Source organism: Salmo salar, chromosome ssa28, assembly GCF_905237065.1.
Source record: "Salmo salar chromosome ssa28, Ssal_v3.1, whole genome shotgun sequence".
NCBI lineage: Eukaryota > Metazoa > Chordata > Actinopteri > Salmoniformes > Salmonidae > Salmo > Salmo salar.
Genome location: NC_059469.1, coordinates 15,251,014 through 15,394,886, shown reverse-complemented (window position 1 = coordinate 15,394,886; position 143,873 = coordinate 15,251,014). Strand labels below are relative to the sequence as shown.

General features: G+C 43.1%; 10 protein-coding genes, 1 long non-coding RNA gene, 1 other non-coding gene and 1 pseudogene across 17 annotated transcripts in view; 8 read left to right on the top strand and 5 right to left on the bottom strand.

Moving 5' to 3' along the window:
• tex2l (testis expressed 2, like) overlaps nt 1–343 on the bottom strand; it is a 34,934-nt gene extending 34,591 nt beyond the window's left edge. The window contains exon 1 of the mRNA XM_045709982.1: nt 1–343. This exon is cut by the window's left edge and continues 83 nt beyond it. The gene's annotated coding sequence lies outside the window, so the exon portion shown is untranslated.
• A 1,607-nt stretch (nt 344–1,950) lies between these two features.
• On the top strand, nt 1,951–3,558 carry neurl2 (neuralized E3 ubiquitin protein ligase 2). Its single transcript, XM_014178966.2, has 2 exons — nt 1,951–3,062; nt 3,197–3,558. The coding sequence occupies exons 1-2, from the start codon at nt 2,252–2,254 to the stop codon at nt 3,310–3,312; spliced, it is 927 nt and encodes a 308-aa protein (XP_014034441.1). The 5' UTR covers nt 1,951–2,251; the 3' UTR covers nt 3,313–3,558.
• A 206-nt stretch (nt 3,559–3,764) lies between these two features.
• msrb1b (methionine sulfoxide reductase B1b) lies at nt 3,765–6,060 on the top strand. The gene is made up of 4 exons (XM_045710302.1): nt 3,765–3,951; nt 4,232–4,374; nt 4,543–4,660; nt 5,105–6,060. Exons 1-4 carry the CDS (start codon nt 3,897–3,899, stop codon nt 5,113–5,115), a joined length of 327 nt encoding a protein of 108 aa, XP_045566258.1. The 5' UTR covers nt 3,765–3,896; the 3' UTR covers nt 5,116–6,060.
• An 8,653-nt stretch (nt 6,061–14,713) lies between these two features.
• Nucleotides 14,714–14,789, bottom strand: trnaa-ugc (transfer RNA alanine (anticodon UGC)). The gene has a single exon. It is a non-coding gene; the product is annotated as a tRNA-Ala (tRNA).
• Nucleotides 14,790–26,359: 11,570 nt separating this feature from the next.
• On the top strand, nt 26,360–49,755 carry LOC106589565 (heparan sulfate glucosamine 3-O-sulfotransferase 6). Its single transcript, XM_014179696.2, has 2 exons — nt 26,360–27,198; nt 48,441–49,755. The coding sequence occupies exons 1-2, from the start codon at nt 26,693–26,695 to the stop codon at nt 49,057–49,059; spliced, it is 1,125 nt and encodes a 374-aa protein (XP_014035171.1). The 5' UTR covers nt 26,360–26,692; the 3' UTR covers nt 49,060–49,755.
• A 12,845-nt stretch (nt 49,756–62,600) lies between these two features.
• On the top strand, nt 62,601–76,926 carry LOC106589206 (meiosis-specific with OB domain-containing protein-like; annotated as a pseudogene).
• A 6,816-nt stretch (nt 76,927–83,742) lies between these two features.
• mlst8 (MTOR associated protein, LST8 homolog (S. cerevisiae)) lies at nt 83,743–91,606 on the top strand. The gene is made up of 9 exons (XM_014179695.2): nt 83,743–83,889; nt 84,398–84,554; nt 84,842–84,893; nt 84,982–85,144; nt 85,235–85,310; nt 87,846–87,998; nt 90,195–90,319; nt 90,442–90,605; nt 90,979–91,606. The coding sequence occupies exons 2-9, from the start codon at nt 84,420–84,422 to the stop codon at nt 91,095–91,097; spliced, it is 987 nt and encodes a 328-aa protein (XP_014035170.1). The 5' UTR covers nt 83,743–83,889; nt 84,398–84,419; the 3' UTR covers nt 91,098–91,606.
• Nucleotides 91,607–91,770: 164 nt separating this feature from the next.
• Nucleotides 91,771–96,618, bottom strand: bricd5 (BRICHOS domain containing 5). Of its 2 annotated transcripts, XM_014179693.2 has the most exons (6): nt 96,261–96,513; nt 95,516–95,647; nt 95,165–95,305; nt 94,868–94,975; nt 93,056–93,200; nt 91,771–92,267 (listed from the first exon to the last, which is right to left on the bottom strand). In XM_014179693.2, the coding sequence occupies exons 1-6, from the start codon at nt 96,315–96,317 to the stop codon at nt 92,173–92,175; spliced, it is 678 nt and encodes a 225-aa protein (XP_014035168.1). In that variant the 5' UTR covers nt 96,318–96,513; the 3' UTR covers nt 91,771–92,172. The 2 variants fall into 2 exon arrangements, with proteins under 2 accessions (XP_014035168.1, XP_014035169.1); XM_014179694.2 differs by lacking the exon at nt 95,516–95,647 and having other exon boundaries at nt 96,261–96,618.
• A 135-nt stretch (nt 96,619–96,753) lies between these two features.
• pgp (phosphoglycolate phosphatase) lies at nt 96,754–99,373 on the bottom strand. The gene is given in 2 exon segments (NM_001141174.1): nt 96,754–97,469; nt 98,909–99,373. Coding segments are annotated over 2 exon segments (264 nt in total). The 5' UTR covers nt 99,151–99,373; the 3' UTR covers nt 96,754–97,447.
• A 127-nt stretch (nt 99,374–99,500) lies between these two features.
• LOC106589561 (uncharacterized) lies at nt 99,501–102,786 on the top strand. Of its 2 annotated transcripts, XM_014179691.2 has the most exons (3): nt 99,501–99,790; nt 100,043–100,306; nt 100,564–102,786. In XM_014179691.2, exon 3 carries the CDS (start codon nt 101,459–101,461, stop codon nt 102,464–102,466), a length of 1,008 nt encoding a protein of 335 aa, XP_014035166.1. In that variant the 5' UTR covers nt 99,501–99,790; nt 100,043–100,306; nt 100,564–101,458; the 3' UTR covers nt 102,467–102,786. The 2 variants fall into 2 exon arrangements, with proteins under 2 accessions (XP_014035166.1, XP_014035167.1); XM_014179692.2 differs by lacking the exon at nt 100,043–100,306 and having other exon boundaries at nt 99,503–99,790.
• A 538-nt stretch (nt 102,787–103,324) lies between these two features.
• LOC106589246 (uncharacterized) lies at nt 103,325–104,634 on the top strand. Of its 2 annotated transcripts, none has more exons than XR_001324813.2 (5): nt 103,325–103,601; nt 103,795–103,959; nt 104,176–104,216; nt 104,334–104,412; nt 104,512–104,634. It is a non-coding gene; the product is annotated as an uncharacterized lncRNA (long non-coding RNA). The 2 variants fall into 2 exon arrangements; XR_001324812.2 differs by having other exon boundaries at nt 103,326–103,601; nt 104,515–104,634.
• Nucleotides 104,635–104,976: 342 nt separating this feature from the next.
• On the bottom strand, nt 104,977–109,365 carry zdhhc4 (zDHHC palmitoyltransferase 4). 3 transcript variants are annotated; one of them, XM_014178879.2, is made up of 7 exons: nt 109,089–109,365; nt 108,644–108,774; nt 108,441–108,514; nt 106,881–107,059; nt 106,527–106,652; nt 106,087–106,331; nt 104,977–105,409 (listed from the first exon to the last, which is right to left on the bottom strand). In XM_014178879.2, exons 2-7 carry the CDS (start codon nt 108,764–108,766, stop codon nt 105,113–105,115), a joined length of 1,044 nt encoding a protein of 347 aa, XP_014034354.1. In that variant the 5' UTR covers nt 108,767–108,774; nt 109,089–109,365; the 3' UTR covers nt 104,977–105,112.
• A 4,539-nt stretch (nt 109,366–113,904) lies between these two features.
• Nucleotides 113,905–141,478, top strand: LOC106589205 (delphilin). The gene is made up of 25 exons (XM_045709981.1): nt 113,905–114,133; nt 114,365–114,481; nt 115,230–115,565; nt 115,769–115,923; nt 126,059–126,340; nt 127,825–127,928; nt 128,190–128,288; nt 130,004–130,073; nt 130,584–130,901; nt 131,683–131,834; nt 132,334–132,477; nt 132,942–133,033; nt 133,401–133,758; nt 133,917–134,236; nt 135,372–136,193; nt 136,241–136,438; nt 136,539–136,626; nt 137,152–137,229; nt 137,521–137,717; nt 138,016–138,171; nt 138,474–138,560; nt 138,865–138,994; nt 139,336–139,454; nt 139,711–139,875; nt 139,987–141,478. The coding sequence occupies exons 1-25, from the start codon at nt 114,005–114,007 to the stop codon at nt 140,056–140,058; spliced, it is 4,788 nt and encodes a 1,595-aa protein (XP_045565937.1). The 5' UTR covers nt 113,905–114,004; the 3' UTR covers nt 140,059–141,478.
• The last annotated feature ends 2,395 nt before the right edge of the window (nt 141,479–143,873 follow it).

Sequence of the window (143,873 nt, the reverse complement as noted above, 5' to 3'; positions counted from 1 at the left end):
CCAGTCTCCACGATTAACTTCACAATAGGATTTAAAATTCGATAGTTTTTATTCTCCAAAATAACGGTTTGTCAAGGTTGTCAGATGCGACCTAGAGAGATGTCCTGCGAAATGCTCACAGTGCGCGCTTGTCACATCACAAGCCTGGTTTGCTGCGCCCACTTGTATCAACAATGTTAATTCTTCACGACGGATCACAGTAAGAATAATTGTCGGTTGTTCGTGTTCAGTGATGTGTAGTGACTGTCTATTAAAAAGAGAAAGGTGCGCTGCCCACTGATCTTTTAATAGAAAAGATAGTGACTCCAGTTCCACCACGCGCTGCGCTCGTGCACACCTCCCACTTGCGGACTCTGTTCTAGATATGACACGCGCTCCCAGCATCATCAGCAGAAGCTCTAGAGCTCCTCTCACCAATCTGATTATAAAAACCATGGCCGCAGTGGACTTTAATCCAGATTAAATACTCCAGCCTCAACACACTCTCACACACACACGCGCACACACACCTAGAGTGAAACAGAGATGCTCAGTCGGTGTTGCTTCTATAGCCTACCTCTCTTTTTTATAGAAGATTTAGCTTTATTCTGAAGTCATTATATGAATTCAAACAATTGTGAAACCACATATGAAATGGCCAATATATTATTTCACACAAGCAAGCCAATAAAAAAATATACAATCACATTTTGAGTCAGTCTATTTTTTCACAGGCCATGGATGCTATGACAATGCACTCAACCCCATTCTATAGAAACCTTTATTAACTTGTCCTATAGATAAAACGAGGAGGAGTCAGCTCTCTGGCCTGGAGCAGGAGAACACTTAAGAAAGCAGGGGAAAGGGAGAAAATAATGAATAGGGCACTCGTCTATCTTGGCCTAGATACAGAAAGCTCTGGAAATGACAAGGAACAGGGCATACATAGTGTTCAGACTCACTGCTGCAGCTGGGGAATACCCCCCCCCCATCTCTTTCTACCATCTCTCTCTACCATCTCTCTCTACCATCTCTCTCTCCCTCTCTCCCTCTCGCTCTTTCTCTCCTGCTTTCTCTCTTCTTCTCTTCCGCTCTCTCTCTCTTCTCTCTCAATCCCCTCTCTCGCTCTAGGATAACCCCCTATTAGAGGATACCTTTCTCTGCCCAAAGGAACAGTTGTTGTTGTAGCTATTCTCAAGGATACTGTGACATCATACCGTTCATCCCTCTCCTCTAACACAACACTGATGTTTTTTTCTTACAATGGGAGCAGAGCCAACATACTGAATACATCATCTACATCAAGCAGAGTCATCTCTTTCAAGTCCTATATAGACATGGTCTGCATCTTAAATGGCAGCCTTCTCCCTATATAGTGCATTACCTTCAGCCAGGGCTCAAAAGCAGTGCACTGTGTAGGGAATAGGGTGCCTTTTGGGACGCAGACATGGTCCGATGGCTTCCTCAGAGGTCCCTGATATAAATGAATAAAGACACATTGATTCTGTGGGGTACATTAATATATCATTATAATGACTGATTTACATAAGAATACATTTGCACTGACTATATTTAGAAACCTGATATCAGATAGTACATCTAGCAACATATGAATTTATTAACATATGATACTATGATAATTAGGTATTATCACACAGCAATTAGACAACTCTATATTGCAGTATATTGGCCTAATGACTGATTTACCTACAAATTGTATTCAGACAATGTTGTTCAGACTTTGTTTAGACTTAATAATATAATACTGTAGATCCATGGTCTTATCTGGCTTAAAGGCGTTATGATAATTACACTACTGTATAATATTACATTCTGAAATTAAATGAGCACTTGGGCCCAGGGGGTTCTCTAACTAACCACTCCCCATCCGTCCATGTGTGTGTTTATGGGTCTCCCCTTGCATACCTTGCCATCTGTTGACATATGCAGCTGTTCAAAAATAGCCCTCTCCATGGCACCAGAAATTTCTCTAGGTAGCCAACAGATAGGCACTAGGCTAAGGGCTAGTTGTGTGTATGCGAGTGTGTGTCTGCACAATGACCATGCGTTTACTACCGACTCTATTCAAAATAAGGAAGACACCGTAAGAGCTTTGGATAGAGGGCCACTGTTCACCTTTTGTATGGCTTTGGTTGGGAGTGTATTTGTTTATTTTATTATTTTATTCAGATCCACAGGCAACAGGCCTACTCTTTAGGCATATCATTTCCACTGAAGTGACTGTATCCAGTCCACCAAGTCACTTTGTGACATGGAACCTTTACCTTTTCTTGACCAGTTTCAGGAATTCCACCATATCCATGGAACCAACGTGCGGCTAGACCCTACGGGGACCCAGGCTACCCGAGTGGAAAGCTTTGCCAACGGGGTGTGCTTCAGCAGAGAGCCCCTGAGTCCTGGGGAGATCTTCCTGGTGGAGATCGAGGAGAAGGAGCTGGGCTGGTGTGGCCACCTGCGGATCGGGCTGACCGCCAGAGACCCTCTGACCTTCGAAATGGTGCCTGAGTACTCCCTGCCTGACCTCATGGACCTGGGGGACAGCTGGGTGTTTGCTATCACACGCAACCACAACCGGGTGGTGGAGGAGGAGGCTGTGGCACCTCAGGGAGAGGGGGCAGGAGATGGAGGGTTGGCCGGGGGTCATAGGTTAGGGGACGGTAGGGAAGAGGGAGGTAGGAGGCTACCTAGGCTGGGGGGTGGTGATGTGGAAGAAGAAGCGATTAATCCCAAACCCAAGACGTTCTTCACTGACTCCCACCTGCACATTGAGAAAGTTAAAATCCCCATGGACAAGCTGGTTGGTCGGAGTCGACCCGGACGCTTCAGCCACATCTTGGATGACCTGTACAAGACCAATGCCCTCCCCCCCACTGCCAGACGTAGTCGGATAGGGGTGCTGTATGTGCCCAAAGGACAGGGCCTGGCTGACATGCATGTTGTCATTAACGGAGAGGATATGGGTGCATCAGCTAAGGGCATCCCAATGCTGCAGCCTTTGTATGCTGTGGTTGATGTGTACTCTGCTACAAAGCAAGTTCGCATTGTCCAGGTGGAATATGGATGTAAGTGTCAAGTGAATGAAACCAAAACATATACAATATACATATCCAAATATTTCAGATTGAGGTCGTTGTAGTTTCTATTAATTCGTTTTAACAAGGCTTTTCTTTCTCTCTTTTCTCATACCTTGCTTCAGTTTCCTCCCTGCAGACTCTGTGTAGAAAGTGCATCCAGAAAAACATAGTCCACAGGATGGCTCTGGACTGGCTGGAACTGCCTGAGAGACTCAAACACTACTGCAAGTATGAATGACAGACAGAGCACTTTGGACTGAGCACCTCCTGAAGAAACTTCTCACGAGAGCCGAACTTAAGATCCAAGTGGTTTATGCATTTCAGAAAAGATAAATGTACTTCATGTGTTTATATATTTGAGATCTTCTTTACAATGAATCCCTGGTCTCTTACCAGTTATGTTTTTAATTAATGATTGACATATTATTTTTGGTATGTCAGAGATGCTTTTATGGAAAACTGGTAAATAAATGGATGACATCAACTTCTTATGATCTATTTTCCTCCTATATCTACCATACAGTTATTTGTGTCCGCTGTTCGTGTGTCCTGAAAAGTATTCTAGATGTATCACTTACTTAGGCTACTTGTAACTCACTTGCTTCGCCAGGACTTTCTCCAAGATTCACTTGTTGTCTCACTGTTTGTCCAACACTGACATCTAGTGGTCAAGATTTGAACCGAGGGCAGGCTTGCGTAATACAACTTGGTCACATGTGCGGAAGCTTATCTTGTAGCCCGATCCATTCTGTGCTGGCAGTTTATTTAAGTGTCGCTGTCAAAGCTCATCTCCACAAATAGTGTTCTCTCTTTACATTCAGAATGTCTTTTTGCTCATTTTTTGATGGCGAGGTCTATAAAGACCATTTCAAACCAGGTGAGTATTTCTGTGATTTCTGTGATGCTTTGATTGGTGTTGTAACTTGCTTTTGTTTCAGGATTAAATACTACTGAACTGTTACTACAGGCTAATTAATCAGTTATCTAAGCTGCAGGTTAGGCTACTATTCTTATGTGTTATACAAGGTTTGTATAAAAACCTCACTACATCTAAAATAGCCATTACATGTCTTATAATGCAATATAAATATCTTGTTACATACATAATGTGTATCTTTCCTTAATCATGACTTAACCCCCTAACTGGTTCTTTCTAGGTATGTATGTGTGTTCTCAGTGCAACAACCCGCTGTTCTCCAGCAGGTCTAAGTTCCCCCACTCCTCCCCATGGCCTGCCTTCACTGAGACCATCAAAGAGGACAGTGTCACCAAGATGATGGAGTCACTCACAGCCTTCAAGGTAGGCTGACTCTCCTAGAGATTTACATGAATATCCCAGATTGTGCCTCTAAACCCAATCTTAAATAGCTGTAAATATCAGAGTTGACCTTTAATGGGATTGTTTACCCCAAAATCAGTGTCTCTTCTTACCTCAATAGTGGTGTAATGTTGTGGTAATGGTGTCCAGGTGCTTTGTGGGAAGTGTGGTAACGGACTGGGCCATGAGTTTGTCAACGACGGTCCGGAGGAAGGCATCTCACGATTCTGAATATTCAGCAACTCGCTCAAGTTTGTCCCAAATAAAGGTAACGTGCCAAAAGATTAATCGGAAAAAATAACTGTTTGGTTTATGTATATGTAACAGTGTAGGTTCCGTCCCTCTCTTCGCCCCAACCTGGGCTCGAACCAGGGACCCTTGCACACATCAACAACTGACGCCCACGAAGCATCGTTACCCATCGCGCCACAAAAGCCGCGGCCCTTGCAACGCAAGGGGAACAACCACTTCAGGTCTCAGAGCGAGTGACGTCACTGATTGAAACGCTATTAGCGCGCACCACCGCTAACTAACTAGCCATTTCACATCGGTTACATATAGTTGTGTTAATATTAACCTCGTTGAATGAGGATTTGCCTTTGTCAAAATAAAAATGTCAAAATTTGGACTCACATTTGCTTTTCTATTTGAGTGTGTACTAAAATGCACTCTCCTCTCTCTCTTTCTCTTCGCTCTCCTCACCTTGCTCCAGACAAACAGTAAGTCGAGTTGAGGAGCCCAAGCAGGTAGCTGTAGCCTCACATCACAGCCCTGTGTAAGGGACTGGTCAGTATGTGACGTGGACAGGAACAAGGCCCAGGAGGGACACCCTGTACACTGATGACTCTATGACCAGCCTGGAATACAGGGACATTCTAGAGAAACATTATTTTTCCCCAAGATAGTTGTTCTATAGATGTGGTAGTTTTTTCAGTGCATTACAGATATAAAAGCATTCCTTGAAAACCTCTTATAATAAGCATGCAGATTTGGTTCATCTTTAAGATATAGGTTACGTTAAGATATAGGCCTATGGTGGATTATATGCTTTTTATGCTAATCTGCACTCCATTGCTTTGTAGCAGCTCAAGCATGTGAAGCAATTGTAGTTTTTTTTGTATTTAATTATTTGATGACTTGTTTGAATATACTTACCATATATTCCGTAAAAAGGTGACACAGTTGGTGCAAGGTGTCATGTTCTTGAAAAAAAACTCTCTGCAACTTAGCCAAAGACATACGCAGGCTTGCTATCACATCTATGCATTTGATGTACATGTATAATTCTCATTGAAATATCACTTCCTTATATTATTTACATAAATATTGAACAATTAGCTGAATTTTGGTTGAATGGACCATTTGTGATTTAACATTGCTACAGTATATTTGCACATTGAGCCATGTAAAATGGCATACTTGAATTGACTAGCATGATTGCTTATTATTTATATGATCTCGTATGTCATTTATGACTATGAGTCTTCGGTTGTGTGATTCCTATGACATTATTTTAATTAATACATGTTCTAACTGGCAATGCAAATGGAATAAACAATGATTTTTCCGGTATGAATACAATTGCACTGATGAAATGCAGATGCTCATGATTCTATTATATTGATAACAATAAATGACTATAGTTTATTAAAACCATTGCCTCTGTTACATTGTCTCTCATTATTTACTCAGAAATTGAGAAATCCGTTCGAATTGAGGTTATAGACATTTGCAATTCATGTCCAGCTGGTGGGGCCATCTCTCTGTAAATGAGCCACTGAAAGCACCCCCAGCTTGGCGCATTGGATTTTGTATGCCTGGTCGTGGGAAAGGAGTATTTTAAAGTAAGGAAAACACTCACCTGAATTGGCCAGATTTAGGTTGGTGGAACTTGAAGTGTAGATCGTTTTAACAAAAAATGTAGCTGAACATTGCACACCGTACTGTGTTTAACGTCTTCGTGATGCAGTGTATAGTGTGTCACCAACATTTTGGCAGCAAGCTGTCTTTTAGTTATTTGATTATGTACCAAGGGGCCAGGGTTGGTCTCTTTCTCTGTGCCCCAGCTGGAAGTCATTCTGTGGGCCTTGGCAGTGGCACGGACAGACCCTGTGGGGGAAGGAGTGGCCCTGCAGACCAGCTAGACTCAGAGGGGTATCATTTACTGTACCAGCACTACCGACAGACACACTGCCCTCTTACGCATCACATACTCGCTCTTGACATCATGTATCTGAAGCAGTTCCTACTCTGCTGTATGTGTCTTGTGGGAGCTGCTGTGTGTTTTTGTGGATTTCACCACAAGTGTTATGCTTATTTTCTTTAAAAAGATTGATCCTTGTAGTGAACATTTACTGTATGACTCAATGTTTAAGAGCGTGTACTAGAGCCCATTAAAACAAAGCAGAGTTCAGACATTTTTAAACCTATATAATCAACACACTGAAGACCTAAACATGAGTATAAATGCATACATTTTGACCTACGTATCCCTCAGTTACGCCCTTTGAAAACCAACATATGATCTCAACTCCATTAGGGTTAAACTGTCTGACCTGGCTGTTGTCATTGTAGTCAGAAAAGAAGAGGAAGACAATCTGTTTCCCTCCAGCAGGTGACGTCTTTTCGTTGTTTCGCCCACCAAGCAAGGAGTGTTTGCATGGAGGTCAATGAATGTTGAATTTGGCTAATACTTGAGGTTTATTTGATCTAATAGAAGTTTAGTAATGTTTAAGTTGTTATGAGTGTACTAATATAAGTAGGACACAAGACATCCCAGCAACTTTGAGAAAAACACTTTATATCAGACTTGTCTCGAGGTAGCTATGCATATTCATAAAATGAGGCTAGTAGCATCTCTCTCCATTGCATACAGGCAGGTGACGTCAAAAACCCTCATTGAATATTCAAAAAAGGATGACAATAATTAGAAGAAAGAATAGGCGGGAGCTAGACTGCCCGCCGGGCCGCTTTATGGACAACAACTACCATTGTTAAGGCGGAGAGACATGTATCTTGTCAGATATAAATCATCTTTGTTATATTGTTTCTAGTGTCCATTTGCCATACCTCCAAAATCATGTTGCCATACCTCCAAAATGTTGTATTGCAAAAACTGGTTGAATGGTCCGCTGACACCCAGCGGAAAGATTTATTACAGTTCAAGAACCTTAGAACGGGTGCTGTGTGTGTGCGTCACTGTTTTCCGTCCAGGTAGTTATTGCCTATGCTAGTTTTCAAGTTATTTTTTTATTTCACCTTTATTTAACCAGGTAGGCCAGTTGAGAACAAGTTCTCATTTACAACTGCGACCTGGCCAAGATAAAGCAAAGCAGTGCGACAAAAAACAACAACACAGAGTTACACATGGGATAAACAAACGCACAGTCAATAACACAATAGAAAAATAGAAAATTCGATATACAGTGTGTGCAAATGGAGTAAGGAGGTAAGGCAATAAATAGGACAAAGTAGCAAAGTAATTACAATTTAGCAAATGAACACTGGAGTGATAGATGTGCAGATGATGATGTGCAAGTAGAAATACTTGTGTGCAAAAGGGCAAAAAAAATTTCAAATAACAATATGGGGATGAGGTAGGTAGTTGGATGGGCTATTTACAGATGGGCTGTGTATAGCTGCAGCGATCGGTAAGCTGCTCAGATAGCTGATGCTTAAAGTTAGTGAGGGAGATATAAGTCTCCAACTTCAGCGATTTTTGCAATTCGTTCCAGTCATTGGCAGCAGAGAACTGGAAGGAAAGGCTGCCAAAGTAGGTATTGGCTTTGGGGATGACCAGTGAGATACCTGCTGGAGCGCGTGCTACGGGTGGGTGTTGCTATGGTGACCAGTGAGCTGAGATAAGGTGAAGCTTTACCTAGCAAATACTTATAGATGACCTGGAGCCAGTGGGTTTGGTGACGAATACGTAGCGAGGGCCAGCCGACGAGAGCATACAGGTCGCAGTGGTGGGTTCCTTGTCTCCATTCGTCCACATGGCTGTGCTTTGCTACCAAATCTAATGAGTTGATAATCAAGTGTATTATTGCTGGGCTGGAATAGAAGTCTGCTCACCCAGTAGATCAGGGAGTGGAGCAAGGTTGGCTAGGGCTCGTATGGAGTTTTGTTTGTTCACTAGAAATCATGCTTTAGTAATAATATCCTACTTGTTACTACTCAATTATCTATTGTTATTTAGACTAGGATATCTAATCTTTACATACCAGTTAGCTTATTTGTACATTTTGATTCTTTCAAGTGAAGTGTTTAAAGTTGTTTTAATTGTTAAACTATTTTTCAAAATGAACTTCTGTCAATGTTGATTAATCACTATATAGACAAAAGTATGTGGGCACCCCATTAAATGAGTGGATATGGCTATTTCAGCCACACCCGTTGCAGACATGTGTATAAAATCGAGCACACACTCCATAGAGAAACATTGGCAGTAGAATGGCCTTACTGAAGGATAAGCTAGTGACTGGGCTAACACAGCCAACCTTTTAGGTCAATAATATGCTGTTTTTATTAACATTTTGTTGGCTTTATAATCATGAAAGAAATATAACTAGCTAGTAGCTAGCTAGTTAAACCTAGGTAGCTTTATACCTAGGTAGCTTACAAGGTTAGCTGACTGTTCTCAAAACAAACCTCATTGTTGCCATCTACTTCCTGTCCCTCATGCTAGTCTTTACAGCCAAATATCACTTCAGAAACGTCAAAATGTAAAATATTTATATGGCCAGCATTGTAGATCATTTCTCCCCTCTTGCTGCAGCTATAGCTCATCTCGTAATAACAGAAATTCTGTGAAAACCAGTGTGCTGCAAACATTGTAAAATGCAAGCCATTTGATTTGTTACGAGGTGTCACTGATTTACACAGGGTTCCGACCCCTCTTCAGCTTATTTCTGCCATGGAAATTCCCCAGGCTTTGCGACGAGGCTAGTGTTCCTAGCAGTGATGACAGATCCAACACATGACTCTGCACTTTCACTCTAATTACATGTTGAAGGAAGGCTTTAACACCTTCGCCACGCTGATCTTCAAAACGGGGAACCCACAGGGGTACATGCTCAACCCCCTCATGTATTCCCTGTTCACCCATGACTGCGTGGACACGCACGTCTCCAACTCAATCATCAAGTTTGCTGATGACACAACAGTGGTAGGCCTGATTATCAACAATGATGAGACAGCCTCCAGGGAAGAGGTGAGAGCCCTGGTGGAGTGGTGCCAGCAAAATAAACTCTTCCTCAACATCAACAAAATGAAGAAGCTGATTGTGGACTTCAGGAGACAGCAGAGAGAGCACGACGTGGCCACAGCGGAGAGGGTCTAAAGCGTCAAGTTTCTCGGCTTGTACATCACTGACAACCAGTGATGTAGTGCTAAAAAAAGGTGGGTAAACTATAAACTCCAGTGGGCGATCGAGATAAGACGAACAACCACTGATATAAACCAAAATATATTACATTTTCAGAACTCTATTGTTTGATTGCATTTTCATGCAGGTCTTTAGGCAAGAAGGCCTAATGTAATTTCCTGTAGTTAACAATGACACAAAATGCACATCCCTCCCAAAATAGTTAATTTGGCCTGGACACCAAAAAAGTCCAGAAAAATAGGATGTGCAGATGTTTATATTCAACTTTGTTATCTTTTTAATTACGTTCATGCTCTTAGTATCTTAAGTGAGCTGCACTGCAATTCAGTGTTCTATATTGTAAACTGATAAAGTGCACGAGTGTAAAATGCCCTTAGTGGACTATAAAATGTTGTATTCTATACCCATTTGAAGAGAAACAAGTTATAAATGTCACATCCTGACGAGTATAGAGGATATTTTGTTATTGTAGTTTGGTCAGGACGTGGCAGAGGGTAGTGTATTTATGTATTACGTTTTTTTGTTTGGTCACTGGTTTATGTGTGTTTTCTATGGGTATGTTCTAGGTTAGTTTTTCTATGTGTAGGTTGGGTGTTGGACTCTCAATTGGAGGCAGGTGTTTCTAGTTGCCTCTGATTGGGAGTCCTATAAGTAGGTGTGTGTTTTGTTTGTTCACTTGTGGGTAGTTGTTTGAGAGCACTGCTTCTGTTGAGCCTGCGTCTCTGGTCCTGTCTGTAATTTGTTTATTGTTTTTCCGTGGTGTTTGCATTTTGATGAATAAATATGTTGAGCACGCAACCCGCTGCGCTTTGGTCCCATTCTCTCTTCATTGACAGTTGTGACAATAAATGTGTTTGATGAGAATAAAGATTGTCTTATGGGACCCCATTTAAATTTCTATGTACATAGTCATTGAACACTGGCACATTAAAACCTCTGTGGGATCGGTGTCCCTAAACCGGGACAGTTGTTTCTCAATATGCGATAATGTGACTAGAATGACGTTGTAAACACAGCCAATTCCGGAACATAGACATGTCTTATATGGGCAGAAGGCTTAAATTCTTGTTAATCTAACTGCATTGTCCAATTTACAGTAGCTATTAGAGCAAACAATATCATGCTATTGTTTGAGGATAGTGCACAACAACAAAACACTTTTATCATGGCAACTGGTTTGATACATTCACCTCTGAAGGTAAATAATATCTGAATGTATGGCCTTTCTCTTGCACGTCAAAGATGATAAAAAAATAAGAAAAAAAGATAACATGTTTATTTCTTTGTATTATCTTTTCCCAGATCTAATGTGTTATATTCTTCTACACAAATTTCCCATTTCCGCAAACTTCAAAGTGTTTCCTTACAAATGGTATCAAGAATATGCATGTCCTTGCTTCAGGTACTGAGCTACAGGCAGTTAGATTAAGGTTCCGATCCTTAAAAGGTTTTAATAATGTTTACATACTGTTTTACCCACTTTATATGTATATAATGTATTCTAGTCATGGCTCGTCCTATAAGAGACTGAACATCACTTCACAATCCTGGGTAGTGCAGGCCAGCCAAACACAAAGCAATGTTTTGACTGCCTCTCGAACACAAAACTGTTAGGTAAGACACAAACGGGATTGAACAGTGTATTCTGTTGTGGCATACATACATAAACAACCAGTTGTGCCATGCTGTACTCTGACATTGATCTCGGTGTGAAGAGCTACGTGACATTTTTCCACCAGAGGGATTGACCCTCATATTAACTGAAACTGTGTAAGACATTACGTAAATAAATGTTTACTCAGCAGTCAAATGCACCAAATACTGTGTGCACATGAGTCAAGTTCAATGGTTTACGCAGTACTGTCTGGCCCAGTCATTACAATGCAACTCTCTCAGTCTTCTTAAAGCAGAGTCATCTACAGGACTTGAGTTGAAGGTGATTTGAGGACACTGCTGAACCTGAGTTAATGAGCTTGATCAAAGCAGAGACTTGTCATGCATTCATCTGAAACCACAGTCGCTGAAAATCGAACACTTCAAATAGATTATGTATCTAAAAGTATTTTAAACTAACATGTCCGGTAAAGTGGGGGGATGAGGTTAATGTTTGATACAGAGGTAACATTCAGAAAAGTGTGAAAGTCTTAGCTACACACCAGAAAAACAGGAATATGCACTTGATGCGCTTATACTGTACTTAGTACAGTACACACTGCAGCTGCTTTTACCCAATAGGTATCACTGAGGACAGGGACACAAATAAAGTCACCAACCCTAGCAGTGAGACAGCAGGTGTGTCTTGGTTATTAGTGTACATGGGACCTACAGACCCGCATACTCCATCCTTCACACACACGCACACACACACACACGTGCACGCACACGCAGACACACATGCACACGCACACACACACACACACACACACACACACACACACACACACACACACACACACACACACACACACACACACACACAGGATGATCTGAACGTTAGATAACTGGGCAGCAGAAATGTGTAATCAGGGTACAGCTGAAGAAAATAGACATCACTTCACAATTCTGGGTAGTGCAGGCCAGCCCGACACAAAGCAATGTTTTGGCTGCCTCAGAGAAGTATGCGTCTCGACCACAAAGCTGTTAGGTAAGCCACAAACTGGTTTGAACAGTGTATTCTGTTGAGGCAGACGTAGACGACCAGTTGTGCTCTGACATGTAGCTCTTCACACCGAGATCAGTGACATTTTAGCCACAGGGATTTACCCTCATATTAACTGTAACAGTTATGTGTAAGATATTATGCAAATCTACATTTGCTTAGCAGTAAAATCCACGAATACTGTATGCATGTGAGTCAAGTTCAATTGTTTACGTAGTACTTTCTGGCCTAGTCATTACAATGCAACTCTCTCAGTCTTCTTAACCTCTCTGGGGTATGTGGGACGCTAGCGTCCCACCCGCGGGACACACTATTCAACAGCCAGTGAAATAGCAGGGCGGCAAAAACCAGAAATACAGCTCAAATGAATCACTAACCTTTGATGATCTTCATCAGATGGCACTCATAGGACTTCATGTTACACAATACAAGATAAAGTTCATGTTTGATGTATAGCATTAATCTTTAGGATGTTTTTATCATAAATCTTCAGTAATATTCCAACCGGACAATTCCAATGTCTTCAAAAAAGAAAAGGAACACAGCTAACTCTCACGTGATCGCGCGCCACTGAACTCATGTCATTCTCTCAGTCATCATCCAGGACCTCTTATTCTCTCCCCAGTCACAGTAGAAGCATGAAACAATGTTCTAAAGACTGTTGGCATCTAGTGGAAGCCTTAGGAAGTGCAAAATTAACCCTAAGTCACTGTATACTGTATAGGCAATCACTTGAACAACTACAAACCTCAGATTTCCACACTTCCTGGTTGGATTTTTCTCAGGTTTTTGCCTGCCATATGAGTTCTGTTATACTCACAGACATCATTCAAACAGTTTTAGAAACGTCAGAGTGTTTTCTATCCAAATCTACTAGTGATATGCATATCCTACCTTCTGAGCCTGAGTAGCAGGCAGTTTACTACGGGCACGCCTTTCATCCGGACGTCAAAATACTGCCCCCTACCCTAGAGAAGTTAAAGCAGAGTCATCTACAGGACTTGAGTTGAAGGTGATTTGAGGACACTGCTGAACCTGAGTTAATGAGCTTGATCAGAGCAGAGACTTGTCATGCATTCATCTGAAACCACAGTCGCTGAAAATCTAACACTCCAAATACACGGCAGGTAAAGTGGGGGTGATGAGGTTAATGTTTGATACAGAGGTAACATTCAGAGAAGTGTGAAAGTCTTAGCTACACACCAGAAAAACAGGAATATGCACTTGATTACATTTACGTGAGTCATTTAGCAGACACTTTTATCCAGAGCGACTTACAGTAGTGAATGCATACATTTCATACATTTTTTCTCCGTACTGGTCCCCGGTGGGAATCAAACCCACAACCCTGGCGTTGCAAACACCATGCTCTACCAACTGAGCCACACGGGACCTTAATGCGCTTATACTGTACTTATTACAGTACACACTGCAGCTGCTTTTGTCCAATCGGTATCACTGAGGACAGGGACACAAATAAAGTCACCAACCCTAGCAGTGAGACAGCAGGTGTGTCTTGGTTATTAGTGTACATGGGACCTACGGACCCGCATACTCCATCATTCACACACACACGCACAGACGCACACTTACATCACAATGCCGTCGTCATGGGAGAGTTCAAGCACTGTGTTGTCTGATTACTGCCGTTAAAAACACCTGTAAAGGTTCAAACGGAAATGCCTTGTCCCATAGGGGTTCTACACTAAGGGTATTTACACACCTGCGTGTACAGACAGATGTAGGATCTTCATTTGAGCCAGTTTGTTACAGCAGGAAAATAATCTGGCAGCAACAGAAAATGTGAATTATTATGTGGATTATAATTAATGGATATTTTGTTAGGGGTTGATACATTTTTGTAAGGGAAAATCAAGCCTGAAATTTCAAAGTGGAAATTACTACTTCAGATGCCTTTTTAAACCTTAAATACACTACATGTTTTACATTTTCTGCTTTGAAGGAAAGTTCTCCAGCAACAGAGTGATCAAATTAAGATCCTACATCTGTATATCCACACCACCCATCCAGGACATGTTTATATTTGTATTTATTATGGATCCCCATTAGCTGCTGCAGACAGTTTGTTGGTGATGTGAATGTATTCAACCCTACATTCCTGTAGTCCACAATCATTTCCTTTGAGCTGCATGCCAGTAGTTCAAACAGACAGCTTGGTGCATTTAACATTTACATTTTAGTCATTTAGCAGACACTCTTATCCAGAGCGACTTGCAGTAGTGAATGCATACATTTCATACATTTTCTTTCCATACTGGCCCCCCGTGGGAATCGAACCCACAACCCTGGCGTTGCAAACACCATGCTCTACCAACTGAGCCACACGGGGCCGGTTAACATGTCAATACCTCTCACAAATACAAGTAGTGATGAAGTCAATCTCTCCTCCACTTTGAGCCAGGAGAGATTGACATGAATATCATTAATGTTAGCTCTCTGTGTACATCTAAGGGCCAGCCCTGTTCTGAGCCAATTGACATGTTCCTAAGTGGCACCTGACCACACGACTTAACAGTAGTCCAGGTGCGACAAAACTAGGGCCTGTAGGACCTGCCTTGTTGATAGTGCTGTTAAGAAGGCAGAATAACGCTTTATTATGGACAGACTTCTCCCCATCTTACAGTAGCTACTGTTGTATCAATATGTTTTGACCATAACAGTTTACAATCCAGGGTTACTCCAAGCAGTTTAGTCACCCCAACTTTTTCAATTTCCCCAACTTTCTCAATTTCCACATTATTCATTACAAGATTTAGTTGAGGTTTAGTTGCTTTTAGTTTTTGAAATGTTTAGGACTAACTTATTCCTTGCCACCCATTCTGAAACTAACTGCAGCTCTTTTTAAGTGTTGCAGCCATTTCAGTCGCTGTAGTAGCTGACGTGTATAGTGTTGAGTCATCAGCTTACATAGACACACTGGCTTTAATGAAAGCCAGTGGCATGTTGTTAGTAAAGATTGAAAAAAGTAAGGGGCCTAGACAGCTGCCCTGGGGAATTCCTGATTCTACCTGGATTATGTTGGAGAGGCTTCCATTAAAGAACACCCTGTGTGTTCTGTTACAGGTAACTCTTTATCCACAATATAGTAGGGGGTGTAAAGCCATAACACATACATTTTTCCAGCATCAGACTATAATCGATAATGTTAAATGCCGCACTAAATTCTAACAAAACAGCCCCCACAATATTTTTATCATGAATTTCTCTCAGCCAATCATCAGTCATTTGTGTAAGTGCTGTGCTTGTTGAACGTCCTTCCCTATAAACATGCTGAATGTCTGTTGTCAATTTGTTTACTGTAAAATAGCATTGTATCTGGTCAAACACAATTTTTTCAAAAAGTTTACTAAGGGTTGGTAACAGGCTGATTGGTCAGCTATTTGAGCCAGTAAAGGGGGCTTAACTCTTCTTAGGTAGGGGAATGATTTTTGCTTCCCTCCAGGCCTGAGGGCACACACTTTCTAGTAGCCTTAAATTGAAGATATGGCAAATAGGAGTGGCAGTATAGTCCACTATTATCCTCAGTAATTTTCCATCCAAGTTGTCAGACCCAAGTGGCTTGTAATTGTTGATAGACAACAATAATTTTTTCACCTCTTCCACACTCTTCCATGCTTGTCTTTCATAATTAGGGGAGATATACTTGGATGTGTTGTGTCAGTGTTTGTTGCTGGCATGTCTTGTCTAAATTTGCTAATCTTGCCAATGAAAAAATTATTCAAGTAGTTGGCAATATCAGTTGGTTTTGTGATGAATGAGTCATCTGATTCAATGAATGATGGAGTGGAGTTTGCCTTTCTGCCCAAAATTTCATTTAAGGTGATCCAAAGCATTTTAATAGTTTTAAAGCATTTATCTTTGTTTCATAGTGTTGTTTCTTCTTCTTTTCTTCAGTTTAGTCACATGATTTCTCAATTTGCAGTTGGTGGCTTTCAGCCTGAGTAGAGAAATCCTAACTGCCATTTTCGTAATTCCTACAGTCATTTTTAATCCCACTAACATGCTAAAATATTCTAGAACATTTTAGAAAATGTTTACTCCGCCAACATTTGAATTAGCAAGACAGTGGATAGAGGGGTATTTATTGGATTAAATAAATACATCTCTATCCACATCATTCTAAGCCTGCAGGGGCCCTCACCTGTCAAATGGGACAGGATCACACCACATCTGGGCTGCGTTAGCCTCCATTTCCCCCAATGGGTGGCTGGCATATAGCCACATCCATCTTCATCCTCTGACATGCTGTATGCTGCCCCAGACCGCACCACATAGTCCCATGTAACCCGCATAGTCCCTCAAGACCACACACACTCAGCAATGCATCAAATACCATGATACAGGGGACAGGCTGTGCCTGATTAATGGTCAATTTACAGTCAAAGAAAATAGTATTGACATATTTCAAATCCATATAGGATTTGATATGAAGTTAGAAATCGACAACGGAACAAGATGACTTATCGCCTTTGTGTCCTTGAGGTGGATTTAATCATAGTTTTATTACAAGAAGGCTAAGTTGGACCTTACACTGCACTCTACTACTGTGTGTGCATATAAAGACTCACACATTCAAATGAACTTATAATTGACAATATGCTTGTCATACTACAGTGTAAAGGCACCCAATGTGTTTTCACACAGAATGCATCATGCTTAGATGTGTGTAACTAAACATCTGCAGAGTACATGTAGGCCACAGTAAATATGGAGTCACTTGGCCACTTACACAGATTTGCAGGTGTTATAGCAGGTTCAGTGAAATGCTTCTCTTACTAGCTCCAACAGTGCAGTAAATGTCACGCAAATACAATACAAATAATCAAAAAACCTAAACAAGATACTGTATAAAGAAATGACAAATGGGACCAATTAACTATCCAGAGTAGACATAGAGTGAGCATTTGTCAGAATCGAGAATATAAATACGTGGTGTGTATAGACCAGAATATGAATACATCCAGAATATAAATACGTGGTGTGTATAGACCAGTATATAAATACACCCAGAATATAAATGCATGGTGTGTATAGACCAGAATATAAATACACCCAGAATATAAATACGTGGTGTGTATAGAAGGTATATAATTTGGAAAAGAGAATGGTATGTACAGTAGTACATTATGTATATTAGGATGAGCTATGTCGAGAATACAGTATATACATACACCGTGTGTAAACAACAGTATATAAACAGAATATGAGTTGACCTGAATGAAATGGTTCTGTACAGTACATGGGGCATTAGTCTCAAGGCACAGGACAGTGTACCGGGCAGGTAGCCAGCTAGTGATGGCTGTTCAACAGTCTGATGGACTGGAGATAGAAGCTGTTTTTTAGTCTCTCGGCCCCAGCTTTGATGCATCTGTGCCGTCTCTGTCTGCTAAGAAGGTAGCAGAGTGAACAGACCGTGGCTCGGGTGGCTGATGTCCTTGATGATCTTCTTGGCCATTCTTTCACACCAAGTGGGGTACATTTCCTGGAGGGCAGGCAGCGTGCCCCAAGTGACGCACAGTGCAGATGTCGTACCAGACGGTGATGCAGCCTGATGGAATGCTCTCGATGGTGCATCTCTAGAGGTTTGTGAGGGTCTAATGGGCCATGCCGAATTTCTTCAGCCGCCTGAGGTTGTAGAGGCACTGTTGCGCCTTCTTCACCACGGTGTCGGTGTGGTGGGACCATTTCAGGTCTTCAGTGATGTGCAAGTCAAGGAACTTGAAGTTGGAGGAAGGATCAAAATAGTTCTGTTATCTCTGGCAGAGATTGGTTGTGGTTGTGGTTGATCCTTCATATTAGTGACAGTCTATTTGTCTAAGGATGTTTCGTCTCTATAGGATGTGAGTTAGGGACACAGTTCACAGATCAGTTGGAGGTAATATATAACATGCACAGTAGATGCTGTTGGTAATATAGTATCACAATTTTTATTATATATAGAGTATACTGTATCTATCCACATTCTATTCTTTATTTGCTTGGTGAACTATGCACATCCTTAGACCTGCTTGGAGAAATCCTGAACTGTAAACTGTCATGGTCAAAACATGTTGATACAACAGTAGGTAAGATGGGGAGAAGTCTGTCCATAATAAAGCGCTGCTCTGCCTTCTTAACAACACTATCAAAAAGGCAGGTCCTACAGGCCCTAGTTTTGTCGCACCGTGACTACTGTTCAGTCATGCGGTCAGGTGCCACAAAAAAGGAATTAGGGAAATTGCATTTTGGCTCAGAACAGGGCAGCAAGGCTGGCCCTGGGATGTACACAGAGAGCTAATATTAATAATATGCATGCCAATCTCTCCTGGCTCAAAGTGGAGGAGAGATTGACTTCATCACTACCTGTATTTATGAGAGGTATTGACATGTTGAATGCACCGAGTGGTCTGTTTGAACTACTGGCACACAGCTCGGACACCCATGCATACCCCACAAGACATGCCACAAGAGGTCTCTTCACAGTCCCCAAGTCCAGAACAGACTATGGGAGGTGCACAGTACTACAAAGAGCCATGACTACATGGAATTCTATTCCACATCAAGTAAATGATGCAAGCAGTAGAATCAGATTTAAAAAAACAGATAAAAAAACCCTTATGGAATAGCGGGGACTGGGAAGCAACACAAATATAGGCACAGACACATGCATACACACACACGCAATAACATACGCACTATACACACACATAAACATGGATTAGTACTGTAGATATGTGGTAGTGGTGGAGTAGGGGCCTGAGGGCACCCAGTGTGTCGTGAAATCTGTGTATGTATTGTAAAACATTTTTTTTATTGTTTAACTGCCTTAATATTGCTGGACCCCAGGAAGAGTAGCTGCTGCCTTGGATCCATAATAAATACAAATACAAATAGTATTCAATGCATTCAAGACTAAATAGGTTGGGTTTCCAGAGTTGCTTCTGCTAGACATGTATCTCTGCCTCATCCTGTCACTACTTAGAGGAAGGCTGTGGTAGTGAATGTTAGTAAACATCACCTCTGATTCCTGTCCTGTAGTGTTATCTTTCCTATGAGAGAGATAACCTTGAAACACATCAACCGAACCAGGGGAAGACTTCAAAAGAAACAATGTCCCAGACCATGGCGATGCGGGCCCTGAAACTATTTAATCAGGTTATCTCCTCCTTCCCTCTGCAGGAACCTGGAACTATGTCTGCATCCCATATGGCACCCTATTCCCTATATAGTGTCCATAGGGCTCTGGTCCAAAGTAGTGCACTATGTAGAGAATAGGGTGCCGTTTGTGGGAGTTTAACTGAGGAGAAATACATTATGTAGCTCCTTTTCTGAGTCAAGCTGTTGAACAGGCTCACAATAGTTTGGTTGATGATTAAAAAAAAAAAAAAATTATCATACAACTCATAGACCCAAGGTCCTGCAGAATCAGGATCACGTAATCACATTTGAATATCAAACATAGAGATACATTTACTCTTTTCCAAAGAAAAACATACTGACATAAATCTCAGTCTCGTTACTCATTTTTATTTGCATTTTGGTTTCTAGAAGTTTCTCTGAAATGGTTAGCCACCATGGACACTTTTGTTTATTTATGGATAAGCTGGTTTGTGATACATTCTCTTTCTCTGTGGAAGCCATCACAGACGAAGAAGAGACCAGCATGATTACAGGCCTCTCCTTATTCCATAGATGACATCATAGATCATATCATCGAGTGGTTTGGGATTCTCTCTGTATGTGTCCCACTATGCAGTAATGTACATGAAATGCATACTGTATTGTTGAGCTTAGGCTAAGTGGTCAGATTTGTTGCTGGAGGGAAACATCAGGTCAAGAACGACCCCATGTGTACATACATGCATGTACACATACCGCACACATACACAGGCATGCAGGCAGGCAGGTACACAAACAGCCACACACACACAGTATATGTGGTACACTACACACACACACTTCATGTGGGTCCATATGCTGTCCACTGCAGGTTGTTACGGGTGGTCTTATCACGGTGAATTACACCTTTCAGATAACAACCTATCAAAGCTGGGCTAATTGCTTACTCCTGTAGACTAAAGGCCAGATGCTCTGTTACCTCTGCGGTTGTTTTTCTATTTGACTTGTCGTCATGATTTCATCGTTCCTGGGAGTGCGTATTGTCCAAATTTAGTTGTCCAAGTTCCCAAGATATGTAACTTTCAAAATACACAAATCATCCCCATATGATGCAAAACTCAGCATCATATGATGCAAAACACAGCATCATATGATGCAAAATGCATCATACTGGGATGATTTCTGTATTTCGAAAGTTACATACCTTGAAAACTTGCGTGCTGACAAGCAAAACATGTTGGGACTATGTCAACAATGGACTAATGATAGAAGTACCAACATAGTCTTCCTGTAACTGCTGTAAATCTGCCACTCAGTCACATTCATCTGCTTTTTCCATCTAGCAGTAGTAGCAGCAGTAGAGATGTACTTCAGGCCTCTAGATTTCCAGTGGTTCTCTCCCAATGTTGTGTCTGGCTCTCCAAACTGTATCACACCTGAGGGGATATCTTATCCCAATCAAAGGAATGAGGTTAGATTTCAGATTCTAGTTGTGACAAGCTGCTGACAGCACGGTATGGTGCTGGTACAGAAAAACTCAACTTTGAATTTAAGACCACTGTGCATTCACCCCCAGTCCCTACATAGAATGTCAGTTTTATAAGGACTTAACCCAGTAATCATGGTCAAAGTATTTGTTTTAACGTGAGGCCCTGACTGTTTTCACTCAGCATAACCCAGCTGATGGCCTCAGCTATTTCTCTTTCCAAACCTAAAGGCTGATCTCAAACAATTTACATAAAGTTATACATATTAGTTTACATTAAGTAATGAGTACGGCGAAACAATCAGACCAGAAGTGAACGGGAACATCTCAGGGGTCAACTTCACCCCTTCTCCTTTTACTAGAGACAATGAGGGTACATAACCACAATGCAGTGCAGTAAAGCAGTTAATGGTGGTTGGTCAGGCATCAGCTTGGCTCTCCCAGCAGCAGCTGCCTCCACGCCCTCTTTGTCATCTTTAATCATTTCACAGGCTGATAAATATTTGTTATTATTCCCAAAATTCTCACATCTTACAGGAATATGTTCCTGCATGGGCATGCCTGGCACTTACTTGTACCCTGAAAACTGCTCCCGTTTGAAAGCATTTTTGCGCTGCTTGCCTGCTAGCCCTGCGATAACTATACTTAGCCAGCTAACCGCAGTACTTTGCCCTGCAGTTAGGGCTGAGAGAGTGTGAGAGAGCGAGAGAGAGAGAGAGAGGATGCTGGGATCTTCAGTCCCTCCCCTCCATAATTAGAAGAGACTCGTTAGTTTAGAGGCAGTTTGCTCGTTTGCTATTCAGCTGTTTTGAGCAAACATGGTTGGCAAGACTGCCCTACATAACATTATAGATAAAATCTACATAGGCCTACTGTTAAAGCTGAATGGAAACAACATCTTGCAGAGATTGGAAAGACACTAAAGTTTATGGAGACACACTAAAGTTCACTCAGGTGTTACCACAAGGATATTTCCCTCTGGTTTCACTGTGTTCAGTGCAGCCCTTGCCATCGGCACCTCAGGGGGGTGATGATATTGACTTGATGTTTTCTAAAGAGGACTGTGAGAACAGGGGAAGCTGATAGGACATGGCTGCACCTTTCAACAACTGTCTTTTCTCTGCTGGATAAACAGCCAGGGAGCAGCCAGATCGCTTCCTTCATTACAGCAGGCTCCAGTTCTTTGAAAGGGATGAGCTGTCGGGTTCAGCATGATGTGTCATGGCCCCTTTTGTCCTGTGGTGCCTGTATATGATCCCTTATGACAGAAGGGCTCACTAGGTGTGTGTGTGTGTGTGTGTGTGCGCGCGCGTGTGATTACTGTCCCTCAGAGTGATGCCAGAGCAGACATTCCATCCAGGTGACTCAATAGGCCAGTTTCAAGAGCACCTCTTCAGCAGATAGCCCCATGCATTGTATCTCTTGTAGACCTGTATCATATTGACACAATACTGTCTTTCTCCTACGGGACAACTGTACCAGCTCCCTATCTGTCATCCTCTTCAAAACGTTAAACTTGAGAAGTGTTGCTCATACAGTTTCACCAGAGACAGTGAAGTTCTAAACCATTGTGTAAAGCTTTAAAGCATTGAACAAAGCTATTATGCTGAAACAGAGAAGTATTTTTCTATCACAAAACGGAACTGTTTGGTAGTCTGCCACCTCCTTCCCAAACCCTGATCCATACATTCCAACTCAATGTCACTTTCAGCTTCGATGAAAGAGGATTTTGGCTCCTCATGACACGACAAGCGATAACGTTTATATTTCTGTAAACAATAACACGTCAGTATGATCATAAAACAAGTCTGTAGTTGTGTCTATCCTCCTTAAGCCTGAGGGGATCTGAGTCGAGGAGACGTTTGAAATGGATCCTCTCTTTGAAGAGCCAGGGCAGATCGTCATAGGTACTTACCCAGGACGACAGACCATAATAATCTGCTGCCAAGCTTTATACAGCCGCTTTCTTTCCCACACCTAGCACCTTACACAGGCTGGTAGGAATTCAACACGGGAGGTGTGTGCGTGTGTGCGTGCGTGCAATACAACTGACCATAAAACATATTTTAATTTGAGTATTATTTATCTATTTATCAGTTTGACCAAAGTAGCAGAGAGGCAAAGAACAGAGAAGCAAATCCTGCTGTTTTTCAACATTCAAAACAGATCAATATGGAAGAGTACTCAAAGAGTCAGTGAGCTAAATCATTTATTTTAGCTTTAACGACTGGATCACATTGACAGGCTGCCAGGTAAGAGTAACAGGTCAATCAGGGGAGAATGACTGCCCCCTCGCATTGAGGATTTCCAGTTAAAGGCCGACCGCGGTACTGCAGACATTGTTTCCAGAAAAACAGGATCCCCCATTATAGTGAATGGGGAAATGTCGATCTTCGTAGTCAATATTCGTGGATATAAAAATAAAAAAAACACAATCATGGCACCAATAATTGCTTCTATTTCACCAGATGTATGTCCTTGAACCGATTACTTTCACACACAGACAAAGTTATAAGGATAATTTGTGGCTAATGGCAGTCTGCAGTACCTCAGTCAGCCTTACATTTCAGCTACTCCATGAGAGGGGGCAGCACTGAGCTAGCCTGCAACGTCGCTTCCTAGAGTAGCTCAAACTGCGCATGCAATGCTTCCTTTTGCCCTCAGAACAGCCTCAATTAGTCCGGGCATGGACTCTACAAGTTGTCGAAAGCGTTACACAGGGATGCTGGACCATGTTGACTCCAAAGCTTCCTATAGTTGTACCAAGTTGGCTGGATGTCCTCTGGGTGTGGTAGACCATTCTTGATACACACAGGTGTATGTGTGTAGCTTTACACAATGTCCGGGTTTGGCCCAGGGTAGGCCGTCATTGTAAATAAGAATTTGTTCCTGACTTTCCTAGTTAAATAAAGCATCAATGAAAATTGTCTCAAGACTTAAAAATCCTTCTTTAACCTGTCTTCCCCCCCCCTTCATCTACACTGACTGAAGTGGATTTAACAAGTGACATTAATAAGGGATCATAGCTTTCACCTGGATTCACCTGGTCAGTCTATTTAATGTAAAGAGCAGGTGTTCCTAATGTTTTGTCCATTCAGTGTAGATGGGCTGTCATGTAGAGACTCATTTGTCTTCCAACCAACAGGTCAAAGTCTTCCCCACCTGACATCAGTGAATCCCCGACCCTATCTCCTCTTTTTGAAATCCCAAAAGGATGTTGCTGAACTTTAACATTCTATAACAACACAACTTTTGCATTGCAGTTAATCCAATTATTCATTTTGTCATGTCAGACTGTGTCACCAGAGGCTTGTTTTCCACTCTGCTCACATGGTAGACCCAACAACACCACAGTCTGCTGCAGATAACAGATGTGCTGATGATTAGTTCTCACACATTATGTTAACAGTAAGTGTTTTCGGTGGGCAAAATCATAAGCAAAATGTTTCATACAGCTTACTATCGGTCTCCTCTCTGAGGTCTCTGCTCGCTCTTTTTACATCAATGAGTTATAGAATACGCTAAACATCCCTGTCTCATCTTCTATCTGAACTGGATGTATGACATTGGTAGCTGATGAAGAGAGAACTGAGTCTGAAAGGAAGCATTGAAATTAAATGGGCTGTCCAGATCCGTCTGAAATGGGTTTCCACAAGTCTGATTATATGAACTGCAGCCATGTTATCACTACAGCATGTCTCCAATATAACACAGTAGAGTTGACTATGGACTGATGGGCTCCAGTCAGACACAAGGAGCACAGATTGAACAAGGACAGAATGTGAATATGAATGTTCAAGCATTACTTCTGCCCTTAAATAAATGTGTCATTAATTGCTGTTCCTTTCTTAAACATGTATTAGAGTGCAGCTTCCTTTTTTTCCCCCTTCTAAGTTCACTAACTATCAAGTCTGCATCTTATTAACTGTGTGCGTGTGTACGTGTGTGTTCAGTTTCAACCATTCTGATTGGTAATGTCTGTGGTAATATCAACTTTACTGGCCCATCCTCCAGCCTTTCTCAGTTAACAGAGGAAACCCTAGCCCTTTGACAAAACATCTATATTGTAGTAGAGATCCAGTTTCAGGAGTCCTTTACTCCACTTTGTTATGGCCGTCGTTGAAGAGACTAGACCAAGGCGCAGCGTGGTTAGTGCTCATCATGAATTTATTAAAGATAGAACACTCTAAACAAAAAAAAAACCCGACAGCCAATCAGTTCTGTCAGGTGCAAAACACTAAACAGAAATGAACTACCCACAAACACCAAAGGAAAACAGGCTGCCTAAGTATGACTCCCAATCAGCGACAACGATGTACAGCTGTCCCTGATTGAGAGCCATACCAGGCCAAAAACAAAGAAATACAAAGCATAGAAAAAAGGACATAGAATGCCCACCCAAATCACACCCTGACCAAACCTAAATAGAGACATAAAAAAGGCTCTCTCAGGTCAGGGCGTGACACACTTGTTGTTTTCTTTACTCATTTACTTCCTTGTCGCTTTTATCAGCAGCAGCTGGGCTGGGTTTCTAGTACTTTGATTTCCTCCAATACTTACTGCATTCTACCTGATGAAAGAATATGTAATACCACAGATGAAATTACTGCAGACTACGATCATCTTGTAGTCTAGCTACACTGCTCTGACTGTAGGCTGCTGACTTGAGAAAGTTGACCTGAGAGAAACTGATGGTTGTCTGTCTGCATTTTCACCATTGTCTCTTGAAGAGGGAGAAGGTTTGTTTATACAGCATGCTGGTCACACACACAGACCTTCAGCTGACCACTGACTGCACCTGTCTGGCCCTGTTATAGCAGGAAGAGGTTCATTTGTGTGTCATGGCTGGCTCCATAGGGTGTGTGGCCAAGGAGGGCTAGCAGACAGACAGGTGGCTCCATAGGGTGTAGCCCCTTTTACAGCCCTGGGTGGGGACAGGGGTAACCCCTACCCCACAGCCCACACAGACACACTGACCACAGTAAGCCCCAAACAGAGGGTTTTAAACAGCACTTCACATAGACAAATCTAGAGATTTTTTTATTATCCTTTTTACATTTAAATGGAAAAACACCATATTTCTAAACAAACTGTTATTTCTTGGAAGATAACTATATATTCTTGAATTAGCCTACATAGTAATTTAAAAAGCTATTCAATCACATTATTATTTGTGATTTATCTCAGTGTGCCAGTTATTCGTGTTATTTTCAGAATCATGCCTGAAAATGTAAGGGGAGGGAATTTGACCAATAGGGCGTGGATTCACACCCAGAAGGAAAGGGGTGTGTCTGTAGTCTGGGGATGGGGGCCAGAGGGCTGCGCGCGAGCCAAGGGAGAGGAGCAGGGAGCAAGATGGGACAAACTCCGTTTCTCTGAGCACTGTGCACTTTGGACAAGTTGACATTGACCCAGTTAGGCCTACAAATATTTATTTCAACAAGAGTTATGTGTTATTAAGTGGATGATTAAACATATTCATGGATTTTTTTTAAGTGCGTAATGGCACGACTTCATAATGAACGATGTTTTTATGGGTAACTTTATAAAGAAAGACCAGGCCTAATCTTTATTTTAAAACGCATTGAATTTATCTAATTTAAAAAGGCATGTTTTCTGCGTGTTACCCTCCAGCTCAGTATAGCGACTCATGGGATGTAGCAAATGGAGAGCTGTGTTCAACTTTGGACACCTGAAGGCGCAGTCCAAACTTTCCGTCTTCCTTACCATGATCATCATTTTCACTTACTTATTTTACTGTCTCTCTGGGTACTGCGAATCCTTACCTAGACCTGTATACGACCAACAGACAACTTTTATCAACAAAATCTTAGGCCTAAATGATGGACTGAAGCAGCAAAAGCTCGACCCGCACAAGAACAGTTCTCCCGGCTCGGTTGTTCGCGAACTCCCCGGGTTTGACAGTGTTGACTCACTCTTGCAGGGCAATGATAACGAACTGCGACCGGATAACAACATCTCTATAGCCAATAACTTCGGTAGTAAAACTTTTCCTCAGGCAATCATCATCGGAGTAAAGAAAGGAGGCACGCGCGCGCTTCTGGAGTTTCTGCGCATTCACCCGGATGTCAGAGCTGTGGGCGCCGAACCCCACTTCTTCGACAGGTTCTATGATAACGGACTGGAATGGTACAGGTGAGTAAGGGCTGTTTTGAATTTTAATTAAATCTGTTTCTTCTTGTATGCTTTAATTTACAGTAGCAGTGAAAACATATTGAACATGGCCAAAAAATGGAAAGATATATGATTTTCTATAATAAATAGCCTAATGTTTCACTTGAATCAGTCAATGCAGATTACCTGATACCCAGGTAAAATCATGTTATTGCACTGTGACATAGGTGCTTGGTAAATCACAAGTCATAATTTAGTCATAATTCATCCCAAAATATTGTGTGAAACTGCCTGTCATCACAGCCACCAAAAGAGAAGAATGTCTGTGGATTTACTGTATATCAGGTGTATATTTTGGTGCCTTATTTTTGCCATTGATCAACTCTCCTGAACAGGTTCCTATCTTCCCCTGCTTACTTCAGTGTCACTTCATTAATATCCCCTAACGCCAATAAGGACCCTCTCTCAGAGCCCCTCGGTTCGACGGGGTATTCAGTCCCCTGCCAATAAAATGCTGTTTGTTGACGTGATGTGCTGCATTTCTAAGTGTCTGTCTCTGTGTGTGTCCCTGGGGAGTCCTCACTGTCACCCATATCAGCTGGTTAGGCAGAAGGCAGGAGAGCACATAAGGATGTGACACAGAGCCAAGAAGAGGGAGAAATCAATACAGTCTGTTCATGAATATTGCAGACGTTGGGTACAAATGTAAACAGCATCAATGGAGGGATGAAAGTCTCCAAGCATACACCTATTATTTTTTACTAAAGAAATCAGGATTACACAGAAAAATGCCTATAATGATGTACAGTACTCTTTCTAAGCATTGACAGTGTAACCTAGGTCTTCTGCAAGTTACCTGACTGTACTGCCTTTCACTATAATTACTATATAATGAACAAAAATATAAAACGCAACATATAAAATGCTGGTCCCATGTTTCATGAGCTGAAATAAAAGATCGCAGAAATGTTCCATACGCACAAAAAGCTTATTTCTCTCAAATTTTGTGAACAACTTTGTTTACATCCCTGTTAGTGAGCATTTCTCCTTTGCCAAGATAATCAGGTGTGGCATATCAAGATGCTGATTAAATAGCATAATCATTACATAGGTGCACCTTGTGCTGGGGACAATAAAAGGACACTATAAAATGTGCAGTTTTGTCACACAACACAATACCATAAATATCTCAAGTTTTGAGAGAGTATGCAATTGTGATGTCCACCAGAGCTGTTGCCAGAGAATTTAATGTTAATTTCTCTGCCATAAGCCGCCTCCAATGTTGTTTTAGAGAATTTGGCAGTACCTCACAACCGCAGACCAAGTGCAATCACGCCAGACCAGGACGTCCACATCCGACTTCTTCACCTGCGGGATCGTTTGAGACCAGCCACCCAGATAGTTGATTGAACTGTAGGTTTGCACAACCAAAGAGTTTCTGCACAAACTATCAGAAACCGTCTCAGGGAAGCTCATCTGCGTGCTCGTCGTCCTCACCAGGGTCTTGACCTGGTGAGAAGAAGCCGGAGAAGCAGGCAGATGTTTTACGTTCCCCCAACCGATTGTGTTTTTTTTGTTTATTTGCGTTGTTTGTAACAATTTTTTGTACTTATTTTGTACATAATGTTGCCACTACCATCTCTTATGACTAAAAATAACTTCTGGACATCAGGACTGCGATTACTCACCACGGATTGGCAGAATCCTTTTTTTCCTTTAATGAGTCTGATGAGCCTGACGCGATTGATATACTGCTTTCTCGGGAACAGGCCCAGATCCCCAGGATTTGTGTGAAGAGGAGGCAGAGAAAAATGGGTCGGCGGGCGGGATGCCTTCTGAGAATTCGTAGGCGATCGAATAAACCCCCACTTCCTTCCATTCTGCTAGCAAACGCGTAATCTTTGGACAATAAAATAGATGACCTACGTGGAAGATTAAACTACAGTACCAACGGGACATTCAAAACTGTAATATCTAATGCTTGACACTATCAACATACAGCTGGCTGGTTATTCACTGCACCGGCAGGATAGAACAGTGGCGTCTGGTAAGACAAGGGGCTGCAGAATATGCATTTTTGTAAATAACAGCTGGTGGACGATATCTAAGGAAGTCTCGAGCTATTGCTTGACTGAGGTAGAGTATCTCATGACAAGCTGTTGACTACACTATCTACCTAGAGAGTTTTCATCTGTATTTTTCGTAGCTGTTTACATACAACCACAGTCAGAGGCTGGCACTAAGACAACATTGAATGAGCTGTATCCGCCATAAGCAAACAAGAAAACGTTCACCCAGAGGCGGCACTCCTAGTAGCCGGGGTCTTTAATGCAGGGAAACTTAAATCCATTGTACCATATTTCTATCAGCATGTTAAATGTGCAACCAGAGGAAAAAAAACTCTGGACCACCTTTACTCCACACACAGAGACACATACAAAGCTCTCCCTCGCCCTCCATTTGGCAAATCTGACCATAATTATATCCTCCTGATTCCAAAATTTGAAGCAGGAAGCACCAGTGACTAGACCAATAAAAAAGTGGTTAGATGAAGCAGATGCTAAGCTACAGGACTGTTTTGCTAGCACAGACAACAATATGTTTCGGGATTCCTCCGATGGCATTGAGGAGTACACCACATCAGTCACTGGCTTCATCAATAAGTGCATTGAGGATGTCGTCCCCACAGTGACTGTACGTACATACCCCAACCAGAAGCCATGGATTACAGGCAACATCTGCACTGAGCTAAAGGCTAGAGCTGCTGCTTTCAAGGAGCGGGACTCTTACCCGGAAGCTTATAAGAAATCCCGCTATGCCCGCCGACGAACCATCAAACAGGCAAAGCGTCAATACAGTACTAAGATGGAATCGTACTACACCGGCTCTGACGCTTATTGGATGTGGCAGGGCTTGCAAACCATTACAGACTACAAAGGGAAGCACAGCCGAGAGCTGCCCAGTACACGAGCCTACCAGACGAGCTAAATAACTTCTATGCTCGCTTTGAGGCAAATAACACTAAAACATGCATGAGAGCACCAGCTGTTCCGGAAGACTGTGTGATCACGCTCTCCGCAGCCGATGTCAGTAAGACCTTTAAACAGGTCAACATTCCCAAGGCCGCAGGGCCAGACGGATTACCAGGACGTGTACTGCGAGCATGCGCTGACCAACTGGCATGTGTCTTCACTGACATTTTGAACCTCTCCCTGTCCGAGTCTGTAATAACATGTTTTAAGCAGACCACCATAGTGCCAGTGCCTAAGAACACTAAGGTAACTTGCCGAAATGACTACCGACCCATAGCACTCACGTCGTAGCCATGAAGTGCTTTGAAAGGATGGTCATGGCTCACATCAACACCATTATCCCAGAAACCCTAGACCCACTCAAATTTGCATACTGCCCCAACAGATCCACAGATGATGCAATCTCTATTGCACTCCATACTGCCCTTTCCCACCTGGACAAAAGGAACACCTATATGAGAATGCTATTCATTGACTACAGCTCAGCGTTCAACACCATAGTGCCCTCAAAGCTTATCATTAATAAGCTAAGGACCCTGGGACTAAACACCCCCCTCTGCAACAGGTGGTAAGGGTAGGTAACAACACATCCGCCACGCTGATCCTCAACACAGGGGCCCCTCAGGGGTGCGTGCTCAGTCCCCTCCTGTACTCCCTGTTCATTCATGACTGCATGGCCAGGCACGACTCCAACACCATCATTAAGTTTGCTGATGACACAACAGTGGAAGGCTTGATCAACGACGAGACAGCCTATAGGGAGGAGGTCAGAGGCCAGGCCGTGTGGTGCCAGGACAACAACCTCTCCCTCAACGTGATCAAGACAAAGGAGATGATTGTGGACTATGGGAAAAAGAGGACTGAGCACACCCCCATTCTCATCGACAGGGCTGCAGTGGAGCAGGTTGAGAGCTTGAAGTTCCTTGGTGTCCACATCACCAACAAACTAACATGGTCCAAGCACACCAAGACAGTCATGAAGAGGGCACAACGAAACCAATTCCCCCTCAGGAGACTGAAAAGATTTGGCATGGGTCCTCAGATCCTCAAAAGGTTCTACAGCTGCACCATCGAGAGCATACCACTTCCTGGTATGTTAACTGCTCGGCCTCTGACCGCAAGGCACTACAGAGGGTAGTGCGAACGGCCTAGTACAGCACTGGGGCCAAGCTTCCTGCCATCCAGGACCTCTATACCAGGCTGTGTCAGAGGAAGGCCATAAAAATTGTCAAAGACTCCAGCCACCCTAGTCATAGACTGTTCTCTCTGCTACCGCATGGCAAGCAGTACCGGAATGCCAAGTCTAGGTCCAAAAGGCTTCTAAACAGCTTCTACCCCCAAGCCATAAGACTCCTGAACAGCTAATCAAATGGCTACCCAGACTATTTGCATTGCCCCCCCCCCTTTACACCACTGCTACTCTCTGTTGTTATCATCTATGCATAGTCACTTTAATAACTCTACCTACATGTCCATATTACCTCAACTAACCGGTGCCCACGCACATTGACTCTGTACCAGTACCCCCCTGTATATAGTCTCACTATTGTTACTTTACTACTGCTCTTTAATTACTTGTTACTTTTATTTCTTATTCTTGTCCATATTTTTTTTAACTGCATTGTTAGTTAGGGGCTTGTAAGTAAGCATTTCACTGTAAGGTCTACCTGCTTATGCCTACCTGTTGTATTTGGCGCATGTGACTAATACAATTTGATTTGATTTAACCTGACTGCAGTTCAGCATCTTAACCGACTTCAGTGGGCAAATGCTCCCCTTCAATGGCCACTGGCACACTCTTCACAGATGAATCCCAGTTTCAGCTGTACTGGGGAGATGGCCTCGTGTGGGCGAGCGGTTTGCTGATGTCAACATTGTGAACAGAGTGCCCCATGTTAGCATTGGGGTTATAGTATGGGCAGGCATAAGCTCTGGACAAATAGTAATTTGAATGCACAGAGATACTGTGATGAGATCCTGAGGCTCATTGTAGTGCCACTCTTCCGCCGCCATTACCTCATGTTTCAGCACGATAATACATGGCCCCATGTCGCAAGGATCTGTACACAATTCTTGGAAGCTGAAAATGACACAGTTCTTCCATGGCCTGCATACTCACCAGACATATCACCCATTGAGCATGTTTGGAATGCTCTAGATCAGGTATTCCCAAACTGGGGTACGCACAATGCCGTCGTGGGTACGCCAAATATATATATTTTTTCTTCACAGCCCAAAATAAAATTAAACCATCTAGGGTTCAGCGAAATAACAACACAATATCAAATACAGGTAGCCTCGTCAAGTTATTAACATCCAATCACATTGACCGTTACTCTCTCGCAGGAAACCTTCACTCTTGTGCAAACATTTAGAAACGAAACATGACAATTTGAAAAATGAGCCAAAGGAGTTTTTTGAGCGAGAATAAAGACGACTTTCGAGTAGTAAGACATGTATAAAAGCAACAGATACCATTAATAAGAAGGGGCTAGAAGCGTTTCATATCGTGAGCTACTGAGTGGCTAGGACAGGCAAGCCCCATACTATTGTAGAGGACTTAATTTTTCCTGCTGCCGCGGATATGCCTTGGACAATCCTGGGGGACAAGGCCCAAAAAACAATACAGACAATGCCTTCATCAAACATCACTGTTTCATGATGCATCAGTGACATGTCAGGAGATGTTTTGAAAGTGAATTATAGCCAGTGAATTATATGCATTACAGCTGGATGAGTCAACAGATGTGGCTGGCCTGGCCCAGCTCATGGTATATATCCGTTACGTTTATGGGGGGTCAATTAAGGAAGACATCCTCTTCTGCAAACCTCTGGAAACCAGGACAACATGAAAGGATATTTTTTAATTACTGGACAGCTTTGTGACATCAAATGGACTTTGGTGGTCAAGATGTGTTGGTATCTGTACTGATGGCGCAAAATCCATGACAGGGAGACATAGTGGAGTGGTAACACGCTTGCAAGCAGTTGCTCCCGACGCCACTTGGGTACACTGCAGCATCCACCGAGAGGCTCTTGCTGCCAAAGGAATGCCTGACAGCTTGAAAGAAGTTTTGGACAGTACAGTGAAAATGGTTAACTTTGTTAAAGCAAGGCCCCTGAACTCTTGTGTATTTTCTGCACTATGCAATGACATGGGCAGCAACAATGTAATGCTTTTACAACATACAGAAGTGAGCTGGTTATCAAGTGGCAAAGTATTGACACGTTTTTTTTTTAACTGAGAGACAAGATTAAAGTTTTCTTAACTGACCATAATTTTCACTTGTCTGACCGCTTGCATGATGACGAGTTTCTCACATGACTGGCCTGTCTGGGTGATGTTTTTTCTCGCCTGAATGATCTGAATCTAGGATTACAGGGACTCTCAGTAACTAAGAGGTTGGAGCTCTATTCTGTCTGCATTAACAAGGACAACACACATGTCTTTCCATCATTGTATGATTTTTTTTGTGTGCAAATGAACTCAAGCTTTACAGACATGGTCAAATGTGATATAGCGAAGCACCTGAGTGAGCTGGGTACGCAATTACGCAGGTATTTTCCTGAAACGGGCGACACAAACAACTGGATTCGTTATCCCTTTCATGCCCTGCCTCCTATCCACTTACCGATATCTGAACAAGAGAGCCTCATCGAAATCGCTAGAGGGGGTACACACCTGGAGGTTGAATGTTTGACGAGGTACGGAACTATAGAAAGTTTGGGAACCACTGCTCTAGATCGACGCGTACGACAGCGTGTTCTAGTTCCCGCCAATATCCAGAAACTTCTCACAGCCATTGAAGAGGAGCGGGACAACATTCCAGAGGCCACAGTCAACAGCCTGATTAACTCTACGCGAAGGAGATGTGTTGTGATGCATTGTTTTTGGATCCACACCCCAACATTTCTTTTAAGGTGTCTGTGACCAACAGATGCATATCTGTATTCCCAGTCATGTGAAGTCCATAGATTAGGGTTTAATGAATTTATTTCAATTGACTGATTTCCTTATATGAACTGTAACTCAGTAAAATCTTGGAAATTGTTGCATGTTGTGTTTATATTTTTATTCAGTGTAGTTTGTGAGTCCAGGCAGATGATTGGGTAGTAGCCTACATTGTGGCACTACAAGAGTTACTGGCTACAGCCTTTGATGGTGTTGGGAGACCAGTGACCTTCTAACACATCTTTTAACACTGTCACAGTCCATGTAGTGCTTTGTTGCAGCTGCACAGCAGCTCTCTAGTCTCTCTTCTATCTCATAAGTGTGGTTTTAGTCTTTCCTAATCTGACGACAGGCATTGTCAACACTGTGTGGATTGGCCTGCTGTAATGACAGGTCAGGCATTAGCTCAGACAGCTCAGGGAAGCAGGGATGACATAACGTTGTGGAGTACCAGCTTGTCAGTGTAGGGGGAAGTTGCCCCAAGCCAAGGCTCTGATCTAAAGTCAGTATTGGGTATTTTCCACTAACGGTAAAGGTTAGGATTTGGGGAGGGAAAGCTGATCCTAGATCTGTGACTAAGGATGTGATGGTTTATTGGTTCTTATCTAAGACGTAGTATGTAGTACTGTGTTGGAGTAATGAGAATAGTGTCAAAGCACCCAAATCAGTCAGTCTAATCCCTTATCATTACCAGCTCCATCCTCTCTCCTCCCTCCGCTCTTCTCTCCTTTGTGTGAAAGGCCTTGTATCCTAATTGATGGGGTCTTTGGTATACCAAGGTATTACACAAGGGATTATGATGTCTTGTATAGTAACTTGTGTAACTACACAGTAACTGATATGAAACAGAATCTGACCTTTCAAGGCAATTCAATCACTGTTTTATGTGTGCGGCAGAGCAATAACATTCTTGTTACCAAATCGGTTATAGAGTAACTCTGTGGCATAAGGGCAAAGTGTTGCTATTCACATGGACATAGAATTAAGTAAAAACCCATTGGATATACATTCGTATCTGGACTGGAATCACTCCAGGCACCATTTAAGACGGCAGCATAAAGCATTTAGACTGGACTGGAAAATATCACTTAAGCATTATGTAATTTGACAGAGCTCTTAATTTCAAAGTGTATTATTACACTGCATTGAGTTTGAAAATGAACACTGTCCTCTGTCTTCAGTTAGTAACCAAATAAAACACATGGACATGTTAAAGAAGCATTTGGCAAATTGTTTTAGAAGAAATGCTTATATGTGGAAAAAACTTGGCCTCTCGATGCATTTGGAAATGGTTATGTGGTTTTGTGGGAGAGAACATGTTTAAAGGGTTTAGCTCTTTCTACTCTTTCTGTGTGTGAGTGTGTGTGTGTGTTTCCATTGCATGTGTGCAAGTAGCATAAGCGTTTCAGATCAAAGCCAGTCAGGTGTCACATCTCCCTCTCCCCATTCTACTCTGCGATCCACCATTAAACCACACCTTTTCATGACACCATGAATATCCATTGGATATACTGTAGATGTCATTTCCAATATTGATCTGTTAAACTAGGGTTTCCTATTGATTCAGCTGTTGGTACCTTTACCAGGGCACTGCAGGGGAGGGTCCTTAACGGCTGAATATTCAATCTTGTTGACAAGGTGTCGTTGATCCTTCAACCAACGACATTTATACCCTACACACACTGTGAAGACTTTGAAACGTGTGGGGATTGGGGGGACAGGATTCTTCAGAAGTATATTTTCTTGCATAATTCAGTGTAGCATTGGTCACAGTATGCAGACAGGAATGTCCAGCTCTTATTTCTTGACTGCCTTTTTTAAAATCAATCACAAGGGATTCTTCCACTGCTGAATTCCCAGGCACATTTTTAAGGTTTTGAAATAGTGTTAGAGACAGAGAGAGAGAGAGTTCTTTGGCCCAACAAAAAGGTTTTGGGAGGGCCTTTCATGGTCAAAGTGTCTCTGAAATAAATCAAATATATAGAATTGGACTGAACAAAGGAGACTTTGTTTCCCTGACAAGGTCCACTGGTCGGCTAGTCTGTGTCATTATTTCAGGCTATGGCGGTGTACGGTCAAAGAGAGATCTACAATACATGCATGGCATGCATTCAAGAAACCAAAGGAATGTCTTCAAGACTGATGTCAATATGCAAAATGAAATGGGGCAAATATAACTGAATAATCAAACGTGATTTGATAAATTTTGTTGGGATGGGTATGGATTTTCAATCTGGAGAAAAACCTAATCGCCCAACTCAATATTTTGACAGCTCGTCATTGGACGACCTTTCACCTTCCGCATGTTATGCCCTATCCAATCAGATGATAGTTAATGAAATAAAGGGACATGTATAGGAGATGTGAAAATGATAACAATATGAGTATTTAGTATTGGACAAATGGAAAAGTCCATTGGACTTCCTTTCCAACCCTCTTAGTGTGATAGAACAAGGGACTGACTATTCCAAATCAATGTCCTCAATAGCCAGATGCCTAACCTAATTAGGTCTATATACATGATTAGCTAACTGATCATTTGCTCAGTGAATAGAACCACATGGCAATGGATTAGTTAAAACGGTGTTCCCTATACAGTTTACCAATTACTGCTGCATTCGCACATACGGTATATTAATATTGTTGTGGACTTTCAAAAAGGTATGATGTTTATTTTTTAACTAGCAAATGTAGGCTACTTGGATGCTCATTTACTATAATAATGTAAGACTAACCCAGAGATGTTTTCACTGCCACATTACCAAGCCTTTTCTACCTTCTTTCCCCTCATTATAAACGAATCCATTTTAAACAGATAGAGCAACAGAGCTATGACAGTATTGATCCAGTGGCCTGGATTCCTGTCAGCCTGCAGGTCTCTAACATGACTCCCAGGTTACAGTGACTGATTAGGGTTCATGTTTGGTGGAGTGTAAAAAATGATCCCCCACTCCTTCCCTCCCGACCTCATCCTCCCATGTCCCTGTCACAGCAAGATGGATGTCACAGCTATAACAACCTCACATAGCACTACACCTCTCTGGAATCATAATACACACCCAGTCAACGCTGAAGACCAGAGGGAAATGTCTTCTGTTTTCTGTAAAGCTGTGATTATACATTTGTGGACGAATGAAATTCTAGTTATCAGAGACTGTAGTAGGCCTAGTCGTTGTAGCGACTGTAGGATAGTGATACAAGTGTGACAGTCGAAAAGGGCAGCTTTGTTTTTGCAACAACACCAGAGTTGCTCTGTTTAGTTACACATGAATCCCTACACTTCAAACTGTCTAAACTTATTTTAACCGGGGTCCAGTCCCAATCAGAGTCTGCTTATTTGCCCTAGTCTATCAACAAGGGCAGTTATTGGATTATAATTCATCCAGGAGCTGTCTGGCGCATAATTTTACCCAGGACCCTTTAGGTTGACCCTCTACCCACATCACCCAGCATACCATCCTCTGTCTGGAGAGGCTGGTGAATCATTGACAGCACAGTGTGTATTGTTGTCTCAGCTGTGGCCTCTGCCTTCTGCCCTGCCTGACCATCTCTGTTTAATGTCTGACTGACTGACCGACTGACCGACTGACCGTCTGGGTGAGTGGGTGAGAGGGTAAGGAGGGCAGAAGGGTGAGGGTGAAGTGGAGAGAGCGTGAGAACGTAGACTCGCTATAGGAATCATAGGAACACACCTTTCTTTGTTATGAAAAGCAGTTAAGGAAACATTTTATGGGTTGTCTTTAATAATGTAAGACAAATTGGTTTCTTGGACAATAGTTATGTTTAATTGTGAGGAAATGTGACTGATTAAAATGAGAACTCTGTCTGAAGGAGAACTCTGTCCTTTTCTGTTCGGAATGTGAACATTATCTAGGAAGTTCAAAAAAATAAATCTGAAAACCAAATAAATGCTTTCTCATATGCCGACATCGCTCTCTCTCTCTCTCTCTGTTGTGCTGTGTGTTTTAGAGACTCTCTCTCTCTCTGTTGTGCTGTGTATTTTAGAGACTCTCTCTCTCTCTCTGTTGTGCTGTGTATTTTAGAGACTCTCTCTCTCTCTCTCTGTTGTGCTGTGTATTTTAGAGACTCTCTCTCTCTCTCTGTTGTGCTGTGTATTTTAGAGACTCTCTCTCTCTCTCTCTGTTGTGCTGTGTATTTTAGAGACTCTCTCTCTCTCTCTCTCTGTTGTGCTGTGTATTTTAGAGACTCTCTCTCTCTCTGTTGTGCTGTGTATTTTAGAGACTCTCTCTCTCTCTCTCTGTTGTGCTGTGTATTTTAGAGACTCTCTCTCTCTGTTGTGCTGTGTATTTTAGAGACTCTCTCTCTCTCTCTGTTGTGCTGTGTATTTTAGACTCTCTCTCTCTCTCTGTTGTGCTGTGTATTTTAGAGACTCTCTCTCTCTCTCTCTGTTGTGCTGTGTATTTTAGAGACTCTCTCTCTCTCTCTGTTGTGCTGTGTATTTTAGACTCTCTCTCTCTCTCTGTTGTGCTGTGTATTTTAGAGACTCTCTCTCTCTCTCTGTTGTGCTGTGTATTTTAGAGACTCTCTCTCTCTCTCTCTCTCTCTCTGTTGTGCTGTGTATTTTAGAGACTCTCTTTCTCTTACACACAAAAACACACACACAATTTACTGGGTCAGGATTGGCCCCTTAATGACAAACACTATCTTTCCCAGCAGCTGCAGTCCCGGTTTTCTGCCAACTGTAATCCCATTCCTCAGTTAAAACAATTCAAGGATGGGCAACAACCACAAGGAGTGGGACATTTAACAATTTAGGAAGTGGCATTCACTGCAGTCCAGTATTGAGTCTTCTCATAGAGTTGGGTAGACACCAGATGGCCAATGGTTGGAGTCCATTAGAGAGTTCTGAGGTGTACTTGTAATTTCAATTAATTTGGAAAAGGTAGGTAATTCATGGGAAAATGAAGGGGGGGGGTATTTTTCCCTCACCAACAGTGTTAACGGTAGCAGATGCTGGGGAAAGAGTAATGCAGCATGATGTATAGCAGTGGAGGCTGCTGAGGGGAGGACGGCTCATTATAATGGCTGGAACGGATAAAATGGAATGGCATCAAACACATGGAAACCATGTGTTTGATGTATTTGATACCATTCCACCTATTCCGCTCCAGCCATTACCATGAGCCCGTCCTCCCCAATTAAGGTGCCACCAACCTCCTGCTATCTACATCCGGCACCGACAGAGATGGCCGCCTCGCTTCGCGTTCTTCGGAAACTATGCAGTATTTCGTATTTTTTTATGTATTATTTCTGACACTGTTACCCCAGGAAATCTTAAGTGTTATTACATACAGCCGGGAGGAACTATTGGATATAAGAGCAACGTCAACTTACCAACATTACGACCAGGAATACGACTTTCCCGAAGCGGATCCTCTGTTTGGTCCACCACCCAGGACAATGGATTGGATCCCAGCAGGCGACCCAAAACAGCGGCGCCGCAGAAGGGGCAGACGGAGTGGTCTTCTGGTCAGGCTCCGTAGACAGGCACATCGCCCACCGCTCCGAGTATACTCCAATGCTTGCCAATGTCCAGTCTCTTGACAACAAGGTAGACGAAATCCGAGCAAGGGTTGCCTTCCAGAGAGACATCAGAGATTGTAACGTTCTCTGCTTCACGGAAACATGGCTCACTCGGGATACGTTATCAGAGTCGGTACAGCCACCTGGTTTCTTCACACATCACGCTGACAGAAACAAACATCTCTCTGGTAAGAAGAAGAGCGGGGGTGTATGCCTAATGATTAACGAGTCGTGGTGTAATCACAACAACATACAGGAACTCAAGTCCTTTTGTTCACCTGACCTAGAATTCCTTACAATCAAATTCCGACCGCATTATCTACCAAGAGAATTCTCTTCGATCATAATCACAGTCGTGTATATCCCCCCCAAACAGACACCTCGACGGCCATGAAAAAAACTTCATTGGACTCTATGTAAACTGGAAACCACATATCCCGAGGCTGCATTTATTGTAGCTGGGGATTTTAACAAGGCTAATCTGAAAACAAGGCTCCCTAAATGTTATCAGCATATCGAATGCGCGACCCGGGCTGGCAAAATCCTGGATCATTGTTACTCTAACGTCATCGACGCATACAAAGCCCTCTCTCGCCCTCCTTTCGGCAAATCTGACCACGACTCCATTTTGTTGCTCCCAGCCTATAGACAGAAACTAAAACAGGAAGCGCTTGTGCTCAAGTCTGTTCAATGCTGGTCTGACCAATCTGATTCCACGCTTCAAGATTGCTTCGATCACGTGGACTGGGATATGTTGCGGATAGCGTCAAACAACAACATTAATGTATACGCTGATTCGGTGAGCGAATTTATTAGCAAGTGCATTGGTGATGTTGTATCCACGGCGACTATTAAAACCTTCCCCAACCAGAAACCGTGGATTGATGGCAGCATTCGCGCAAAACTGAAAGCGCGAACCACTGCTTTTAATCAGGGCAAGGCGACCGGAAACATGACCGAATACAAACAGTGTAGCTATTCCCTCCACAAGGCAATCAAACAAGCTAAGCGTCAGTATAGAGACAAAGTAGAGTCGCAATTCAACGGCTCAGACACGAGAGGTATGTGGCAGGGTCTACAGTCACTCACGGACTACAAAAAGAAAACCAGCCCCGTCGCGGACCCCGATGTCTTGCTGCTGCCAACATACTGACTCAACTCCACCCACTTTAATAATGGAAAAATTGATGTAATCAATTTATCACTAGCCACTTTATATTATATAATGTTTACTTACCCTACATTACTCATCTCTTATGTATATACTGTACGCTATACCATCTACTGCATCTTGCCATCTGATGTAATTAAATGTATCACTAGCCACTTTAAACAATGCCACTTTATATAATGTTCTCATACCCTACATTACTCATCTCATATGTATATACTGTACTCTATACCATCTACTGCATCTTGCCTAAGTTTGCAGACGACACTACAGTGGTAGGCTTGATTACCAACAATGACGAGATGGCCTACAGGGAGGAGGTGAGGGCCCTCGGAGTGTGGTGTCAGGAAAATAATCTCACACTCAACGTCAACAAAACAAAGGAGATGATCGTGGACTTCAGAAAACAGCAGAGGGAGCAGCCCCCTATCCACATCGACGGGACGGTAGTGGAGAAGGTGGAAAGTTTTAAGTTCCTCGGCGTACACATCACGGACAAACTGAAATGGTCCACCCACACAGACAGCGTAGGGAAGAAGGCGCAACAGCGCCTCTTCAACCTCAGGAGGCTGAAGAAATTTGGCTTGTCACCAAACACACTCACAAACTTTTACAGATGCACAATCGAGAGCATCCTGTCGGGCTGTATCACCGCCTGGTACGGCAACTGCCCCGCCCTCAACCGCAAGGCTCTCCAGAGGGTAGTGAGGTCTGCATAATGCATCACCGGGGGCAAACGACCTGCCCTCCTGGACACCTACAGCACCCGATGTCACAGGAAGGCCAAAAAGATCATCAAGGACAGCAACCACCCGAGCCACTGCCTGTTCACACCACTATCATCCAGAAGGCAAGGTCGGTACAGGTGCATCAAAGCTGCGACCGAGAGACTGAAAAACAGCTTCTATCTCAAGGCCATCAGACTGTTAAACAGCCATCACTAACATAGAGAGGCTGCTGCCAACATACTGACTCAAATCTCTAGCCACTTAATAATTAAAAATTATACCATCTACTGCATCTTGCCATCTGATGTAATTAAATGTATCACTAGTCACTTTAAACAACGCCACTTTATATAATGTTTACATACCCTACATTACTCATCTCATATGTATATACTGTACTCTATACCATCTACTGCATCTTGCCTATGCCGTTCGGCCATCGTTCATCCATATATTTATATGTACATATTCTATTCATCCTTTTACACTTGGGTGTATAAGGTAGTTGTTGTGAAATTGTTAGATTACTTGTTAGATATTACTGCATGGTCGGAACTAGAAGCACAAGCATTTCGCTACACTCACATTAACATCTGCTAACCATGTGTATGTGACCAATAAAATGTGATTTGATTTGATGTATAGTATTAGATGATAATGTTTAACTTTGGTTCAAAAGGGATGGAGTTGCTTTTATGAAGTGCACAGAAAAACACACTTCAACCTGGCTCTGAGAATCATTAGAAGCCCTTATGAAATATTAATTTAGAACAAGAAGTACAGTATGGTTTTAAAGGTGGAGGTTCTCTTAAAAACGGGGTTTCTGTAGTTCTTTGTAAAGAATGACTGGGGTCAGGCTGAGGGAGGAAGGAGGAAGGAAGTGACCCTCCAGTTATCTGTCCATCTCTCTCTTCCTCCTCCTCTTGTCTGTTCATCTGTTCATCTCAGGGTGTGGGCCCCTGGCCCATGGTCACCCACTGATAAAGCCGCACAGCTAACAGCTAACCCACTGTGGGCCAGGCAGGAACACAGAGGAACGCAGGCTGATTTTCCCATTCGATAAGACGGAGGGGGGCAATTACAGCAAGGAACACACTTTTTTCTGTCTTTCTCTCTCACACATACTCTCCCGTCTCTTGCTCTCTCACACTAGTATCTCTCCAATTCTCTCTCTCTTTTTAATTCTGGAGTTGGAATGTCAGGCTTTATCCTGCAGTAGACAGTCTGGAGGCTTGAGCTGTTTCCCCCTTTCTCGCTCTCTCTGTCTCTCTCTCTCTCTCTTTCTGTCTCTCTCTACACTGTCATTATCTCTCCCGAGGAAACTGTGAGACCGCTTCCCACTGACTCTTCTCAAAGTTGCCTGCTGTAATAATCTCTGTATTAACTGTCATGTTCACTTTTCCCCCTCGTAGACACATTCTTTAGGTCTTTCTTACCGACCTACCTCACTGATGTAGGCCTAAACCTCCTCAACAAATAGAACTCTCACCACTCTCTGGCTGCTGTATTAAACCAGCGTGGGTGTGTTGTCCGACAGCCTTGGTGTGTACGTTACACCCTTAGACTCTACTATGCTATGCTACTGTACCGCGCGCACACACACACACACACACACACACACACGTTTTATTGTTGTTTCCTGCTGACTTTGACTTCTAATTACTCTTCACTAACTCCTGAGGCCTCCATTTTCTTCTCCCAGGAATGACAAGCCTCTCCCTCTGCAGAGTAGCAGAGTACTGAGTCTAACGCAGGGGACAAAGAGTCAAAGGCATGTCTCAGCTCTCAGAGGCAACATGCCCTGTGTTTAAGCCTCCAGATGACATTGAACTTGTAGTGACAGAAATGCAGTCCCCCAGTGATGGGAATTGGTTTACAAAATGTCTTCTCAACATTCCTGCACACTGTGTGTACTCATAATGTAACTTGCAATGTCCTATGGAAGTATCCCTGAGAAAATAAGTAAAGAGAGGGAGAGAGAGAGATGCTGAGCTGAAGACATCTTGCATTATAAGCATCCCCCGTGGGCCCGATGGTCTCACCCACTGAATCATAAGTGTCTGCCTCTGACCTTCAGGGTGGAAAGGCCCATGTTCTCTCCCAGAGGGGTCTGGCGGGGGTCACAGTGTAAAGTTACACAGAGCCAACATAGATCACAGCATACAGGGTCTGAGCCCTGGGACCAACAGGGAAAACCTTTCCTACCTAGCAACAAATCTTTATATCCTCTACTGCATTTCACACACGTGCTCATACTGGTACAAACATTTGCATGTGTGCGCATTCACACAGACACACACAGAGACAGACAGACACAGACACATACACAGAGACAGACAGACACAGACACACACACAGAGACAGACAGACACAGACACACAGACAGGCAGACACAGACACACACAGAGACACACAGACACACACACACACACACACAGACAGACAGACAGACAGACAGACAGACAGACAGACAGACAGACAGACAGACAGACAGACAGACAGACAGACAGACAGACAGACAGACAGACAGACAGACACAGACACACACACAGAGACAGACAGACACAGACACACAGAGACACACAGACACACACACAGACAGACAGACACAGACACACACACACAGACAGACAGATACAGACACACACACAGAGACAGACAGACACACACACAGACAGACAGATACAGACACACACACACAGAGACAGACAGACACAGACACACACACAGAGAACCTCATCCTGTCCTGCTGGTAACAGTGCCGAGTCTAAGCTGCTCCTGCATAAGGGTGTAAGGGTGTGTATGTGCATGCCCATATGTTTGTGTGTGTGTGTGTGGGTGGGTGTGTCTAGGTGTGTTCTTTTGAGAGTGTGGCCAACTTTTAAATCAAAGCTCCTGTCCTATGTTTACACACATGGGGAGAGGAGAGCTAACACTAGGAAGACAAATAAGAGTTAAAAGCCCAGGTTGGAGCACTTTGTGTGTGTGTGTGTGTGTGTGTGTGTGTGTGTGTGTGTGTGTGTGTGTGTGTGTGTGTGTGTGTGTGTGTGTGTGTGTGTGTGTGTGTGTGTGTGTGTGTGTGTCCCCAGCCATCCTCACGTACGTTGTGCTCCCTCAGATGTTGGAGCTGCATGACGCCCCTACGCACACGCATGCTAATGCCCAGATGCTGCGTTTTACGAGTGCGCTCACCTACTTAGTACAAAAACGATTAAGTCAATATTTGTCAACATTAAAGTTTCCACAATTAGTGTGTAGCTTGTCTTTTCCCCTTGTTTTTGAGATGACATTGACACACACTCAGGTCGGTGTACTTAGTTCAGTCTCTACAATACGGTCATAAACAGTAGCCTATTAACCTGAGGTATTTTACAACAGGGCCTAATAGAGCTGAGGGCCACCCAGACGGTGAGTACAGCAGGTCTATGGAGATAAACACACATCTGTGGACCCTCTGACCTGCATTCTTGCGCCAGATGCTAGCAGTGCTACCGCTAGGCTAATGTGTGATCAAAACAAACAGCGGGTCACTTAGCTAGCCTCCGCTAACCTGGCTGCCGTTGGAAACCATACAGAGAGCAACAACATCTGATAAAGAACAACAACAGCAGTTGAATAGGTATACACTCTAGTATATGGTCTCACTTTAATACTGTGAGATAAGGCTGACCAGGTTAATGTGGGTCCCTCCCTCCCTCCCTCCCTCCCTCCCACTTGGGTTTGTGTTGTAGCCAGAGAGTTCTGTGAAGGACAGTGTTTTGGGGCTCCCGGGTGGCGCGGTGGTCTAAGACACTGCATCTCAGCGCTAGAGGCGTCACTACAGACCCTGGTTCGATTCCAAGCTGTATCACAACCGGCCGTGTTTGGGAGTCCCATAGGGCGGCGCACAATTGGCCCAGCGTCGACCGGGTTTGGCCCGGGGTAGGCCATCATTGTAAATAAGAATTTGTTCTTAACTGACTTGCCGAGTTAAATAAAGTTTAAATAAATAATACATTTAAATAAAGAATGTAAATATGATGGCAATGGAAGCCGGGACATGTCCAGCATGGATGCCATCAGCCTGTTTGTCCAGAATTAAACATTCAGTTACTGTTGAGTACACACTACACAAACAGACTGGCACCTCTGTATGGCAGCCCAAAATAATTATTGTAAAACATTAAAAAAATTATAAAAAGAAAGAGCAAAAGAAGTATCAAATGAAATAAGTATAAATCTTTAGTTGTCATGGGTTGTAGGGGTAGTTGTAAAGGAAATGGTCTCCTTTATATCTTGAAATGAACAGAGTTATGAAGTGATAGAATTATAGCACAATGCTGTCCTACGTAACTGATCGGCCACCGTGGGAGTCGTTCAGAACAGAGGAAGACAGGAGAGAATGTGTAGAGATATGTCCCTCTAAAGCTGGATCCCAGTGGAGTTGTTGCTCTTGAAAGGAGGTTTTCTATGTTACTATTTGACCTCTTATGTTGTAATATTAATATCAACATGCTATAGCCAATGAAACGTTATCTACATGGTTTTCTTTTCCTTAACCTTTATTGAACCAGGAGATCCCATTGAGATCCCATTGAGATAAATCCTCTCTAAAACCTAACACCTAACAGATTTCGTTCTGTAGTATGAGTGTTATCTATATACCTGATCCTCATATCCACTCATACCCAGGCTGTAGTAAAAAAAAAAAGAGGTGGTCTGTTGTAAAAACATAGGCCATGTTTTCAGGATTAGCTTCATGGCACATTCGTGGTGGGGATGTCAGATTTGGATCAGAGAGGAGTATGTTCCCCACACAGCTCAGGCCAGAGCCCTGCATTTAGAGACCAGACACCAACCACGTTGATGACAGCTTTTGGAATGCGTCTCAAATGGCACCCTATTCCTTATAGAGTGCACAAATTTTGTTCAGAGCCCTAGTGCACCGTATTCTAGGGAATAGGATGCCATTTGAGACCCACTCTCAGTATCTACCACATGGCTATGCTACGTGGGGGAACCATCCGTGGAAATTAAATGAGGGATTTTCTGAGGAGTTGGAACGTTCCTTCATGCTTGGACTTCTAAAACATAAACCCGCCGTAAGATTTGAATCCCCTCATTTGAAATGAAATGAAGGTGGTCCTTTTCTGAGGAGAGTTGGAAGGATTCCTGTTTTCTGTCCTTAGGATTCTAAAATGGAACTTCTGGGATTCCACTTTAGATAGTGTTCCAACATTAGGTTCCAACTGTCAAAGGACACATTTTTAAAGGTTAAATAATAGTTAAATAAAATAAAAATGAAACAATTTGGAGACTATTAGCTGTCTTTCATCTCTTTAGCTCATCATCAGATTCTTTACTGCTAACCTGGGTGCCAGTCTATTTCTCATTTGTCAGACTGGTGCTGGTCTGTTGGGGAGTTTATTGCAGTGTCAGTGGTATACGATAGACAGTACATGGCATAGTATACAGTGCATTCGGTTGACTTTTTCCACATTTTGTTACATTACAGCCTTATTCTTAAATGGATTATATAGTTGTTTCCCCCTCATCAATCTACACACAATACCCCACAATGGCAAAGCAAAATCAAGTTTTTATACATTTTTGCAAATGTATTAAAAATACAAAATATTCAGACCCTTTACTCAGTGCTTTGTTGATTAGAGCCTAGAGTCTTCTTGGCTACAAGCTTGGCACACCTGTATTTGGCGAGTTTCTCCCATTCTTCTCTGCAGATCCTCTCAAGCTCTGTCAGGTTGGATGGGGAGCGTCGCTGCACAGCTATTTTCAGGTCTCTCCAGAGATGTTCGATCGGGTTCAAGTCCGGGCTCTGACTGGGCCACTCAAGGACATTCAGAGTCTTGTCCCAAAGCCACTACTGCGTTGTCTTGGCTGTGTGCTTAGGGTCGTTGTCCTGTTGGAAGGTGAACCTTCGCCCCAGTCTGAGGTCCTGAGCGCTCTAGAGCAGGTTTTCATCAAGGATTTCTCTGTACTTTGCTCCGTTCATCTTTCCCTCAATGATGACTTTCCAAATCATGTCCAATCAATTGAATTTACCACAGGTGGACTCCAGTCAAGTTGTGGACACATCTCAAGGATGGTCAATGGAAACAGGATTCACCTGAGCTCAATTTCGAGTCTCATAACAAAGAGTCTGAATACTTATGTAAATAATTCTAAAAACCTGTTTTCGCTTTGTCATTATGGGGTATTGAGTGTAGATTGATGAGGGATTAAAAAAAAACATAACGTAACAAAATGTAGAAAAAGTCAAGGGGTGTGAATATTTTCCGAATGCACTGTATTTGTCCAGGCAGCCTGAAGGAGAGCCCGCTCAGCCCAGCTCTCAGCCCAGCTCTCAGCCCAGCTCTCAGCCCAGCTCTCAGCCCAGCTCTCAGAGGTGCTCTGACAGGCTTGTGAAGGAGGAGGAAGTCCTGTGGAAATGACTTTTCACTGGTTATTATGGTTTTGTGGTTTCCCTTAAGCACCCACTCATTGACTTCCTCTCCATCTGACATGCATTTCAGCGAGGCCAGCGTCTAATGTAGATGTTTATATTGATGTAATCACAGACCTAACCAACTAATTACAAAGCTAAATCAGAAGCCCTCAAGGCTGGGGAGCATCAAAGGGGACGGTTGGAACACTCCAATAACGCATGGAATATTAATATTCCATAAAATGTTGTAATATAAAACATGTGGAAGCAGATCAGGTCATGTTTATGACACACAAACCAGGTTCCAAAGGTCTTAAAGTTTGTTGCATTCCCAGAAGCTTTTAGTGGGTTAGTTTACCAAATGTTTGGGAACCACTAATCAAATCTTTCCTCTTCTCTCCTCTCCTCTCAGAAACCTGATGCCTCGGACGTTGGAAAGCCAAATCACCATGGAGAAGACACCAAGCTACTTTGTCACCAAGGAGGCTCCTCGGCGTCTCTTCGCCCTGAGTCGTCATACCAAGCTGATCGTGGTGGTCCGAGACCCCGTAACCCGGGCCGTGTCCGACTACACCCAGACGCTGTCCAAACAACCCGGCCTTCCGTCTTTCCAGAGCCTGACATTCCGGAACTCAACCACGGGCCTCATCGACACCTCCTGGAGCGCCGTGCGCATCGGGATCTACGCCAAGCACCTGGAGAACTGGCTGCGCTACTTCCCCCTCTCAAAGTTCCTCTTCGTCAGCGGGGAGCGGCTGGTGACGGACCCGGCTGGGGAGATGGGCAGGGTGCAGGACTTCCTGGGGCTGAAAAGGGTGGTCACGGACAAACACTTCTACTTCAACCAGACCAAGGGTTTCCCCTGCCTGAAGAAGCCTGAGGGGAGCAGCAGGCCACGCTGTCTGGGGAAGTCTAAGGGAAGGCCTCATCCACAGATCTCTCCAGAGGTGCTGCTCAGGCTCAGGGAGTTCTATAGGCCATTCAATATGAAGTTTTACCAAATGACAGGCCATGACTTTGGCTGGGACTGATGGAAATGGGACGGGATAGAGCATAGACATGTGTCTCCAGAGGATCTACAGGCCTTGTAATGGCCACTTAACCTGAGGTTTTGCCAAATGACAGGTCCTCGTGACTTCGGCTGGGACTGGTGGAAACAGACAGACTAGTATATTTTGGTTTTTAAAGAGAGGGTTTAAATCTCCTTGTATAAACAGATGTGATTTTCCAAGTATGATTGTTGTGTCACTACAATGTAATAAAAAATACATATTCTGACAAAACTGCTCCACGAGCCTGCCAAATATTCATCCCAAATATGCTAATACTATTTCAATAAACTAGACTACAATAAGCCAAGTGCGTTTCTAAAATAATTTTATTAATGACACATCATTTTTACTGTTATCCCATTCTCATGTTTTAAAATGCAATCGCAAAGATGTTTAGGTGACATTATTTTTAACAATGCAGAAGACTATTGCTGGTATAAACGCTGGACTGTGTTCTATTTTTTTGTTAACAAAATATATTACTGATTTACTCTGTGTGCTGTAAAATTGCTATTATTTATGTTGCAAGTGTTATGCTATTGAGAATTATGGTATATGCTATATCTGTATCCCTTATCTTTCTTCATTGTTTGTTTCATTCCAAACTCATAAAATGTACCCCTCCTTGACTGTACATTTCTGGAAGTATAATTTATTAAAATGACAATGTTTTGAGATGTTTTATCTACTACTTTTGTATTTGAAGTTGCTAAAGCCTTTATTCTAAAATGGACATAATTTTTTCATCATATAAATCAACATTTCAGTATGAAATGGCTTTCTATGAAATATCCACACCATATGATACACTGTTCAGTCACACCAGACCACAGAGAGGGAAGGCAGATAGGGTGGTGTGTGGTGGTGGGGGTCATAGGCCCTGTAGCCTCCAAGGCAACATTTGAAGTTAATGCAGAAAGGAAGCTTTCTGATGTGTAAGCAATCAATTGGCCGGGGTCATTGGAGACCTTTGGGATGGCAATCTTTGACCCCTGACACTCTGTTGACCTGTAGGCCTCGCCTCCGTAAACTGCTGACCACCCCAGTGCTGCGGCGGCGTTGGCCAGTGGAGCCGCCCAGGCCCAGCCATACTCCCAGGGTGCTTCCCAATATAGTGCACTATATGGGCTCTGGACAAAAGTAGGGCACTTTATAGGGGATAGGATGCCATTTGGGATGCAGATATACTCCCTACTTTAGAGTATCCATTAATATTGCAAACTCAACCTCTGGGCCCCGGGCTGAAGGGAGCTGAATCAATAACTGCCTGTTTAGTTTATAGACTACGGCATATGTGCTTATGCGTACCATGTCCCCTTGTCACAGTGATTTAGGCCAGGTCGGACACAGGACGCTATCACACATTTGTAAAGTATTATTTAACGTGTGATTTATCGCTCATACACATCTAATCGATGTAGGGCCTAAGTAGAAATGTATGAGGATATCATTTTGGCCCGTGATTTGGAGCCTTATCTTTACTGGCCTACATACTAATATACTTACTGACTGTTTGTGGTTTATACTTCATTCATTTGGTGTGCTATTTATGTAGTCATGAAGAACTTATTTCAATCAGAATCGGAATCACCTTTATTTGACAAATACATTTGCATGTACAGGAATTTGACTCAGTGAAATAGTGCTGCCACAATAAACAGAATATACAGACAAGATATAGACACAGAATTAACACAATCCACATACTGTACAGAATGTACACCAGTGGAGGCTGCTGAGGGGACTCCTGCTCATAATAATGGCCGGAATGAAGTGAATGGAATGGTATCAAACACATGGTTTTTATAAGGGCACAAGGCGAGACCCAGATGCAGACACGGGAGGCAGATGGTTTGAGTCTTTGATATTTATTATATCCTAAAGGAGTAGGCAAGAGAATGGTTGTGGACAGGCAAAGGTCAAAACCGCTTCAGAGTCCAGGAGGTACAGCGTGGCAGGCAGGCTCGAGGTCAGGGCAGGCAGAATGGTCAGGCAGGCGGGTACAGAGTACAGAAAACAGACAAGGGTCAAAACCGGGAGGACTAGTAAAAGAGAATAGAAAAGGCAGGAGCACGGGAAAAACACATTGGTTGACTTGGAACATACAAGACGAACTGGCACAGAGAGACAGGAAACACAGGGATAAATACACCGGGGAAAACAAGCGACACCTGGAGGGGGTGGAGACAATAACAAGGACAGGTGAAACTGATCAGGGTGTGACAAGTTTCCATGTGTTTGATAACATTCCATTCACTCCATTCCAGTCATTATTATGAGCAGGACTCCCCTCAGCAGCCTCCACTGATATACACAATGAACACCATTCTAAAAACGACTACACTATGAACACTATAAGCTACGCTATGAATTGTGCATGTTCATTACATTGCCATCAGTCCCTCTTTTTCTATAATCTAGGTATCTCATAACACTGTGAATTTACTGGATTTAAGGAATCTGATACATGATAAAATTGCCTTGACTAAAAAGGAGAGTCTGGTGATTAGAATGGGCAGGCCAAGGTTCAACAATGTAGAAGTGGGGGATGAAGAGGGGGAATGAACAAGAGGGGAACAAGGTAAAAAAATGATAACAATACAACAACAAAAACAGCAACAATAGTGGCTTGTTGCTCGTTGGGTATAGAATGTTGAAAGTCAGAGGATTCCATTCATGAAAGAGGAGAGGAGAGGAGAGAAGGAGGGGAATGTATTTGAGAGTTCCCCCAGCTAAAAGTTCCCTTTATGTTTCAGTACTGGAGCCCTGAAAGCGGATAGCCATCTATTCACCAGTTGACTGGATACATTGCATTGAGGCTTGGACATATTAATATGCAAAGAGCCAGACAGGCTCAACACAAGGAATGTAGAGCGCGCTGGCTTTTATAGACAGGTCCTGAGATTTCTCCTCATACACCTCTCCCCATACATCACACTAGTGCTCCCTGTGAAGGCCTGACTGCGGTTTAGCCATAGTCGGTGAATAAGGCCCATGAAGCCAGGGTCCAGGGATGAAGCCAACACGGATAAGGCTGGAGCCTGGAAGTCACCCTAGCCCTCAGATCACCTCAGATGAAAGTGATTAGTGACCCTTGCAGTGGAGGTCAAGTAGCTGCCAATTCAGGCCAGCCTGCCTGTCTGCCTGCCATGGGCACTCTGCTTCAACACAAGACATTACGAGGAACAGACAGAAGAATGCTGTCCTCCTCTGTTGAAAATTCGTATGAATTCTAATAGGTGACAGACATCACAAAGGGCTGCTAATCCAATCCTCATTCTTCACTTCCGGAGTGCCTGCCTGCCTGTTATGGACACCGTTTAGCTTACTGTTGTAGCAGGAAGGGGCGTTTGGCAAGACTATTATTACTGTTAAGAGGCCACTACAATGCCAGCCCAATGGTTCCAAACTGTGACCAACTGGTCAAAATTCATGTCACTGTGACCAATACAGGTACTGGACTGGAGGTTTGTTTTGGGTTTGTTCAGTCATGGAAATTCATGTTAAACTCATCCCAATAACAGTATTCACCATCTATAGCAGCCTGTAAGTCCAGCATGCTTCAATATAGGGGCACATATCATTGTCCACATACTGTAGGTCAAATCTATTATTTTCCCTGATTGAGTTGCCATACACAGTCTTCACTCTTCACCCCTCAACTGACTAGAGCAACTGCCCACTCCTCGGTCTCTCCTGGTCCAGGATAGAGCCCTCTCTGTGGGAGTCTGATCTGGCCCTGGTGACCCTGGAGCCTGTAGTTCATGGGGAGAGAGCATTCCACCACCAAGTCACCTCTCTGACCCATATACCCTCTACAGGCCAGGCTATTCTCAGAGAGACAGGGAGAAAGTGACAAATATGTTGAGAATGTTCTGGACTAGGCAGTCTGATTAACTGTCTGAAATATTGAGGGGGAGAAATTGGAGGGAAATGTATTTTTCTAATATATTATGGCTGAATGTGATATTTTTTTTTGTAGACTGTTGAACATTACTGTAAAGCATTCTGGTACTCTTTCACAGTTTTCTACACGTGCTACAGGAACATACATGTAGCAGAAATAAATAGAATGCAGGACGTGAGGTCAACTAAACATAATTCAAAGGACCGTGCTAATTAGATGTACAGTGTTTCTGAGTCAACTGTTGCTCTTTAACAGCTGTGCAGTGTCATGGGTAGTCCCCGTCAGACATACCTGTACTATAATGGATATGTCCGACATCCTCTCCATCCTAAACACGTACCACATTATAAACATGTCAGGTATTCTATCTCTATTGGAGGTGTTTATGGTTAGTTATGGACAACATGTAAAGTGTTTTAAGACACAGGTAAAATGTGCTATGGACAAGAAGAGCCACATTCAGAGCACCCAAACAAGTAGGCTAGATCAAAACTGGCCTCAACACGTGTACCCTTCCAGATGCAAGAACATGGCAGTCTGAGCAGATGTCAAACAAATATGTCTCTCTGATGATATGTTTAATATGAGGGTTCCTTCTCTCTATTGAAGACTTCAGTCTATAATTACGACATTAAGGCTGGTGGAAACTTAAGATCACATTCCTCCATGCACCAGAAGATTATTTAGCACCCGTGTTTCCTTTATAATTAGCTGATCAAAAGAAGAAAGTCAGTCAAACATCTGCTGTGATTATAAATCAACCAAGAAAGAAACAACTGAGTCCTGCACTGCCGTTGCCATTTCCGCTGTTATTGAAGGGGCTCCCCGATGACAGCTTGTCTAATGAAAAGGCCTCTCATTGATTTGTCCATATGTTGAGCAGTGGACATTGGGGTGTCATGACCATGATATCAGCCTGCCTGGTTACTTCACTGGCCGTTAAAAGAGGAATCAAAGACATGAAAAAGAGCAAGTAAGAGCTATGGAGAAATATCAGCACAGGGATCAACAGATCATCAGACAAGAGGAGGATCTGAGTTAATTCATGATAAAAGCTGATTCAAACCTTCATGAGATGAAGCAGGGAGAGAGAGAGAGAGAGAGAGAGAGAGAGAGAGGAAAGGGGAGAGAGAGAATGCAGCAGCCAGCTCGCCCTCAGGGAGAGTCATTGATAGTAAATGAAGCTTACCCCTGAGTGGATATTCATGAGTGACCTCTGACCTCTTCAGTGCATTTTGAAGATCCCTGCCCTCTCCATCTGAAACTATAGCAAAACTAATGCCCAGAGACAGATTTCCTTGTGTGTGTGTGTGTGTGTGTGTGTGTGTGTGTGTGTGTGTGTGTGTGTGTGTGTGTGTGTGTGTGTGTGTGTGTGTGTGTGTGCGTGCGTGCGTGCGTGCGTGCGTGCGTGCGTGTGTGTGTGTGCTTGTGTAAGCTACGAGGACAATGTCTGTTCAATAGAATGGTTGAGTGGCTTCACTTCCCTATAGTACCTATTATTACTATCCTCCATCTCTGTGTTCAGCCTGTGATTATATGGATGTTTCCAAAGCCTACGCTCACCACCTGTCCTGTACTCTGCCCACTACAAACCCCCTACACTGCTCAGAGGGAACAAGGGACTCCCTCACCCCCCTTCCCTCACCCCTTTCAAAACTGGTCACCCTCCAAAAAGTAAATTAGATCCAATCCCACTTAACAGATGTTCAATGTTCCTTGGAGAGGGAGTCAGATCTCCTCTGGTCTGGTGGATGGAAGGTGATGCCTCAGACTAACGTTCTATGGTCGGGATGGGATGGCCTCTCTATTGTTCTCTCTGAGGAGGGAGACATGGTGCCCGATCAGCTTTCAGCCACTTCATTTCCATCTAAGTGAGGAGAGAGGAGGAAAGGAGAGAGGGAGCCCCAAGGTCATTCAGTGGATGAAGCAGAACACTGGAGACCTGACATAGGGGCATGTTTAAACTCATTCACAACACAGTGAGGTCACTTCGGTGCCAGTTGTATAAACATAAGTGTTTTCAATTTACTAGATTCACTAGATGGTGTAGAAGTCAAAGATGATTCATTCAAAATGACCTCTCCTGTGTTTGTTATTTTATCATGTTGTTTTTTTAGATATTAAATATTTATCCTCACAGATCACCAGACAAAATGGGCAGGCCCATACAAAATGGTGACATTCTGCTCACATTGAATAAGTATTTTCTCAAGCAATTAGTGACCAAATCTGAGACAATGTCCACTTCCTGTGGGCATTCCTTGGCTTCGGTTCATTACCACATCTCTAGGTCAAGAAAAAGTCCTCTAGCCCCCAGGGTCTGAACTATATCAGAGAACACCTCCCCAACTCTCATTATTTAATATTAAAGTGCTTGTGTGAAAGGCTGATTGGGGGTCAGAGATTTATGACGATATTCAATAAGACCCGTGTCACATATGGCCTTGGAGCAGTGGATTTGCTGCCTGCCTGCCTGCGTGTGTGTGTGTGTGTGTGTGTGTGTGTGTGTGTGTGTGTGTGTGTGTGTGTGTGTGTGTGTGTGTGTGTGTGTGTGTGTGTGTGTATCATCATCTCTGGAGAAGGGGACACTGGATTGAGGAAAGTAGACTTCATAGATTTGTACCCCACACTGTCAAATACAGACAGACACACACACACACACACACACACACACACACACACACACACACACACACACACACACACACACACACACACACACACACACACACACACACACACACACACACACACACACACACACGCCTAATGATAATGTTCATAGACATCATCAACAACCATCAGGATCAGAAACAATTGGCTTCACCATTAAACAGTTTGTGATGTCAAGAAAATGACAAGAGAACGAAGGGTACAATTATTTATTATTCATGTCTTTCTGTCTCCCATTCTGTCTGCCATTGTCATACTTTGGAAATAAAGTCATCCTTAGGCCAAATGTTCCCTAAAGACAATAGATCACTCTGACATTCTGTGATTTGAGGGATGAGAAAAACCAAATTGACATAGACAAAAAACTGAATATATGAATACTAATTGCCCAATATTTTAACTGTCACTCCAGATGTCCAAAGACAGACAATTGCAATGACATCCTTTCACCACACAAAATTGTAAACAGACTATTTAAACTGGCATCAAGCTCTGGCATTACGCTATGCCCGCATTTGCAATGTGCATATAAGCTAGCTACCGAGAACCCTGACTATGGAGTATCTTAAAACTACATCAGTCCACTGTAACACACTGACTAGTGCCAAGGGGTTTTAGAGAATTCCTCCAGAGACAATAGGTAACCATCTATACCATGGAGACGAGACACACTGCAATCAGAGACCTTTCACACTCCCAGCGATCGATCAGCAGCTAGCAGCCTGATGACCATAATGCTGTCCAGTGTGCAGGCCACTATCTGACAGTCAGGTACAGGTAATAGAGCATGTCCTAATCCACACATGGCCAGGCTCAGGGCCTGCTGGGATCAATACACAACTAAAAGAACAGGTAATATGATATTGATGGGCTCCCGATGGTAAGGGGATATGGAGAAGGGTTGGTCTCTCTCTGTGTGTGTGTGTGTGTGTGTGTGTGTGTGTGTGTGTGTGTGTGTGTGTGTGTGTGTGTGTGTGTGTGTGTGTTTATCTTAATGCGTATTCTAACAATATAAATGTATCTTCACACAGGCTGACATTCCCATGTATTTCTAACCACTGCATACTCTGTTTCATCTTGCATGAGTTGATCAAGCTGACGTATTGGTGCGTTCAGACTAATGGAAATCAATGAGACAGAGAGTGTGCTGTTAATAAGAGCAGTGCATTTGCTCTTACTCAAGACAAACCAGTTGATTGAACAGTAGCCACAGCCCCATCTGAGTAATGGGATAGCTCATCAGAAGTGCAAAATGCCGCCATTACAGTGTAATGGAAGACAAGCGTCACAGTAAGTAATTCACAGTAGATTCACTCTAGTCCTTCACTTCAATAGATTTAACCGTGACTACACGCCTGGTGATACGTTATTATGACTACACGCCTGGTGATACGTTATTATGACTACACGCCTGGTGATACGTTATTATGACTACACGCCTGGTGATACGTTATTATGTTTACACGCCTGGTGATACATTATTATGACTACACGCCTGGTGATACGTTATTATGACTACACGCCTGGTGATACGTTATTATGACTACACGCCTGGTGATACGTTATTATGACTACACGCCTAGTGATACGTTATTATGACTACACGCCTGGTGATACGTTATTATGACTACACGCCTGGTGATACGTTATTATGACTACACGCCTGGTGATACGTTATTATGACTACACGTGGATTATGACTACACGCCTGGTGATACGTTATTATGACTACACGCCTGGTGATACGTTATTATGACTACACGCCTGGTGATACGTTATTATGACTACACGCCTGGTGATTCGTTATTATGACTACACGCCTGGTGATACGTTATTATGACTACACGCCTGGTGATACGTTATTATGACTACACGCCTGGTTATACGTTATTATGACTACACGCCTGGTGATACGTTATTATGACTACACGCCTGGTGATACGTTATTATGACTACACGCCTGGTGATACGTTATTATGACTACACGCCTGGTGATACATTATTATGACTACACACCTGGTGATACGTTATTATGACTACACGCCTGGTGATACGTTATTATGACTACACGCCTGGTGATACGTTATTATGACTACACGCCTGGTGATACGTTATTATGACTGCACGCCTGGTGATATGTTATTATGACTACACGCCTGGTGATACGTTATTATGACTACACGCCTGGTGATACGTTATTATGACTACACGCCTGGTGATACGTTATTATGACTACACGCCTGGTGATACGTTATTATGACTACACGCCTGGTGATACGTTATTATGACTACACGCCTGGTGATACGTTATTATGACTACACGCCTGGTGATACGTTATTATGACTACACGCCTGGTGATACGTTATTATGACTACACGCCTGGTGATACGTTATTATGACTACACGCCTGGTGATACGTTATTATGACTACACGCCTGGTGATTCGTTATTATGACTACACGCCTGGTGATACGTTATTATGACTACACGCCTGGTGATACGTTATTATGACTACACGCCTGGTTATACGTTATTATGACTACACGCCTGGTGATACGTTATTATGACTACACACCTGGTGATACGTTATTATGACTACACGCCTGGTGATACGTTATTATGACTACACGCCTGGTGATACATTATTATGACTACACACCTGGTGATACGTTATTATGACTACACGCCTGGTGATACGTTATTATGACTACACGCCTGGTGATACGTTATTATGACTACACGCCTGGTGATACGTTATTATGACTGCACGCCTGGTGATATGTTATTATGACTACACGCCTGGTGATACGTTATTATGACTACACGCCTGGTGATACGTTATTATGACTACACGCCTGGTGATACGTTATTATGACTGCACGCCTGGTGATATGTTATTATGACTACACGCCTGGTGATACGTTATTATGACTACACGCCTGGTGATACGTTATTATGACTACACGCCTGGTGATACGTTATTACATGTAAAAACATGACATCTAATAACGTGACAACAAAATGAGCAACATATTTTTGCCTTATTTGGTTAGGAAACGAGAAGTTGTCTAAAGCAATAACATACTGGCATCAAGGATCCATACAGCCAGGGTGGCATGAAAGCCAATTTGTTAACCAAATATGATGTGACACTCAGCAAGACATAAATACTACATTTAGGGACCAAATATAACATGACGCAGACAGTCTATGAGGGATAGCGGAGCCAGGGCCCCAACTTATTGTGCTGTACATCTAACCTGTCACCTCACAGAATGGATGCTGATTTAAGGACAGAGATGTCGCTCCCTCTAGGGGCAGCCGTGATTGCTTCTCTGCCAACCCACTAGAAACCTCACTTTCACTGGCACAGTGAGTACAGTAGGGGTGGTATGTGTGTGTAGGGGCTGATTGAAAGACAGAGATGTCACTCGCTCTAGGGACAGGGGTGAGGTCTTCTCTGCCCACCCACAAAGACGGTCACCGCTTAGCGCTTACACTGATATTTCTTAATTTCTTGTTTTTTGTGGGTGGGTTTTCTTTTTGGATATTGTATTGCTTGATATTACTGCACTGTTGGAGCTAGAAACATAAGCATTTCCCTGCACCTGCAATAACATCTGCTTAATCTGTGGACGCGACCAATAGTATACATTTTGATTCGACACTATCTTTACATATTCTGAGGAGCCTGTTATATTCTGAGGAGCCTGTTATATTCTGAGGAGCCTGTTATATTCTGAGGAACCTGTTATATTCTGAGGAGCTGTTATATTCTGAGGAGCTGTTATATTCTGAGGAACCTGTTATATTCTGAGGAGCTGTTATATTCTGAGGAGCCGGTTATATTCTGAGGAGCCTGTTATATTCTGAGAAGCTGTTATATTCTGAGGAGCTGTTATATTCTGAGGAGCCTGTTATATTCTGAGGAGCCTGTTATATTCTGAGGAGGTGTTATATTCTGAGGAGGTGTTATATTCTGAGGAGCCGGTTATATTCTGAGGAACCGGTTATATTCTGAGGAGCCGGTTATATTCTGAGGAGCCGGTTATATTCTGAGGAGCCTGTCTAGGGTTTGTGGTGTCTTTAGACTAGCTGTGTGTTCAGTGTCTCTGACGTCTGTAGACTAGCTGTGTGTTCAGTGTCTCTGACGTCTGTAGATTTGCTGTGTGTTGCTGCAGTAGTAGGGTTTGTGACGTCTGTAGACTCGCTGTCAGTTCTGTGTCTGTGATGTCTATAGACTTGCTGTGTGTTCTCCCCCCAACCACTGTACGAATCCCAAGGGCCTGCTCAGTAATTACTGGGAAGCCTTGCTCTTCCACCAGTCAAATTCCTGCACTCTGTCATCTCTCCAATCCCTGGAATGGCTTGTGGCCACACTTGTGCTCTACTTCAATGGGATAAGTCCATAACTCGGTCCACGCTTTTTTATTAAAAACCAAGCCACACTGTTATTAATGCTTCATGAAGGGTTGCCTATAACAGAATGTGATTGCTACCATATGTGACATAACGACCAGTACCAGCATACCATCCAGCATGAGATTAACTGAAAGAGACGGCTGAGACCGACCCTTTCGGTCTAATAGCACAGTTGGATTTGAAAGAAGCCAATGTGTCATTGAAAAGGGCAAATTAGTGAGACATTTAGTTCTTGGAGGAGAGACATATCGATGCTACTACAGGATTCCATATTTTACCATATCATTTTCACAACCTTACCAATAACAGATTCACAGATCCTCTCTCAGCATTATTTCCAGTGTACCACAGAATCCGATACCGTCCACCTTCAATAAACGACTTGAGACCTGGATGGATAACCTGGACTAAAGATAGCACACAGAGGCTGTGATGTCCTTGGGAGATTCATGGTGTTTTGGGCTGGTGTGATACATCAACAGTGAAACTGAATGACTCCCCTAACCAACCCCTGAGGAGTACATCTTCTGCTGCGGGTGACAGGCAGCAGAGATCTATAGTAAATGCTGAGAAAAACCCTCCATAGCGTCGCTCGGGTGAATGACAGATTATGCTAGAAATACTGAATATCAATAGGTTAAGGGACCTTCATATCATTATGTATTTAACCCTTTGTGAGCGTCAACACAATGTCTGGGTCCAGGCACCACCTCACTTGCATCTTGCCTCAGTTTAGAGTGGCTTACACATGATTTCGCTTATGCAACTTAATGCACAATAGCACAAATATAATTGGTGATTCATGTAAAAAAATCTTATTTTCAAACATGTTACATACTTAAGCTAGCATATCGAACCAGCTCATAAACAGTGTAATAATTCCACATCCTGTTATTGAATGACATTATTGTAAGAGCCTAACTCACCATGAAACTGAACTCACCATGTCCCACTTCATTCCCCCCTTTTTGTGTTGGAGAACTAAATGGACTCATTGTTCAGCGGAGCACATGCAGCAGAGAGAAATGAAAGCTTCTGTTTAAAATGTTTTCACAAATATAATTGAACAAATGTGTGTTCCTTCTTATTTGGCACTTCAAAGGCTTGTTTTTTTTAGAAAAGGAAGAACTCTGGGGTCAAACTCAAAGTGAGATAGTTCTGTCTGTCAAGGCCGATTCGGAGGAGAACAAACCTAAACATGATCTGTTCTGACTGAATGCATCTCAGACAGAGACGGGCTGGACCTTTGATGCTGGTGAAATACTGCACTGGGTCTTTCCACAGTAAAGATGAAAACAGAAGAGAAATCTCTCTAGGTAACGTCATACTGAGAGGCAGTCACTGCATTACAAGCTGGAGTTTTATTTCGAGTGGACAAAAAGTGAGTATTGAGTGAGGTGAAAGCAGTTTATACAGGTATAAACTAATGCATAATGCAAGCATACACAAGCACACTCACTAAAAGTAGACCAGCTAATGTCTCAGCATGGATGTGCTGATTGCTGACATCATGCAGTGTAATGTCACTGCTCTCTACCTCCGCACTGGTTTCCTTCAGCACCTTATTAACATTATTAATAAGGCCTCCTCCAAAATAATACCAGGTCTATTGAACCTGATAGACAACAGACAGGGAGCATTGTTCTAATAAAGCTCTCAGCTGGATTAGGCCCAAATGGCTACATACTATACTGTAGGCCCAAATGGCTACATACTATACTGTAGGCCCAAATGGCTACATACTATACTGTAGGCCCAAATGGATACATACTATACTGGTGGCCCAAATGGCTACATACTATACTGTAGGCCTAAATGGCTGCATACTATACTGTAGACCTAAATGGCTACATACTATACTGTAGGCCTAAATGGCTACATACTATACTGTAGGCCCAAATGGCTACATACTGTAGTGTAGGCCCAAATGGCTACATACTATAGTGTAGGCTTAAAGAAAAGCAGTTGCACAGGTGTTAGGAATATTCCAGAGAAGTATACATAGAGTACCTCTATTGTACTTTAGACTTTTTCCACTTTAGAAACACACACCCATTCACGCACCACCATGTTCCTTGGCCAGTGCTTGTAAAATGCTATATTTTCTGGTTTGATTTTAACTCTACAGCATCGATGTAGTGGTCATTGTATTACCATTTTGCACCACTGATTTGACTCTTGACAATAGTTCCATTGTTAGTCTGTGGATTCTAACTCTTTGTTCCACCTGTAACCTAACCCCTGGAAATGTTAAGTGGTCTAGCTCTCCCTCCAGTTTCCAAATGGCACATGACTGTACCACAACTTTGCTTCTCTCCCCCTGTTTGGGAATATGGAGTGACAGATAACGGTATTACTCATATAACCAAGATAAAAACTACATTGGACAAGTGTTCAATGAAATCATCAGAAATCATCCGATTATGCCTACTATAAAATGCTTTCACTGGAGGGTTGAGTGAGGACAACTCTGACAATAGCCTTACCATAGAAACTGCTTTAGTCCCAGTGGACAACATGGACCTGGCTCTGGGCTGGTCAGAGTCACAGGTCAGGTGCAACATGGCTGCCCTCTAGGCCACTGAAGTAGGTTAACTGGTTTGATTAATAGTTCAGGATGGTGAACGGTCAATGGTCAGGGGCCAGCAGACCACTCCAGTCCTCCTTGGTGAGGACTTATGGAAACGACCCTCAGACGACCCTCAGACGAGGGGCCAGCCAATCACAGAGCATTCCATCAGTGCCTCTGTTTGAAAGCCTGTGTATTTCCTGCTCGACTCAGAATGAGACATGTAAGCAATGTCACAAGTGGCATTCCAAAGCATCCAATAGGTGATAAATGTGATTTCTAAATTCATACAAATGATGAATTAAAGTGTATAGGGCCTAGTCTAGTAAACGTTGATTCCCCATTATGTTGAATACAAAATAATAGTACATTAGCATACATGTAGATTTAACATACTTATTTTTGTGTAATTTAGTATTCGGTGCAGTCAATGGAATCACAAACCCTGTTAGGAAAGGCCTAATGAAGTTTTAATTTGTAATATGATAACTGAATACCTAAATGACTCTCGAATGTCGGCCTACATGCCTTTGCATGGAATTATAATGTTGATCACTGCCACTATCAACATAACTTCAAAGCTGTCAAATAAACTATATTTGATATATAATATAGCATATTGTCATATAACAACATACAGGTGTTTTAGCATACATTGTAGCCATTTATAACGTACGGCTCTTAAGTAGCCTATGTATACAGTGCATTTGGAAAGTATTCATACTCCTTTACTTTTTCCACATATTGGTACATTACAGCCTTATTCTAAAATGGATTAAATCGTTTTTTTTTTCAATCATCAATCTACACACAATACTCCATAATGACAAAGTAAAACAGGTTTTTTGAAATGATTGCACATTTTTACTCAGTACTTTCTTGAAGCACCGTTGGCAGCGATTACAGTCTTGAGTCTTCTTGGGTATGATGCTACAAGTTTGGCACACCTGTATTTGGGGAGTTTCACCCATTCTTCTCAGCAGATCCTCTCAAGCTCTGTCAGGCTGGATGGGGAGAGTCGCTGCACAGCTATTTTCTCTCCAGAGATGTTCGATCGGGTTCAAGTCCGGGCTCTGGCTGGGCCACTCAAAGACAAACAGAGACTTGTCCCGAAGCCACTCCTGCATTGTCTTGGTGTAACAGTTTTGTTTCCGTCCCTCTCCTCGCCCCTACCTGGGCTCGAACCAGGGACCCTCTGCACACATCAACAACTGACATCCTCGAAGCATCGTTACCTATCGCTCCATAAAAGCCGTGGCCCTTGCAGAGCAAGGGAAACAACTGCTTCAAGGTCTCGAGTGAGTGACATCACCGATTGAAACGCTATTAGCGCGCACCCCACTAACTAGCTAGCCATTTCACACCGGTTAAATTGGCTGCGTGCTTAGGGTTGTCCCTGTTGGAAAGTGAAACTTCACTCCAATCTGAGGTCTTGAGTGCTCTGGAGCAGTCTTTTCATCAAGGATCTCTCTGTACTTTGCTCCATTCATCTTTCCCTCGATCATGACTAGTCTCCCAGTCCCTGCCGCTGAAAAATATCCCCATATCATGATGCTGCCACCACTATGCTTCCCCGTAGGGATTGTGCCTGGTATCCTCCAGATCTGACGCTTGGCATTCAGGTCAAAGAGTTCAATGTGGGTTTCATCAGACCAGAGAATCTTGTTTCTCATGGTCTGAGCATCCTTTAGGTGCCTAGCGGGCTGTCATGTGCCTTTTACTGAGGAGTGGCTTCGGTCTGGCCACTCTACCATAAAGGTCTGATTGGTGGAGTGCTGCAGAGATGGTTGTCCTTCTGGAAGTGTCTCCCATCTCCAAAGAGAAAGTCTGGAGCTCTGTCAGAGTGACCATTGGGTTCTTGGTCACCTTCCTGACTAAGGCCCTTCTCCCCCGATTGCTCAGTTTGGCCGGACGGCCAGCTCAAGAAGAGTCTTGGTGGTTTCAAACTTCTTCCATTTAAGAATGATGGAGGACACTGTGTTCTTGGGGACCTTCAATGCAGCAGACATTTTTTTGTACCCTTCCCCAGATCTGTGCCTCGACACAATCCTGTCTCGGAGCTCTTGGACAATTCCTTCGACCTCATGGTTTGGTTTTTGCTCTGACATGCTCTGTCAACTGTAGGACCTTATATAGACAGGTGTTTGCCTTTCCAAATCATGTCCAATCAATTGAATTTACCACAGGTGGACTCCAATCAAGATGTATAAACATCTCAAGGATGATCAATGGAAACAGGATGCACCTGAGCTCAATTTTGAATCTCACAGCAGAGGGTCCGAATACTTATGTAAATAAGGTATTTCTGCTTGTTTTTTATAAATTTGCAAAAACCTGTTTTGTCTTTGTCATTATGGGGTATTGGGTGTAGATTGATGAGGCATTTTTGTTTATCCATTTAATGATAAGGCTGTAACATAAAAAAAAAATGGAAAAAGGGAAGGGGTCTGAATACTTTCCGAATGCACTGTATCTTGCATGACATCCCGATTTCAAATATGACGTGAACTAAAAACAGAAAACATGGTTCGGCATATGAAAATCACCACCAGTCAGTATCTGATCCAAAAACACAACACACAGCGAAAAGGATTACAGTAAGGAACTTGACTGACGACAAACAATGTGGTTTCCAATTACACCTTTTGTTATCCATTCAGCTGTGAAACACACTGTATTGTGTTCCAGCTCCAGGTTAGTGTATCAAAGCAGCTCCCAGCATTTGGTGAAGGGAGGAGCTGTCATAGCTGTCTCATCAAATACAGACACCAACGACTGAGAGGCAAGTACGATCATCTTCGGTCTCAAAATAGGGACAATACCGTAGCCTGTGGCACTGCTGTTATCCTCTCTTTGTAATGAAAACATCTCAAATGTCAATGCTACGGAACAGAAGAGCCAGGCCGTGCCAGACGTTGATATTCCAAGTGTAGATCGCACCTGTGCATCATCGCCAGTTTCGTAATTGTTCGTGTAGGTTTTGTGTTTGTACAGCTGCCTGCTCTGCATGACCGTTCTTTGGAAGGTTTATTAAACATTGTTGTATCTGAAAGTTAAAGCTTAATTCTAGCCAGAATCTTACTGTGGCTAGATCTACAGTATAACATTTAGAATAAAATCTCAAACTGAGTGAGTCAAAGGTGGAGAGGCAGAGCCTTCACATATTTGGTTTGCCCATAGTCTATAAGGATTGGGCTGCTTGCAAAACACAGGTCAGTGATTGAGATGTATTTACCTCATAACAAAGATAGAGCTCATCTCGTAGCCTCTTTTAATGCTCTGGCTATAAACTGCTCTAGGACATCATGGGCCTCCTCTATGATAGTGTAATGTAATGTCTGGCTATTACAACGTACACTGTACTTACTACTGAGGTAGCCTAAAGTCTACATGTGGAAACCGGCTGGTTTACATCATGACAGTTCAGTAAGGTCATGTCTCAAAAGGGTCTGGATTGACGTAGCAGGCTACTGCAGTAGACCCATTCTCCATGTCAAGGCCTAGGTCTGTAGCCAAGGGAATTTATTCATCCTCAACCACAAGTCATAAATCCTATCAATAAGGAGTGAGAAGTCCTTGGATGCTGCTGATAAATGTTTATCTATTTTTTAAATGAATGCCAAGAAAAGTGGGCGGTGGAGAAGAACATTACTGAGAGGAAGTTGTGTCCAAAGAACAGTTTTATCACATAAGTCAGGGATGGGCAAAATTTCTAAATTTGCTTGTGCATCAGTATTTTTTTATTGCTATGTCAGTCATTGACAGTCACTCACCCATGTCAGCAAAAACATTTAGATTAGTAAATTATAGCCAGCTATCCAAAACGTAGTAATCATTGTCAAATTACCATCTGGGGGGCTCCAAATGATTTTGTTAGTCACTAATACTCAGATATCATATTAAAAAATGCTAACATTTCTTCCCACTCTATGCAAAACTGTGTAGAATTGCAGGAAATTAGCTGTAAAACTGCAAGTGTTTCTCTCCATCATATGGCAAAATGAGTAGAATTGCATGAAATGTGTTATAAAATGGCTAAATCTTCTCTGTGCCCCATGATAAATTGTGTAGAATTGCAGCAAACTTGCTTTACAACTGTAACATTTTCTCTACGACCATGGCAAAATGTGTAGAATTGCATGAAAAAAATATATTATAATCTCCGCTGTCAAGAGAAGCGCCGCTAAATTGTTTTGCTCGTATGGTGCGGGGCCCCACTAAACAAAATTGTGTTAGCTCAAAAGGCTAGGGCCGGCTCTGACTGCATGTGTGGTTATGGATGTGGGCAGTGATGGAAAATGTATCCAATTGTCATACTTGAATAAAAGTAAAGATACCTTAATAGAAAATTACTCAAGTAAAAGTGAAAGTCGCCCAGTAAAATACTACTTTAGTATTTGGTTTCCAATATACTTTAGTATCAAAAGTAACTGTAATCGCTAAAATGTACTTTAGTATCAAAAGTAAAAAGTACAAGTAGAAATCATTTCAAATTCCTTATATTAAGCAAACCAGACGGCACCATTTTCTTGTTTTAAAAATTTACGGATAGCCAGGGGCATACTCCAACATTTAAACATAATTTACAAACGAAGCATGGGTGTTTAATGAGTCCGCCAGATCAGAGGCAGTAGGGATGACCAGGAATCTTCTGTTGATAAGTGCATGAATTGGACCATTTTCCTATGCTGCTAAGCATTCAAAATGTAACTAGTACTTTTGGGTGTCATTGAAAATGTATGGAGTATAAAGTACATTATTTTCTTTAGGAATGTAGTGAAGTAAATGTAAAAGTAGTCAAAAATATAAATAGTAAAGTAAAGAACAGATACCCCAAAAAACTACTTCAGTAGTACTTTAAAGTAAAGTACTTTACACCACTGGATATGGGTACACAGACAAACTAGCCACTGTGGCATGATGAGCTCAGTTTTGTTGTGGGCCCCATTTCCATCAAAGTTTCCCATCCCTGATACAAGCCTTACAATCAAAGAACAAGCACATGATGTAAAAGCCTAAAAGAATACCTTGGTTGAAAGAATCAGAATAAATCCAGTTTCACAACAACAAAAAAGTTAAACGATGCGCTCTCTCAATGCAGATGAGACAATAGCATCAGCCATAGAGTACCATGTGTTAGTCTATCATCCATCCACAAGGGTGCAGTGGGTGGGTTAACAACATGGCTTGAGCGGGCAGGTAATCTCAATGGCTTTCCGAAAAAATACTAAGGGTACTTGTTTTTTTATATTGTAAACTCAGCAAAAAAAGAACTGTCCCTTTTTCAGGATCCTGTCTTTCAAAGATAATTCGTAAAAATCCAAATAACTTCACAGATCTTCATTGTGAAGGGTTTAAACACTGTTTCCCATGCTTGCTCAATGAACCATAAACAATTAATGAACATGCACCTGTGGAACGGTCGTTAAGACACTAACAGCTTACAGACGGTAGGCAATTAAGGTCACAGTTATGAAAACTTAGGACACTAAAGAAGCCTTTCTACTGACTGAAAAACACCAAAAGAAAGATGCCCAGGGTCCCTGCTCATGCTGCAAGGAGGCATGAGGACTGCAGATGTGGCCAGGGCAATAAATTGCAATGTCCGTACTGTGAGACGCCTAAGACCTCGCTACAGGGAGACAGGGCAGACAGCTGATCATCCTCGCAGTGGCAGACCACGTGTAACAACACCTGCACAGGATCGGTACATCCGAACATCACACCTGCGGGACAGGTACAGGATGGCAACAACAACTGCCCGAGTTACACCAGGAATGCACAATCCCTCCATCAGTGCTCAGAGTGTCCGCAATAGGCTGAGAGAGGCTGGACTGAGGGCTTGTAGGACTGTTGTAAGGCAAGTCCTCACCAGACATCACCGGCAACAACGTCACCTATGGGCACAAACCCACCGTCGCTGGACCAGACAGGACTGGAAAAAAGTGCTCTTCACGGACGAGGCGCGGTTTTGTCTCACCAGGGGTGATGGTCGGATTCGCGTTTATCGTTTAAGGAATGAGCGTTACACCGAGGCCTGAAAGAGCTGCTTTCTGTGCTTGGCCCTCCTATGTTGAGCATAATAAACGGCTCTCTATCCACCGGATGTGTACCAAACTCAGTAAAAGTGGCAGTAATAAAGCCTCTCTTGAAAAAGCCAAATCTTGACCCAGAAATTATAAAAAACTATCGGCCTATATCGAATCTTCCATTCCTCTCAAAAATGTTAGAAAAAGCTGTTGCGCAGCAACTCACTGCCTTCCTGAAGACAAACAATGTACACAAAACACTTCAGTCTGGTTTTAGACGGCATCATAGCACTGAGACTGCACTTGTGAAGGTGGTAAATTACCTTTTAATGACGTCAGACCGAGGTTCTGTGTCTGTCCTCGTGCTCCTAGATCTTAGTGCTGCTTTTGATACCATCGATCACCACATTCTTTTGGAGAGATGGGAAACCCAAATTGGTCTACATGGACAAGTTCTGGCCTGGTTTAGGTCTTATCTCTCGGAAAGATATCAGTTTGTCTCTGTGAATGGTTTGTCCTCTGACAAATCAACTGTAAATTTCGGTGTTCCTCAAGGTTCCGTTTTAGGACCACTATTGTTTTCACTATATATTTTACCTCTTGGGGATGTCATTCGAAAACATGTTAAATTTCACTGCTATGCGGATGACACACAGCTGTACATTTCAATAAAACATGGTGAAGCCCCAAAATTGCCCTCGCTAGAAGCCTGTGTCTCAGACATAAGGAAGTGGATGGCTGCAAACTTTCTACTCTTAAACTCGGCCAAAACAGAGATGCTTGTTCTAGGTCCCAAGAAACAAAGAGATGTTGAATCTGACAATTAATCTGGATGGTTGTACAGTCGTCTCAAATTAAACTGTGAAGGACCTCGGCGTTACTCTGGACCCTGATCTCTCTTTTGAAGAACATATCAAGACTGTTTCAAGGACAGCTTTTTTCCATCTACGTAACATTGCAAAAATCTGAAACTTTCTGTCCAAAAATGACGCAGAAAAATTAATCCATGCCTTTGTTACTTCTAGGTTGGACTACTGCAATGCTCTACTTTCCAGCTACCCGGATAAAGCACTAAATAAACTTCAGTTAGTGCTAAATACGGCTGCTAGACTCCTGACTAGAACCAAAAAATGTTATCATATTACTCCAGTGCTAGCCTCCCTACACTGGCTTCCTGTTAAGGCAAGGGCTGATTTCAAGGTTTTACTGCTAACCTACAAAGCTTTACATGGGCTTGCTCCTACCTATCTTTCCGATTTGGTCCTGCCGTACATACCTACACGTACGCTACGGTCACAAGACGCGGGCCTCCTAATTGTTCCTAGAATTTCTAAGCAAACAGCTGGAGGCAGGGCTTTCTCCTATAGAGCTCCATTTTTATGGAATAGTCTGCCTACCCATGTGAGAGACGCAGACTCAGTCTCAACCTTTAAGTCTTTACTGAAGACATATCTCTTCAGTAGGTCCTATGATTAAGTGTAGTCTGGCCCAGGGGTGTGAAGGTGAACGGAAAAGCTGGAGCAACGAACCGCCCTTGCTGTCTCTGCCTGGCCGGTTTCCCCTCTTCCCACTGGGATTCTCTGCCTCTACCCCGATTACGAGGGCTGAGTCACTGGCTTACTGGTGTTCTTCCATGCCGTCCCTGGGAGGGGTGCGTCACTTGAGTGGGTTGAGTCACTGACGTGGTCTTCCTGTCTGGGTTGGCGCCCCCCCTTGGGCTGTGCCGTGGCGGAGATCTTTGTGGGCTATACTCGGCCTTGTCCCGGGATGGTATGTTGGTGGTTGGAGATATCCCTCCAGTGGTGTGGAGGCTGTGCTTTGGCAAAGTGGGTGGGGTTATATCCTACCTGTTTGGCCCTGTCCGGGGGTTTCATCGGATGGGGCCACAGTGTCTCCTGACCCCTCCTGTCTCAGCCCCAGTATTTATGCTGCAGTAGTTTATGTGTCGGGGGGCTAGGGTCAGTCTGTCACATCTGGAGTATTTCTCTTGTCTTTTCCAGTGTCCTGTGTGAATTTAAATATGCTCTCTCTAATTCTCTCTTTTTCTTTCTCTCTTTCTTTCTCTCTCTCGGAGGACCTGAGCCCTAGGACCATGCCTCAGGACTACCTGGCTTGATGACTCCTTGCTGTCCCCAGTTCACCTGGCCGTGTTGCTGCTCCAGTTCCAACTGTTCTGCCTGCAGCTATGGAACCCTGACCTGTTCACCGGACGTGCTTGTTGCACCCTCGACAACTACTATGATTATTATTATTTGACAATGCTGGTCATTTATGAACATTTGAACATCTAGGCCATGTGCTGTTATAATCTCCACCCGGCACAGCCAGAAGAGGACTGGCCACTCCTCATAGCCTGGTTCCTCTCTAGGTTTCTTCCTAGGTTTTGGCCTTTCTAGGGAGTTTTTCCTAGCCACCGTGCTTCTACACCTGCATTGCTTGCTGTTTGGGGTTTTAGGCTGGGTTTCTGTACAGCACTTTGTGATATCAGCTGATGTAAGAAGGGCTATATAAATAAATTTGATTTGATTTGTACTCTGGAGCAGGATCGATTTGGAGGGGGATGGTCCGTCATGGTCTGGGGTGGTGTGTCACAGCATCATCGGACTGAGCTTGTTATCATTGCAGGCAATCTCAACACTGTGCGTTACAGGGAAGACATCCTCCTCCCTCATGTGGTACCCTTCCTGCAGGCTCATCCTGACATGACCCTCCAGCAGGACAATGCCACCAGCCATACTGCTCGTTCTGTGCGTGATTTCCTGCAAGACAGGAATGTCAGTGTTCTGCCATGGACAGGGAAGAGCCTGGATCTCAATCTCATTGAGATGGTGGAAGAGTTGGGTAACATCACAGCAAGAACTGGCAAATCTGGTGCAGTCCATGAGGAGGAGATGCACTGCAGTACTTAATGCAGCTGGTGGCCACACCAGATACTGACTGTTACTTTTGATTTTGACCCCCCCTTTGTTCAGGGACACATTATTCAATTTATGTTAGTCACATGTCTGTGGAACTTGTTTAGTTTATGTCTCAGTTGTTGAATCTTGTTACGTTCATACAAATATTTACACATGTTAAGTTTGCTGAAAATAAACGCAGTTGACAGTGAGTACAGTTTATTTGACATAGTTTGTTCATTGACCTTCAAGAAAATGTTTGCCTTACCTGGCTTTTAGCCTGCAAAGGTGAGTTGTGGTAGGTAATCTGGAAGGAAGCAGTTGCCAGAGCAGTTAGCTAGCTAGGCCAATAATGTCACATTTGCCAGTAATTATTTACTAACTCACACAGGTTGGATATCACACAGGTGTGTTTTCTATTAATCTTATTTCAGCAGCGTCTCCACCCTAGAATAGGATACATTTTTTTTAAATGGCATACAACGGCCAAGCTCAGTACTTTGTTGCCATTTCTGATTTACATCAAAACACAATACATCATTTCGGGTGGCAGGTAACCTAGTGGTTAGAGCGTTGGGCCAGTAACTGAAAGGTTTCTAGATTGAATCCCCAAGCTGACAAAGTAAAAATCAGTTGTTCTTCCCCTGACCAAGGCAGTTAACCCACTGTTCCTAGGCCGTCATTGTAAATAAGAATTTGTTCTTAACTGACTTGCCTAGTTAAATAAAAAAATGTATGTGATATGATACAATTGATACAGTAGCCTAAGTTGTGTGGACTCATTGTCATAAGAAAATCAATACCATGAAGTGAAATAAACTGTCAAGACTACATAAATAATTTTGAATCGTGACTGTTGTATTGATTTGGCTAAATAGGTTTGAAGCCTACAAAATGTTGAAATATATATTGTGTTTTTCAGAGAGTGGCTGGAGTCATCATTGGAAAAACTGATGTCAAAAGCCATCCAGACAGGAAAAGTTGAGGATTCAATTTAATTATATTTACCCCATAATTTAATACTGGGGAATACTGGGATCAAATAGTCTATATACATTTTCAAGTATTCATGATTGGTATCAAATGCAGTGAGGCCTCTTGACTGTCCTCCCCAAACTTTCTCCAAGGCATGCCTGCACTGTAGCCTAATGTGCTCAAGTTTATTACTTGCTCACTAGTATCATCTTCTGGCAGGTTTCTGAACTCTCTCGTTTCTCAACATTTCAGGTATTGGTTTTGACCAGTGGCGACCCGTCATTCATGACAGGTGAGGCAAAGCCCAACATTTTTAAATAAAAAAAATTTAAAATATAAAATACAAAATAAAAATAAATATATATATATATATATATATATATATATATATATATATATATATATATATATATATATATATATATATATATAACCTAGAGAGGAACCAGGCCATGAGGGGTGGCCAGTCCTCTTCTGGCTGTATATATATATATTTTTGTGGGGCTTGCCTGTTTTTCATGTTATTTTGGCATTAATACATGTCACATATCAATTTGCAAACAATGTAAAAAATTTTTTTTAAATTTGAGTTAATAAAGCCGCATACAAACATGCTGTATTTTTTGTTTTCTTGAGTAAGGCAGCTCCAAAATGCAGGTGTTTCAGCCTAGCTCAGTGCTTTCTGTGGTGGTGGGGCAAGCCAGCAGAAAATACGAAGCGTTGCGCCATGATTGGCTTTGTGTTCTGTCACTCATGGGGACACTACGTCACCACCAAGTCTAAGGGTAGACCTAAAACATTCTAGCCCTTTGGTGCTGTCATAGAGTTACATTAAAAGTGCCCATCCAAGAAGGCTCAAGATCATTGGCCACAGATACAATTACATCAAATCACATTATATGTACAGTAGCTTTAATTAGACTGATCATGTCAAAATCATAGTTTCAAAATCTTAGCCCGCAGTCATCATCATGAATCAAGTCGACAATCTACTGGCAAATCCTTTTCAATCCTTGTCATATGAAGATAAATAATGAAGAAAAATTAAAGATAAAACGTATCGGTGCTCATCGACCATTGGACATAAACATTACACAACAAGTTGGAAATCGCAAATTCAACAGTGAGTGGTTTGGAAGGAATCAGTGACAGTGGCTGTGTGGTCCCAAATCTGAGATTAAGGAGCTCTTTTCCAAGTTTGAAATGATAAACATTCAACATTGGCCACACTGTCAATGAAGCATGATTTGTGCCGCGCTCATAACAACTGTTAACTCAAAACTTTACTTCAGTGAGTTCAAGACAACTGGGAAGTCGGGAATAAACAAGCTACGACTGGGAAAATACGTTTTGAACAGTCATCCAACTCAGAATGTAAATCCGTCCTCTTTCTAGAGCTACAACCTGAAGATCACTGACGTCATCATGATTCTACCTTGTTTTTTTCCCTAGTTCCCAGTTGTTCTGAAAGCACCATAAATCCAGAGAATGACAGGCTTTGATGACAAAATTTGGCCACACAGGACCGCTACGCCACCTTCCTGTTCAAGTGAGCACAGCACAACAAGGTGAGTCCAAAAGTGTCTTGTATGCTGCTGCATAAATAATGTAATATGCCAGGGAGATATGTATACTGTAGCTAAGAAAGTAATACTAAGTGTATGTTGTGTAGTAAGATGTTAGTAGCACATGGTGTACAGGACTTGGTGTACAGGGAGAACACTGTAAGAACGACCCATGTTCTGAATTCTGTCGCTTATAAGGGCACAAGGCGAGACCCAGATGCAGACACAGGAGACAGATGGTTTGTGTCTTTGATATTTATTATATCCTAAAGGGGTAGGCAAGAGAATGGTCGTGGACAGGCAAAGGTCAAAACCGCTTCAGAGTACAGGAGGTACAGTGTGGCAGGCAGGCTCGAGGTCAGGGCAGGCAGAATGGTCAGGCAGGCGGGTACAGAGTACAGAAAACAGGCAAGGGTCAAAACCGGGATGACTAGCAAAAGAGAATAGAACAGGCAGGAGCACGGGAAAAACACACTGGTTGACTTGGAACATTCAAGACAAACTGGCACAGACAGACAGAAAACACAGGTATAAATACCCAGGGGATAATGGGGAAGATGGTTGATACCTGGAGGGGGTGGAGACAAGCACAGGTGAAACAGATCAGGGTGTTACACGCTATACATTTCAAAAGTTCTAAACAAATCGTTATATTGACTACGTCCGTCCTAGCTCGCTCATTAATGTCTTAACCGAAAATACGGATTGCCTCTTATCTGCTTGTCGTCCCCTTATGCCATAGTTTATACATCTCAATTGTCATTAGAAACCACATTTGTTTAAGCAAGTCAGCCATATCAGCTATGTTTTTTTTAAAGGCAGTAAATGAGGCTGAATGAACTGTTTCTCTGCCGGACAAGGCTCAGCTGATAGCCAGGTGTAGCAGTAGTAAGGTGTTGGGACAGCTTTATGTAGGCCCTAACATTTTCTGGGCACCGTTTGTCACCGTTATAGTGCAATTCTGTCCTACCAAGCAAAAAGGCAGGAACTGCTCATAGCGTGGAACTGAGAAAAATGTATTTTGTTAACCTTGGTTTCACAGTAGCTTTATGCTGTTACTGCTAACATGACCCCCATTTTCTCCAAAACACAATACAATAGAGGCAGGATACTTGTCCACATGATTAAGCATGTATTTAATGTAGCAAAAAATGACAAAAACACATTTTTGACCAAATGAGCAGTTACTGCCTTTTTGCTTGTTAGGGCAGGATTAATGTATTGTTTAGTGTTATGTAGTGGCTTTGCTGGCATGCATTCCACTTTCCCCCCACCAAGACTTACATGCTAAAATCGCCACTGGTTTTGAAACATTCACTTTTGGCTTCACAATCAAGGACTCGCCAGACTATTTCATGAATCTCTCCTCGTGGGGCAATGATGAATAAATACATCAATGGGCTGTCTAACACTTTCAGCATAGGAGACTGTGGTGAGATTATACATTCAATTCAATTATCTCGCTATGAAGATAGATAATAGATAATGTACAAATACAATGTGTCAGTCTTTATGATATTTCTAAGATATTTATAATTACAATAATTTATCTATACTATATCCCCCTTAAGTTATTATAGAAAATCCTTTAGTTGCTACCAAAGATCCTGAGAAAGAGGATAGATTCTGCCCCTCAACTCCCAGGTACTGTAGTAAAGTGGTTAGTTATATTTTTAAACATTACTACGCTCAAAGTAATATAAGTAACAAAACCAATTTCTCTGTCTCAGCTTCTACAGGTTGCTGGTAAGTGAAGCTCACTCCCAGCTATTAATATGCTCTGACATAGAAATAACGAACAGGCTGCTGCCTCTGCTCCACCTGCCTGTGAAGGGACTTCTACTCTCTGGGAGACATCGTGGCCAGCGGACAGAGCCTGGACGGGAATGTCATTGACATACTTGCTGCCGTTCGGTCGGTAAGTACTGAGAGTACATAGAGTAAAGTAGGTCTTGAGTGGGGTACTATCTGGTAGGGTTGTGTAAGAGCCATAAACTAGGCCCTGTCATCACATGTCCAGCAGTATAAGTACCATATGTATTAGAAACACTAAAAGCTTTCAGCAAGAAAAAGAGAAGTGTTGTAAATCATTTCCAAACCACTATTTCTGCCCTCTAGATTGCAGAGCCAAAGTATTTCACCACGGCCGATGGACGCAAAGGGCAGAGGCTGGAAGTGAAGCTTTTGATGATTCTGTCAAATCCTTTCCCTTAGTATGATAGGAACTAAGATGTACCACTTTACCTCTTCTTCAATATCCCCATCCTCTCCCCTGAGTAACCATAACAACCTCTGTATCACACAGCTGGGACAGAGAGGCGATTCAGCTAGTTTAGACTCTGATACCAAGAGAAACAGTTTGGTATACAGTGGGCTCTTATTCTCTGTTACTTGTTAAATGGAAATGTGTGAGAGTTTGTGTTTGTTTAAAAGGTAATTGACTGAATTAGACTTTTCTCTGTACTTCAAGTGCTCTTTATCTCAGATGCTAGGATTGGTTTTGACAGCTTCCGGAACTGCATGACAGCTACAGTCAATTCTATAGCCATAATCACTGTCAACCTGGGTAAGGATATCACTTTATCTGGATTGATCATATCTGTTTACAACACATGTGCCTTTTCTGCATTGAGAAACAGTAGACAATTGTTTTTCTAAGAGCATATTTTAATGTTCACATTAATCATTTAATACAGTACCTAATACTGTAATTAATGTGATTATGTTTTGAGATACATAAGACATGAAGGAAGCCAGCCTTCTGTTCAGCTATGCCAAAGAGGTCTCTGAATCTTTTGGATGAGGATGACAGGCCTGGAGATGTGCATGGTATGTAACAACTATGACTGTATTAGTATTATCCTACATTTGAGACTTTGCAATCATGATTTTATTATCACATTTTGTTACATGCGCCGAATACAATAGGTGTAGACTTCACTGTGAAATGCTTACTTAGGAATCCTTTCCCAACAATGCAGAGTAAAAAAAATTAAGGAAATTAGCTAAAAAATGTATAGGAAATAGTAACACATTAAAATTCAAATAATGAGGCTATATACAAGGAGTCAGTACCAAGTAAATGTTCAGGGGTACAAGGTAGTTGAGGTAATTGAGGTAATATGTACATCTAGGCAGGGTTGGGTAGGTTACTTTCTAAATGTAATCTGTTACAGTTACTAGTTACCTGTCCAAAATTGTAATCAGTAACGACACTTTTCGATTACCAAAACTCAGTAATGTAACTTTTAGATTACTTTCCCCTTAAGAGGCATTAGAATAAGACAAAAATGTATGTTACCAATTGAACCACATCTATTGCAGGATAAATCAATGTTAAAGTTTATATAGCAGGCAATATGGATGTTACATTTTACTTTATGGGTTGGTTATGTAGGCTTCTTCCAACCCATCGCTTTCTTCTACATATAATAATATGATTAAATTATATATTTACATTGAAAACCAAAGTCTATCAGAATTCCAGTCATTCCAATAAATATTATACCCCTTGATTTTCAAGAATAGGACTTGGAAATATGGAAGTATAGATGAGCCAAATTGTTTTGCCTGAGCATAACCCCAAAACTAAGAACTTATTAGCCAGCCCTACTCTGTTGTTTATGGAATGGCATGCTTTGAGCACTACTGCATTTAAAAATATATATATATATTTAACCTTTATTTTAAAAAAGTGATATTTGCATGTGAAAAACTTTGGACACACGTACTCATTCAAGGGTTTTTCTTTATTTGTCCTATTTTCTACATTGTAGAATAATAGAGAAGACATCAAAACTATGAAATAAGTTTGGACACATGTACTCATTCAAGGATTTTTCTTTATTTGTACTATTTTCTACATTGTAGAATAATAGGGAAGACATCAAAACTATGAAATAACACATATGGAATCATGTAACCAAAAAAGGATTAAACAAATCCAAATATATTTTAGATTTTTCAAAGCACTCACCCTTTGCTGTGATTGCACACGCTTGGCATTCTCTCAACCAGCTTCACCTGGAATGCTTTTCCAACCATCTTGAGGGAGTTCCCACATATGCTGAACACTTTTTGGCTGCTTTTCCTTCACTCTGCGGTCCAACTCTTCCCAAATCATCTCAATTGGGTTGAGGTCGGGTGATTGTGGAGGCCAGGTCATCTGACGCAGCGCTCCATTACTCTCCTTCTTGGTCAAATAACCCTTACACAAACTGGAGGTGTGTTGGGTCATTGTTCTGTTGAAAAACAAATGATAGTCCCACTAAGCGCAAAGCAGACAGGATGGCGTATCGCTGCAGAATGCTGTGGTAGCCATGCTGGTTAAGGGTGGCTTGAATTCTAAATAAATCACTAACAGTGGCACCAGCAAAGCACCGCCACACCATCACACCTCCTCCTCCATGCTTCACAGTTGGAACCACACATGCAGAGATCATCCCTTCACCTACTCTGCGTCTCACAAAGACACTGCGGTTGGAACCAAAAATCTCACATTTGGACTCATCAGACCAAAGGACAGAATTCCACTGGTCTAATATGTCCATTGCTCGTGTTTCTTGGCCAAAGCAAGTCTCTTCTTTATTATTGGTGTCCTTTAGTAGTGGTTTCTTTGCAGCAATTTGACCACGAAGGCCTGATTCACGCAGTCTGCTCTGAACAATTGATGTTGATATGTGTCTGTTACTTGAACTCTTTGAAGCATTTATTTGGGCTGCAATCTGAGGTGCAGTTAACTCTAATGAACATATCCTCTGCAGCAGTGGTAACTCTGGGTCGGTCCTCATGAGAGACAGTTTCATCGGAGGGCTTGATGGTTTTGCTACTGCACTTGAAGAAACTTTTAAAGTTCTTAATCTTCAGGATTGACTGACCTTCATGTCTTAAAGTAATGATGGACTGTCATTTTTCTTTGCTTATTTGAGCTGTTCTTGCCATAATATGGACTCGGTCTTCACCAAATAGGGCTATCTTCTGTATACCACCCTTACCTTGTCACAACACAACTGATTGGCTCAAACGCATTAAGAAGGAAAGAAGTTCCACAAATTAACTTTTAACAAGGCACACCTGTTAATTGAAATGTATTCCAGGTGACTACCTCATGAAGCTGGTTGAGGGAATGCCAAGACTGTGCAAAGCTGTCAAGGCAAAGGGTGGCTACTTTGAAGAATCTCAAATATAAAATACCTTTTGATTTAACACTTTTTTGGTTAATACATGATTCCATGTGTTATTTCATAGTTTTGATGTATTCACAATTATTCTACAATGTAGAAAATAGTAAAAATAAAGGAAAACCTTGGAATGAGTAGGTGTCCAAACTTTTGACTGGTATTGTATATACAGTGGCTTGCGAAAGTATTCACCCCCTTGGCATTTTTCCTATTTTGTTGCCTTACAACCTGGAATTAAAATAGATTTTTTGGGGGGTTGTATCATTTGATTTACACAACATGCCTACCACTTTGAAGATGCAAAATATTTTTTCTTGTGAAACAAACAAGAAATAAGACAAAAAAAAATGAATTTGAGCGTGCATAACTATTCACCCCTCCAAAGTCAATACTTCGTAGAGACAACTTTTGCAGCAATTACAGCTGCAAGTCTCTTGGGGTATGTCTCTATAAGCTTGGCACATCTAGCTACTGGGATTTTTGACAATTTTTCAAGGCAAAACTGCTCCAGCTCCTTTGGATGGGTTCCTCTGGTGTACAGCAATCTTTAAGTCATACCACAGATTCTCAATTGGATTGAGGTCTGGGTTTTGACTAGGCCATTTCAAGACATTTAAATGTTTCCCCTTAAACCACTTGAGTGTTGCTTTAGCAATATGCTTAGGGTCATTGTCCTGCTGGAAGGTGAACCTCTGTCCCAGTCTCAAATCTCTGGAAGACTGAAACAAGTTTCCCTCAAGAATTTCCCTGTATTTAGTGCCATCCATCATTCCTTCAATTCTGACCAGTTTCCCAGTCTCTGCCGATGAAAAACATCCCCACAGCATGATGCTGCCACCACCATGCTTCACTGGGGATGGTGTTCTCGGGGTGATGAGAGGTGTTGGGTTTGCGCCAGACATACGGTTTTCATTGATGGCCAAAAAGCAACATTTTAGTCTCACCTGACCAGAGTACCTTCTTCCATATGTTTGAGGAGTCTCTCACATGCCTTTTGGCGAACACCAAACGTGTATGCTTATTTATTTCTTCAAGAAATTGCTTTTTTTCTGGCCACTCTTCCGTAAAGCCCAGCTATGTGGCGGGTACGGCTTAAAGCGGTCCTATGGACAGTTACTCCAATCTCCGCTGTGGAGCTTTGCAACTCCTTCAGGGTTATCTTTGGTCTCTTTGTAGCCTCTCTGATTAATGCCCTCCTTGCCTGGTCCGTGAGTTTTTGTGGGCGGCCCTCACTTGGCAGGTTTGTTGTGGTGCCATATTCTTTAAATGTTTTAATAATGGATTTAATGGTGCTCTGTGGGATGTTCAAAGTTTCGCATATTTTTTTATAACCCAACCCTGATCTGTACTTCTCCACAACTTTGTTTGTCCCTGACCTGTTTGGAGCGCTCCTTGGTCTTCATGGTGCCGTTTGCTTGGTGGTGTTGCAAACTCTGGGGCCTTTCAGAACAGGTGTGTATATATACTGAGATCATGTGACACTTAGATTGAACACAGATGGAATTTATTTAACTACTTAGGTGACTTCTGAAGGTAATTGGTTGCACCAGATCTTATTTAGGGGCTTCATAGCAAAGGGGGTGAATACATGGATGGATGCAGTCTATCACAGTTCCATCCGTTTTGTCACCAACGCCCCATATACAACCCACCACTGCGACCTGTATGCTCTCGTTGGCTGGCCCTTGCTTCATATTCGTCGCCAAACCCACTGGCTCCAGGTCATCTATAAGTCTTTGCTAGGTAAAGCCCCGCCTTATCTCAGCTCACTGGTCACCATAGCAGCACCCGTAGCATGCGCTCCAGCAGGTACATTTCACTGGTCACCCCCAAAGCCAATTCCTCCTTAGGCCGCCTTTCCTTCCAGTTCTCTGCTACCAATGACTAGAACGAACTGCAAAAATCACTGAAGCTGGAGACTCATATCTCCCTCACTAACTTTAAGCACCAGCTGTCAGAGCAGCTCACAGATCACTGCACCTGTACACACCCCATCTGTAAATATCCCATCCAACTACCTCATCCCCATACTGTTATTTATTTATTTTGCTCCTTTGCACTCCAGTATCTCTACTTGCACATCTATCACTCCAGTGTTTAATTGCTATATTGTAATTATTTCGCCACTATGGCCTATTTATTGCCTTACCTCCCTTATCCTACCTCATTTGCACACACTGTATATAGACTTTTTCTATTGTATTATTGACTGTATGTTTGTTTATTCCATGTGTAACTCTGTGTTGTTGTTTGTGTCACACTGCTTTGCTTTATCTTGGCCATGTCACAGTTGTAAATGAGAACTTGTTCTCAACTAGCCTACCTGGTTAAATAAAGGTAAAATAAAATAAACATATGCACGCACCACTTTTCAGTTTTTATTATATTTTTAAATCTAAAATGTATTTTGATTTGTTTAACACCTTTTTGGTTACTACATGATTCCATATGTGTTATTTCATAGTTTTGATGTTTTCACTATTATTCTTTCCCTTCATGTGGAAGTTGAACTTTATTTTCACCATATTTAAGAAACAGTGAATACTACTTTCATTAAATGGTTGTCATTGTCCCATTTATAAGCCTTGACAAATAGTTTGTTAGGTCCTGTGTCTATTCACAATCACATTTTAGTTGTGAAAATACTTGTCAGAATTTCAAATCAAACTCTGTCTGTGTGTGATGTTTTCCAGTGTGTCCCTATGGAGTGCTTGCTGGTAAAGATGCCTCCAGGGGCCTGACCATGTTCTGTCTGGAGAAGGAGGCCCTGAATGACACTCACAACGACTTCTCGAGTCTCAGCGCCATGCAACAGGAGACCCTTAACAAATGGGAGACCCAGTTCACCTGTGAGTTGATGGTGGCGTTGGTAGAAGTTGCTAGAAAACACTTGGTCAGATACTGTATTTTCAACTTCTACCTCAAGCAAATTGGACTTCTTGCGGTCAACATCACATGCACACACTCCACTCAACAAAATGCAGTGCAAGGTGTTGATCGATGGAGGCTGCTGAGGGGAGGATGGCTCATAATAATAACTGGTATGGAGTCAATGGAATGGCATCAAACACGTGGTTTCCATGTGGTTGATACCATTCCATGTACTCCGTTCCAGCTATTATTATGAGCCATCCTCCCCTCAGCAGCCTCCACTGGTGTTGATGCACCTAGCCGTATGGTGGTCCAGTCTGTTTATGCTTTAGCCAACTTCTGTGTTTGTTGTTTTGCTTGACTACGATAGAAGAGTTAGCAGCTACAGCATATTCAATATGGCACCATACTAGGACATAATGGCGTAAACACTATGTTGCATCAAATTAACACTTTCAGTTCAACCCAGACTGTCATTACATTGAGTAGTGCTGTGAATTCAAACCCACACATGGGAGGGAGTCTTTTTAAGCGAAGGCTATTCTCCACTCAGTGATTACAATGTCCTTGAGAAGGGTTGTGATGTTGTGTCTAGCTAATGTCTCTCAGGAACATCTTCTTCCTCCCTTTCACAGAAAAGTATGACTATGTTGGCAAACTTCTGAAACCTGGAGAGGAACCCACTGAGTACACTGATGATGAGGTGGTCAAGGACAAAAAGGACAAAAACTCACAAGTGCGCAAGGGAAATTCAGATGCCTTAATTTTTTTCACATATTGTGATGCATATTGCCTTGTGTTGGGGCCATTGAGCAAAATGCTTTCTCCTGTATATGTTTTGTATTATCTCGTCATGGACCATTACCTCTTATGCTATGTTTATATACCACAGACCTTTAATTTACCAAAATACAGCAGATTTTAGGTTAAGGCTATTATAACTTTTGAATACTGTAGTGTCTTTTTAAGGGCACTATACAGGTAGTATACTCCGTTATTTTATTTATATTTGTGTTTTTTTTGTGAAGCATTCTTGCCTGATTTTGGATGCGTTCGTAAATTCACTCTAGCCATCTATTCCAATTTCAGAGCCCTTGTCAGTGTGACAGAGCGCAGAATAACTGACGAATTTATGAATGCTCAACACCCGTATGGCCTGTGCCGGTAAACGTCGGCAAAAAAAGCAATTAAATTGTTGCCAGCAGCACAGTTAGTCACCAGCGCTCTGGATGTCATGAAAACAGCTTAACCAGCTCTCCGAGGGCAAGTAAAATGGTCAGAGTGAGGTGTTCTCTCATTTGTGTCTGGAAGTAGGTATCAAGTTAGCCACTTAGCTTGGGTGCTTGACTGCCGTTGTGCGCTCTGAACGCTCTGAGAGCGAAACGCTCTGAATTTACAAACGCGGACTCCAAATTGGCACTCCAAATTGAATTTACGAACGCACCCTTTGTCTATATTATATTGTTACTTAAAAAAAACTAAACAAACATATATAGTTACCTAGCTATCAGACACATTTTCGTCTATGAAGCCAGGTGGTAATAGACCAGTAGGGAAGAAGCTAACCGGAACCAGTTAGAAACCGGAACCTAGCGTAAAGCACTTATTGTGGTGGGGAACTATTAGTCCGACGCCCTACAGTATTTCCGGAAAAAACACAAGCAAGGCTATTTACAGCTTTCGCATCACTTTTGTCATTAAAATATTACATATCTTGGAGGTAAGATAATATTTTTCTTAGCTAGTGCCATTTGCACACGATTTGTCTGGATGTCATCCATGTCACCAAATGGTTTAACAAACTAAATAGACAAGGCGACTAGCTAGCATAGCTAGCTAACTTTGCTCTAGTCCATCGCGCGATGACAATACGAGTTGCCCTTGCTCTCTGGCAAGTTAAATTGATTATTTCATAGAGGATTGAATATCTTTTTAATGACTGACTGAATTTAATATATTTTAGAAACTCACCAAAGTAAAGATGTTACTACTGTGCTGGAGAACACTAAATGTAGCTCTGGTTGACACAATATCAAACGCATGAGAATGGACCAGAGCTACTAAAGGATAGCTCGGCTTACGTCTGGCAAGTTGTTGACGTGCTGTCAGAAATACTTGATAGCTAAGTAACAGTGATATAAAGTTATTGATCACTGGCATTATTACTCACTGACATTATTGCTCTTCAATGCCTCCAATATTTGACACTTTTACCGCTCGTTTTGCAGTGACAACATACAGCACTCGAGCATGAACGTGAACCAGGGCCAGGGGACAGTGGGGAGTGACCCGGTGATTCTGGCCACCGCAGGATATGACCACACAGTGCGGTTCTGGCAGGCCCACAGCGGCATCTGCACCAGGACAGTCCAGCACCAGGACTCAGTATCCTTACCTTCGCATGCTTCACACAAATCTATCAAGAAAGACATTTCTTGCTGGTTTTGCCTTTATTCCATTTCTAAGATCCCATGTCATTGTTGGTTGTAACAACTTAGAAAGGCCTCCAACTCCTTGATTAGAGATCTTTTTTTAAATTAACATCCCCTAGTGAGCACAATATGTTGATAACATATTTTCAAACAAAAATACGTATTTTGATCCTAAGGCTGTTATTGCACAATCATTGTAGCTTAGCTACCTTTAATTATTTTCTTAACCAATACTTTCAGCAAGTGAACTCCCTTGAAGTTACTCCCGACAGAAGTATGATTGCTGCTGCAGGTTTGTGCAGAAATAAAATATTCACACCCATACTCATCATAATCATTAACATGGTACTTGACTGTGTATCTTTTCTTCTATTCCAAAGGTTATCAACACATCCGTATGTATGATCTAAACTCCAACAACCCAAACCCGGTCATAAACTATGATGGCGTCAGTAAGAACATTACGTCAGTGGGCTTCCATGAGGACGGCCGCTGGATGTACACAGGAGGAGAGGACTGCATGGCTCGCATCTGGGACCTGAGGTACTCTTGATAATATGGCGACTGTCGCTTCCTGTTGTGTCTGCCTGCTATGGAATTCTCACCAAGCTACATATATTGCTCTGGTCTTAGGTCAAGGAACCTGCAATGCCAGAGGATCTTTCAGGTCAATGCTCCCATCAACTGTGTATGTCTTCATCCCAACCAGGTAAGTCAGTGTCTCAAAAGCGATTGAAATATGCCACCACTAGAGGGAGCACTGTGACTGATACAGTACTGTGAGTTGTACCAAAGAAGATACAGTATGAAGGTAGGCTAAAACTGCTTCTCCAAAATAAATCCCTGATCACACTTGTAGGCGATGTCATAGCGACGTTGGCTAGCTAGGCTCATGCGTAGAAACACGTCATTGGGTCTAACTGTCGTCTTGCGCCGAACTGCGCATGTGCAGGCCATCAAATCAAAGGCACTCCTTCAATATAAAAGTTGTTTTGACGAAAATGAAAACATCAGTTTGTCACTTTCACGAGGTTGGAGTAATAACATGTTCAATTACTTAAGACATTGGCTCAAATCTAGGTTGTCCCTTTATATTTACAGAAAATGAACAACATTGACTTCTCAAACCCCAAGTCCCTGCCTGCTCTGCCTGGTTTGTTTTGCAAGTGTTCCCGGAAGTCTTGCGATGTTGCGCCTCTGAGTTCAGAAACTCTGTGGTTGTACTGTAACTGATGATAAACACCTTTGTTAATCCTTGCCTTCTTTAACGCGGCAATCAGCAGTTATAACAAAAACAAAGCGTACTAAAATCAAACGTTTTGGTCACATGCCGATATTATTGCGGGTGTAGCGAAAGCTTGTGTTCTTAGCTCCAACAGTGCAGTAATATCTAACAATTCACAACAATACACATATCTAAAAGAATGGGTTTAAGAAACATAAATATTAGGACGAGCAATGTCGGAGTGGCATTGACTAAAATACAGTAGAATAGAATAAAGTATATACATATGAGATGAGTAAAGCAGTATGTAAACATTATTAAAGTGACTAGTGTTCCATTATTAAAGTGGCCAGTGATTCCAAGTCTATGTATATAGGGCAGCAGCCTCTAAGGTGCAGGGTTGAGTAACGGGGTGGTAGCTGGCTAGTGATGGCTATTTAACAGTCTCATCGCCTTGAGATAGAAGCTGTTATTCAGTCTCTCGGTCCCAGCTTTGATGCACCTGTACTGACCTCACCTTCTGGATGATAGAGGGGTGACCAGGCCGTGGCTCGGGTGGTTGATGTACTTGATGATCTTTTTGGCCTTCCTGTGACATCGGGTGCTGTAGGTGTCCTGGAGGGCAGGCAGTGCCCCCGGTGATGCGTTGGGAAGACCGCACCACTTTCTGGAGAGCCCTGCGGTTGCGGGCGGTGCAGTTGCCATACCAGGCGGTGATACGGCCCGACAGGATGCACTCAATTGTGCATCTGTAAAAGTTTGTGAGGGTCTTAGGGGCCAAGCCGATTTTCTTCAGTCTCCTGAGGTTGAAGAGGCGCTGTTACGCCTTGTACCCCACACGGTCTGTGTGGGTGGACCATTTCAGTTTGTCAGTGATGTGTATGCAGAGGAACTTGAAGCTTTTCACCTTCTCTGTGGTCTCGTCGTTGTAGATGGGAGTGTGCTCCCTCTGCTGTATCCTGAAGTCCACAATCCGCTCCTTTGTTTTATTGACGTTGAGGTAGATGTTATTTTCCTGGCACCACTCCATCAGGGCCCTCACCTCCTCCCTGTAGGCTGTCTCGTCATTGTTTGTAATCAGGCCTACTACTGTTGTGTCTTCTGAACTTGATGATTGAGTTGGAGGCGTGCGTGGTCATGCAGTCATGGATGAACAGGGAGTACAGGAGGGGGCTGAGCACGCACCCTTGAGGATCAGCGAAGTGGAGGTGTTGTTTACTACCTTCACCACCTGGGGGCTGCCCGTCAGAAAGTCCAGGATCCAGTTGCACAAGGGGGAGTTCAGACTTAGGGCCTCAAGCTTAATGATGCGCTTAGAGGGTGCTATGGTGTTGAATGCTGAGCTATAATCAATCAACAGGATTCTTACATAAGTATTCCTTTTATCCAGATGGGATAGGGCAGTGTGCAGTGCGATGACGATTGCATCGTCTGTGGATCTATTGGGCGGTAAGCAAATTGAAGTGGGTCTAGGATGTCAGGTAAAGTAGAGGTGATATTAACCTTAACTAGCCTCTCAAAGCACTTCATGATAACAGTAGTGAGTGCTACGGGGCGATAGTCATTTAGTTCAGTTACCTTTGCTTTCCTGGAAACAGGAACAATGGTGGACATCTTGAAGCAAGTGGGAACAGCAGACTATGTCCGTAGACAATCCAGCCAGCTGGTCCCTGCCACTGTTTTGGTAAATAGCTGAGGGATTGGGCTGGAGAAATGTAACCACTCTGAAATTCATGGACAGAGCTATAAACGCAAGGACTGACTATCCATGATAACAAAATTATAGTTTTAGCCATGTTCTGAGGCTCTACAGTGTCTGTTTACATTTACTTTGTTTACAGACATAGGAGTAAAACAAGCTTATTTGGGGTTTTGATGGGGTATGGAAGTTGAACTTCATGGGTACTTATAAATGAATTATAAGTCCAAAAATGTATGTAGCAACTGCATATTGCCCCTTTTTTTAAATTCTTCTTATTGTATCTAATTGATTCTCAATCAGGCTTGTGTATTTTCCAGGCTGAATTGATCGTGGGGGACCAGAGCGGTGTGATCCATATCTGGGATCTGAAGACCGATCACAACGAGCAGCTTATTCCTGAACCAGAAGTGTCCATCAACTCAGTCCACATCGACCCAGACGCCAGCTACATGGCAGCAGTCAATAGCTCGGTCAGTATGCTGAAAAATATAATTTAGTTATGCTGGACACTCTAGTACAGGGATGGGCAACTTTGATGGGGTTGGGGCCAAAAAAAATCTGAACTCATCATGAGGTGCCACAGTTTCTCACGGGTCTGTGCAACTATAGTGCCAGTCAAAAGTTTGGACACACCTACTCATTCAAGGGTTTTTCTTTATCTTTACTATTTTCTACATTGTAGATTAATAGTGAAGACATCAAAACTATGAAATAACACATATGGAATCATGTAGTAATCCATTTTTTTTAAACAAATCAAAATACATTATATCTGAGTGAGACTCAATAACCAAATCAATGGGGGCCCCCCAGCCGGTAATTCGACACTGATAACAAGTTTAGATAGTTTAGCGCCCAGCTAACTTGGCAATCTAAAAAAGCTAGCTGACTGACATAACAAGAGGCGAATTTCAAAATGTCACCTTCTGTCGTGTCTATTCGAACTCGAAACAGTAAGTTGAAACCCCGACTGAGGGCCTTCAAGAATGGCCGGTTAACCATCCCTGTTTTAGAGTTAATTTTGTCTAATACGACACATTTTTCCATGGGGTGTAGAGCAAATGTTTTAAAGCATGTTTGCGGCAATTCTACACATTTTGCCATGGGGCTGAGAGAAGATTTAGCAATTTTATAACTAATTTCAATCAATTGTACTCATTTTGCAATTGGTCGGAGAGGAAAATTAGCTGTTTTAGAGCTAATTTCATGCAATTCTAAACATTTCGACCGTGATAAGTTTAGATATCTGGCTGCTAAACTATACTGAACAAAGATATAAATGCCAAAATTTCAAAGATTTTACTGAGTTACAGTTCATAGAAGGAAATCAGTCAATTGAAATAAATTAATTAGGCCCTAATCTATGGATTTCACTTGACTGGGCAGGGGCACAGACATGAATGGTCCTGGGAGGGCATATGCCCACCCACTGGGGAGCCAGACCCAGCCAATCAGAATACGTTTTTCCCCACATGGGCTTTATTACAGACAAATACTCCTCAGTTTCATCAGCTGTCTGGGTGGCTGGTCTCAGACAATCCTGCAGGTGGTTACACGTGGTCTGCGGTTGTGAGGCCAGTTGGACATACTTCCAAATGTTCTAAAATGACTTTGTGCTCCAACGGATCAATCAGTAATTCTCTGGCAACAGCTCCGGTGGACATTCCTGCAGTCAGCATGCCAATTTGTGGCAATCTGTGTCGTTGTGTGACATAACTGCACATTTTAGAGTGGCCTTTTATTGTCCTCAGCACAAGGTGAATCTGTGTAATGATCATGCTGTTTAATAAGGATCGGACCAAAATCTAACAGCTCCGGTAGACGGCCTGTAGCTCAGGACCTCAGTCAAGGATATGCATATTTTTGATACCATTTGAAAGGAAACACTGAAGTTTGTAGAAATGTGAAATTAATATAGCAGAATATATCACATTAGATCTGTTAGCTCGTATTTTTGTTCTTTCTTTGAAATGCAAGAGAGAGGCCAATATATGACTTAGTAATCTAGGCGCAATTTAGATTTTGGCCACTAGATGGCAGCAGTGTACGTGCAAAGTTGTAGACTGATCCAATGAACCATTGCATTTCTGTTCAAAATGTTGTATCAAGACTGCCCAAATGTGCCTAATTGGCTTATTAATACATTTTCAAGTTCATAACTGTGCGCACTCAAACAATAGCATGGTATTCTTTCACTGTAATAGCTACTGTAAATTGGACGGTGCAGTTAGATTAACACGAATTTAAGCTTTCTGCCCATATCAGATATGTCTATGTCCCAGGAAATGTTCTTGTTACTTACAACCTCATGCTAATCACATTAGCGCATGTTAGCTCAACCGTTCCGCAGGGGGGACACCGATCCTGTAGAGATTTTAATCAGCTTCTTGATATGCCACACCTGTCAGGTGGATGGATTATCTTGGCAAATGAGAAATTCTCACTAAGAGGGACGTAAACACATTTGTGCACAAGATTTGAGAGAGATAAGCTTTTTGTGCGTATAGAAAACTGAACATTTCTGGGATCTTTTTTATTTCAGCTCATGAAACATGGGACCAACACTTTACATGTTGCGTTTATATTCTTGATCAGAATAATTAACCAATAAAAAAAAAAAAGTGCTAATTTGAGTTTAAATTGTGATCACTGTCCATCTCTCACAGGGAAACTGTTACGTGTGGAACCTGGCAGGAGGGATGGGTGACGAGGTGACACAGCTCATCCCCAAAACCAAGATCCCCGCTCACAAGCGCTACTCCCTCCGCTGTAAATTTAGTCCTGATTCCACGTGAGTACACGACACACATTTCTTTAAGGAATGTGTGCATAATCCAACATCAACTATTTAGAAGTAGGAAGCTTTGATTGCATGTCTTGTATATGTGACTTAACTGTGTCTTTTCCCCACAGTCTGCTGGCGACCTGCTCGGCGGACCAGACGTGTAAGATCTGGAGAACATCTAACTTCTCTCTGATGACGGAGCTGAGCATCAAGAGTAACAACCCTGGAGAGACGTCCCGAGGCTGGATGTGGGACTGTGCCTTCTCTGGAGACTCACAGTACATTGTAACAGGTCAGTGTTATATTTCTTCCCCGTGTGTTTTATTATGCACGATAACAACTAAATGATTCATGTGTATTTACACTTTATCTAGCTCTGTTCCTGTAGGTTTTCACTCCAACCCTAATCTAGTGCACCCGACTTTAACAATTAGCTGGTAGCTCTCCAGGAACAGGGTTGGAGAGCCCTGATCTAGGGTAAGGGATTGGTTTTTGCTGTTGGAAAGTGACTGACTTCCGTCCTTTCTAGTGTGGCTATAGATTGTGATGATTAATCCTGAGCCGCGACGGCATGGAGCCTCAAACTCATTAGTTAACTCACGTTTGGGCAGTTCTGACTTGTGCTCCAACGGATCAATCAGTAAATGTGATGAATTTCCTTCCAGCCTCCTCTGACAACCTGGCACGGCTGTGGTGTGTGGAGACTGGTGAGATCAAGAGGGAGTACAGCGGCCATCAGAAAGCTGTGGTGTGTCTGGCCTTTAACGACAGCGTGCTGGGCTGAGGAGACAGCAGCAGTGGACTCCAGTGGATGAGGAGCTGCACTACAGCGAAGCTCTGTGACTGTGTGTGTGTGTGTGTGTGTGTGTGTGTGTGTGTGTGTGTGTGTGTGTGTGTGTGTGTGTGTGTGTGTGTGTGTGTGTGTGTGTGTGTATATATATATATATCCACACACCCATCTGTCTCTGCTTCCACAAAAGCTTTTGATTTATCAGGATAAGAGAGAGGAGAGAGGCTGTTTTTATATTTCTCATAAGGAACACATTTTGACAGATTGGGGATACAAGGAGGTCTATGGGCTTGTTTGTGTCTTATAGCTTGGGCGAGGAGTTTCCTTACCATGAAAAACTCTGGGCCATAGCTAGAATAATGTATTTAGTTTCAGTAGCTCAATCAAAGGTGAAAAGTCTCAAATGTGAGGTCTTTGAAAAACTGAAATGTGGACTGAGTCCCATGTGTGACTGTACAGGATATGATGAATTCCAGTAAAGACTAACTGGTGTGTAACAGTTACTCTGTGGTGCTTTTGTCTTGATTCTCTGTTTTAATACATCATACCAGGAACTACCACAAAGAAGGCTTTGTTTTTTGGTATGAAGTGTTGGAAAGATTCTATTTCATTTCTCTATAGTAAAAGAGACAATCCGTGTTTTACACAACTGTTTTTTATTGGAGGGATCAAGTCATTTTAACACACTCCAGTAAACAGGAATGGTTACACACACAATGACTCATCAGCTGTGGGTTGCAGTACAGGAAATAACAAGCACAAAAAAAACGGACTCTTATAATCTCCAAAACTCTGCCACAAGGGAAGGTATTAAACATCAAGGGAGGGTGACGAGGGGAGTCTGCAGATAAACTTGACAGCTTGTTTCCGTCCCTCGGAATGGAAAGGACTGAGGCGAAAGCTTAGAAGGGACTAAGGTAGCTGCAGTATTGAGTCAAAGCTGGCTGCTGTTCCCCGGTTGTATTCAAATTGTTTTTTTTGCAGCCGGCGACTTAGCAGGGATGAGAAGGAGCACTCTGTTTCCCTGATCAGCGCTGGTATGTGCTGCCTGAGAGTTGATGATGGCAGGTCACTCCGGCAGGTAGTAGAAGCAGACAGACACACAGATGTTACTAGGGAAGCAGATGTCAATGCAGAAGTAGACCAGACGGTGTTTACCTGGACCTTCAGAGAAAGTGAGAGGGTTTGTTACTGAACAAGCAGTTTGGTAGCGAAGACCAACAAAACCCAAGTGGTGTAAAGTACTTAAGTATAAATAGCAGTGAGTTCAGCCTGAAGGTTGTGCTTCTTATTTACTTCTGGCACACTGTAAAGGTCACACAGCACCGCAGTTTAGCATTATGCTAACTAACTGTAGCTGTTAGATCACTAGTGCAATATCTAACCCTTACTATAGCAGAAAGCACTGATAGCTAACTGTTTGAGAGGATGGCTCCTCTGAATCACCAAGTGAGTAAAACTGGAAATACGGTTCCATTAACACTGTAGTTGACTTGCATACTTTGGGGTTTTGCAGTGATGAAAAAAGTACCCAATTGTCATACTTGAGTAAACGTAAAGATAACTTAATAGAAAATGGCAAGTAAAAGTCACCCAGTAAAATATTACTTGAGTAAAAGTCTGAAAGTTTACTGCTGCGACACTGCAAAGGTCACACAGCACAGTAGTTTAGGATTATGTTTCTCACTCTGCCCTATTCTGGAAAGAGCTGCCAACACACAAAGACACAGGGAGAAAGCTCTCCCTCAGTCTGAGGAACTTGTTTTACAAAAGAGCCCCTGGTCTTTCCTTTGTATGACTATTGATTTATCCCAGAATTTAATATAAAATTGGACCCACATTAAAATAAAACAGTCCACAGTTACATAAATGTATGTCATTGTATAAATGCCAAGGCAAGTGAATGTGTATTTAGCATGAAGCTATAATGATGTGAAGAAGGGTACTCTCACCGTCTTGTCTCCTGGTCCAGTGGATGGAGCTGTGTCGACACAGGGCCTGTAAAGGCTCCTCCAGGGTGGACACATCAACCTGACTGCCCCCCATCACCCCCAGGAACTCTGTCTGTCTCTGGGTCTCATTCCCCAACAACACCTCCTGGCAGAAGATGAACACATTTTTCTCAGGATTATGAATGATGAGAGCAAGCTAAAGGGACAGCAAAAGAGGAATTATGATTGCACTGCTTGTGAGGTCACCTCAGTGGTTTTTCTAACAACAAATACAAGTGTCAATTAAGATTCTATATAAGGATAGAACAGTGTTCTTTGGCAGACATGAAACTCAAGCTGCCATTATAGAGCAGTATCTCTATTAGATCACTTCAGTGGTCTATGCCAGGTTAAACACTCAACCCTGCATCATTCTCAGCTGAACTCTGCTCTCTCTCATTTGGCACAATGGCCATTTAGTAATTGCACCATTTACACTGGTGATGAGTCCGATAGGGACCACTTAAAGTGCCGTTATGCCTGAGCGAGCCTTCTAACAGCCCGATTCCCTCCACTCTAAAGAGCATTATGCTGCAGAAGAGATATTTTGCTCTCAGAAAGGCCCAGCCTTTTCTATGTGGATGAAGTCTATCCATTAAATCAGACACTTAATGACCACAATCAGTGGGTGGTTCTCGTGCTGAAGTATAGTTCTACGAGATACTTGATACCGTGAGAGTCAGAACTCAAATGCAAACACAAACGACTATGTTTCTATCAGATAGCATGAGAAAAGGATGAAACACTTGGGATTTTGGCATACGTGGCATATTTCTCTTTTGAGTTTATATGCAACTTAAGTCTGTACAACCAATTAATGATTGAACGAGTCCAGCTGCACAATGGTCCATAACTATGGAGTAATGAACCGGTAATTAACTAATGACATGAGTAATCATACACCAGCTCTTGTGAATAAATGAATTATCCTAGGCCCTGATAACCATGATTCAATCTGATATGAGCAAGTAATCGACTCATAAAGTAAAAGCTAATGGGCCTCAAAATAAAATAACTAACAAATACCCAGCAAGGACAACGGTAGATATCGCCATGGCCCTGTAGATACACGGTACCACAGCAGAAAAGCAACCCGTCCATTCTGCAATGACCATTGACATTGACCAAACATAGCAAAAAAAAAGCACACCTCATTAAAGATGTCCACTGTAGGACTGGCCCTTCCCTCGCTAACCAACCATAGTCTCGCCACTTTCTCCAGCCCAGTGAAGCCTTAACAAACCCAGTAGTCCCCAAACAGAGTGGCCATTGTGCAGATCTGAGCCCCACTGCTGTCCCAACCTGTAAGGGGATCCAGGGAAGAGAGAGGTCTAGGAGGATCAGATGCCCTGAGGAATTCAGTCCTGGAGAGACACTACACTATAAACATTTAAGGCCTTGTTCAGTCTATTACCTCCCACTCGTTCTCTGGACAGGGAGAGGAGAGGGATGCTAAAATCAACACTCCTAAGTCCAATAGGGTCTGGCTGGCCATGGAGGGAGACAGAGGTGACACTAAGCTATCAGTCACTTACAATGATCCACCCCCACTGCCAACTCACACATTAGCAACAGTGTAAGGTAACGGGGCACCCTCAACTGAGAGCCAGCTGACACACAGTAGGGTGTTTCTGCATACTCTTTAGTTGTTGCCATGCCAATAAGTCCCTATGTGGCATATTTCCTTTGCATGGTAACAGGCTCATATAAAGTGAAATCCAAAATAGTATGTTTCATACACTGTTATATGTTGGAAAGGTGAAACATCTTTACCTTTTGCATTGACTGCTGGAGAAGGGACTGCATGTTTTCATAGTCAGATCTCTCCATCTTACTCAGGTAGCAAGTCTCCTGGTTCATAGGTTTGTAACATATCAAACCCTGCACAAACAAACATAACACAATGTCAGCTCAGCATCCATTGAAGCTCAGTTCTAGCATGGGAAACTGTTTCTAGACAACCAGCCTTTTACAATGCAACAATGTTGAATAAGGAAACAGCCATACAAACAGAAAGGTTCACTGCAGCTTGCCTCAGTTCAATACACTTTCAACAGGTCTGCTCCTTACATGTTTGATGTCAAAGAGCACGGTGGTTGTGTGGTTGGCCGGTGAGGTCACAGAATAGGTCACCAGGTCGTTGTGCTTGTCAACCAATGCTGATTGGTTGATCAGGGTTCCAGTCAGATCCGGAACTGTGATTCTGACAACCTGTAAAGACCACAGTAGAGGGATAAGTTTACTCAATGTAAACTCATCATCAACATTGTGATTGTACAAGTGTGAGCGAATATTTTGTACATCAACCACAGTCATGTGTGCATCTATGCTAGATTGGGCTACAACACCTCACAGTTTTAATGCCAAATACAAAGCAACGTGTTTCCGACAGGTGAATCAGGTGAGAGTTGTGTCTCCCACCTGTGCGTCGGGCTGTCTGACCCATAGATGCCCCCTGACGCCAAGGGCGATGATGACCAGGAGGAGAGTGGCACTGAGGGTCACCCAGAATGCCTTGTGTGGGAACTGGCAGGACACTGTTGGACCCTCGTCCTGAGGAGACCATACACAACAGCTTATCACAATCTACATAGCCACTTGTCTGGGTGAGTGTCTGACTGTTTCTGGATTCAACAACATTGTTGACTTCAACAACAAGTTTGTTCAAACTTGAAATCGAATGACACACTATACCCTATGACAGGGATCCTCAACTGGATTCGGCCGACGGAGGATGTTTTCTTGAGCGGATGGTCAGGGGGGCGGAACATAATGACAAATCATTTGTAGACTGCAAATTGACCGCAAGCCCAAACAGATATCATATTTAACTAAAACATAATCATTTCAAACCTTGCTTACATTTCTATACGATCATGTCTCTATATAATGCTTGGGAACAGATTTCCAAAATGTCAATCACTTGGAGCTGATTTCCTGGTATTTTTTGCTTGGGGGGCCAAATAAAGCCGCCAGTTGGGGACCCTGCTCTGTCAGTATTGCACAAATAACATTACCATAACATTACCAAAAGTCTTTCTACCTATATGAAAATAACTTTTCCAAGAGCAACAAAATCATTGAGGCTAACAACAAAAAAATCGGACTTTTGCCACAGATCATTTGAACCACCACTGAGCGAGGTATAGATGAGTCCCACTCCTACCATGCGTTGTGAATCCTCCAACCCGGTGGTTTCTGAACGTTTCCAACACCTCACCATCCTGCGTCCGGTGACTTCTCTTCTCTCACTCCGACTTCACCCTTCTTCTCTCACCTATCTGCATCGAGCTGCGGTCATGACCAGTACTGAGTGAGACGCTCTGCGATACACCTGGCCAACTTCTCTCTCTCGCTCTCTGTAGACCCGTCTCCCCCTCTCCTCGCCTACCTCCCCCTCACAGACACACACGTGACAGTCCAAACCCTTTGGCCGGCTACCCTCACCCCAGACAATGGACAAAGGGGTGAGACAAACTCACCTCTGTGGACAGGCTCTGTCATCGGCCATGGCAGGGTGATATGAGGAATGGACTGAAGGACCGTCCAGTCGATGAAAGGCCAAGGTGACTTTAAGAGCTTCTGTGATAATAACACCAGGGTCTAGCACAGCCCACTGTGTTGAAGTTAACACAATCCACAGGGAAGCCTTACATTTTGGAAAAGGTATGTTTATTTTTTTATCAGTGTTTGATTTACTTGAGTCAAGGTGAATACTGTTGTCAAGGACAGAGGATGATACAGTAGTTTGATTATTGTATTGGCAGTACAGACAATCTAACATATTATAGACAGTTACTAAGACTGACATTATGTTACATTAAAACACACTTAACAAGATCATTGATTATTGCGCAAACCCCTAAACTTCTAATTGAATGGGAACAAAAGGTAGTTCTATTTTTACATTTACAATACATCAGGATACAATAAGAGTATAACCCAGTTTATGTATACTTCCTCATGTGAATGGGTAATGTAAATGGCAATAAACACAGCATTGGTACAGTGAACATGAGAGTGGACAACATAAGATATATAATTCCTGATGAATTGTCAGTGCACTCCAGTTTACTGTATTTCTGCATAGCTCTCTGCCTTAGATAAATATTGAGTGACGTGATTTCAAATGTATGCACACAGATGAGGGAAATACCCAAAAGCAGTGTGTACACATTTCCTCTGTGTTTGAGATCATTGCTACAGAGGGATATTGAGCAAAGAACACAGGCCTTGCATAGCCCTTCTTCCTTTTCACCCAAACACACAACACATACTTCTCTACCATTTCATGAACAACTCATTTGAAAAGAAAATCGAAATCCATTTATCAACACTGGAAATCAGGAGTGGCTAACCCTCGTCCTGGAGAGCTACTGGGTGTGCTGGGCAGGCTTTTGTTCCAGCCCTGCTATTTGTTTCCTTTTTTGCTGCTGAATCTATGTGGTGCATTACAGCAGGGCTGGAACAAAGGCTTGCACACCCAGTAGCTCTCCATGAGGAGTTCGGCTACACCGGCTGTATATCTTGAATATATATTCAGCCATAGCATACTGTAGTTAAAATAACTTTAATATAGGTTTGTTTTGTTGCAGTCTTAGTATAATCGAAGCAGTTGATTAACTCTCTGTACCTTCCTGAATTTTCACATCCGTAACCCGGAAACAAGCCTGGGTTTTCAGACGCACACAGTCCTTAACGGTCCTTTATAATTAATCAATATTAATCGAATTATCATCTATCAAGGCTAAAGTCTCATTGAGATAAAAACCTATTTATCTTTTCCACGCCCTGACTGGTTATCCTTGTAGAGCAGGCAGGAGTTCTGCAATACTCTCTACGTAGTAGTCAGGCACCATCCCCAGCCGCTCCGGACAGCCACTCTCCTGATGGGCCTCAGCGTCAGCCACAGTGGACACCCCGGTCAGGGTCAGCAGAGTCTTCAGGCCACAGTTGGACCCCAGCAGGATGTCCGTGTCCAACCGGTCCCCCACCATGAGGCAGCGGGTGCGGTCCAGGCCGAACTGGCTGGCCACACAGTCGTACATGAAGTGGTTGGGCTTTCCCACCGTCTGGGCCTGGCGCTGGGCTGCGGTCTCCACAGCCTTCAGGATACAGCCCGTCCCTGGTGGAGACAGAGAGGGGAAGACATTCAGTGTTGTTGACACATGCTTAAACATACAGTAAGAGATGAAAGATCTGGCTTGGGGCAGTGGAAAACCCCTCATGTTATTGCATCACACTGGCTGTGAAGCTATGTGAAGCTACTAAAGATCATTAACACAGCACTCATGTAGCCTCCCTGTATGTGAGCACTACGGACTCTGCCACAGATGGTGCGCACTCCATGTGTACGGTAACCACAGTCTTGTTGGTTCATACTCCAGCTGTTGTCTCTGCACAGACAACATCCTACTTACCTGGGACAGCTTTGCCTCTGCACAGACAACATCCTACTTACCTGGGACAGCTTTGCCTCCTTCCAGGGGCAGTCTGGTGTCAGTGTTGGTTCCCACCAGTAGACAGTCAGGGTTGTTGAGGTACTGCAGGGCTCTGTTCAGTTTCATGTAACTGAAGTGCTCATCAAACCCAACAACCACTGCCTTCACCTCAGGGTCCAGGGGCACGTTGGCCCAATCAATCTGGACACCTGATATCGGATCAGGCCCCACACCCGTCTGCTGGATCCCAACCTTTTCTAGTTCCTGCCTCATTGCATTGCTTCCTATGAGATACACTTTGCCCTGTAGTCTGGAGACATGTTTTAGGTACATTGCAGAGCAGTACGCGGTCCCAAACACCTCATCCTCAGCTGCGTTGAATCCCATCAATGCCAGTTTGTCTGCATACATCTTTCTAGTTTTAGTGCTGTTGTTGGTGACGAAAAACACTTTCTTTCCATTCTTCTTGAGCAGGTTGATAACGTCAGGGGCGCCAGGGATTGCCTGATCCCCTCGCCAGATGACACCATCACAGTCGAAGAGGACACTGTCCACAGAATCTAACATTTGCTTTATTAAGGGACCGTTCAGCCGGGTGCATTTTGACACAGCCATTGGGAAAAGGTGTGCGTACTGTCAGCTACCGGTATCTCTTGTTCCTCGATCAGTCAGTGTTCAAAAAGAACTGGCTAGCTAACGTCACTGAACGCTACCACTTTCTTGCAGACTAGCCACGATGTTTAGCGCAAAATGTACGAGAACAATCTCCCCGAAGAAATATGACATTCAATTTAAGCACGAGTACTATTTCGTTTGATCTTGCAGTTGGATCATTTGGTGTCTTCAATAACGATTTATTGCGAAGTTTCCTGACCTTATATCATTGCATCAAATCCATACTGTAACACACTTCCGCACCGGTTTAAAGTGACACGAGCATCCATGCACTAGCGGTTCTGGGGGGGGGGGGGAGTTCCCCAGTGACAACAATTTTGGACCCCTTGTGGTCCCCCTAAATGTGGAGTATGAAATCATTTTTACATAACTAATTTTTGCTATCGCTCTTTTTTTACATCCGTTATTAGACAGTAGCAACGCGGAACACTAATTTAACCCACACATTTTCTAGAGGGACGGCTTTAGGCGGAACACAACAGTATCGTACCACATGCATCTGCAAGTTTTTTTCTATTCAGAAGTTGTAAGAAATTCCGCACGAATGTTATAGTTTAAGCACAAAGAAGGAAATATAGAGGTGAGTAAAACTGTTAATATGTTGATTTGTATTAAATGCATTACAGAAGTGTAACGTTAGATCAGCTTATCTTAACCTGGCCGGTTGTTACTTTGTGGCAGTATGAAAAAGGATAAAATATATGATCAACAAACTCATGGTGCTGAACGCATTGTAACGTAAAACGGTTAGACATAAAGGGTAGTTACCTAGCAAGTCAGTTATTTTAAGTAAATGAATTAATAAGCGTGGTCCCCATTGCTTTTGCTCTAGTTTTCACCAAAATGAAGAGAAAGAAGGACATCATGTCCTTCTTCCAAAGAAAAGACAAGGCAGACCGTGAGACAGAGCCAGATGGTTCAGGTGTGGAGAGAGCAGAGAGCCTGCAGAGAGAGAGCAGGAAGACCTGTCCATTGGAGAGACTGAGAGTGAAGGCATAGTAGAGCAGGAAAGTGAGACAGATGGAGAGGCTGAGGAAGAGGCTGAGAGTGACACCAACAGAGGCGCCTCTTGCGTCCACAAGCAGTGGACCATCAGGTTGGTGATGTTGAATAAATCTGTGGTTACTTGTAAAGCAGTGCAATTAGTCAGTTTATATAGTGTATAGAAATGAGTCAGTTTATATGGTGTATAGAAATGAGTCAGTTTGTGATTGAAATGAATTCTTATTTAACATGCTATTGGGCTTGTGATATAGATATCAGATGGATTTCAGAAGTTGCCTGATGGCAATGGTATATCTAAAATGACCCAAATAGATACTTTTAATTTTATATATATATTTTATTTGGCAGATATCAGCAAATCCCGGGAGGAACCACCGGTGCAGCCAATGATGAACATAAACCCAAGAACTCTAATGGGGGACCGGCGGAGGAGCGTCAAGGCGGCGCGGTACCATATCCACCCCTGGCTTGAATATTCAAAAAAATCAGACTCTGTGTTTTGTTACGCCTGCAGGCATTTTAGCCCTCCCAAAGTCTCAGAGACTGTATTTGATTCACAATTGGATTTTAACAACTGGAAGAAGGCAACTTACAAAGAGGGAGGATTTGCAATTCATGCAAGGTCTGAGCGGCACAAACAAGCAATGATTACATGGAGAGACTATCAGAAAGCTGTAGAAAGTAATGCAACACTGGTAAATGCCCTAAACAAGGAACACAACAAACAGGTTCAAGAAAATCGGGACTATATTAAAACAGAAGTACTACTACTTTCAGCCACACAAAACATTGCACAAAGAGGACATGATGAGTCTGCAAAGTCAAATAACAAAGGGAACTTCATGGCAATCCTAGAAACAATAGCTAAGCATGACACAACTGTGAAAAAAAGGTTGACTTCCATTCATAATGCAAAATATACAAGCAAAGGGATTCAGAATGAGGTTCTGAGTTGTTTGGCAGACATGGTTCGAACAAAAAGTATAGAAGAAGTGAAAGACAGTGAGGTCTTTAGCATAATGGCAGACAAAACAAAAAATGTTTTTTTTAAAAAAAGGAGCAGATATCTCTAGTACTCAGGTACTATTTCAGAGGAGCTGTCCATGAGAGCTTTCTCCACTTTGAATCGGCTGATCGACTAGATGCAGCAGCGCTTACTGACAAAATCATACACATATTAGAAAGTCATGGTCTTGAATACGAAAACAACCTAGTAGGCCAAGCATATGACGGTGCTTCCGTTATGAGTGGCAAGCATTCAGACGTCCAGGCACGCATTAAAGAACAAGCAAAGCATGCCTTTTACATCCACTGCAGTGCACACTGTCGAAACTTAGTTTTAGTGGATACAGTCAAAGCTGTCCCTGAGGTAGGACAGTTCTTCTCCTTACTAGAAAGACTTTACGTCTTCACATCTGGGTCATATGTGCATCAAAAATGGCTTAGCATACAAAAAGAGATGTACCCAGGTGCAGCTAGAGAGCTTCAGAGACTAAGTGACACTCGCTGGGCATGTCGATATATGGCTCAACATACTATTATGGATAGATTACCTGCCATTAAGCGAGTCCTGAAAGACATAGTCCAAGAACACAATGGTGACAGATCTGTTGAGGCACGAGGTCTGCTTGCACAGATAGATTTACAATTCATTGTGTGCCTTGTTACACTCCATAAAGTGTTTGGAGAAGCAAAATTTCTATCAGATATGCTACAGTCTTCATCACTTGACCTGTCAAAGGCTGTGGATTTAGTTGAAGCCTTAGTTCAAACTTTGAATGACTACAGGGATGAGTCATTTTTTGATGACCTATGGAATGAAGTGTTGAACACAGCTGAGCAATGTGGTACTGCAATACACCCCCCTGCAAAACGACCAAAAAGGCTAAGCTCTCAATTTAATGGAGACTGTACTCAGTACAGGGGGTCAGATTCAGAACAAGAAAAAGGCAGTTTTCGTACAACCCTTTTCTACCCTGTTTTAGATCATATGCTCAATGAGATTAACAGAAGGTTCCCTAGCAAAAACTGTGACATAATGAATGGCATCCAAACTCTAAACCCTACAAGTGATGTGTTTCTCAAAGAGAAGTCCCTGTTTCCATTTGCTAGAATGTATGAATCAAATATTGAGGACTTGGGGCATGAACTACATCAGTTCAGAAGACTTTTAGAAAGGAGAATACAGAGTGGCATGCAGAGACCCTCCAGTGTAGTAGAGCTGGCATTATTCATTGAGCCTTATAAATAAGTTTTCTTTGAGCTCTTTAAACTGTGCAAGATAGCTGTTTCAATCCCTGTTGGTACTGCTTCTTGTGAACGGAGTTTTTCTGCACTAAAGCTGGTGAAAACGTATCTCGGGTCCACAATGTCAGATGACAGATTAAGCAATTTAGGTGTATTAAGTATTGAGTCAAGGAGGGCAAAGGCCTTGAGTCTAGATGAATTTGCTGATCTTTTTGCAAAAAAACACAGACACCGGAGAATACAGTTGATGTGACCTGATACTGAATATGTAATGCAAATGAAAATTATAATGGAAATGCAAATAAATTGTTGAATGATTATGAACATGGTCTTTTGCCTGCAATGCAGTGAAGAAAACGATATGACAACAATAACGTCTAATGTAACTGGCCCCTCGAACAGTACAGCTTGGCCCCTTGAAATGGTCTAGAACCGCCACTGCATCCATGTGCCCTCTTCCATGTTCCTTGCTCGGTTCAAAATATACAGGTTAAGGGTGCGTTCGTAAATTAACTTTGGCTATGTACGATTTCAGAGCACTCTCGTCTGTGTGCAAGAGCGCTCAATAACTGATGCATTTACAAACGTGCAACACGTTGAATATGACCGTTGTCTGTAAACGTCGGCAAAAAACGTAATTAAATTGTTGCCAGCAGCACAGTTAGTCACCAACGATATGGATGTCATGAAAACAGCCTAACCGGCTCTGCTACAGCGAGTAAAATGGTCAGAGTGAGGTGTTCTCTCATTTGTGTCTGGAAGTAGCTATCAAGTTAGCCACTTAGCTTGGGTGCTTGACTGCCGTTGTGTGGTCAGAACGCTCGGATCAACCCTACTCCGCCAGAGCGTCCAGTGTGCGCTCTGAACGCTCCGAGAGCGAAACGCTCTGAATTTATGAACAGACAATCCGGCAACGCTCTGAATTTACGAACACACCCCCTAGGTTCCTTGCGGATCAACTTCATACCCACCCATCAGCTCTGGGACGCAAAATAGTGTTATGTTTTGAGACATTTTATTTTGGAATGTTGAACATTTCAAATTCGTGGATCATTCTTCAGTCAACTGACAGATGATGCAAGACTCAAAAACGACCTGGAGGATTTACAAACTGTTACAAAAGTATTTTAATATGTAATGTATGTTTAGCCCAAACAATATTTAGTCCATGTGAAGAAATATGTTAATGACATCCTGTTTTATATTATGCAGACTCTGGTTAGCTATCTAGTAGCTAACAACTGTCATTAGCTAGCATAGCAATTATAGTAATAAAAAAAACGTGTTAGCTAGCTAGTTAAATCTCTGAAAGGCATGTTACTTTTTTTCCAGTTGCCCAGGAAGTCCGTGCGGGATCAGAAAGAGAAGGGATCATGTCAAATGTCTCAACCTCGGTGATAGCTCAGTCATCACCATCTGATTATACAAAGATGTTTCAAGACATGTTGAGACAAAGCTGATCTACTCTAACAGCCGACTGCAATGCTTGTCTTTTCTGTGAGGTTTTATTTAATAGAGAATACATCTAAATGTTACATGAAATATATGCCCAAAATAAATGGCTGGTGGATTAGATTTTTTGATAATCGCTGAGTAGATCGGATTTATGAGTGCTGACCTCTATGCATGGATCGGCTGAGGTAAATGATGACTGGATGCTTGTATCTGCTTTAATAGTTATTGTGTAATGAACATGGCCTATTTCTCTGTCAGTATATAAAGATGGAATACATGTCAACAACTCCGACTCAAAGGTAAGCGGTCACCCAGCAAATACAAGTGACAGCAGTGCATCCAAAAATGAACAAGATACATGCAATGTTAATTTCTTCCCATGAGAACAGTGCTTAAATGATTCATTCTATTTTCAGACTGGACATAGAATAAAACTAGGGTCCTATCTGGTGTCAAACATTAAGCCCTTGTGGATGATAGGGCTTTCTGCTTCAGGTGAGCTATTCAGAATTAAGGTACAAGAAAATAGCAGGGTAGAGGCAGTATTGTTATTGATGTTGCTGTATTTATGATACATAACTACATACTTTCCAGCAGATTAAGCAATAGAAGCTCTGAGATCCCCAAACAAGAGATGACGATCTGGCTGTATAGACTTGAAGATGGTCGTTTGGAGCTCTATATAAACACCTTTATCAACCCCTGTTGTTGCTTCTGCCTCTTGTCAATAAATGTAGATTACTTTGATTTGGTGTGCAGGTCAATTTGTGCTATGGCTGTGCATGAGTTCTGGAGTGAGTGATTAGTATTTAGAACTAATAAAACGTCAAGACATTTCCAAGACGTGTCTAAAGACGTCTTCGTTTTAGTCTTAAGACATGGTTGATGATGGCTGGGTATGTTGTGCAAGCAGCGCGCAAAGCTCCAAATGCATGTCTGTGTATACACAGCCAGCATTGAATGAAAATGAATTACCTGTAGGCATGATATGCATCCTTGCTTCCTCTAATACACAATTAAACTTGATAGGCAAATTCATCTCAAGGAACAGAACAGGGAAAAGGTGTAAACAGAAGCTTTATTGCCAGTTAGAAAAATATTTTAAATCCACATACCAACATCTTTTAAAAAATAAATACAAATGACAAACATTCAGTATTGTAGCTAGTGGGCCTATAAACTGCCTCTCTTGTACTCAATGATCTTTTTTCTGCACGGGACGGAGGGGGAAAAATATCTCCCCCAGGTTTCTAAGCACCCCTCTACTATAGAACCACCTTTTGGACTGGTCAGAGGCTGGCAGACCACAGAGGTGGTCAGGTGAGGGGTGGCAGTGTTGGCAGACATTCCCTCGTCCCTTGTACCACTCGTTGGAGGTCTGGTTGACCAGAGCTAGGTAGAAGTGGAACATGGCGTAGCCCGCCAGGAGCAGGAAGACGAAGACCAGGAAGCCCAGCATAAACACGATCCTGGGGAAGGTCAGGAACAGGTGCTGGGGAGAGGTGGAGGAAATATACGCTGAGTGTACAAAACATTAACGCCTGCTCTTTCCATGAGACTGACCAGGTGAAAGCTATGGTCCACTTCAAATCAGTGTAGATGCAGGGGAGGAGACAGCTTAAAGGATTTTTAAGTGCCTTTGAATGGGGTACGTTAGTAGGTGCCAGGTGCACCGGTTTGTGTCAAGAACGGCAGTGCTGCTGGGTTTTTCCACACTCAACAGTTTCCCATGTGTATCAAGAATGGTCCACCACCCAAAGGACATCCAGCCAACCTGTGGGAAGCATTGGCATCAACATGGGCCAGCATCCCTGTGGAATGCTTTCGACACCTTGTAGTAGAGTCCATGCCCTGCCGAATTGAGGTTATTCTGAGGGGAAAATGGGCGTGGGGTAGAGTTCTTAATGTTTTGTACACAAGCTATATGTGGGAAGTGAACTTAAATTCAAATATAATACAAAATAAATAGTACATCTAAACTGAGACAGTGTGGTGCTTTCTGTGGCACATTAATGGAACTACATAGGATTTAATTCATGACATTCATATTTAAATTAATTAAATCAGACTTGCTGGGTTTAAACAGGCAGAAGGAAATACTAACTCCATGTAAACATCAGGCACCGATATCATTCGTGTGTGTGTGTGTGTGTATGTCCAGTCTTTCACCTGTATGACAAAGAGCATCCCTGCCTGCTGCTGCTGCCCATCATCATCTATGTAACGGGCTTGTAGGATGCCTGACCTCACCACAGCGTGCAGTAACATGTCCACCGTCAGTAGTGCCATGTCTGCTGCCATGGCACACACACTCAGCAGGTAGAGAAGGAAGTACCGGGTGTTCTGAGCGCCGATGCAGTTGTTGACCCAGACACAGTGGTGGTCGAAGCGCTGCACACACCTATTGCAGACTCCTGGACAAGACAAGGGGAACATTGGCTATTCAATACAGTTTAGAGACAATAATAGCAGTTGCATCTTAGGATGTTATACACTGTTCTGAGAAGTATAGTTTAGACTGTACTATGCCTATATAGTAGACATTCAGAAGTACAGTATTAGATCTAATGCCTGTGACTAAAAGCCAAAGGCCAATCTGTACTACTTACTACAGTGTTTTGAACGAGCAGGTTTGACCAGCTGACAGGTTGGACAGCAGACTCCTGGCTGGAACATCCTCTTGTCATATGGGTATACCTGGAGCTGACCAGAATGTCGCTTCTTTGTAACTGTACCTACAGAGAAAGAGCGTACTTAATTATATTCATGGTGGGATTGTACTGCACAATACAATGTGCATCCATAAGAGTTTATAAAAGGACTAGCAGGAGCCTGTTCAGTAGAGGTCATGATATTCCTCAGGTGGAAACTTTACAGAACGTTCACTTCAGATAGTAATGTATTATGTTGATGTGATTTTCTGTCTACTAAATAGGCCCTAGTCTGGGTTATAGTTGACTTACCAGGTTCCCTGGTAATGCAGAGGTAGAAGAAGCAGGATTTGACCACCAGTAGAACATAAGGGACTGATAGGCTGGAGAGAGTGGTGTCCATGTCCCTGCAGTATCCAAACACCTCATAGGTGAACTCTGTGTACACAGCCCCCTCCAGTAAGATATGGAGATAGATAAACATTCTGTTCCTATGAGGCGACAATGGCAAACAGTTAACCAGAGGGACTGTTTTTTTAATCTATTCAATATAACAATTTTCAAAATTAAGGTTGACACCATTTAGTCGACAGGCTGTTCAACCAATATTTTTTTCAGTCGGGAAGTTGCAAAGAAAACAACAATTCTACCAAGTCATTAAATTAAAATCCAGACGGAAAATATTTACACAAGAAGCAACCTAATATCACACAGTCAAACTCTGTCATTTAGTAAGTTCACCATTCTGCCATTCTCACTGTTAAACATGGCACAGTGTTCAACACAACAGCTCTTTATGTCCAATCCATTGCAGAGGCTGCGGGGATGGCACACCATTAGTACATTTCCCTTTAATTCCCATCATTTCTAATCTACAATGTTTTAGTTACTGTAATTTCTGTTAATGTCATTATTTTACAATTCTTATTGTCAACTTTGTCTGCAAAACAAGGACATTTCTTCTGAACGGTAGTGTATATAAAATAAACATACTGTTGACATGTAGGCTACACTCGTGAGAAACCAGTTTAGGTTTGTTTCATTCCATTTACGAGTTGTCAAATGTAGGCTTAAATGTGCCCATTTGGGGATCTGATAGTATTTCTGATTGTCTTAACTCAACACCACTAATGAGCTGTAGAGCTTCTAAAAATACATATTTTCAACTCAAAACAGCAAGTTCTCAATTTTATTTTTTACATCCATTGAGAATGACAATAGTTCCTCAATCTTTCCAGCTCTCTCCCTTGCGATAACCACTTGGTGTAAAAGAGAAAGAAAATGTAATTCTCTGACCAGGTGGAAAAGTCATAAAATAGACCTACCTGAAATTATTATCCCTTGTACAAATAGCCTACAACTGTGTCTGTCCGGAGCTCACTGGTGTGGGAAACTGAGGGTCCAACATATTTTATACAATGTTGCAAGTTTGTTAGCAGGGCTGAATGGACCAAGTTGATACAATGTTTTAAGTTCCTTGCAGAAAGGCCATGCTTAACCAATGTAATTTTAAAGAACAATTATAATAAAAAAATTCAGGATATGTTCTACCTGCAAGCTGCAATGTTTTAATTTGTTGGCTTTTTATGTAGGCTATTTTTTGCCAACTATGTAATGTCAATAGAAGTTACTTTTAGATTTGTTTAGCCTGATTTTCATTTAGATAGCATTTTTATTAATCACATGACAATGATTTTGCGATACGAATACTTTATTTTAAAACAAATGAAACTGTTCCACGAAAATGTGAAAATCATAACTGGCACGCAGATCGGTAGAAATGGTTGAATTGGTTGAAAGAACAGATGACTTTTTAGTCGGGACAGCCCTAAAAGAAAGAAAAAAGTAGTGATTTCCAGGTTGTTCACTTACCGTTGATGAAATAGCATGTGCAAGGTCCTCTGTGTAAAGCTTTGAAGCCATAGTGGTGTCCAAGGTGCTATTACCTGTCAAACAAAATAAGAGCATACTTTCATAAATGAACATCTCTATGGTTATGGCTATAATTACAATGGCGCTATAGCACCACTTTGTGTACGTTTCGAGAAGTGCCGTACTCTGGTACAGTCTCTTACCTTTGTCACCGAGTCGAAAAGTAAACCAAAAGGAGTTTGTTGCTGACCAGAATATTTACAAACCAAGGCAATGCAGGTCAGCACAACCACCACATAGATAGCAAAAAGTGTGAGGAAATCCATTTGTTAACCTGTCAGAGTAGGAAACAGCCTACTGTTAGATAACTGGCTGTCAAGCACTGACTAGAAATAACTAACGTTAGCTAGCTAACTTATAATTACATCTACTTACACTACGATGATTAGTGTTAGTCGATGATGACGAATAACACTAAACCTTTGCTAATGTTAAAAGACGCAGGTACTCAGGTTGGTTAGCAACGACAGGTTAACTAGCTAGCTTAGCAGCTAGCTTGCTTCCTTTCACATTTCACTGACATAACTAGCCAAGTTTAACAGTAGCTAAGAGTTAACTACTTATCTAATCATGAGTTAATCGAGTCACCTTGTTGCTTACCCTCTTTGTGGGAAGTACAATTCATCATTGAAATGTGTGCCTTAACTAGCGTTGCAGTAAACTTAATTTACTTCCTTGGACCATTCTCTTGCACGGTGTGGGTGTCTTCACTTCCGTAGCATTCTTCTTCTTCATCGGTGGAGTTTAACAGCGGTTGGCATCCAATATGTCGCATTACCGCTCCCAACTGGACTATAGTATAAATCCATTATACTTTGCGATACAAAATGGAAAACTTCCATAGCATGTAGCTAACGTTTCTAACATTTTTTTTTATAGCGCAGCTGTTCTTCTACTACTTTAAATTTGAATTGGCAGATCGCATCCGAGAGGTGCATATACCGCCACCTATTGTACTGTAGTGTTAGGCCGGTGAAAAGGGAAGAATAATTGCCCTATCAACTAACCCTACACCTATTAAAACCTCACCACTATTCCACTACTTGGCCCTATCTGATCCTAAACCAGCCCGGCTGCCTGGGAGGAAACCAACCTTAATAAACCAACCTTTCTGAAGCACATGTTATTCCTATCACTCCCTATTAGCCTCGGCCTACTCACAGGGAGCCTCTTAGGATCCCTCGCCCTGGACCCATCTTCCTCTACTACACTCTTTACTGCCTCAGCATATGGCACTGAGCTGATCCTGGGAGCCCCAACCTGTCTTTCTCTCACCAGACACTTCTAATCTCCAACACTATAGGTCCCCTACAGTTAACACACACAAACTTTTCCACCGATACTACACATTCCTTTGTCTCAGGCCCTCCTGCACACTTCTCACATCTAGGAATCTCCCTCCTACACACTGCTGCAACATGACCATAAGCTTGGCACCTAAAACACCATAATGGGTTCAGGACAAAAGCTCTAATGGGATAACTGACACATCCTAACTTGACTTTGTCGGGTAAAGACTCAGCATCAAAACTTAACAGGACAGACAGTGTCTTCTCTGTTTCACCACGCTCTCCACCGGGTCTGCATGACACCAAATGGCGGGCGTTACAGACACCGGGAATCTTCCATTTAGTTGATCCTCCTCAACCCTTAACACCACCCCAGTTATCACTCCTTTCAACAGTGCCCTGCTCCAGAGATCAAAGCAAGTCACAGTTCTTGTCCCTAGGCATGTGGTGCGGAGCGCCTGCTCCCTCTGGACGGAAGAAACTGAAAAAATCATCATGAGTCCACTTCAAGTTACTTTCACTGACTCAACAGTCCCCAAACTCTTCTTCACCCAACCTGACACCCGATATGGATCAGTCAGAAGGCAAGGATCCATTCTCTACAAAAATCTCACTCCCACTGGGAAAGAATCATCTCTGTCATCCTTTCCTTTCTTCCTACTCTTCACAGGCATATCAAACTCGAAACCTTGCAGCTCCGAATCCGCTCCTCCTTCAAACTCGATGTCACTCTCATCTGTCTCAAGTTCTGAGCTACTAAATTACATTTTTACTTTTTTGTACTTCTCTCTCAACATCCTCTCTTGTTCCAGGTTTTTCCCCCTTTGTTTCTTCAACTTTTCCGCTTTCTTCAAAGCTACTGAAATACTGTTTTCCATTTTTGTACTTGACGCCTATCAACCTCCCGTTCTCGACCTCCATATTCAAAACCCACAGGACTCAAACTACCAAAAAGTCCCTTGTTTCTCAGAACATCTACCATTGCTCTGTAACCTCCGGGACGATTAGCACAGCTGTTGCTGGTGTGACGTCAAAAAACGGTAGTGTTGCTTCTCGGCTTATCTCGGCTTGTTACTCGACACATTGTAAACAAATGGATACATTATAAGTAATTAATTATTGATATTTTATGTTATGCATGGCAAGGTTTGTTGTTAGTAATTTACAGTCAAGTTTCTAAATTCCATTCAGTTAGACTAAATTGCTTTAGACTTGTTTGACTTTACATTAACTCAAGCTTTTTGCAAATTGACTACACATTGAAAATTCATGAATAAGTAGAAATGGTCACCATTTTACCCCATTTCAATATTGTGCACCTGCTCCTCAGTTGCACACAACACAAAATACATAATGATGACACAAGCTGTTGGATCTGGTTGCTGTGCTTTGCCTGCATTTTCAAACAGGCCCTGCTCTCATGTTACACATTACAGTTAGTGAGAGGAGTGTTACTTAGAGGCACTTACTCTGTAGTGTATTCCTTCATCTTCTCAGGGACTTGAAAGGTAAGACTGCATCTTATTCTACTCTTTCTAAAATAATAATGTTGGTTGTAGACTCCACAGTTTGTATACTGTTGGGAATCGCCACATTATCTTCACTTCCACACTGAGTCACCAGCTGCTTCAATTTAGGCTGTTGTTACATGATGATGGTTTCAGCAGCTATCAACTCTCGCAGTTGTATTCATTTGTTTCAGTATCTAAATGACTTGATTGTTTGGCTGTGGGAATGAATATTGCTGTCATTTTGTTCTAGTCGGTCTCTGCTTTAAACAACGAATGCACAAATAGGCTGGTACCTACCGACCAGGGTGGGTCTTCTTACCTCAGGCTCAATGACCTGTATAATGTCACTTTCTCTCACTTGCTCTCCCTTATTCCTCTATACAAGTGAAGTGACCATCTTGAGCGAGGTGTAAGATGAGAGTTTGAGGGGAACAGTGTGTGTTTGGAGATACAAGCATGGCTGGAGAATAATTCACCTGGCCCTGTATGTATAACCAGGGCTGTGCTGTTTCTTTAACTTAAATATGACATGGGTACTGTTTCCACCTCTGCTGTTTCCACCTTTCTGTTGGAAAACAAGTCATTTATGTAGCTGTCTTAGTATACATACTAGTGTACAGTATTTAGGCCAATTATAGGCCATGTGTTATTACTGTTACTACATCCATTTGTTATTACTGTGCTATTACAATGTTATTACTGATTTCATTTAGAAGTAAAATGGAAAACTACTCTCACAGTAACCCTGTGCCATGCTCCATAAAGTCCCTCATCTCCAATAAAAGTCTCTCTCTACAATGAACCCCTCTCATTAACCCCCTGCTATTTTGTGTAGGTTTATTGTTACACCCTCCTCTGATCAGTAATTCAATTATCCGTATTGTGTGTGTGATGAACCTTTTTCGTTTTGAATTCATGTACTGCACATGCACTGACATATATTCCACAACTCACTGGCAGTGCTCAATTAGTATTGACTGAGGGCCATGTGACTAACTAACTAGCCTACTGATAGCCCCTATGTTTCCCAATACTCTATCTTACTGTAAATTGCCTCAGGGACAGGTTGCTGCAGCAATGTTTTAAAGTAACCCAGATCAGAGGCATACATACACACCACTGTGACTGAGTCCGTGTGGATATCTCCACAACCCTAACCCTAGTGAAGGGGGGCATGTGTCCCTGTCCTGATGGGGGGTGGAGGGGGAGTTTAAGACTCAGCCTGTAATCCCACTAATCCAGAGCAAAGTCTTAAATTGCCCCTGCTCCTTCTCAATGGGACTGAGCATTGTGGCACACACTTATACACCAGCACACATACACTACAATACACACCACACATATTAACGCGCCCAGGCAGACGCTCCAATTAGTGTGCTCATCGACCCCTCGCCGATCGACACACACACAGTGATTCTGGGCCAGTCTCCATCCCTTGGAGAGGTACCTAGCCGTGAGAGAGAGCAGGAAAAGAGACAGAGGAGTATTTATAGAAGAAAATGGGGCCTCACAATACCCTTTTTGGAGAGAGGTTTTATTAAGGAGCAGAGTGGAGCGAGGGTGTCCCAGTTTTATGATTAACACTGTGTAAACGGGCTGGAGGACTGCAAGGGCACATTCTGAGAGGAGATGCTGGAGCAACTCTGTGTCAAGTCTTCACCGGTGTTTCATGCACTGTCACCCTTTTCTCGTGTTGAGGTGGCAATGTGGATAACTCTGTGGAAGACTCTGAATATAAGTCATTTTTAATTGGCAACCCCTCTTGTTTAAATGGGGGTTGTTGTTGTGGTCCGATTTTTTTTTTTTACTCTTGTGATACAGTTAGAAAGCCAGGTTGGATACTAGCTCACAGGCAGGCCACCTGCAGTTTGATCAAGTCTGATACAAGATGAAGAAATTTCTGCAGAACAAGAAAGGCAGATACTCTTTCAGGAACCAGAACAAGCCTGCCGTTCCTCGCTATCCATCTAAAGATGACTGTAAGTCTGTCTGTCTATGACTTTTATGGACTTATTGAAACACATGACTGTACTGTTTCAAGGTTTTGGAGGTTGAATGCAGAAACTGATTCTGTTGCAGGGTTAATGTTAGATTATCTGTTGCACATGATCAAACAGAATAGATATTTGTATAACTCTATATTTGGTATGTGTGACCAGGGACGTTTTTGGAAGCAAACTCATGTATTCATTCTGATCCTGTTTTAATGCTCTATACCTGTTATAGTTTATATAATGTTATAAAGCTTCCAAAATGAAACATTAGTGATTGGAGTGTATTACCCCAAAAAGCACAATAATCTGCACTCCTCGATTTAAATGTGTTTTCTGTGTTTGGTTATGGCAGATATTTTTGCATAGAAAACATTGCTTCTTATACGCTTGAGTCATTCTCATGCAAGTAATAGAGTGGTACTATTTCAGAGCCTTCCGTCAGATAGAGATTCCGTGAACTTGGATTCACTTTGGAAGAGAATGCTTCCCGCTCCTCAAGGTCAAGTACTCTGAGATGCCTTTGGAGTTGTGTTCGAGGTCAACGACCCCAAGGGTTTGACAGGGGCTGAGAGCACTGCACTGCTTCTCTTATTCTCGTCTCAATCCGCAGGCGACAGAACATCTTTCAGTTGATCCTCATCATACTCCATGTGTTTCTTCATGTTCCTCTCCTCTTCGTCATTCATCTTTTCTCTCGTGTAGTCATTGCAATGCCGATGTCCAATCAGTGCTGGCCAGAGGAGTTTGGCTTCCAGCTGGGAGGAAGTGGTCCCAGCTACATCCTGTCTGTGGAAGAGGGGAGCAGTGCCTACCTGGCGGGGCTGCAGCCAGGTGACCAGGTGAGAGAGATTCTAGATTCTAAACTAAACCGAAAGGCCTAATCAGTAATTATTTCAATCCTTTATTTAACCATTATTTACCAAGGCAAGACAATTGACAAACATGCATTTAATAGTACTACAGGTATGTTATACTACGATGTTATGATAATAGTGTAATAGTATAAACAGGGATTTATACTGGAAAAGCTGTTTCTCGGTCTCTTCCTTTTACTGTCTCTCTGTGATCAGGTGCTGGAGATCGAGGGCCAGAATGTGTCCACTTTGGGATTCCAGGCTGTCATCGCCATCGCTCAGGCCCAGAGGAACATCCCTCCCAGCATCGGAGTTGTGTCTCGCATCCAGCAGGTCTGAACTCGCTCTGACTGGGACTCACCTGGCACCATCATGTTGTAGCCCAATGTTTGATACTTCTGATTGATTTTAAGTTCCTTTTTCTGTAATTCTGTTTGTGCCTACTGAAAATCTGACTCACTGTATTTCTTATTTTTTGTTTTTTTGTTGTTGTATTTTACCCCCTTTTTCTCCCCAATTCTTTCAATCTTGGCTCATTGCTGCAACTCCCCAACGGGCTCGGGAGGGGCGAAGGTGGAGTCATGCGTCCTCCAAAACATGACCCGCCTAACCGTGCTCCTTAACACCTGCCAGCTTAACCCGGAAGCCAGCCGCACCAATGTGTCAGAGGAAACACCGTTCAACTGGCATCCGGGGTCAGCCCGCAGGCACCCGGCCCGCCACAAGGAGTCGCTAGAGCACGATGAGCCAAGTAAAGGCTCACCGGCCAAACCTTTCCCTAACCCAACCCGACCACGGCCGATTGTGGCACAGCCCGGGATTTGAACCCGGGACCGTAGTAACGCCTCTAGCACTACAGCATACAATGCAGTGCCTTAGACTGCTGTGCCACTCGGGAGCCCCCGACTCACTGTATTTCTGATACCTCATGTAACCTCAGAAATTGTAGGGGCAATCCTGGATTTGCCGTGCTAATTTCATCGGCAAGGCCATACTTTTCAATTCATTGGTGAAAATAAATTCTCTCTATCTTAATATAATACAGTGAAAGTTAAATAAGAATTAAATCTCTGCTTCTCAGATGGACATCACTCCGGGTCCTGACGGTCGTTTCGGCTTCACCATCGTGGGAGACTGCCCCCTCCTGGTGGAGGATTGTTCCCCCTGCTCCCCGGCAGGACGAGGTGGCCTGCGGGCCGGTGACTACGTCATGGAGGTCAACAGGATCCCGGTGAGGCACCACGAGATGGCGGCGGCGCTGATCAAGGCGTCCCAGGGGCGTACGCTGAGGCTAGGGGTGCTGTGTCTGGGGCCCAGACGGAAAATACGCAGCAGTGAGAGTATGGATGAGATACAGCTTGAGGGAGACGGGATGAGGACGGACCGCAAACACAAGGCCCTGGAGTTCAACAGGAAGGTGAGGCTTTCTATTAAACTAACTGTTGTATGAGTTGAAGCTATTCAGGGGAGTATTGATGTCCAGAGAAAACAAATCATTATGCAAGCCTACTGAGCTTACTTCCTTAGTTAGCTAGTTGGATATTTTTTTGTAAAGGTATACCATCTTTCTTTAGGGACTATTATATAGGCCCTTCAACAACAGTTATTGATATCTTTCAGATTGACCAGATTTTGGGGGAGGAGCCTGAGGTGAAGGAGAAGCTGTTTGCAGTGCTGAAGCAGTATGCTGCGGAGAAGAAGGTTGATTGGCTGGCCTCTGTCCTCCCAGACATCCTTACCACTGATGAGCAGCAGACGCTCATCGGCCACATCAGGTACCTACCCTTGAGTCTCTGCTCCCAATGGTTTCATCCATAGAATGTAAATAAAGATAAATACTGTAGACTTAATCTGCAGTTGTGTTCAGTATAGGCTCTTGAGAAAGAGGAGGTAGCCTACCACCTGTACTCCCTGCTGAACATGACTCAGATTATGCCCACATAGATACATTCAAACCTTCCCATTTCGACATATAGACATGCTAGTACAACCCAGATGGGATGCAGCCTCCTAAAATCCCAATTTCGGAGTCCCAATGAAAAGTAATGGTAATCTATGGGGATTATTTTGCGATGGGTGTGTAAACAGGCTTTTCCTTTTGCTCATTTTGCTGGTGGAGGGATTACGGGGAGCTTGCTTAGTGTCAAGCATTGTGAACGTTATCACAAGGCCCCAACTGCTACAGACAGGGCTCCAAAACCAGACGGAGAGCACACGACACCGGTGCCTTGGTCTTGTCTTGAATCGAAATTAAGTTCAGAATCTAAAATTACACCTAGTGTTTTATCTTTATTGCCTGTGGATTAAAATGTGAGGCCAGATTCTCTCTCTGTGCTTTGACACCAACAAGAAGTACCTTGGTCTTGTCTTGATTTAGCTGGAAGAAGTTGTGAGCCATCCAAGTATTTAAATCACAAATACAGTCTAATAATCCGTGGAGCTAAAATCCTCTGGTGATACTGCATTCGGAAAGTATTCAGAGCCCTTGACTTTTTCCACCTTTCGTTATGTTACAGCCTTATTCTAAAATCGATTGAATTGTTTTTTCCCCTCATCAATCTACACACAATATCCCATAAAGACAAAGCAAAAACAAGTTTTTAGAAATTCTTGCAAATGTATAAAAATGGAAAACTGATATCACATTTACATAAGTATTCAGAATCTTGACTCAGTACTTTGTTGAAGCACCTTTTGGCAGCAATTATAGCCTCAAGTCGTATTGGGTATGACGCTACAAACTTGGCACACCTGTATTTGGGGAGTTTCTCCCATTCTTCTCTGCAGATCCTCTCAAGCTCTGTCAGGTTGGATGGGGAGCGTCGCTGCACTGCTATTTTCCGGTCTTTTCAGAGATGTTCGATCGAGTTCAAGCCTGGGCTCTGGCTGGGCCACTCAAGGACATTCAGAGACTTGTCCAGAAGCCACTCCTGCATTGGCTTAGGGTTGTTGTCCTGTTGGAAGATGAACATTCGCCCCAGTCTGAGGTCCTGAGTGCTCTGGAGCAGGTTTTCATCAAGGACCTCTCTGTACTTTTCTCCATTCATCTTTCCCTCAATCTTAGTCTCCAAGTCCCTGCTGCTGAAAAACACCCCCATAGCATGATGCTGTCACCCCCATGCTTCACCGTAGGGATGGTACCAGGTTTGCTCCTGACGTGACGCTTAGCATTCAGGCAAAAAAAGTTCAATCTTGGTTTCATCAGACCAGAGAATCTGGTTTCTCATGGTCTGAGAGTCATTTAGGTGCCTTTTAGCAAACTCCAAGTGGGCTGTCATGTGCCTTCCGTCTGGCCACTCTACCATAAAGGCCTGATTGGTGGAGTGCTGCAGAGATGGTTGTCCTTCTGGAAGGTTCTCGCATCTCCACAGTGGAACTCTGGAGCTCTGTCAGAGTGACCATCAGGTTCTTGGTCACTTCCCTGACCAAGGCCCTTCTCCCCCGATTTCTCAGTTTGGACGAGCGGACAGCTTTAGGAAGCATCTTGGTGGTTCCAAACCTCTTCCATTTAAGAATGATGGAGGCCACTATGTTCTTGGGGACTTTCAAGGCTGCAGAAATGTTTTGGTACCCTTCCCCAGATCTGTGCCTCAACACAATCCTGTCTCGGAGCTCTATGGACAATTCCTTCAACCTCTTGGCTTGGTTTTGCTCTGACATGTACTAACTGTGGGACCTTATATAGACAGGTGTGTGGCTTTCCAAATCATGTCCAATCAATTGAATGTACCACAAGTGGACTCCAATCAAGTTGTAGAAACATCTCAAGGATGATTAATGGAAACAGGATGCACCTGATCTCAATTTCGCGTCTCATAGCAAAGTTTCTAAATACTTAAGTAAATAAGGTATTTCTGTTTTTTTATAAATTAGCAAACACTTCTAAAAACGTGTTTTCGCTTTGTCATTATATAGGGTATTGTGTAGATTAGATGAGGAAAACAAATAATTTAATCAATTTTAGAATAAGACTGTAACATAACAACATTTAGAACTCGAACGAAGAGGCCAACCAAACTCTCCAGTCTGTCCAGAAGGACATCATGATCAACAGTGTTGAATCCAGCACTTAAATCCAAGAGTACAAGGACAGAGAGCTGTTTGGCATCTGTGTTGGCTCTAAGATAATTTACCACTTTAACTAAGGTGATCTCTGTGCTGTGGTGGCCACAACAACCAGATTGGATTTTTTTCAAAAATACAGTTGGCACTTACAAAATGACTTTGCTGCTTGAAAACCAATTTCTCCACAAATGGAAGGTTGGAGATTGTCCGAAAATTGCTAATAGCTAAAGAATCTAGATTACATTTCTTCAGAAGGGGTTTCACCATTGCAGTTTTTAGTGCAGTAGAGAAAGTGCGTGTGAAGAGGGAGTGATTAACAATAGCTTGCACTTCTTCAGATATGCAATTAAAAACTGTTTTGAAGAAGGTGGTGGGGATAGGATCAAGAAGGCAGGTAGAAGGCTTAAGTTGTGATATCACTTTCCTGAGCATGTCTGTGTCAACCAGGGAAAATAAATCCATCGTGCCTTTGCGTGGTAGGCTAGGGCACATATCATCAAACTTCTCATCAGGTCTTGACTGATACCCAGCCTAATGTTGGTTATCTTATCTCTGAAATATGCTGCAAACTCATCACATTAGCCTTTTAAAATGATAAACTTGGATTAGCTAACACAACGTGCCATTGGAACACAGGAGTGATGGTTGCTGATAATGGGCCTCTGTACGCCTATGTATATTCCATAAAATATCTGCCGATTCCAGCTACACTAGTCATTTACAACATTAACAATGTCTACACTGTATTTCTGATCAATTTTATGTAATTTTAATGGACAAAAAATGTGCTTTTCTTTCAAAAACAAGGACATTTCTAAGTGACCCCAAACATTTGAACGTATGTACAGGAAGGCAGAGTAAAGTGACTAGGCATCAGGATAGATAATAATAAAGTCAAATAAAGTTTGTGTATTGTGAATGTATGTGTGTTTGTGTTGTGTCGTAATGCGTGTGTGTGTTATGTCGGTATGCGTGTGTGTGTTATGTGTGTGTATGCATATGTAGTGTATGTGAATGTGTGTGGGTTTTGTGTGGGAGTGTCAATACAGTGTGTGAGAGTGAGTATGTATATGGTGTGTATATATAGTCTGGTGAGTCTGCGTAGGGTCAGTGCAATATAAAGTCAGATCCTATGGGTACCATTAATATGATATATCAGGTAGGTAGTGATGCCTAAAAATGTAGGTCCTGAGTTTTTCCTGAACACATGACCAGACCACAAAAAAAGTCTTAGTGATATGATTAGATACTCATTATAGAAATTGTTATACTGTAAGATACTGTACTATCTACGGTTATAAGGTTGTGTATGAATAATTTAATATTCAAATGCAAAGCTATTTTGTTCAATACAACAGTGATTCCTGATCCCCAGAGGACAGCGAGACTTCTTTCCTTCTTTATTCTCTAAATATAGACTGAGTGGCATTTAACAGGCCATGAAAATGTGTTTGTTTTATTCCACTGAATTCTACTCTCTCCCTCCTCTCCTCCTCTTTCTTTCTTTTTCTCTCTCTCTCTCGCTCTCTCTCTCTTTTTATCGCTAACCCCCCACTCCCCCCCTCTTTGTGTGGATTTTCTGTGATGGATTTTATCTTAATTATTGTGCTTTAAGCTCTTGCTCGTCTGTGGTTGGTGACCGTTCTCCCTTGACAGTTCACTGCTGGCGATGGTTCTTGGATGCACCATGCTGATTCTGTCCCATACCGTTATACTGCATTAAGACTTCAATATTACCATTTTTGAACCTATGCACTTACTCACATTTATTATTTTATAATCCTCATAACGTTCCTTCTGATTCTGAAATATGACAGACTAGTAACAGTAATGAGCTGTTTGGGGTGAGTACTGGTTTTATTGTTGGGTGTTTTTGGCTGTGGTACTTGCGTTTGTCTTGCAGTGGTGTACTGCTGAATGCACACATCTGTTTCAGTACAGGAAGGGACACCGCAGTGTAGTGTGTCAGACTTGCCGTAGGTGGGCAGATAATTATCCTGGTACGGTACTGTACCTGTGTACTTTTACTCTGGGGGGTAGTGTGTGTTGGCTGGCAGCCCATGCTCTTTTTCAGAGACTTGTTTTAATGTTTTCTACCATTTATTGTTGTGCAATGATTTAATGCAGTGGTCTGAATGACTTTTTGCAGAATTGAATTCAGTGTTAACTGTATACTTTCTTGCTTGCGTACTGACTTTCGTCACTTGAATGAGACAACATGAAACATTCTAGGATTTTCTACCAGTGTCACGATCGTCAAAAGGAGTAGACCAAGGTGTAGCGTGGTGAGTGTTCATCTTTATATTTATTTTAAATCAGAACACTTCAACAAAATAATAAACAAATGACAAACGACCGTCACGTCTTGCAGGCTATAACGAGCAGTACAAAAATAACATCCCACAACTCAAGGAGGGAAAAGGGCTGCCTAAGTATGGTTCCCAATCAGAGACAACGATAGGCAACTGCCTCTGATTGGAAACCATACCTGGCCAAAACATAGAAATATAAAGCATAGAATGCCCACCCCACACCCTGACCTAACAAAATAGAGAAATAAACCATCTCTTTCAGGTCAGGGCGTGACAGTACCCCCCCCAAAGGTGCGGACTCCCGGCCGCAAACCTGAACCTATAGGGGAGGGTCCGGGTGGGCATCTATACTTCTATACTCTGGTTCGGGGCATAGCCCCCACACCGCCCGCTGATCCCCCCGCTTCTGTGTTGCCGGAGGAACCAGACCGTGGATCATCGCCGGAGGCTCTGAACTGCCGACTGCCGCTAAAGACTCTGGGCTGCAGGCCGCCGCTGAAGACTCTGGGCTGCAGGCCGCCGCTGAAGACTCTGGGCTGCAGGCCGCCGCTGAAGACTCTGGGCTGCAGGCCGCCGCTGAAGACTCTGGGCTGCAGGCCGCCGCTGAAGACTCTGGGCTGCAGGCCGCCGCTGAAGACTCTGGGCTGCAGACCGCCGCTGAAGACTCTGGGCTGCAGACCGCCTCTGAAGACTCTGGGCTGCGGGCCGTCTCAGGAGGTTCCGGACTGCGGGCCGTCTCAGGAGGCTCCGGACTGGGGAGCGTCGCTGGAGGCTCCGGACCGGGGAGCGTCGCTGGAGGCTCCGGACCGGGAAGCGTCGCTGCAGGCTCCGTGCCATGGATCATCACTACAGGTTCCGCGTCATGGATCATCACTGGAGGCTTTGTGCCATGGATTATCACTGGAGGCTCCGGGCCATGGATTATCACTGGAGGCTTCGTGCCATGGATCATCTCTACAGGCTCCGGGCCATGGATCATCCCTACAGGCTTCGTGCCATGGATCATCACTAGAGGCTTCGGACCACAGATCACCACTGGAGGCTTCCTACGTGGAGCTGGAACCGGTCTCACCGGACTGGGGAGACGCACAGGAGACTGGGTGCGCAGAGCAGGCACAGGGTATACTGGGCCGTGGAGGCACACTGGAGGTCTGGAGCTTAGGGCTTGCTCACCCCGTCCTGGCTGGATGGTTATTTTAGCCCAGCAAGGGCGGAGCGCTGGCACAGGACGAACTGGTTTGTACTGGTGAACGGGGGGGGGGGTACCGTGCGTAGAGCTGGCGCAGGATAACCTGGGCTGAAGAGACGCACTGGAGACCAGGAACGCTGAGCCGGCACACTTCTTCCTGGCTGACGGCCAACTCTAGCACGGCAACGGTGAGGAGCTTGCACCGAGCGCACCAGGCTGTGAGTGCGTACTGGCTACACAGTGCGCATCACCGCATAACACGGTGCTTGCTCAGTCACTCGCTCCCCACGGTAAGCACGGGGAGTTGGCTCAGGTCTCAACCCCGACTTTGCCAATCTCCCCGTGTGCCCCCCCCAATTTTTTTTTTTTGTGCCGCTGCCTCACAGGCTTCCGTTGTTGCCTTGCCTGTCGATCTTGTCACTGTTCCTCCCTTGCTGCTTCCACCTGTTCCCATGGGAGGCGATCCCTTCCGGCCTGGATCTCCTCCCACATCCAAGATCCTTTGCCATCCAGGATGTCCTCCCATGTCCAGTCATCCTGCCCACGCTGCTTGGTCCTTTGGTGGTGGGATCTTCTGTCACGATCGTCAAAAGGAGTAGACCAAGGTGCAGCGTGGTGAGTGTTCATCTTTATATTTATTTTAAATCAGAACACTTCAACAAAATAATAAACAAATGACTGTTACGTCTTGCAGGCTATAACGAGCAGTACAAAAATAACATCCCACAACTCAAGGAGGGAAAAGGGCTGCCTAAGTATGGTTCCCAATCAGAGACAACGATAGGCAGCTGCCTCTGATTGGAAACCATACCTGGCCAAAACATAGAAATATAAAGCATAGAATGCCCACCCCACACCCTGACCTAACAAAATAGAGAAATAAACCGTCTCTCTCAGGTCAGGGCGTGACAACCAGATTATATGATTCATACTTTTTGTCTCTAGCGATTCCTAGAATAAGCGATAACCTAGAACTCATCATGATAAGTGATGGGGCTTTTTTTGTATCTAATCTCTTGTTGTTTTTTCTATAGCTAAAACTGTGGATTATGGAAGCTCCAGACTATTATGTAATTGTAGTCTGTGAAAAAGTTACCCTAAAAATGACTGAATTTAAGGTGCTATTGATCATTTGATTTATTAATCCTGCCATGTTTGATGTATTGGTATATGAGTTATTGCTGCCATATTGATTGTGTTTAAGGAAGCTAAACTAATGTCAACAAAAACAGTCTTCTTTAATGTGGTGGTGCATGCCATAGAAGTGTAATGTACTGTAACTACAAAAGCCCCCTCACACATTTACAGTAAATTACAGCATTACTCCATCTAGCAAATCACTTTACAATTTACATCCACTCTCAACCATTGATCTTCCCTCATAGGTCATCATCACATTGCTCTCCCACTGCAACGCTCCATTTCCAGACAGTTTGTAGTGAATTTGATAGGTGTATTAGAGTAATAAAGGAGGTTTCAGCTGCATAATCACCTCCATTACTGGACGATGCTTTATTGGCCTTAAAAAGCTTCCTAATTCTGGAAGACTCAACAACCCCTTTAAACGGCACTATTTAACTACAAGCAGAATCACATATTATTATTATTATTATTATTATTATTATTATTATTATTATTATATCTATATAGGTAGGCGATGCAGGAAGCATGTGATACAAAGAGTGACAAATTCTGTTTCTAGAGTGCTCCTCTTCTCTGATTGTTTGCATGTCGTGGATAAGTGACGGATCACAGGTGTGTTCAGACAAACCAAGGCTGTCTGATGTTTCTGTTGGTAGCTGAATGGCAAATTGGCAATATAACACAATATTGTTGTGTACTAATGATGTTACTGTAGAGATTTTCTTTGAAGCTCCATAATCACCATTATGATCCAGTACTGTATGTGTTAATGTCAGCGATCCGTTGAAAGTCCAACATGTGGCTCTGATGGCCACTGACCAACGACATAGTGACCCTAATCACTGGTGTTTAAACCACATAATTATCTCCTAAATCCCTCCCCTCAATCTTTAATGTCCACCGGTCATTTAGTGCCTGGCAAGCGACAGTGTGGCAATGCAAAGCAATAAATAGCGACAGTACAGTCTCTCACATCTGGAATAGAAATTAAATGAGGTCTCCCAGTTAGATTTCTATTTGTCATTTCTCCCTTTGGAGACATCCATCCTCCCTTCACCGTCTTAGATAATTATAGAGCACCACTCTACTCTGCTGCAAATGAGGTCACATTGGTTGAAAACTCAATTAGTTCCAAAGATAAGACAGTTTCGACAACTTTTATGATGAGGTGGCTGTTTGAAAAAAGAAAATCTTGTATTGAGCAGTGAAGGCTCAATTGTAGTTGTGGTGGCAGATAAGGTTTTCTTAGAAATACCACTGAATGACACAAGGATGCCAGATAATAATATGGCTAGAGATGTAGAGAGAAAGGGACTCTGTGGGTTGGTGAGAGACCAAGCTAAACGATGCTGCATAAGTACATCACAACAGTAATGAGTGTCCACAAATTGCTTTCGATAGAACAGCAGGTTCTACACGAGTTCCAAATATATCTCCATGTCTGGATAACTCAGTAACGCTGTGGAAGAATCATGGCTAATTAGCAGAACATTCCCCTATGGTGGCTAGAATCCTTATTGTCTCTGAAGAACTTCTCTCTGTGTCCAATTTTCTTGATTTAGCTGTCCAATTTGTTTGAATTTGCATAATTAGCTAGTTCATTTTCACACGTTTCTGCATGTTGCTTCTCTTTCTCTCTCTCTCTCTCTCTCTCTCTCTCTCTCTCTCTCTCTTTCTCTCTGTTCTGTTTGTGTCATATTTTAATTGCGTGGCCAGTTAGTTTGTTTCCCGGAGTTCTCCACTTTATTATAATTTATGTCTCGCCACTCATCGTCACCTGCGCCTCCTGACACTCGCCTGGACTCCATCACCTTCTTGATTATGTTCCCTATATCTGTCACTCTCCTTTGGTTCTTTCCTTGGGTGTTATTGACTCAGTTTCACGTCGGTGTGTTTCGTGTTTATTGTTTTGTTTATTTATAAAAACACTCACTCCCTGAACTTGATTCCCGACTCTCAGCACACTCGTTACATTTATACTGTATGTACTCACACGATCTGTATTGGATGATGTGTTAATTGGGAGCATTTGTTTTAATTCCCATAAACAATTCCATCTGTTTTAATGCAATGTTGTTCATCAGTTTTTTAATTTGCTAACGCATACACACCGTTCCTGTTTAACCAGCTGTCCGCTGCCCTCTGTGTGTGTGTGTGTGTGTGTTGTTTTCATCATCAGCTGTTGCTTTTACATCTGTGTCACAATTGCTGTAATGAACCGTATGTTTTATATCTTCAATTAGCAAACAATTAGTTCTCTGATTAAATAACACCATACCACTGTTCTCTTGGTTATGTTATTAAAGACAGACAAGATGATGGCTTTGATCAGTGTGGTTGTCTACATGATGAGAAGATGATAATCCTTCACCTCATATCATTCTCCCTCTGAGAATCCCACAGTTCCTAGAGATGCTCAGAAAAGCTATTGTTCTGCTCCTCAGATAGATAGGCAGGCAGGCTAGATAGATAGATAGATGACAGCAAGAGAGAGAGCAAGAGAGGGAGAAAGGGAGAGAAAAGTGATAGAGTAATATATTGCTGACTCCCACACCTTTGCTGTTGCTGTGTTGGTATCTCAAGCTGCAGCAGAGTGAATCCACACTGTAGCAAATGACGCCACTGCACAGAGGGCTGAGAGACATCTCTCTCCCTCTTTCTCGCTATCCAACCTTCACTTCTCTTCTTTATCCATGGACTACAGCGACTAAATGGAAGCGTAGCGACTTTTTAGAAGAAGTGCGTTTGTTTTGTTTCTCGTCAATCTATGGATTTCCAAGTATGTTTTATGATGATTCTCTTTCACCAAGTCAACAATGATATGTATTCAACTGCGTGAATTTTCTTCTCCAACCTGGATGCTTGTTTCTCAGTTCTAGCTCTGACCTTTTCCTCTGAATCTCAGATCAGGGCTTTGGTATGAGTGGTGTGGTTTTGGGCACCAGAGTTGATACAGACTACTGAGGTATCTAGTAACACCTTCTGATTCCCGGAGATCTCCGGAGATCTACATAATCTCTGTCTTCATCATCTCTGATTCCTCTGGGCAGAGGTGACAAACTGTTGAGGGGTGACTGCTGAGGTCTACCTGGTGGTAGCCCCCTTGGGTCCAGGGGGAACTCCACCCATCCACCTCTCCACCCCTCCCCCTACTTTCCCTTCCTCTTTACATGGTGGTCCCTCTCTCACCATGTTCACCAGGATCTTCATCCCCAAGAAGCACCGGCAGCGGTTCGACGAGGCCGTTTCCCAGAGCCTGATCCAGAGGATCTGTCGCAGTAAGAGCATCAGCGAGCCGGGCCCGCAGGGCCGTCTGAGACGTAGCCGCAGCGAGGACCACCCCGACCGCCACTACGGCTCCAAACGGGCCAGTTCAGTACCCCGGGACCCTGGGGAGGACGGAGGGGGAAAGGAGAGAGGAGAGAGGGGGTACAGGAAGTCTATGTCGGGCATACATGTGCATCAATCAGGAGCCAATCAGAGGTAAGTATACTGTATGGTGTATTTAGCTATGACTCCCACTCATCTGAGAGAAAGAAGATTTAGAAGATGCTGTTTGTGTGGTTGGAGCTGGAAATAATGGACATATAATGGACTTAAAATTAGTACTGAATGACATTTAAAAAATAAGTGTTCCAATAATATCTGGTTAATTCTGTAAGTGTTTAAATGTGATGTTTGTTGACAGATGATTTGGAAGCACCTGTTGATTAGGGAACAGTCCCTGTTAACCATTAAGTCTGTTTACTCACCTAATATTATAAAGCCACACAACGATTATAGCTTTCAGTGTCCAACCGATAATAACATGGAGGAATTAAGATTATGACTCAGAAAGTCAGTACCATCCAGCAGGCTCAGCTCAAGCCATACAGTAGCTCACTCCATTCCAGTTTTACAGATATACTTTGCAGTAGACTCAAGTCCATGTTTTACCAACAGCTCCCTCCCCTCCCCATGGCCTATATCCTAATGAACAGCATGTTGGAATATGTCCTAATCATCTACCATTATTTATGGTAAACTGCCTTTCGAGGGGTAAGGTTTCAAGCCAATATGGAATAGTGAATAGATCAATATTGAAATCTCCAGTGATGATAGGTTACTTGATTGATTGTTAATTGAATCATCAACATCATGTTTTTAGCTCCTCTTTTGTGCTGCTTCTTGGGTTATGGAATGGTACTGATGTATATAAAGTACAAATGGTAGATGAGGGGAGAGATGAGATCTGTTATCTTCATCTTTTCTAACCCACCAGTTTCTTATCCCCAGTGCTTTGCAGTGCTGAGCCTACCCTCTGTGTCTCTGTACGTATAGCACAGTACAGTACTCTAAAAACCCATTTGAATAGTTTTCATCTGTCCCGTCTTACATAACAAGCATAAAGACAACCAAATAATGAATTTTACCCGTTTCCTCTCCTTCTTCTGCTTTATGGAACTCTGTTTATATCATATGGTGTTGCCTTGAGTAGTTTCCATGGCAACTGTGATATCGCCATCCCAGTCTTTGATGGTAATGCTTCTTTCTGGGAGCTAGGGAACAGAGGCATCACTCTCTGAGCTGGAAATTATACCTGTTATGTGGTATTCCTACTGGACACACTAGCTGCTGTTTATTTTTTACTCATTCACATTCCTTTATTGTTCAAGTTACATAACAATATTCAAGTTACATAGCAGACAGCGTGATGTGGGCATGATAATATGAAATCCCTGTAGAATTGTTATTTACTGTTGAGAATGCTAGGCTATTCTAAACACCCAGTAGTACTTGATAAATACAGTTGAAAGCTGTTGAAAGCCCATTGATAAAGCATCAGTACACAACAAAGGTAGTAATGTAGTTCCTGAAATATTACAACTATAATGTTACAACCATATCTTTTACTACTTCTACTGTAAAAATGTATACAAATGTATGTTCTGACAGAAAATAATACAGACTTTGTAATGTTCCCTCAGCCTCCATGCTCCCCCTAGGACAGTAAGGGTTTACAGAGGGAAGAAGAGTTTTGGGTTCACCCTGAGGGGGCATGCCCCTGTCTGTATCGACTCTGTCATCCCAGGTAAGTTATGACGCACTGCTGATTACACCTCTAGGACAGTAAGGGTTTACAGAGGGAAGAAGAGTTTTGGGTTCACCCTGAGGGGGCATGCCCCTGTCTGTATCGACTCTGTCATCCCAGGTAAGTTATGACGCACTGCTGATTACACCTCTAGGACAGTAAGGGTTTACAGAGGGAAGAAGAGTTTTGGGTTCACCCTGAGGGGGCATGCCCCTGTCTGTATCGACTCTGTCATCCCAGGTAAGTTATGACGCACTGCTGATTACACCTCTAGGACAGTAAGGGTTTACAGAGGGAAGAAGAGTTTTGGGTTCACCCTGAGGGGGCATGCCCCTGTCTGTATCGACTCTGTCATCCCAGGTAAGTTATGACGCACTGCTGATTACACCTCTCTATGTGGTGCGTTGGGTGGATGAAGTTCTATGTTTTGTGTTGGGTAACACTGTATTGTACTGGGCTGGTATCAGGTGGGTGTTGTTGGCTGTTGGGGATGCTGTAGTCAGTAGTGGGGGTTGTTAGATGTTTGGGATGCTGTGATTAGTATTTTTATGTATTTATTTATTTAACCTTTATTTAACTAGGCAAGTCATTGGGATGCCGGGCAAGTGGGATGCTGTGGTCAGTAGTGGAGGTTGTTAGGTGTTGGGGATGCTGTGGTCAGTAGTGGGGGTTGTTAGGTGTTGGGGATGCTGTGGTCAGTAGTGGAGGTTGTTAGGTGTTGGGGATGCTGTGGTCAGTAGTGGGGGTTGTTAGGTGTTGGGGATGCTGTGGTCAGTAGTGGGGGTTGTTAGGTGTTGGGGATGCTGTGGTCAGTAGTGGAGGTTGTTAGGTGTTGGGGATGCTGTGGTCAGTAGTGGAGGTTGTTAGGTGTTGGGGATGCTGTGGTCAGTAGTGGGGGTTGTTAGGTGTTGGGGATGCTGTGGTCAGTAGTGGAGGTTGTTAGGTGTTGGGGATGCTGTGGTCAGTAGTGGAGGTTGTTAGGTGTTGGGGATGCTGTGGTCAGTAGTGGAGGTTGTTAGGTGTTGGGGATGCTGTGGTCAGTAGTGGGGGTTGTTAGGTGTTTGGGATGCTGTGGTCAGCAGTGGAGGTTGTTGTTGGGGTGATCTGATCTAGAGGGGTGTTACCTGAATATACACTATGTTTCAGGAGGTGGAGGCGTGTCTCTGAGTCAATAACTAATCAAATCAAATTGTATTTGTTACGTACACATTGTCCAACATCCACCCACTGTACAATAAGACAGACAGGACAGTCATGCTGGGTCATGCTTTTATTGTTGTATTAGTTTGATTAAGGGCCATTTAAGGGGATAAGAGGAGGATGAATACATGGATGGATGTGGATGTTGCTGTGTGCGGTGATGGAGATGTTGTGCTGTAGTTCTAAATGCGGAGGTTGGGGCAGCAGGTAGCCTAGTGGTTAAGAGTGTTGGGCCAGAAACCAAAAGGTAGCTGGTTCAAATCTCCAAGCCAACTAGTTGAAAAATCTGTTGGTGTGCCCTTGAGCAAGTTACTTAACTCCAATTGCTCTGGATAAGAGTGTCTGCTAAATTACTAAAATGTCAAACGTTGTACCAGAGTATAATAATATGGGGTTTACCGGATGCTCATCTTTGTCAGGGTTGAGGCAGGGAGGAGTGTGTGTGCGTGTGTGTATGATGCCGTCCACCCACTACAGATCTGAGCGGAGACCAGCAGTAAGTTACTCACTGACTCAGGACAGCTGTACATGGAGATGCTGTGGGTGGATGAGATAAGATCGTGATGTACAGGCATCCCCACAGGCATCCATAAGAACGCACTGTCTCATGTCAGAGAGCCTGCATGGCCATGTGGTACTGTACACCTACTTAAGAACGATAGATAATACAATTATGCTAAATTGGTTCCTGAAGGCCCACTGGCATAACCCAATACATCAGACAACACATAGTGCATAAAAACAACAACAGTCAAATACCACGTGCTGATTTGATTAATGAGGCTTTTATAAATGTTATGTTTTTGCATATCATCATGGATTGTTATGTCTTCCCTCCTTTTCTCTCTGATTCTCATCCCCTTGTCTCTCTTCAGACAGCCCTGCTGAAGACTGTGGTCTCAAACCAGGCGACCGCATTCTTTTCCTCAATGGGCTGGACATGAGGTACACAAACCTGTTATGACTTTACTTTACCTTATGATGCACACAAGAGAGTGAGTCAAGCTGAGCTGGTGTGCTTCTGTGTGCACGCACATGCGTGGATGTGTGTGTGTGGAAGGGTATTTGAGAAAATTCTTGTGGGAAGTCCTTTTATGCCCTTTAAACTTACTTATTTTTCCTTTTTATTCTGAATATGAAGAAGTGTAGGAGTGCCCATTAGAACACAGCCTGGCTGGAATCACATTTGCTCAGGAGGGCTCTGTCAATATTTCACCGCCCATAGCACAATATCACCCACAGTATCACCCACAAATACCTCATTATACCACCCTCGTAACCATGTAAACTATGGGTCACATGGGTGAGTAGTAGAGCGCACTACTGAATACAGTAGATAGTAACTCTCTGTATCTTTCAGTGTCTGTAGGAGCTAGTCCAATGACAACATCCTTGCAAGATCGTGTCCACATTGATTTTATTACTGACAGTGACTGTGTGTGTGTGAGTCTTCAGGAGCTGTTCCCATGAGAAGGTGGTGTCCATGCTGCAGGGCAGTGGTGCGATGCCGACCCTGGTGGTGGAAAGCGGCCCCTCTGGTTACTCCCTCCCTGACCAGGGGGACCAGGAGGACACTTCCCCAAGCGTGGCCCCCTCAGTGGCCCCAAGGTCCCGCTCCCCAGTCCCCCTCAGCTCCCTGCAGTGGGTGGCTGAGATCCTCCCCCCCAGCATCAGGGTCCACGGACGCACCTTTAGCCAGCAGCTGGATCACCTGCTCACCGTACAGGAGAGATACACCATCTGCAAGGCCCTGGAGACCTTCTTCCAACACAGGTGTGTGTGTGGGGGGGGGGTTGGTATTAGAGGATGGAGAGGAAGTAGGAGAGGGAAATAAAGGTATTTTATCTCTTTTCAAATGTCAGGAATGATGATTTATTCATTTCAAATGGCTCACAAATCAATAGTAAATATTACATACATTTTATGTTTACCTAACCTAAAGGAGAGTTCCAGAAACATAATCTGACAGTTCCCTACCAAATAACATCCTACCCCTCAATAATCTGCTTGAATCCTAATATGGTGATAGCTAATAACATGCACTAAATGTACATTTTATAATTATATACATTATATAATGGTAAATTTGTCTAATCTAAAGCAATACATGTTATTTTACAGAGTACAGAATCAAAGAGTCACCAAGACAAATTCCCTATCAACATTACTGAATAGCAATAAACCTTTTCGAAAGTAGGCTTTTCTTTTGATACTTTTATTTGAGCATGTTTGAGAAAGTGAACTTGCACACGTTAACAAGCTACCAGGTGCATGGGAAAAAGTATTCTTAATAATAAAAAGAAGAAAAACTCCAGCACACCAGTAGAAGTTGAGTTGTACCTCCCCAATACCCTGATGAAACATTGGTTAAAATATCTATTCAATTAATGGACGAATGAATATTACCAGTGTGCTTGAGTTTTTTATTTATTTTTATTTTTAGCATGTTTTAAAATACTTTTTGTAGCAACAAAAAAGGTCAGATTTCGATTTTTTTTTGTCTGTGCTGTTCAGAAGTATCTAAAATAGTGACTTTTTCATTGTATATGTTCAGGAACGTGGACACCCTGATTGTTGATGTGTTCCCGGTGTTGGACACTCCAGCCAAGCAGGTGATCTGGCAGTTCATCTACCAGCTGCTGACCTACGAGGAGCAGGAACACTGTCAGAGCAAGATCTCACGCTTCCTGGGCTTCAAGACCGCAGGTGGGTTAGCCATTAGCACCATCTCTCTGCCTGCTTGGTTGGGTTTGTTGTGTGTGAGTGAGTTTAGTTACATGTGGGGTCTCTGTCTCGCTATGCTCTCACCGGTTTAGATTTTATGTCATGTTTTGTCTTTCATAGTGGAAGATTGCTTTGCATCTTTACAGGCAAGGCTTTGCAGAGGCAAAAACGTAGACAACGAGATGTTACAATGAAAATAGCTGACAACTAGAGAATATATTTATTGTTCAGTGGGAGTGGGGTGGGATGTTCTTAGATATTTCCTCCTGTCATTCTAATTAATTTGAATTCTTCTCTCTCTTTCTCTGTGTGTGTGCGTGCATGCATGTGTCTGTGTGTGTGTTTGTGTGTGTGTGTGTGCATGTGTGTGTGTGTGTGTGTGTGTGTGTGTGTGTGCGTGTGTGCGTGTGCGTGTGTGTGTGTGTGTGTGTGTGTGTGTGTGTGTGTGTGTGTGTGTGTGTGTGTGTGTGTGTGTATGCAGCAGCAGAGCCTGAGCCAGAGCCAGGTGCAGGACAGGAGCACCACAGGAGGAGCAGCTCAGTGCGTGTGTCAGGCTCCTCCTACAGAGGCACCATACGGGAGAGGAGCTCTGACGACTGCATCATCGGAACACACCTGGGAATGGGTACGAATGTGATCAGCTCAACAACTATTTGTCCTTATCCTTGATTGGAAGGGTTTCCTCTCAACCAGCCACTCCAGGGCTGAGGGTTGACTTGCTGCTTCTAACAGAGAACATCTATCCAAGCCAAGTATTGCATTAAGCCCATCTTTACTCTCATAGGGCCAAATCCTAACTTGAGAAATGCCTACAATAACTTGGAATTTAGCATAAACCTCACATTGACGCCAATGGGAGATTTGTGCAGAAATTCAAGTTACAGGTGTACTGTGTAGTGCACAGTAAATCTCAAGTTAGGATCCAGCCCATAGCTATCAAAATGCACTAGGCCTCTGTCGCTTCTCCATGCTGTTAAGGACATTATGACGCTTCCTGCTGTCTCCTGCTGTCTCCTGCTGTCTCCCCTCCTCTCTGGGCTTGAGAGGAGGTGAATCCTCATGACTGTTTGTCCCTTCATGTGGACGCAGGGATTCATGTGGATGCACCAGGGAGTGGGACACCTGGAGAGAGACAGTGTGGAGACGGCACCTCCTTCCCAGAGTCCCCTGACCTGAATCACGTGGGTATAAAACTGCAACACAATGGTCAGCCATGCAGAGCCAGCGGTGCTAATTATGAGCCATCTATTTATAAAGAGAAATACTTACAGGGCTCTGCTGTACTGCAATGCTTTTACCAGTGCTTTGGGAAACACTTTATCTGGACGTCTGCTCACGAACTGTCTGCAAATAGTATTACATAGTTACAGTATGTTAACGTTTAAAAAAAATACAAATATGACGCATGTTTAGGATTTTTACTCAAGGTTAATAATGGTTAGCAAACTCTCTAGTAATGATTCATAAAGAGTTTATAAGCAGACCTTGTGATAAAGAGTTCCTAGTGCTTTGTGCTAACGGCCTGCTCACGCCCCCTACGACCCGTAGATGTCAGGAGTGTACACAGAGCTGGAGAGTGTGTACACAGAGCTGGAGAGTGTGCATACAGGGAAGAATGCCATGAAGGCCATGCAACAGAGTCACAGTCGTTGCTCTCCACTGACCCTACCAGACTTTGAGGAGCTGGGACAGACTGACGCCTATGGCCAGTCTCCTGCTCGCTCCTCCCTCAGTCAAGGTAGCACAGGTAACACAGACACACACACACACACACACACTCACACACACACACCGTTGACATGGCAACCACTTGAAGCCAATGGTCAGTATATCATAAAGGTTACAACAACATCACCATTAACGTTGTCACTCATGCTCGCTTTAAGGATGACAAATGAGATGATTTAAGATGGAACCCATCTGGTTTAAAGAGACTTCTTTAGAGTAAACAAACAGCTGCCACGTGGGTCAAGTTTTATTTAAACCAAATAAAACGCTGAGTCACAAAGTCCTCTGTTAGATATCTTTGAAAAAATGCAGCGTTTCTTCTCCCCCCCCCCACAGGGAACCGTAAATCAGGTCTGTCTCTGACATGGAAGGAGCCTCTGCCCGACCCTCTGTATGAGTTCTATCATGAGGGAGCCACCCCATCTCCCGGCAGCGTTGACTCCAACCCCTACGTGAGCCTGGAGAGCCCCCCTCCGTCTCCCCAGCACTCTGACGACCCCACCAGCCCCCTGTCCAGACGCAGGAAGCTGTTCACCTTCTCCAGACCCCCCCGGAGCAGGGACACGGACAAGTTCCTGGACGCTCTGAGCGAACAGCTGGGACACCGTGTCACTCTGGTGGATAACTTCCTCCCTGGAGAGAACGATTATGAGGAGGTGAGAGACAGAGACAGTAGATGAAGAGATAGTCACTGTGAGGAGGTGAGAGACAGAGACAGTAGATGAAGAGATAGTAACTGTGAGGAGGTCAGAGACAGAGACAGTAGATGAAGAGATAGTCACTGTGAGAGACAGAGACAGTAGATGAAGAGATAGTAACTGTGAGGAGGTCAGAGACAGAGACAGTAGATGAAGAGATAGTCACTGTGAGGAGGTGAGAGACAGAGACAGTAGATGAAGAGATAGTCACTGTGAGGAGGTGAGAGACAGAGACAGTAGATGAAGAGATAGTAACTGTGAGGAGGTCAGAGACAGAGACAGTAGATGAAGAGATAGTCACTGTGAGGAGGTCAGAGACAGAGACAGTAGATGAAGAGATAGTCACTGTGAGGAGGTGAGAGACAGAGACAGTAGATGAAGAGATAATACTGTGAGGAGGTCAGAGACAGAGACAGTAGATGAAGAGATAGTCACTGTGAGGAGGTCAGAGACAGAGACAGTAGATGAAGAGATAGTCACTGTGAGGAGGTGAGAGACAGAGACAGTAGATGAAGAGATAGTAACTGTGAGGAGGTCAGAGACAGAGACAGTAGATGAAGAGATAGTCACTGTGAGGAGGTGAGAGAGCCAGAGAGTCACAATTAGACAATGTGAGCTCTAAGAGAATTGGTGTGAAATGTTAATGATACCAGATCAAATTCGCCAACAGGCCGTCTGTGCCTACAGTAGTGTCATTGAGTGAAGAAACAGTTATGTACAACAAGTTATTTAAGATTCTACAGTGTAGTAAATTCAATGTTTATGAATAAGATACAGACAGTACAGTATGTGAAGTTGTTATTGCGTCGACAGATACAGTATTTATGGAGTTGGTTTCCATTGTTTCTGAAGAAAAGCGGTGCATATGAATAGGAAATGATTAGATACAATATAGTCGTACAATAAAGGTTAATTATAAGGTGTGTGCAGACTATTCAGGATGTATACAGTGATAAAATGACCATCAGATTATACATTATGTGCGTCTGATTGTAAGGTTTCTGAAAACTGTATAAGGTTATAATATGTAAATCAGATGACATGGTGTGTCTGATTATAAAGTATGAGAATGATGATTATCTGCTGTGTCCAGATGAGTTTCCAGGATGAGCAGGAAGTGAGCTACCTCCCCCGTCAGCTGAGCAGTGCCAGCAGTGAGGACATCAGCAGCAACGATGACGCCACCTCCCTCACCTACTCCTCCGGGTCAGAACACATCCCCATTCCCCCGCCCCCCCAGAGCGCCCCGCCGCCCCCGCCCTTCCCCACCCCCCTACCCCCGCCACCATTCGGCTTCTCCGACCCCCTCCCCATTACCTCGGTCCTCTCTCACTTCTCCCCTGAACATATCCCCCGGGCGCGCATGTCCTTCCAGCCACAGCACCCCATCATCCCCCCTCCCCCGCCCCCTCCACGGACCTTCACGTACAACAGGCCGACCCTACACAAGGTGCTGCCGACCAGGGATGAACTACAGGGCCGTTTCCACCACCAAGCACCCCCGATGACTCTCCCCCTGGCCCCTTGCTACTCTCCCCAGCCCTCTCGCCCCAGGAACCTGCCCCGCCAGGCCAGCCAGCCTCAGCCCCTGACCCAGCCCATCCTGTGTCCCCAGCCCTCCCCTCAGCCCAACAGGCAAAGCCAGCTCGCCCTCCAGAGGCACCACCAGCTTCACCACCAGCCCTACCAGCCCCGGCTGAGCAACCAGCCCTACCAGCCCCAGCTGAGCCACCAGCCCTACCAGCCCCAGCTGAGCCACAGCCTGCCCCCCCAGCCTCCACACCTGTCCCAGCCCCAGAGTCACCCCCCCCAGGCCCCTAACCTGTCCCAGCCCCAGAGTCACCCCCCCCAGGCCCCTCACCTGTCCCAGCCCCAGAGTCACCCCCCCTGGCCCTTCACCTGTCCCAGCCCCAGAGTCACCCCCCCCAGGCCCCTCACCTGTCCCAGCCCCCTCACTCAAAGACCTATGAGACCCCTATCTCAGTGTCAGAGCTCCAGAAACACAAGGTGCCCCCACCGCCCCCTCCACCACTGCCGCCCCCGTGCGACCCGCCTCCACTGCCCAATTCCAGTCCCTGTGCTGGGGACACCAACCACATGAGTGTCAAGAGGCTACGCTGGGAGCAGGTAGAGAACTCTGAGGGGACCATCTGGGGACAGGTACGTGTGGAGTCTATTATATTAACCCTGAACCTGGAATCAGTACTGTTTGTTGTTGTTTTGTTCAGACATGTATCGACAGATACTTTGTCTGCTTTAGCTTGGAGAGGACCCTGACTATGACAAGCTGAGTGACATGGTGAAGTACCTCGATCTAGAGCTGCACTTTGGTACCCAACAGAGTTCCAGTAAGTTCTCTATTATGACCTCTTTTCATCAAACATCTCATAGTGTCATATCATGTATTCATATCACTGTTTCTGTTTTACCAGTTAAACCACCTCTATGATGCCATTTTTTAATATTGTCCTTCTACCGTCATTGTCTCTGATTTGATATGTATGTATTTTAACATGGAGTCCCATTGAAGGTCTCTTTTGCAAGGGAGCCCTGCATATATAATGATTTTATATCATCGCTGTGTTTGAGTACATCACATTCATGATTTCAACATGGCTTGTTTTGTGTTTCATTGTGTAAGTGATTTGCTGATATTCCATGTTGTTGCCTTCACAGTTCACCAAGTTGTCCCATGGTCTACTAAGCTCCTCCATTCACCTGCTCATCAAATCCATTATCCATATGGCACCACCTCCCATCCTATCTCTCCTCTCATTACCCATCCATCTTTAGTGCCTGTTAGTGTTTCCAACCCTGGTGCCTGGAGAGCAGCATCCTTACACTGTGATTAAATGTGTCAGTCTCTCTTCCAGAGCCAGCCTTCCTGCCCGAGAGCTTCAAAAAGAAAGACGTGGTGGAGATTCTGTCTTATAAGAAGGCCTACAACGCCTGTGAGTATGACCATGCTGTAGCCGCCAGGGATCTGAACCTTTATCTCAATGATCTGAACATACCCTCTAAGGCCACGTGGCTCAAACACAAGTTCTCTGATTTCTACAGAAGCAGTTGAATGGTATTGTTATTGTTTTTGATCAATGAAGGCCTGTGACTGTCAATGACTGTTTTGTAGTGTGTTTTCTGTGAACCCCAGGAAGGGTATCAGCTGCTTTTGTAACAGATCCAAATCAAAACAAATAAAGCTAGTCTCCTCCATCACTCCGTTCCCTTCCTCCTCTCCCCAGCCATCCTGATCGCCCACCTGAAGCTATCTCCAGGTGAACTGCGTAAGGTGCTGTTGACAATGACCACAGACAGGCTAGAGCCGGCCCACATCAAGCAGCTGCTGCTGTACGCCCCCGATGACCAGGAGGTCAAACAGTATCAACGCTTCGACCAGGACTCCGCCAAACTCAGCGACCCTGACCAGTTTGTCCTGCAGGTAACCGAGACACTGTTGTCTCAATGTTTCTCAAATGGTGGATTGGGAGCCACTGGTGGTTTCACCCAATGACGTTGTCTAGTCCAGTCAAATCAAATCAAATTTTATTTGTCACATACACATGTTTAGCAGATGTTATTGCGGGTGTAGTGAAAATCTGTCTAGGCTGTGGCTGGAATGTTTAAAAATATCTATTTCAGTATTTTACTGTATATTACAGTAGTAGTTTAACACTGTAGTATGCTACTATACTAGCAATAGCAACAATATTTTTCAAATTGATAATCTGTGTGCCCAGATGCTGATGGTCCCTGAGTATAAGACTCGTCTGCGGAGCCTCCATTTTAAGACAACCCTGCAGGAGAAGGCAGAGGAGATGAAGGCTGGATACGAATGTATCTACAAGGCCTCAGTGGAACTCAGGAGCAGCAAGAAGCTGGCCAAGATCCTCGAGGTAATACAACTACTGTAACTCGCTCCGTGAGAGTGGAATACAGGAGCTTAATGCTTGAGAAATGGCAAACGACTGTTTATTTCATATTCTTTATGGTACCCTGCTGTCAAAATCTAAGGTTATTAAAGAACCAGGAGGATTTAAGACCCAAGATGATTCAGTTAAGAATTGCAATTTTGAAGATTTGTCTGTCTGTAAAATCATATAGGATAAGGTAATAAGAAACAGACTCCGAGGTATGCATGTTTTTATTGTGTTGTGTTACCTGTAAACTGTTTCTAAACCTCTGATTCTGTTGACAGTTTGTTCTGGCAATGGGGAATTACCTGAATAATGGTCAACCCAAGACAAACAAAACCACTGGCTTTAAGATCAACTTTCTCACTGAGGTATAGATGGATGTTCATGCTCTAGCTGACTGTGCTTTAGCCTCATTTGCCTCTATAGCAGTGGTTCTCAAACCAATTCTCAGGGACCCCCAAACGTTTCACAATTTTGTTGTAGCCCTGAACTATCTAGTCAAGGGCTTGATGATTAGTTGACAAGTTGAATCAGGTGTGTTAGCTGTGGAATAGTTATAATACATGGAACGGCTGGGGGTCCCCGAGGAGAGGTTTGAGAACCCCTGCGCTATATTATTTCTGTTGTCTTTGCTTTCTTATGCCAAATCCTATCTCACCTTAATTCTTACAGCTCAGCACCACTAAAACAGTGGATGGTAAATCCACCTTCCTCCACATTCTTGCCAAATCGCTATGCCAACACTTCCCAGAACTGCTGAACTTTGCCAGGGACCTCACAACCGTACCACTCGCAGCCAAAGGTACAGTAAGACGACACCGCACAATGTTCTTTACCTGGCGCCGTCCTTCAGCTGGACTCTGAGGTTCACTAGCAGAATGAATAAGTTCCATTTAGTACATTTACACAGTGCACAATATGTACTAAAAGTCATGTTCTTATCAGTTTCCTGATAATCCCCGGTCGTTTCCTGATCGTTCCTTTTCAACATTCCAATATGCCTTCCAGCAGTTATCGCATAAGACTGAAACACTACAGCAATTACATTATAATGAATGGCATTCACATTAGACCCTTGGATTTGCAAGGGATTTGTCTCATATGAGTCATACTGTATGGTTTTGTATTGAAATGTCTCTGCAGTGAATCAGCGAATCCTGACAGCTGAGCTGGGTGACCTCCACTCCACCATCCAGGACATCAGGACAGCGTGTCAGAGGATCCCTGCCACGGCTGAGGACCACTTCGCTGCCGTCATGAGTGTATCCTTTTATCAACAACAACAAATCCCTTCACAACAGAACGTTTCCCACACACACACATAATCATAGTAGACAGTGTAGTTAGTGTGTGCTACACAGTAACACACTGTAGTAATTAGTAGTAAGTAATTACACTGTAATTGTATATAATTAAGCCATACATAACAGTCATCAGGATGTTACTAGTCAGAATGTTTCACTGTGCTTCAAATGGTCTGACAGTTTGACGGTTTTACCCTTGACCCTGGAGATAAAGGGCTTCCTGGAGAACAGTCACCCTGCGGTTCAGTCTCTGGACTCTCTGCAGCTGAGAGCCATGGACGAGTTCACTAAGGTGGCCTCTTACTTCGGAGAGGACAGCAAAGCCACCTCCACTGAGGCCTTCTTCGCCATTTTCGCTGAGTTTACTTCCAAGTTTGAGGTGAGCCGGTAGCCATAGTGATGCCCTTGATAGGTCTCTGACCGTACAATTTGACAGCATTCAAGTGTGTCTGTGACTCATGCATGATTTTGATTGGTTCATGTTTTCCAGAGAGCACTGAATGAGACCCAGGCTACAGAGAACCCCTGCATCCCTAGAGTGGCCTCTCCCCTGGCCTGGTAAAGACGAGAGACTGGATAACCCTTCTGCTCTCCTCAACCAAAGTGCCAAGACAACACAAAGAAACAGTCACAGCTACTTGGACACAAACAACATGATCTTCAACACTGCGGAATGACCTATGGCCAGGAGTTCTTCCTGACCATGTGATCTGACCAGAAAGAACTCTGAGCCCTAGGGCCCACAGTTGTCCCTGGAAAGGTCAAGTGGTACAAGAAATTAGTAATGAAGATGAATATGTTTAGATAAGAGTATATATTTGATATTGGATTATATGAAATTGAAATTATATTGAAATTGTAAAGCATAGATGTATATGGAAATGACATTTTAGATGGCTGATAGTCAACCGTATAGGAATGTTACCTAGAGCTGAGCACTATTTTTACAGATGGACTTGATCTGAAAAGTGCACAACAACAGAAACTCGTATTCCATTCACACACACTCACTGCCTCTTAGATGATGTGATGATAGAAAGCAGTATTAACCTACCAAGAATCATTACATTGGCATGACAATAGTACTGTGAATTATTATAGAAGCTTTCTGGTGCCAACGTACCCGCAGTCATCCTAACGTTTGGCGTTTCAAAAGTTGCACTTGGCAAGGGAAACAAAAAAAGAATTCCAGACTCCTGCGGGTTTTAAGTGTTTTACAGTATGATGAACCACATGAAATAAGAGGGTTAACCCACTGGGGCTAATATATGGATAGCTGCTTACGGAAAGACATCAATCCATTTTAGCATTGAGTGGTCTAGGCAGCTCTTACTGTCACTGTGGTTGTTATTGATGAACCGTCCATCTCACTGCCATAACTTTATTTTGTATCTTGTTTTAGAACAAATGTTCACTTTTTTCTGATGTTAATTTAAAGCTGTTTTGATGGTATTTCTTTATTACTGTACGTGTTTCTACTTTCCCTCCATAATTCCTTTTTACATTTGAATTTCAGTCAGAGCTGCCATCATGAAAATACAGATGTATTTATTTACAGACCTATCGTACCAGGCTTGCAATTTGTCATCATGTTCAAAAAGACACTGCAGCACATTTAAATATTGCCACTAGTGCAGTACAGTGTTGACAACTGTCTGAAGCATTTGCATGTTTGTATAGGTGTTGTTTTGTGTTATATCTGGATTTGTTTACTTTTATTCTATTCTGACAAATTGGGTCTGAAATGTAGGCCTATTATAACATTTGGTCGATTTAAGTTTATTGTTCATTTATTGAAATGTTCATTTTGTAAAAGTGTCTTTTATATGTTTTCATTGATATTATTGGAGTACTTTGTATAGTTAAAAAAATGTTGACTTTTTATGTTGGCCATATGGTTGCTTCTGGATCAGTTGTATTTGTTATGGATCCGTAAAAAAAAACATGAATGCTTGACAAATAAATCTGCCTGATACACTCGAGCTTCTTTGGCGCTAATGACAATCATGGACCAAATAAAGTGTAATTTGTTTTGTGGTGATGCAGTTGCCATAGTAACAGGACAATGGCAGTAAATCCTTTGCCATCATCGAATCAAATCAAATTTTATTAGTCACATGCGCCGAATACAACAGGTGTAGACCTTAAGGTGAAATGCTTACTTACGAGCCCCTAACCAATAATGCAGTTTAAAAAAATATGGACAAGAATAAGAGATAAAAGTAACAAGTAATTAAAGAGCAGCAGTAAAATAACAATAGTGAGACTATATACAGGGGGGTACCGGTACAGATTCAATGTGCGGGGGCACCAGTTAGTTGAGGTAGTATGTACATGTAGGTAGACTTATTGAAGGGGGGGGGGGCAATGAAAATAGTCTGGGTAGCCATTTGATTAAATGTTCAGGAGTCTTATGACTTGGGGGTAGAAGCTGTTTAGAAGCCTCTTGGATCTAGACTTGGCGCTCCGGTACCCCTTACTGTGCGGTAGTTGAGAAAACAGTCTATGACTAGGGTGGCTGGAGTCATTGACAATTTTTAGGGCCTTCCTTCAACACCGCCTGGTAAAGAGGTTCTGGATGGCAGGAAGCTTGGCCCCAGTGATGTACTGGGCCGTTCGCACTACCCTCTGTAGTGCCTTGCGGTCGAAGGCCGAGCAGTTGCCATACCAGGGAGTGATGCAACCAGTCAGGATGCTCTCGATGGTGCAGCTGTAGAACATTTTGAGGATCTGAGGACCCATGCCAAATATTTTCAGTCTCCTGAGGGGGAATAGGTTTCATTGTGCCATCTTCACGACTGCCTTGGTGTGCTTAGACTATGTTAGTTTGTTGGTGATGTGGACACCAAGGAACTTGAAGCTCTCAACCTGCTCCACTGCAGCCCCGTTGATGAGAATGGGGCCATGCTTGGTCCTCTTTTTCCTGTAGTCCACAATCATCTCCTTTGTCTTGATCACGTTGAGGGAGAGGTTGTTGTCCTGGCACCACACGGCCAGGTCTCCGACCTCCTCTCTATAGGCTGTCTCGTCGTTGTCAGTGATCAGTCCTACCACTATTGTGTCATCGGCAAATTTGGTGTTTAGTCCCAGGGTCCTTAGCTTATTTATGAGCTTTGAGGGCACTATGGTGTTGAACACTGAGCTGTAGTCAATGAATAGCATTCTCACATAGGTGTTCCTTTTGTCCAGGTGGGAAAGGGCAGTGTGGAGTGCAATAGAGATTGCATCATCTGTGGATCTGTTAGGGCGGTATGCAAATTGGAGTGGGTCTAAGGTTTCTGGGATAATCGTGTTGATGTGAGCCATGACCAGCCTTTCAAAGCACTTCATGGCTACAGATGTGAGTGATACAGGTCGGTAGTCATTTAGGCAGGTTACCTTAGTGTTCTTGGGAACAGGCACTATGGTGGTCTGCTTAAAACACGTTGGTATTACAGACTCGGACAGGGGGAGGTTGAAAATGTCAATGAAGACACTTGCCAGTTGGTCACCGCATGCTCGAAGTACACGTCCTGGTGCTCTCATGCATGTTTAAGTGTTATTTGCCTCGAAGCAAGCATAGAAGTAGTTTAGATCGTCTGGTAGGCTTGTGTCACTGGGCAGCTCTCGGCTGTGCTTCCCTTTGTAGTCTGTAATGGTTTGCAAGCCCTGCCACATCCGATGAGCGTCAGATCCGGTGTAGTATAATTCAATCTTAGTCCTGTATTGACGCTTTGCCTGTTTGATGGTTCGTCGGAGGGCATATCGGGATTTCTTATAAGCTTCCGGGTTAAAGTCACGCTCCTTGAAAGCGGCAGCTCTAGCCTTTAGCTCAGTGCGAATGTGGCCTGTAATCCATGGCTTCTGGTTGGGGTATGTACGTACGTTCACTGTGGGGACGACGTCATTGATGCACTTATTGATGAAGCCAATGACTGATGTGGTGTACTCCTTTTTTTATTTAACCTTAATTTAACTAGGGAAGTCAGTTAGAACAAATTCTTATATACAATGACGACCTAGGAACAGTGGGTTAACTGCCTTGTTCAGGGGCAGAATGACAGATTTTTACCTTGTCAGCTCAGTGATTCGATCTAGCAAATTTTTGGTTACTGGCCCAATGCTCTCACCACTAGGCTACCTGCCGCCACAATGCCATCGCAGGGATCCCGGAACATATTCCAGTCTGTGCAAGCAAAACAGTCCTGTAGCTTAGCATCTACTTCATCTGACCACTTTATTGATCTAGTCACTGGTGCTTCCTGCTTCAATTTTTGCTTGAAAGCAGGAAGATAGAATTATGGTCAGATTTGCCAAATGGAGGGCGAGGGAGAGCTTTGTACGCATCTGTGTGTGTGGAATATAGGTGGTCCAGAGTTTTTCTCCCTCTAGTTGCAC

Coding starts and splice junctions, on each gene's coding strand:
- LOC106589561 (XM_014179691.2), top strand. CDS start 101,459: ATGAGTGGCAAGCATTCAGACGTCCAGGCACGCATTAAAGAACAAGCA.
- LOC106589565 (XM_014179696.2), top strand. CDS start 26,693: ATGGGATGTAGCAAATGGAGAGCTGTGTTCAACTTTGGACACCTGAAG. Junction 27,199..48,440: donor AACGGACTGGAATGGTACAG/GTGAGTAAGGGC, acceptor CTCTCCTCTCAG/AAACCTGATGCCTCGGACGT.
- neurl2 (XM_014178966.2), top strand. CDS start 2,252: ATGGAACCTTTACCTTTTCTTGACCAGTTTCAGGAATTCCACCATATC. Junction 3,063..3,196: donor TGTCCAGGTGGAATATGGAT/GTAAGTGTCAAG, acceptor ACCTTGCTTCAG/TTTCCTCCCTGCAGACTCTG.
- zdhhc4 (XM_014178879.2), bottom strand. CDS start 108,766: ATGGATTTCCTCACACTTTTTGCTATCTATGTGGTGGTTGTGCTGACC. Junction 107,060..108,440: donor CACATGCTATTTCATCAACG/GTAAGTGAACAA, acceptor GTCGCCTCATAG/GAACAGAATGTTTATCTATC. Junction 106,653..106,880: donor CTGCATTACCAGGGAACCTG/GTAAGTCAACTA, acceptor CTTTCTCTGTAG/GTACAGTTACAAAGAAGCGA.
- bricd5 (XM_014179693.2), bottom strand. CDS start 96,317: ATGGTGAGGTGTTGGAAACGTTCAGAAACCACCGGGTTGGAGGATTCA. Junction 95,648..96,260: donor TGGAGGATTCACAACGCATG/GTAGGAGTGGGA, acceptor TGGTCTCCTCAG/GACGAGGGTCCAACAGTGTC. Junction 95,306..95,515: donor TCAGACAGCCCGACGCACAG/GTGGGAGACACA, acceptor TGGTCTTTACAG/GTTGTCAGAATCACAGTTCC.
- mlst8 (XM_014179695.2), top strand. CDS start 84,420: ATGAACGTGAACCAGGGCCAGGGGACAGTGGGGAGTGACCCGGTGATT. Junction 85,311..87,845: donor TATGTCTTCATCCCAACCAG/GTAAGTCAGTGT, acceptor TGTATTTTCCAG/GCTGAATTGATCGTGGGGGA. Junction 90,606..90,978: donor CTCACAGTACATTGTAACAG/GTCAGTGTTATA, acceptor ATTTCCTTCCAG/CCTCCTCTGACAACCTGGCA.
- LOC106589205 (XM_045709981.1), top strand. CDS start 114,005: ATGCCGATGTCCAATCAGTGCTGGCCAGAGGAGTTTGGCTTCCAGCTG. Junction 126,341..127,824: donor CAATCAGGAGCCAATCAGAG/GTAAGTATACTG, acceptor ATGTTCCCTCAG/CCTCCATGCTCCCCCTAGGA. Junction 136,194..136,240: donor TCACCTGTCCCAGCCCCAGA/GTCACCCCCCCC, acceptor CCTCACTCAAAG/ACCTATGAGACCCCTATCTC.